Raw genomic sequence first — 144,179 nt, 5'->3', positions numbered from 1 at the left:
AGGAAACTACAGAAGCGGAAGGCCACTATTTAGCCTTCAGTGATGTTGAATGTACTTGCAACTTTAGGCGAGTGGCTATGGATAATTGCCCGCCCAACCTTCGTCCTCTTCAGCAAGACTTCAATATTGTAGTGTGGGTGTTGAATGAATACCTTCCTCGCCTCTTGACCATGCAGGTGGTTTGAGAAGTAATCATCAGTGAACTGCTTTGAAAAGTACTGAAAACAAAGCTATGCATAAATCGCTGTTTTAAATTTTGAAATGGCGCAAGGGGTAGAAACAAGGTAAAAGATTTAGTACCATCCTATAGTTGATTGATGTCTTCTTCATTGTGCAAGCAAAGATCTTGTTGTTATTCATCGCAAGTTTCTTCATCCTAACAATCTTTCAGAGTTTCTCACTTGACTGATATTCATGGACACCTTATTTCCCTTATGCAAAATGGGTTGAACAGTGGGTCTAAGCCTCTGACAGCAGGACCTACATGTGCAAGACCAACTTTTAAGAAACCTAAATATTAGAATGATTCCTGCAACTGCACAATAATGTGCTATTAGACAAAGGACCCTGCTTGAACAAACCTCGATGGTAAGCCGCAGTGTCTCCCATTGTTTCCCTGCAACACATATAAGGAAGATCTTGATCAGGTTAACTGAGAGTTGCCATACTATCAGTAGAGTATGTATTGAGTATAGACAAATTCTATTGGTGTCACATGCATAAAAATACAAAATTGTACCCAGAGCAAATGAAAATCAATTTGTAGAACTGAACCAAACAATTAAATGGCAACAGACCAAATGAACCAAAATAGTTAACTGAGCACGACATTGCAGAATCGAAACATGTACTAGAAGATAAGACAGTTAACAAAACAAAGAATGCTTGAGAACAGTACTACAAAATGTAGCAATTGTTGGACCAAAGTGATAACTCAACATTACATTTCAAAGGACCAAACTGTTAACTAAACATCAGATTGCATATTAGCATTACATAGGACAAATCACTAGATGGCATTAGCGGTGGCCTCGAGAAAACAACACGAATTGTATTTTAAAGTAGACAACCGCGTGGCGGTGTCAACGGTGGCCTCGAAGACGAGGTGCTCCTCCAAGATATGGCGGTCAACACGCATGGCAGCCATAGAGACCTCGTGCACATGTGCAGCTGCATGCTACTGAGCTCCATGTTATACTGTGTGCAAAATGGCTGTGGGCGGCGCTTAATTGGAAGAGGGGGCAGTGATTTTGCTGGAAGGTGTCGTGCCGTCGGTCGGGGCATGTGGGACGGGAAAGGAGGAGGATGGTGTGGGTGGGGTGTGGATTACCTGACCATATTTATGAGGCCGCACAACAAGAAGAAGGGTCGATGGAAAGGACGCCACGCAGCAAGAAGAAGGGTCTCCGGTGAGGAGGCGGCGCTGCAAGAAGAAGGGTCGCCGGTGAGGAGGCGGCACTGCAAGAAGAAGGGTAGCCGGTGAGGAGGAGGCGCTGCAAGAAGAACGGTCACCTGTGAGGAGGCTGAGCGGCTAGTAAGCGGCAGTGAAGGTTTGAACTTGGAAATCAAGGAGGAACAGTGGAAATGTGGCTTTTGGTGGGAGGGAGGGGGCGGGGAGATATATAATTCCGCGGTGGCAAAAAAATTTTGCTTGGTGCCGTGAGAAACTGGTGCGCAAGTGTGGTTCAAGCAGGGGCGATGGACTGTAGACGACGAAGCTTCCTGCGTAAGCCATACAAGACGGTGCACCAAGATATTTTATATCGCATCCCACACGATTCTTTCTAGTAAACTATTTGTCGTATACCTAATTTTTTTCATTATGTTTTCAAAGACAAAATGGTGTTACGGAGGGAAAGGAGGGTGTTTGAATTGCTAGAACATTAACGTACAATGAACATGCAACTAGTACATGAGTGTTGTGTTTAAATTTGGAATTATTCCGGGTTCGTTTGGCCTTTTAATACATTAATTGAGTTTCTAGGTATTTAATGTGCATAATTCAAATTTGAACTACAAGCACATGCTCTAGTGCACCAAAGTTGGTTGAAAAATCACATGTGTGTCTTGGGGTGAATTTATAGGTCCCATGCAAGAAATGGGAATGAAATTCAAACATGTGGGTGCCGTGGCTCGGCCAAAAAGATTGAGAAACTTGGTTTTTTTAATTCCAGTAAATCCAAAACACGCCGGAAAATCATGAAACTTGGCATGGTGTCATGACATGGCACCAACATGCTACAGTAAATTTTTTGGCTGAATCGGGACATGCTTTGGTGGAAGCTTCTTGCAAACCGGAGCTTCCCTCAAGAAGGCTCGTGGTTCCGAGAGGGAACGTGTCACCTCCGTGTGCGAAAATACATACGTACACGGCCTTCTCACGCCTTAATTTTTTTACACACACAAATTACACCAAATAGAAGTATTGTGCTAAAGTTTGGAATTATTCCGGCTTCGGTTGGCCTTTTTTATACATTAATTAAGTTTCTGGGCATTTAATGTGCATAATTCAAATTTGAAATACAAGCACATGCTCCAGTGCACCAAAGTTGGTTGAAAAATCACATGTGTGTCCTTGGGTGAATTTCTAGGTCCCATGCAAGAAATGGGAATGAAATTCAAACATGTGGGTGCCGTGGCTCGGCCGAAAAGATTGAGAAACTTGTTTTTTTAATTCCAGTAAATCCAAAACACGCCGGAAAATCATGAAACTTGGCATGGTGTCATGACATGGCACCAACATGCTACGGTAATTTTTTTGGCTGAATTGGGACAGGCTTTGGTGGAAGCTTCTTGCAAACTGGAGCTTCCCTTAAGAAGGCTCGTGGTTCCGAGAGGGAACGTGTCACCTCCGTGTGCGAAAATACATATGTACACTGCCTTCTCCCGCCTTAATTTTTTTACACACACAGATTACACCAAATAGAAGTATCGTGCTAAAGTTTGGAATTATTCCGGCTTCGGTTGGCCTTTTTTATACATTAATTATGTTTCTAGGCATTTAATGTGCATAATTCAAATTTGAAATACAAGCACATGCTCCAGTCCACCAAAGTTGGTAGAAAAATCACATGTGTGTCCTTGGGTGAATTTCTAGGTCCCATGCAAGAAATGGGAATGAAATTCAAACATCTGGGTGTCGTGGCTCGGCCAAAAAGATTGAGAAACTTGATTTTTAATTCGTGTAAATCCAAAACACACCTAAATATCATGAAACTTGGCATGGTGTAATGACATGGCACCAATATGCTGCAGTAAATTTTTTGGCCGAATTGGGACAAGCTTCGGTGTAAGCTTCTTGCAAACTGGAGCTTTGCTCAAGAAGGCTCGTGGTTCCGAGAGGGAACTTGTCACCTCCGTGTGCGAAGCGACATACACACACTCCCTTCTCCTGCCTTAATTTTTTTACACAGGCAAATTAGACCAAATAGAAGTATCGTGCTAAATTTTGCAATTATTCCTGGTTCATTTGGCATTTTTTATACATTAATTGAGTTTCTGGGCATTTAATTTGCATAATTCAAATTTAAACTACAAGCACATGCTCCAGTGCACCAAAGTTGGTTGAAAAATCACATGTGTATCCTTGGGTGAATTTCTATGTCCCATGTAAGAAATGGGAATGAAATTAAAACATATGGGCGTCGTGGCTCGGCAGGAAATATTGAGAAATTTGGTTTTTTAATTCCTGTAAATCCAAAACACCCCTGAAAATCATGAAACTTGGCATGCTGTCATGATATGGCACCAACATGCTACGGTAAAGATTTTGGCCGAATTGGGACAAGCTTTGGTGTAACCTTCTTGCAAACCAGAGCTTCCCTCAAGAAGGCTCGTGGTTCCGAGGGGGGACGTGTCACCTCCATGTGCGAAACGACATACGTACAATGCCTTCTCTTGCTTTAAGTTTTTTTACACAGGCAGATTAGACCAAATAGAGTTATTGTGCTAAATTTTGGAATTATTCCGGGTCGTTCGACCTTTTTTATACTTTAGTTGAGTTTCTACACATTTAATGTGCATAATTCAAATTTGAACTACAAGCACATGCTCCAGTGCACCAAAGTTGGTTGAAAAATCACATGTGTGTCCTTGGATTAATTTATATGTCCCATGCAAGAAATGGGAATGAAATTCAAACATGTGGGCGTTGTGGCTCGGCCAGAAAGATTGAGAAACCTGTTTTTTAATTCCTGTAAATCCAAAACAAGCCTCAAAATCATGAAACTTGCCATGGTGTCAAGACATGGCACCAACATGCTACAGTGAAGTTTTTGGCCAAATTGGGACAAGCTTTGGTGTAAGCTTCTTGCAAACCGGAGCTTCCCTCAAGAAGGCTCGTGGTTCCGAGAGGGAACGTCTCACCTTTGTGTGTGAAACGACATACGTACACTGCCTTCTCTAGCCTTAAGCTTTTTTACAGAGGCAGATTAGACCAAATAGAAGTATCGTGCTAAACTTTGGAATTATTCCGCTTTGGCCTTTTTTATACATTAATTGAGTTTCTGTGCATTTAATGTGCATAATTTAAATTTGAACTACAAGCACATGCTCCAGTGTACCAAAGTTGGTTGAAAAATCACATGTGTGTCCTTGGGTGAATTTCTAGGTCCCATGCAAGAAATGAGAATGGAACTCAAACATGTGGGCATAGAGGCTCGGCTGGAAAGATTTAGAAACTTGGTTTTTTAAATTAATGTAATCCAAAACACGCCTGAAAATCATGAAACTTGGCATGCTGTCATGACATGGCAACAACATGTTGTAGTAAATTTTTTGGCCAAATTGGGACAAGCTTTGGTGTAAGCTTCTTGCAAACTGGAACTTCACTCAAGAAGGCTCGTGGTTCCGAGAGGGAACTTGTCATCTCCGTCTGCGAAACGACATACGTACACTGCCTTCTCCCACCTTAGTCTTTTTACACAGGCATATTAGACCAAATAGAAGTATTGTGCTAAATTTTGGAATTATTCCGGGTTCGTTTGGCCTTTTTTGTACATTAATTGAGTTTCTGGGCATTTAATGTGCATAATTCAAATTTGAACTACAAGCCCATACTCCAGTGCACCAAAGTTTGTTGAAAAATCACATGTGTGTCCTTGGGTAATTTCTAGGTCCCATTGAAGAAATGGGAATGAAATTCAAACATCTGGGCGTCCTAGCTCGGCCGAAAAGATTGAGAAACTTGGTTTTTTACTTCCTGTAAATCCAAAACACGCCTGAAAATCATGAAACTTGGCATGGTGTCATGACATGGCACCAACATGCTGCGGTAATTTTTTTGACCGAATTGGGACAAGCTTTGGTGTAAGCTTCTTGCAAAACGGAGATTCCCTCAAGAAGGCTCGTGGTTCCAAGAGGGAACATGTCACCTCCGTGTGCGAAACGACATACGTACACTACCTTCTCTCCCTTTAATTTTTTACACAGGAAGATTATTCCAAATAGAAATATCATGCTAAATTTTCGAACTATTCCGGGTTTGTTTGGCCTTTTTTATACATTAATTGAGTTCCTATGGATTTAATGTGCATAATTCAAATTTGAACTACAAGCACATGCTCCAGTGCACCAAAGTTGGTTGAAAAATCACATGTGTGTCCTTGGGTGAATTTATAGGTCCCATGCAAGAAATGGGAATGAAATTCAAACATGTGGGCGTCATGGCTTGGCCGGAAAGATTGAGAAACTTGGTTTTTTAATTCTTGTAAATCCAAAACATGCCCGAAAATCATGAAACTTGGCATGGTGTCATGACATGGCACCAACATGCTGCAGTAAATCTTTTGGCCGAATTGGGACAAGCTTTGTTGTAAGCTTCTTGCAAAGTGCAGCTTCCCGCAAGAAGGCTCGTGGTTCCGAGAGGGAACGTGTCACATCCGTGTGCGAAACGACGTACGTACACTGCCTTCTCCCGCCTTAATTTTTTTACACAGCTAGATTGGACCTAATAGAAGTATCATGCTCAATTTTGGAATTATTCCAGGTTTATTTGGCCTTTTTATACATTAATTGAGGCGCCATTAATGTGCATAATTCAAATTTGAACGACAAGCACATGCTCCAGTGTACCAAAGTGGGTTGAAAAATCACATGTGTGTCCTTGGGTGAATTTCTAGGTCCCATGCAAGAAATGAGAATGGAACTCAAACATGTGGGCATCATGGCTAGACCGGAAAGACTGAGAGACTTGGTTTTTTAATTCCTGTAAACCCAAAACACGTCTGAAAATCATGAAGCTTGGCATGGTGTCATGACATGTCACCAACATGCTGTGGTAATTTTTCTGTCCGATTTGCGAAGGCACACACATTAACAATCAACAAAGTCATTTTGGAACAAGTGGTGTCACGTTAGAAATCGGAAACACAAGTATTATTGAAACCATGGGCGTTCTACTTACCAATTACGTGCACCACGCGTCCCTTTTTTATTGTCTAGGAGGTGCCGTGCGGGGTAGCTATTTGAGTACGGGAGGCATGCGATCAGACCCCTGCGCGTGCTCATCGGGAAGAGAGCCCTTTGACCTCTAACCATCGCGCACCTACCTCCCAACATCTCCATTAATGGCGCCCGAGCCCCTGTTCTACGGCAAGGCTATATGTCTCACTAGACAGAGATTTAAGAGAGAAAAATGAAAATCTGAAAAGAAAGATTTTCACGGATCTTGATATAACATCCAACGGACCTATATAGCAGCGACTGCGACTTATAGAAAGCATGATGAATATAAAGATGATGCCAGTGGATAATAATTGTCTTACATATTTAGGAACATAATTAAAATCCCTGCAAAAAAGGAACATAATTAAGAAAGCCACATGCGGCAACGCCCGAAATACACAAGAGAAAAAGAAGAAGGAAGACAACGATCTGGCTCGCTGATCTGTACTTCCTTGATGCATTGCTGCAGGCCGCGGGAACTAGTCTCCATGGCGAGCGGTGATGAGCTCTTTCTTGTCCACAAGATGCTGCTTGAGAGCATCCATGAATTCCTCCACCAGCCTTCTGCGCTCGATGCGCAGCATCGCATTCTCGTCCATAAGTTTCTTGATGATGACGCCGGTCCTCTTCAACAAGGCAGTGGTCTCCTCCTACTGCTCCACACTTCTGACAATCTTCTCCCTCAGCAGGTCGTGCTCAGCTCGGAGCTTCGCATTACTCTCATTTAGTTGTCGGATGACGCCGGTAGCCTGTTCAAAAGAGGCTTTCATGTCGTCCTGCAACCTTGCCTAGCCGGAGATCTGATCCATCTGGCTATGGACGATCACATGCATGCGCCTGTAAGAGTCCTCGCCTGCACACGAGACATTTTCCCAGGCTGCCGCGGCGCGGGAGGACATCTCTGCTGCATTCGAGGCATGGCGGGACATCTCTTCTGCTTCCGCGGTGCAGCCGGACCAGTCTGTCTATAACACCCACAATGCGGCTATATCTCCCATGTGTCGAGGCACGACTTATAGGCATAGCCGCATGGTAGGCATGTCGCAAGAGGGGTAATCTTTACACATCCCATGTACTGAATAAGAAAGGAATAAAGAGTCGGCTTACAATCACCACTTCACACAATACATAAATAAACATACTTCATCCAAAGTACAATCAAAGGTCCGACTACGGAACCAAAATAAAGAAAGACAACCCCAATTGCTAGATCCCCAATCGTCCCAACTGGGCTCCTCTACTGATCATCTGGAAAAGAAACATAGTAACGGCCCGAATCCTCGTCGAACTCCCACTTGAGTTCGGTAGCGTCCCCTGCACTGGCATCATTGGCACCTGCATCTGTTTGGAAGTATCTATGAGCCACGGGGACTCAACAATTTCACACCCGCGAGATCAAGACTATTTAAGCTTAAGGGTAGGAAAGGGTAGTGAGGTGTAGCTACAGCAAGCACTAGCATATATGGTGGCTAACTTAAGCAAAAGAGAGCGAGGAGAGAAGCAACGCACGGTCGAGAAATTAATAGTGATCAAGAAGTGATCCTGAAGCTACTTACGCTCAAGCATAACACAAGACCATGTTCACTTCCTGGACTCCGCTGAAAAGAGACCACCACGGCTACACACGCGGTTGATTCATTTTAATTAAGTTAAGTGTCAAGTTTTCCAGAACTGGATATTAACAAATTCCCATCTGCCCATAACCACGGGCACGACTTTCAAAAGTTCAAACCCTGCAGGGGTGTCCCAACTTAGCCCGTCACAAGCTCTCATGGTCAACGAAGGATAATCCTTCTCCCGGGAAGACCCGATCAGTCTCGGAATCCCGGTTACAAGACATTCCTACAAAGGTAAAACGAGACCAGCAAAGCCGCCCGAATGTGCAGACAAATCCCGATAGGAGCTGCACATATCTCTTTCTCAGGGCACACTGGATTGTCCAAGCTTCCGGTAGGCCAACCCAGAGTTGCCCCTGGTGGCCACCGGCGGCTGACAAGTTGTACCAACACTCAGAGGAGCACTGGACAGGGGGTTTAAAATAAAGATGACCCTTGAGTCCGCGGAGCCCAAGGGAAAAGGCTTAGGTGGCAAATGGTAAAACCAAGGTTGGGCCTTGCTGGAGATGTTTTATTCAAGGTGAACTGTCAAGAGGTTCCCATAACACCCAACCGCGTAAGGAACGCAAAATCAAGGAACATAACACCGGTATGACGGAAACTAGGGCGGCAAGAGTGGAACAAAACACCAGGCATAAGGCTGAGACTTCCACCCTTTACCAAGTATATAGATGCATTAAAGTAAATAAGAGATAATAATGATATCCCAACAATATCCATGTTCCAACAAGGAACAAACTTCATCTTCACCTTCAACTAGCAACGCTATAAGAGGGGCTGAGCAAAGTGGTAACATAGCCAAACAACGGTTTGCTAGGAAAAGGTGGGTTAGAGGCTTGACATGGCAATATGGGAGGCATGATAAAGCAAGTGGTAGGTAGCGCGGCATAGCAATAGAGCGAACAACTAGCAAGCAAAGATAGAAGTGATTTCCAGGGTATGGTCATCTTGCCTGCAAAGTTCTCAGAGTTGTCAAAAGGTCGATCCTCGTTAGTGTACTCAACAGGTTCCCCGATCACGTACTCATATCCCGGCTCTACCCAAAGCAAGAACACAAGCAAAGGACCAACAATCAATCTCGATGCAATGCACAAACAACATGATTCAAAACATGGCACGATATGCAATGCATACGCGTGCTCCGGAAGGGAAAGAATGATTAATGCATCATCTTGACAAAACAAGTGTGTCGCTGGAAAGATGAGATGATTTCGGACGAAATCGATATAAAGATCACTAGAAACGGATGCACGGTTTGCAAAAGGCAAGCAAAACAAGGATGGCACAATTCTGCAATTAACAGTGCGATGCCATCTAGAATGCAACAAGAAACTAAGCTACTGCAATCCAACAGAGCAACAAATCATATGGTAGTGATGTACTCAAGATGCTTGAAAAAACATGAACAATGAGCTATGGCTAAATCACACAAGAGCAGGTTCAAACAAGCATGGCAAAAGTGCAAAAGATATATCAGCTTCACAGAAATTACTAACATGCCAGAAATAACATCAGGAAGCCATGTTTAGAGCAAGCAAACAACATGCTACAGGAATATATCATAGCAAACAAAGGCATGGCATAATTCTACTAAATACATAGAAGAAAAGTCCCTTACTGATCATGAGCCAAAAACGCACAGAAGATATGATGGAACCCATGTAAACATAGCAAGTTTTATTAACAGTTTCAGACTTAGCAGAAAACAGAGCATGGCATAAACAACATTATGAAGGCATCTTTGCGAGCTCTAAACACTCATCACAAATCCTTGCATGACAAAAAAGCATACCAACATCACGATGACATGCTCATGAAGCTAATCATGGAAAGAGCAAGTTCATAGCATGCATGGATCACTAGCAACAACCATGGGAAAATTGATTAACATGTAAACAATCTGCCAGGAACATTTTAGAGCAAATGTAGAGCAACAATAGGACATGCTAGGTCACTCCATAATTGCAAAAAGGGGCATGGATGGATAGTGCATAACCATATGTTCAAAACACCTTTACTGAAGAAACTCAAAATAAGCATGGATCTCACTGTAGCATCATGCTTACATGGCATAAAAATAACAGTAGGCATAAGACTTCAAAATCCTAAGTCACTGAAAACAGCAATATCACGAGGCCTAGTTTGCATGCTTGTGCTAGTCACCACATAGATCGAAAAAATACATGGCAAGCACCCCTGTAAAGATAGCATGGCATAGTTCGAAACACATGTAGAGCTCATGCCCATATGAAGCACACATCAAATGTGACAAAAATGATAAAACATCATAATCTGCGAAGTAACAGGAATAAACATTTTATAGCACTCTTGCGTCAATGATTTGGGCATCTAGATGAAATCAAACAAGCATCCCACAATGGAAAGAAATGAAGAGCATCTCCCAATGAACATTTTGATATCACATATGCATGAAACGGAGCTACGGTCATGGAGATATGAGGCAATGAGCAGAGGCATAAAATGTTACAGAGATAAGGACTTAGGCAAAAAAACAACCTCTCAGATCTAGGGTTTGACTTTGGCACGAAAAACGAGGTTCGACGGGGAGGCGGCGGGAGTCGGAGACGTCGCCGGAGAGGCTCGAGGGCGGCGGATCGGGGGCCGGGGAGGCCCGATCCGTCCGGAGGAGGCCCGGCGACGGTGATCTGGGCAACGCGGTGCCGGGGGCCAGGCGGCGGGCACGGCCGGAGTCTTCGCGGAGCGGCGGCGGCGACGGTGAGGTGAGCGGCGATGGCGGCCGTCGGCGAGGAGCGGGAGGCGGCGCTGGGGCGCAGGCGCGGAGGAGGAGGCGGGGCGCGCGCGGCGGCGTACGGGCCCGCGGGGGCCGGCGATGGGCTCGGCGGGCTTCGGCGGCGGTGGGCGGTGGGCGGAGACTGGTTGCGGGCGACGGCACAGACGCGTCCGGCCCGATCCGGACGTGTCCAACGGTTAGGGTTTTGGACCGCGAATTTGGACGAGGTGCACATATTTATAGCTAGGAGGAGGTAGGAGTGTCCAAATGGGTGTAGTTTTCGCCCACACGATCGTGATCCGAGGACGGAGGACATGGGAGTGGTTTAGCTGGGTTATTGGGCCGTTTTGGAGGGGTGTTGGGCTGCAACACACAAGAGGCCTTCACGGTTACCCGGTTACTCGTTGGAGCATCAAACAGACTCCAAATGACACGAAATTTGACAGGCGGTCTACCGGTGGTGTACCAAGGCCGCTTGGAAAATCTCGGTCCATTCCGAGAACGTTTAACACGCGCTCACGAAAAGAGACAAAAGGTGTACGCCGGTACACGTAGGAGTGTCGAATTGCAAAACAGACAACGGGGAAAATGCTCGGATGCATGAGACGAACCCATATGCAAATGAGATGCACATGATGACATGATATGAAATGCATGACACAAACAAAATGCAAAACGAAGACAAAACCCAACCACGAAGGGAATCTCATAACTTAAAGCCGAAAAAGGCAAGAGTCGGAGTTACAAATATGGCAAGTTAAATCCGGGGTGTTACAACACTCCACCACTACGAAAGGATCTCGTCCCGAGATCTAGGACTGAAGAACTCCAGATATTCAGAATGGAGGTGGTCCTCACGTGCCCAGGTGGCTTCTCGGTCGGAATGGTGTGACCACTTCACTTTTAGGAATTTGATAGACTTTGTTGCGTGTCTTGTGCTCAGTTTCTTCAAGAATAGCAACGGGATGCTCATGATAAGAGAGGTCTTCTTGGAGATCAATCTCTTCGAAGTTGATGGTGCACTCAGGAGTCTTGAAGCACTTGCGAAGCTGTGACACGTGAAACACATCGTGCACATTTGTGAAGTTGGACGGAAGCTCAAGTTTATAGGCGAGGTCGCCTCTTTTTCCAATGATCTTGAAAGGACCCACGTATCTAGGGGCAAGCTTCCCTTTGATACCAAAGCGACGAGTGCCTTTCATTGGAGAGACGCGGAGGTAGACATGGTCTCCGATCTCGAAAGCCAAGTCATGGTGCTTGCTATCATAGTAACTCTTCTTGCGCGATTGCGCAGCTTTGAGATTTTCTCGGATGACTTTACACATTTCTTCAGCTCCTGTGATTAAGTCATTGCCAAGAAGTTGGCGTTCACCAGTCTCTGACCAATTAAGAGGAGTACGACACTTTCTGCCATAGAGAATCTCAAATGGGGCCTTGCCCGAGCTCGCTTGCAAGCTGTTGTTGTGTGAGAACTCGGCATATGGAAGACAATCTTCCCACTTCATACCGAAGGAAATGGCACAAGCCCTGAGCATATCTTCAAGGATTTGATTGAATCGCTTGACTTGGCCAGTAGTTTGAGGATGGAAGGCTGTGCTGAAGCGAATGTTGGTGCCCATGGCCTTCTGAAAGGAGTCCCAGAACTTAGAAGTGAAGATGCTTCCACAATCTGAAGATATCAATTGTGGAATGCCGTGCAAGGAGACAATCTTGGAGGTGTATAGCTCTGCCAACTGAGCTGCTGTGATAGATTCTTTGGTAGGAAGAAAATGAGGCACTTTTGTAAGCTTGTCGATGACAATGAAGATAGCATCATTTCCATGCTTGGACTTGGGAAATCCAGTCATGAAGTCCATCTCAATATGGTCAAACTTCCATTCTAAAATAGAAAGAGGTTGGAGGAGACCAGCTGGCCGTTGGTGTTCTGCTTTCACTCTTCTGCAGACATCACATTCATTCACGAATTGAGCAATCTCTCGCTTCATTCGAGTCCACCAATACGACTGCTTGAGGTCATGGTACATCTTTGTACTTCCAGGATGAATGGATAGAAGGGAATTGTGAGCCTCGTTCATAATGACTTTCCCTAGATTGCCTTTAGGAACCACAATTCGATCCTCGAAGAATAGAGTGTCTTTGTCATCCATGTGATAGCATTTGCACTTTGGTTGGCTCTTGGCAATCCCATTTTTCAACATCTTCACCATGGCATCAAGAAGTTGTGCCTCGCGAATTTGATCTTCCAAAGTCGGAGAGACTTGGAGGTTGGCAAGAAAGCCTTGAGGAACAACTTGGAGATTCAGTTTGCGCATAGCTTCACAAAGTCCCGGTTGGAAGGGCTTGAGAATTAAGCTGTTGCAGTAAGCCTTCCTGCTCAAAGCATCTGCAATGACATTGGCCTTGCCTGGAGTATATTCGATACTCGGATTGTATTACTGAATCATTTCGACCCAACGAGTCTGCCTGAGGTTGTGGTTGGGTTGAGTGAAGATGTACTTGAGGCTCTTATAATCCGTGAAGATGTCAACTTTCCTTCCCAACAAGAGATGTCTCCATGTCAATAATGCATGGACAACAGCCACCAACTCAAGATCATGAGTGGGGTAGTTCCTTTCGTTGGGCTTCAACCGATGAGAGGTATAGGCCACAACTTTCTTCTCTTGCATTAACACAACACCGAGACCTTGCAGGGAGGCATCACAGAAAACTTCAAAAGGCTTGGATTCATTAGGAGGAGTCAAGACAGGAGCTGTGACCAGCTTCTCTTTGAGGGTGTTGACAGAAACTTCACACTCAGGAATCCAGACATACTTGACATGCTTCTGGAGGAGGTTGGAAAGAGGCTTTGCATTCTTAGAGAAATTCTCAATGAATCTTCGACAATAGCTTGCAAGCCCAAGAAAACTGCGGAGCTGCTTGACATTCTGAGGCGGTTCCCAATTCACAATTGTAGACACCTTCTCAGGATTAACAGCGATGCCCTTGGCGGAGATGATATGACCAAGGTAGAGAACCTCATAAAGCTAAAAATCACACTTTGAAAACTTCGCATAGAATTGATGCTCTCTGAGTTTGTCGAGTACCAATCTCAAATGCTTGGCATGATCCTCCTTATTCTTGCAAAAGACCAAAATATCATTGAGATACACCAAGACAAAATCATTTGTGTAAGGGTTGAAGATGAAGTTCATCATGCGAGAAAACGTTGGAGGAGCATTGACAAGGCCGAAAGACATGACAGTATATTCATAAGAACCATAGCTTGTTATAAATGCTGTCTTGGGAATATCTTGTTCACGAATGCGAATCTGATGATAACCCATGCGGAGGTCAAGCTTGGAGAATACTTGGGTACCTTTAAGTTTCTTGAATAGCTCATTGATGTTAGGGAGTGGATACTTGTTCTTTATTGTCTTCTTGTTCAATGGTCGACGCAGAGTCGTTCCGTTCCATCCTTCTTCTTGACAAAAATAACACCTCAACCCCATGGAGATGAACTCGGTCTGATCAGACCCATGCGCTCTTGTTCATCGAGTTGTTTCTTTAACTCCTTCAACTCCTCTGGTCCAAGCTTGTAAGGACGCTTGGAAACAGGTTCCGTGCCAGGCTCCAGATCGATAACAAATTCAACTTGCCGGTGAGGAGGCATTCCCGGAAGCTCTTCTGGAAAGAGGTCTTGATATTCACAAACGACTGGAATCTGAGAGATGGCATTCAACTCACCCTTCTCATTGAGAGAAAATAGTCAAATGGTATCATCCCGAGCGGCATAGATGATCACATCCTCAGAAGAGTGTGTCAATTGAATCTACTTGGCAGCGCAATCAAGCTGAGCCTTGTGCTTAGAAAGCCAGTCCATGCCGAGAGTTAGATCAATATCCAAATCACCAAGAAAAATTGGAGAAGATAGAAATTTATAGTCACCCATCTTGACAGAAACATCTGGAACCATGGAGTTCGCATTCATGCATTTACCCGGAGAGACAACTGATAATGGTCTAGGCAAAACTTGGAAAGCCAACTCATGCTTAGATGCAAATGGTCTTGAGATGAAAGAATGCGATGCACCAGTATCAAATAAGACTTCTACAGGAATATCATTAACAGGAAGGTTACCCATGATCACTTCTAAAGAATCCTCTGCCTGAGCCGCGTTCATCATGTTGACCTTTGCAAACTTGGAATTATGCTTGACCACTGCATTGCTGGTAGATCTAACAGGAGGAGGAGGCGGAAGCCACCTTTGGTTGAAGCATTTGTTGTCATAGTGCCCTTTCTGCTAACACTTGTTGCAAGTAACCTATGAGAGCGGCCGGTGATAAGGAGCACTTGACTTTGGAGTATGAGACTGAGCTTTGTTCTGGTAGCCTGGGTTGGGTGGGTGGGAAGATCCATTGCCACCTTTACTCTTCTGCTAATAAGGCTGGCGAAACGGAGGAGGAGGAGGAAACTAGAACTTCTGTTGCTTAGCTACCACTTGTGATGAAGAGGAAGATTGAACTGCATCCCTGACCCTCTTCTTAGATGCCTCACACTAGAGCTAAGCAGCTTCTTGCTTTAGTGCCATGGTAGAATTTATCAAACTTAGTCGGCTCAAGAAGCACAAGAGCTAATTGCAGATCTTCTCTAAGGCCACCTCTGAATTGATAAATCATACTCTTTTCATCAGGTATGTCTTGTTTAGCGAAGCGGGCGAGTTTCTACACTGGATATTGTATTGATACACGTACATGCTGCCTTGCTTGAGATTGCGAAACTCCTCACGCTTGCTCTCGGCAACGCTTGGTGGAATGTGATGAGCTTTGAAATCTCGGCAGAAATCATCCCAGGTAATCACATGACCTCCTCTGGAATCTCTGTATTGTTGATACCACTCAACAGCTTGGTCTTTGAGTTGAAACGAAGCAAACATGACAAAGTACTCAGGCCTAACATTGCTACACTCAAAATGTTTGCAGATATCCACGAGCCAGTCGTCGGCGTCTGTGGCCTCGACACAGTTGCTGAAGGACTTCGGCTGGTTTGCGAGGAACTGATTGAGGGTAGCAAACTGAGGTTGATTGTTGCCTTGGCCTTGATTTCCTTGGTTTCCTTTCCCTTGGTTGCGCTCTTGCAAGAGTTGCAAAAGCATCTGAGTGTTGGCGTCGGTGGCTGCCATGACGGCTTGCCATGACTCCAGAGGTGGAGGTGGTGGCGGAGGGTTCGGATTATGACGTGTTGGAGGAGCCATCCTGAAGAGGTTGACATCCGTTAGCATCTTGAAAGACATATATTCAATGTGAATCAATGAATCAAAATTGCAACATATAGCCTTAACATTCGAGCAAGAATGAATGAAGGAATTCCAAAGTAAGACATCACACTTCCATAGATTGAGAAGCCACTTAGATAAAGGTAGATGAATAAAGCAACAAGGTATGGATATGAACAAATAAGTGGTAAGGATTACCCAATCACAAACCAAATATCTGCGGGAAGAAATACTAGAGCTACATGAATTCCCACCTATTAAACTCCCGAAACTTTCTGGTTATGCAATCAGGTGTTGGGGATATAGGGGAAGCATAATATCTCACCCAAAACTAGCAAATTCTACATCCAGCTGTATCCATCCTTCAACACATAACCAAGAAACCTTCGGAAATCATTTACATCAACCTTCGAAAAGCATCCGTTATACGATTTATGGTAATACTCCCCAACTCCTGCTCCAGTACTGGGTGGCGTCGAGGTTATCTCACCAACAACTGCATAAAAGAGATTTTCGATGTCGGCGAACTCAGGTATTCCAGAACTGCAATGATAAAATTGTGACGACAACACCTCGGAGCTCAACTCCTCGGGACACCGCCACAACCCCTAAATGTCAGGAGGCACCAAGAACAATGTTCTCGTCACAAAACCATGGAAACGATTCCAAGATACCCGCGTGATCATAAAAAAAATTCATGAAATTTGAGGAGAGAAGAGTCAAAACTCTACGTCAGGATGCCTCACCAGAGCTACGAAGGGACTGAGGAGTAAAAAGAATCCTACTCTCCGATATATATAATCCTAAGACTCAAAACATTATGTTCTATACTCAACAACGTCAATGATTCGATCAAGCAGGGGGCTCCTAAGTCGGGGAAGGCTCTGATTACCAACTTGTAACACCCATAATGCGGCTATATCTCCCACGTGTTGGCACACGACTTAGAGGCATAGCCGCATGGTAGGCATGTAACAAGAGGGGTAATCTTTACACATCCCATGTACTGAATAAGAAAGGGATAAAGAGTTGGCTTACAGTCGCCACTTCACACAATACATAAATAAACATACATCATCCAAAGTACAATCAAAGGTCCGACTACGGAACCAAAATAAAGAAAGACACCCCCAATTGCTAGATCCCCGATCGTCCCAACTGGGCTCCTCTACTGACCATACGAAAAAGAAACATAGTAATGGCCCGAATCCTCGCCGAACTCCCACTTGAGTTCTGTAGCGTCCCCTGCACTGGCATCATCGGCACCTACATCTGTTTGGAAGTATCTGTGAGTCACGGGGACTCAGCAATCCCACAGCCGTGAGATCAAGACTATTTAAGCTTAAGGGTAGGAAAGGGTAGTGAGGTGGAGCTGCAGCAAGCACTAGCATATATGGTGGCTAACTTACACAAAAGAGAGCGAGAAGAGAAGCAACACACGGTTGAGAAGCTAATAGTGATCAAGAAGTGATCCTGAAGCTACTTACGCTCAACCATAACACAAGACCGTGTTCTCTTCCTGGACTCCGCCAAAAAGAGACCATCACGGCTACACACGCGGTTGATTCATTTTAATTAAGTTAAGTGTCAAGTTTTCTATAGCCGGATATTAACAAATTCCCATCTTCCCATAGCTGCGTGCATGACTTTCGAAAGATGAAACCCTGTAGGGCTGTCCCAACTTAGCCCATCACAAACTCTCTCGGTAAACAAAGGATAATCCTTCTCCCGTGAAGACCCGATCAGTCTCGGAATCCCGGTTACAAGACATTCCGACAATGATAAAACAAGACCAGCAAAGCTGCCCGAATGTGCCGACAAATCCCAATAGGAGCTGCACATATCTCGTTCTCAAGGCACACCGGATTGTCCAAGCTTCCGGTAGGCCAACCCAGAGTTGCCCCTGGTGGCCACCGGCGGCTGACAAGTTGGACCAACACTCAGAGGAGCACTGGCCCGGGGGTTTAAAATAAAGATGACCCTTGAGTCCGTGGAACCCAAGGGAAAAGGCTTAGGTGGCAAATGGTAAAACCAAGGTTGCGCCTTGCTGGAGGAGTTTTATTCAAGGCGAACTGTCAAGGGGTTCCCATAACACCCAACCACGTAAGGAACGCAAAATCAAGGAACATAACACCGGTATGACGGAAACTAGGGCGGCAAGAGTGGAACAAAACACTAGGCATAAGGTCGAGCCTTCCACCCTTTACCAAGTATATAGATGCATCAAAGTAAATAATAGATAATAATGATATCCCAACAATATCCATGTTCCAACAAGGAACAAACTTCATCTACACCTGCAACTAGCAACACTATAAGAGGGGATGAGCAAAGCGGTAACATAGTCAAACAACAGTTTTCTAGGAAAAGGTGGGTTAGAGGCTTGACATGGCAATATGGGAGGCATGATAAAGCAAGTGGTAGGTAGTGCAGCATAGCAATAGAGCGAACAACTAGCAAGCAAAGATAGATGTGATTTCTAGGGTATGGTCATCTTGCCTGCAAAGTTCTCAGAGTTGTCGGAAGCTTGTTCCTCGTTAGCGTACTCAATAGGTTCCTGGATCACGTACTCGTCTCCCGGCTCTACCCAAGGCAAGAACACAAGCAAAGGACCAACAATCAATCACAGTGCAATGCACAAACAACATGATGCAAACATGACATGATATGCAAGACATGATGTGCAATGCATATGCATGCTCCGGAAGGGAAAGAATGATTAAGGCATCAACTTGACAAAACAAGTGTGTCGCTGGAAAGATGAGATGATTTTGGTCGAAATCGATATAAAGATCGCGGGAAACGGATGCACGGTTTGCAAAAGGCATGCAAAACAAGGATGGCACAATTCTGCGATTAACAGCGCGATGCCATCTAGAATGCAACAAGAAACTAAGCTACTGCAGTCCAATAGAGCAACAAAACATATGGCAGTGATATACTCAAGATGCTTGACAAAACATGAACAATGATCTACGGCTAAATCACACAAGAGCAGGTTCAAACAAGCATGGCAAAAGTGCAAAAGATATCAGCTTCACAGACTTAGAGAAATTAATAACATGCCAGAAATAACATCAGGAAGCCATGTTTAGAGCAAGCAAACAACATGCTATAGGAATATATCATAGCAAAAAAAACATGTCATGATTCTACTAAATTCATAGAACAAAGTCCCTTACTGATCATGAACCAAAAAGGCACAGAAGATATGATGGCACCCATGTAAACATAGCAAGTTTTATTAATAGTTTCAGACTTCACAGAAAACAGAGCATGGCATAAACAACATTATGAAGGCATGTTTGCGAGCTAAAACCACTCATCACAAAGCCTTGCATGACAAAACAAGCATACCAACAGCAAGGCTACATGCTCATGAAGCTAACCATGGCAAGAGCAAGTTCATAGTTTGCATGGATCACTAGAAACAACCATGGTAAAATTGATTAACATGTAAACAATCTGCTAGGAGCATTTTATAGCAAAAGTAGAGCAAGATTAGGACATGCTAGGTCACTCATAAGTGCAAACAGGGGCATGGATGGATATAGCATAACCATATGTTCAAAACACCCTTACTGAAGAAACTCAAAACAAGCATGGATCTCATTGTAGCATCATGTTTACATGGCATAAAAATAACAGCAGGCACAAGACTTAGCAAAATCCTAAGTCACTGAAAGCAGCCATATCACGAGGCCTAGTTTGCATGCTTGTGCTAGTCACCACATAGATCACAAAAATACATGGCAAGCACCCCTGTAATGATAGAATGGCATAGTTCGAAACACATGTAGAGCTCATGCCCATATGAAGCACACATCAAATGTGACAAAAATGACAAAACATCATAATCTGCTAAGTAACAGGAGTAAACAATTTATAGCACTCTTGCATCAATGATTTGGGAATCAAGATGAACTCAAACAAGCATGCCACAATGTTATGAAATTAAGAGCATCTCCCAGTGATCATTTTGATATCTCATATGCATGAAACGGAGCTACGGTCATGGAGATATGCGGCAGAGAGCAGAGGCACAAAATGTTACAGAGATAAGGACTTGGAAAAAAAACAACCTCTCAGATCTAGGGTTTGACTTTGGCACAGAAAACGAGGTTCGACGGGGAGGTGGCCGGAGTCGGAGACGTCGCAGGAGAGGCTCGAGGGCGGCGGATTGGGGGCCGGGGAGGCCGGATCCGGCCGAAGGATGGCCGGCGGCGGTGATCCGGGCGACACGTCACCGGGGACCGGGCGGTGGGAACGGCCAGAGTCGTCGTGGAGCGGCGGTGGTCGACGGCGAGGTGAGCGGCGAGGGGCGACGACGGCGAGGTGCGGGAGGCGACGCTGGGGCGCAAGCGCGGAGGAGGCGGTGGGGCGCGCACGGGAGTGCGCGGCAGCGTACGGGCCCGCGGGGGCCGGCGATGGGCTTGGCGGCGGTGGGCGGCGAGGAGCCACGTGACGAGCGGAGACTAGTTGCGGGCGGTGGCGCGGACGCGTCCGGCCTGATCCGGACGTGTCCGACGGTGGAGAGTAGCGGGGCTAGTGTTTTGGACCGCGAATTTGGACGGGGTGCACATATTTATAGCTAGGAGGAGGTGGGAGTGTCCAAATGGAGTGTAGTTTTCGCCCACGCGATCGTGATCCGACGACGGAGGACATGGGAATGGTTTAGCTGGGTTATTGGGCCGTTTTGGAGGGGTGTTGGGCTGCAACACACAAGAGGCCTTCGCGGTTACCCAGTTACTCGTTGGAGCATCAAATGGACTCCAAATGACACGAAATTTGACAGGCGGTCTACCTGTGGTGTACCAAGGCTGCTTGGAAAATCTCGGTCCATTCTGAGAACGTTTAGCACCCTCTCACGAAAAGAGACAAAAGGGGTACGCCGGTGCACGTAGGAGTATCGGATTGCAAAACGGACAACGGGGAATATGCTCGGATGCATGAGACGAACACGTATGCAAATGAGATGAACATGATGACATGATATGAAATGCGTGACACGAACAAAATGCAAAACGAAGACAAGACCCAACCACGAAGGGAATCTCATAACTTAAAGCCGAAAAAGGCAAGAGTCGGAGTTACAAATATGGCAAGTTACATCCAGGGTGTTACACTGTCTCATCAACAGCATGGCGGGACCTGCGTGCTGCTTTGACGGCACGGCGGGACCTCTGTGCTGCTACGACCGCGTAGCAGGACATGCCGGCTGCGTTCGCCACGAGGCGGGACATCTCTCGTGCTTCCATGCTCGCATCTCCTTGGTGGCAATCTCTCGACCCGGAACTCACGCTGGCCATCGCTGACGCAAGGCAACGATGATGAATGACTTGTTTGTTTTTGTGGATCAGGAGTTGAGGAGGAATTTGCAGTCATCTTGGAGTAGTAGTATTTATAACCGAGTAATAATACACTCCTAAGTGGGAAACCATTTAGGTTTTGATTGGCATGAATAGGTTTGCAATTTGAAATGTGACGGATGCATGCTCAAAATTTACTCATGGTTATAAGTGCGACACTATTCCCAGAAGATGTAACTTGGGTACGTACGCCTTCTTGGCCACGTACGTGGCATTCGCACCATAGGGTGCACCGCAATAGGCAATGTCAGCACATGTCTTGTTCCAACAATTGTGCGCGCTCGTTATTACCATCGTGCATGTTTCTTTTAATTAGAATGTGTGTGCCCGTCTAGCGCGCACACATTGATCTATCTAATTGTTTCAGTTTGTTGTGGCTAATCGCAAACAGTTCATCCATGTGAAGTGTATGCCATCAATCGCAGACACTTTGATCTAGCTGAACCGTTTCTGTTCTGTTGCCTAATCGCATACAGTTAATCCTTCTGAAGTGTATGCCCTCAATCGCACACACCTTTATCTAGCTTCCCGTTTCTATTGTTCCTCCTCATCACAAACAGTTCGTCCATGTGAAGCGTATGCTGTATATCGCACACGCCTTCATCTGGCTGCCTGTTTCTTTTGTTCCGCCTCATCGCAAACAGTTCATTGAACTGAACTATATGCCCTCCATCGCATACGCAACTAAAGTCTGAACCATGTTTGATGGCTCCGCCATCGCAAATGTTTTGCACCTTTTTTGACGGTTATTTTACACCACCATTTGTGATTATTGCATCACACACAGTTTTATTGAAGGGTCTCTGATCTTAGTGTCGCATTAGCAGCATCCTGTAGTAGTGCTACATCAACTGCGGTACATACCGCTTCCTCTTTTGGTCTACGAGGGTACATGGACACACTCTTCCGCTCTCATTGATATGCATCTCCTAGATAGATCTTCCGTGATCATAGGATTTTTTTTGAAATTGCATGCTATGTTCCCCAACAAATACTACGTCTTCACTTTATATTTGACTTCCATTCGCTGCAGTCATTTTCGTTCGAACAGAATCTCCGAACCAATTGCTTCATGTCAGCAATAATTTTTCAAGGGGCTCACTCCTTCACGTCAAACTTCTGGCCTACATGTCTTCAACATATGTAGCTCATTCTTCTCTACAATGCAGATATTCTTCGGTGAAGTTCCTCAAACTTGTCACCGGAGACGGCATTCTCTTCGGTTCTACATGGACTATTCCTCTCTGTATGTACTGGAAAACAAATCAGTCCATGCCTGTTTCTGTCAACAATCTCCAAAACACGGGAGGGCAATTATTGCACCAACCCATACAAAATATATATATAGGCATGTCACTGATTCAAACCGATAAAACAAGCATGCGATATGGATGGAAAATAATATGTAAACCATATCTAAACATCACCATGCTAAACAAATTTGAAATTAGACATGAAGTATTTCATTATTAGATAAACAAATCAAAGCCTAGAATAATCCTACAAAGTTATAAACATGGCAAACGTTCACCAAATATTGTACGTGCATAAGCAGGGCCGTGCCAGCAAAATCTGTGGCCCTGTGCGAAACAAAAAAATGGGGCCCTATTTCACTAGAAAAAATGAACTATCGCGCAATTATAACATATATGATATAATTTCTAACTCACCTAGTCTCGTGCCCTATCGACTTGAACTGCTATACTATGATCTTCAACCAAGGAGGCAAGAACCGATCACTAACAATGTAACGATCATTCCCAAAAGTTAATTACAATTTAGAAATTAGGAGTGGGATTGTACAAGCCGAAGGTTATCAACGGGACAAGCCAGTGGCAGCAGGCTACCTATTTTGGCGAGAAGAACATGTCGATCAGATGAAGTTAATCGGAAGCGGCAGGCTCGTTGCCCCGCCTATCGCTGTGTCGCCTGTCGCCAATTCCGAATGCAATCGATTTTGACCTGGTCTAGATGTGCCATCTCACCTGCCTCTGAATGCGGTCAATATCTGCTACCATCTCGTTGCGCCTACATGGTTTCGATCAGAGGCGCCCACATGGTTGCCATATATATGAATCAATAGCATAGTAGATCACACAATTAAACATAATAAAAACCTAGATGTACAATTCGCGAGTGCTAAATCTTGACTAGTTGGCTTGACCATCGAAGAATTGGAGTGCGGTACGAAGAATTTCCCAACGCAGTGTTGCCTAGTTTAATCAGACTAAATCTAATCAAGACTAGTGAGCAAGAAGCAACAGCAGCGGCCGAGAGCCTCCAATAACGCGTTAATCATGCTGGGGCCTAACCTATTCTTTTAGGGTAACGTCCTGGCTAGTAGTTAACGCATCGAGCGGCCCATGAGGCTGGGACGCTCGACTCAGCACCCAGAGGACCAGCGGCCCAGCACCATGCACGGCCCAGTGCAAAGGAATACACACATAGGCTTATAAAAATATTCAGGGCCCCTAAAATTGATGGGCCCTATGCGGCTGCACACTCTGCACCACTATGGGCCCGGCCCTGTGCATAAGATGGGAAACATGCTACAAAGATATCACACGAGACAACATACAAAACTACAATCAATTGATAAAATAATCCTTACAATAAACGTACACATGGTAATAATTCACAAAACTTGTACGAGGCATATACTACGACCATGTACCACACCCAAGAAAATATCAACGTGAGGCAACATGTCAAACAATTTCAAATAACTATAAACATTAAAACAGTTAAATGTAACAAGTCACTTCTCACACGCAAAATTAAGAAACCAATACCACGCACTCCTAGCATATTATGAACATATGAACAGTAACATATTAGCACAAAAAATCAACCAATGAAGAAAACACCTTCAATCTTGGCCAAAAATGACTGTATAAAAATCTATACAAAATACAGATTGACCAAAATAGCAACCTAGCGCCAGCATGGTGTTATTATGGCCATGGGAAACATTTCATCTATTAGGTACAAAGTCATCTGAGGGATAGAAAGTACAAGGACATGACGATGGCATCCAAACATACATCGGCACGAGCAACGGCAGAGATGTGTTGAATAATGATGTCCATGGGATACGGTAGAAGATGATTGTAGCACCCAAGATGTGATTCTATCCCAATCATGTGATGAATTCATGATTGGGGCACAATCTCATTTCGACTGCATAGCAAGGTGGATATCATTACAACATACCATGTACTGAATAGACACTACAAAAAGACACTTCCGTGATGGTATGTGTTTCTCATAGTAGGTCATGTTTTATTTCATGCATGTACATCCATGACAATTTTATGACATAATCAAGATAGTCATGCCTATGCTGTCGTAGAAGTGTTCCATGACATTACCAAAATTATCATCACAGAAGTGTCAAATTCCATGATGATAAATCACGCATCATAGAAGTGCTTTCGTCAAGGGTGACCGACACGTGGCATCCACCTTAATGGGTCGTCGTTACACTATCGGGTCTGGTTTTGGGTCCGATAAATCGTTAACAGCACGGACCAATGAGGATTTTCCATGTGTAAAATTGTCATTGGCCGAAGGAAACACATGTTGGCTCACCATTGGGACACATGTCATCCATTCATTGGACATGAGGCGCCTATGATACGTCGACATGTGGCACGGCCCAACAAAGGCCATTATAGGTTAAAAAAGCCGGCCCAGTCAAATGCCCATAGTACTTATTCAGGTACTAGTGGGCCAGCCCAATAACGACCTGTTTAATAAGGCCCATTTATGGCCTGAAGCCACATCTGGCTCGCTAATTGTTCGCCGAATAGTTGGGCCCAATTATGACTGAGTGACTTTCAGCCTATTAGAGGCCTGACGTACACATGGGCCCATTTCACCCCTGTCTGTCTTTCGGCATGGGAATGGCCCGTGCTGCCCATGGGCCATATATGGTCCGACGCTACATCCGGCCCACTAACGGCCCGTGATAAAGGTGGCAACAGTTCAGCCCAACGTGACTTTGGGCCTGTTAAAGGCCTGTCGTATAATTCGGACCGTTGATGCATGTACTAAGCTTTCGGCCTCTTAAAGGCCCATGATATCAGTGGGCCAACTCAGGCCTGAAATATGTTTCGGCCTGGTAATGGCCCGTCATATAACTGGGCCTAAAAAGGCCCGGTCTACCTTTCAGCCTACTGAAGGCCTGTTGACAACTCATGAAAATTAAGGCCCAACATGAATTTCTGCCTGCTAAAGGCCCATGGTTTCTTCTGGGCCGTAACAGGCCACTAGAAAATTCAGCCTGTTAATGGCCCAATGCTACATGGGCCAAACTAAGTGTTGGGTCCACAAAAGGTCCAACTAAAATTTGGGCCGAATATAGGCTGGAGTAATTTGTGGGCCTGGCGCAAAGTGTGAAGGCCCCAATGGCCATTCAGGCCCAGGAAAGATGCAGGCCGGCCCAATTGTGGCCCGCTGAAAACCAGGACCGTTAGAGGCGAATGTTTCAGCCCGGTCGACTACATCAGATTTTTTCAGATAGCGAATGATGGCAGTAACTAGTAGGAATTAAGAACAAACCTACTCTATACAATAAGGAAATTACGGAACTTAGAATAAATCTACACTATACAATAAAGGATTTATGGTATATTACATCCACTAGGCATGAAAGTTCGCCACCAGTGATCATAAAGCGCAACGAAGAAGCAGATTACAAAAACTGGGCACCATTCCAGTGTAACAAAATAATACTGAACCGAGACCATTTCCAAGATAGTTCAAGAAAGGTTAGCCTTGCGCGGGAACTGCAGCGCAAGCTGCCGAGCAAGGCTGTGATACCGGCCTAGCATGTCGGTCATAGCTTCCAGGTGTAGCTGTTTAGCAATGAGGTTCTCCTTAGAGATAGGACTTTGAGTCAAAGTTGAGTTGCAGAATGCCTTTCTGCTAGAACTTGGGACTGAAGAAGTCGAACTGATTTAGACAGCGGATTCTGCGAAGTTGTCTGACTACTAGTCTCAAGTAACTTGAACACTGCATCAAGACAAGATTTTGGGGTTGTCTCACTATTTTCAAGATGTTTTGCCTTCTTTGCTGGAATATATGTTGGGTTTGTGTCACAACCTTCAGCAGACTTGTGCATTCCATCAGGCATATCACCCTGAAATAAGCAGAGAGATAACATGTTTTGCACGTGTATAAACAAACATGATAACTGTGCTATCAATTCCATCCAATTTCAAATTAGAAAATAAAGAGGAAGTTCAAAATATCAATAGCATAATTTGGCATTGTTCATAATGCGGGGAGCTTCACCACACTACTGGATTACCATGTCAACATAACAAGCATAGATGAAGGGCCAAGACAATCATTGTATCAATTTTGGTTAATAGGCATGTTGTTCGTATCATCGGCCACATCAGTAAGACAAAACAGGAGATGACAAGGTGCAAATGTGGGCTGCTTCACCACACACTGGATTATAGATCCACAAAAACAAGCATACATATAGGGAGTATTGAGTAATGTGCATGGTATGAATAAGGAATTTCGTTTAACAAGTAAAACTTGGAACTTACTAATTTGCCAACATGCATTTTGATAGAACCAGCAAACTAAACAACAGTAAACGATAAGGAGTATGAGAAAATTAAACAACAGTTGAGCATAAAGGCTTTAGAAGGACTGACTTACATTAACAGTTAACACCGGCTTTATAATGCCCTTCTCCATGTCAAGGGAAGGATAACTCAAGAATTTCGGCATAGAATCTTCTTCATAAGCATTGCTTGTACTCTACATTTTGTAGAGAGTAATTATAGATATGATAATATTGGAAGGGATAGAGGATACTGAAGATAAGATGCAGATTGATGCTACATAATCAACTACAAATCCCTGGAAGTACAAGCATTATAGGACAAGATGTACTGACAAGAGCACTGGGCTACACTTCTGCACTGTCATTGTCTGTGTATTCAACTTTTTGGTAAGATGAAATATAGATCTGATATTTTTTAGTAAATGGTGGGCGAGGGAGATAAGATGTAGAATGCTACACAATGAACCAATCCCTCTTCCCATAATACAAGAGTGTTTTGAACACTGGTGCACTGTACAAAACGTTCTTATATTATGTGACAGAGGGAGTAGCTGTTAATGTAAGTACAGTGATAGACGATGTTCAGTCCTTACAAGAGGACTGCAAACCTAAACCTCTTCAAAAGCATTGGGTTGATTCTAAATTTATGTAAGAGTCCATACGGATCTTATAATGTCCACCAAATGGACGATAACGAGGCTAACATGTGCAGTGATGCTACATAATCAAACAGCTATGAAAGTAAGTATGGTCATACAGGGCAAGAGGTACTCACAAGAGCAATGCAGTGTGCAGTATAGTTGTGAGATTCTGTGATCCCTTGAGAATGATTGTTCTTCTCCTAACAGTTTTTGTACAAGTGATGTGATATCATAGACAGTACCTTACGCTGCAGACGAGACCAATGTGTAACAAGATTATTCCAGTCACTTTCTGATAAATGTAGCACCGGAGACTTTACAGAAATTTTGTTTAGAGGCTTGCCATGGAAGTGCGCTTGCCTCAGATAGGAACGATACTTCATCAACGAGTGCTTGAAAAGTGCAACCAACCCTTGCTGATCTTGACAATCCTGTTTGGTCCTCACCTATTTAAAAGAATTAAATCTTGTGTCTTCTATCAGCAGAAACATATGCAGTAATTACCATGAATAACATTAGTACATTACTTACGGGTAAGTTGCAGACGAAGACTGTAAATTGTTCTGTGTCTGTGGTATAATCTTTCCATGAAGGAAAGATGTGCACAGAGTTCCTGACAACAATATAAGCTTCATCTTCTAAACTGGGAAGAAATGGAACATGGGTCCTATTTGCTGCAATTGGGGCTCTCTCTGGTTCGAAAAGGGATTTGGCAACTAGATTTGGTGTACTCTTTGCTGGAATGGGGGTTTTGCGTCATAGAGCTGGTGCTATGTCAACTGACATCATCATACTGTTTGCTGCACTTGGGGTCTGCTCAGTTGGGGCATCAGAAATGACCAGTGTAGTAGGGCTAGAGTCTGCTAGTGTTGGGGTGTTTTGTGGGTCAGGTGATATTGCAACTACACCTAATGGGCTATTTGATTTATCAGGTGTCACTACCTTTTCCAAATAATTTGCTCATGCTCCTCCATGATCAGCAATCGCCCTCTTTCTTTTGAACGTTTGATACACAAGAACATCATTTGAATGGATAAATATGGTATGATGACAGATGGAATATGTACTGAAAATGGATAGGCAGGGGATATTCACATACACGATGTGTAAACTAAACTGCTGCAGTGCAACAAAGTAGAAACAATGCAAAGCATCAGTTGCAAGATATGTGCGACCAATATAACCTTGGAAAGTTAGAGCAAGCACCTTGATGGGTGAATAAGATAGGGCATCTGCCTCTGACTCCTCCACTAGGGAGCTACATTGACTTAGGTCTCCCTCTAGCTCAGAATCACTGTTAGGATCATATTCTGAGCATGAATCTGTAGGTGGAGAGCGTTTGGATTGCATTGCATCTAGACTTGATTTCAGTCCCTTAATGCCAAGTTTGACAGCCATGGCATTGTGCTGCTTTATTCTTTTCATGCGTCCAAGCTCATAATCATTATGAAGCTGTTCAAAATCTGAGATTCATGAAAACATAAAAAGTAGTTAGGTTATCTATGGAATGCATATGCAAAGTTCACCCCCAACCATGTTGACCAGACCACACACAGAAATACAAACCTCTTATGTCTCTATAACAGGCAGACACACATTTCAAAACTCAAGTAGGAACATTAGAATCATATCAAATTCGTATTTGAACAAATAAACTAAGGAATTATCAGTGGCATAATTTTTAGCTTCAAGGGTGGAGTGCTGGTAGTGCGACACAAAGCAAGTAGGCAGATTGTATTCCATGTAAAAGATCGTAGTCTATGTAAAAGCTGGAAATGACACTTTATTTCTATACAATGCAGTGCTCGTTGCTGACACATGATGGAAGAGATCACACAGAGAAATACTATTCACTCATGTCTACGGTTCCAGTATTTTGAAACAGGGTGGTCCACCCTAAAATAATATTGACAACAAATATGACAAGGCAAGCATTTATGTAGTGAGTCAATCATTTACTTGTGAGCTTACTAGGATAGGTATGCAGAATTGTAACTGGAGTAAGAGACCGTCCAAAATCTAAATCAAGAAGTTTGTCTAGCACTTATTGTTTGCAACTAATCGACGTGAATAATTGGTATCATATCGAATGAGTAAGAAAGACAAGTAAAATTGTCAATAAACCTGGCATGCAGTAGTAATCTGGGTCAATGTCACTACGACCAACAATCCAAAATGACTAGTGTCTGTTCCTAGGGCTAGAATTTTGAAATCATGTGAACTTTACAGGTATTAAAGATTACTGAAATATGTCTGAACCATTAAGTGTAGGTAGCATTCAGCACACAACAAACCCTAATGACAGTCCTGCCTAATGGGTAATGAATCAATTATAAAATGGGTGATGAGGAGTGGCTGCTGAGTGTTGAGGACATATCTCAGGATAAATTGGGTTGGCTTAGTGGGTGCTGCACGCCTGAGCCCTGAATGGACTTGGAAGGTGGGCTCGGCGGCGCGTCCAGACAGCGGTGACGGTGTTGGCCGAGCGGCTCCTGACCTCCTGTTAGTCTGGCGTCTCCTCCTAGAGTCATGCCGTCCGAGGATGGTAAGTCGCCGGCGAGGCAGGCGGCTGGGGGCGAGTAGATATCGGAAGCGCCCAGCAGAACAGAGGGGAATTGGGGCCTGGGCCGACCCAAAATCCCAGGGCGGGCCGCGGCCCACCATGGGCACCATGTAGAGATACACACCTGAGCGGCGAGCATGCATTTTCGAAACTAAATTAGGAACATTTAGCTAACCAATTAAATGACTCTATTTTAATAATATCATATTCGTATTTGAACAACTAAGTTGTTTAGCTTGATGGGTGGAGAAGTGCTATTATGACACATATAGTGATCATAAAAGGGGAAACCCTAAGCATTTTTTGAGCAAAAGATGGTTTTCCCTCCGATTTCTATTAAAGAAACCACCACGGAACCAACATGATCAATTGAACCCTAAACATGATCAACTAAACCCTATTATGACTGTGCCATGGCAGATTTAAAGCTGCAAACTAGGGAAATGCTATTTAGCATCCATTGTTTGCTTCGAACTAAGAACTAAATTCTAAGAGCTAAAAAGAAAGTACAATAACCAAGTTACAATCTATTTTCTAGTTGAGATCAAAAAGTTGTGGAGATATAAAGTATCACCTCTCTTGCGGTGTCGTGTAGGCATCGGGGGTGTGATGGCTGTCTGTGGCGTTGAAGCAGATCTGCGACGGTAGACAAGTGCATCGAGGGATAAGTCCCGCTACGATGGAAGAGAAGGTCGTGTGAGCAGCCCCTGCAAGGAGGACAACAACGCTGATGAAGCGAGAGGACGCGATGGAAGGCTCTTGGTCCGTCACCGTGGATGAGAAACGTCCATCTCTAGCAGTGGACGACGCGGTCTTGGTAGGCGCTCCGGCATGGTGGAGGACAGTGGCGCTGGATGGGGTGGAGGACGGCGGCGATGTATGGGGTGGAGGATGGCGGCGATGGATGGGGTGGCGGACATAGGAGGCTAGTGTGGGGATGGTGTTCTAGCGCGGACGGTGTATGAATGGGAAAATGGAGGGAGAGGTACGGGGAACCATGTTTTGGGATGCGCCTGCCTGAAATATGGGAAAGTTACAACTTAGCCCCCGTTTAAAATTTGGACGTCTCATCGGTTGGGGATAGGACGGTAATCTCGCATCTCGCGAATATTTGCCTAGAGAGATTTCGGGTGAGGAGAGGGTGTTTTGGCGCCCATGGTTGGCGCCCACGGTATATGAACGGGGCTGACATGTAGGGCGGTCGTGTCACGTCTGAGTGAAGTTACAAACCTGCCCCTATTGAAAATATTTGCCTACATCCATTTCAGCCGAGTCAAGTTTGTTTTGCCGCCCACCGTGTATGAATGGGGAAATGGAGGGAGAAATAGAGGTCTTTCGGACGAGCTTGAATCAAATGTATTTTGCCGCCCATGTTTAGTGCCCACCGTGTCAAAATGGGCTCGGAAGGGGTCGTGTCACGTCTAATTGAAGTTACTAACCTACCCCCATTTAGAGAAGTGGAAATCGGGCTGATGGATTGTCCATGTAAGGGGTAGACAGTAATTTCCATCTCCCAAGCACTTGGCTTCGGGCAGCCGACATGGGAGTGGACATTTTGCTGCTTCTTTCGAATTTTGGGACAATAAGCATCCACGTTTACCCTGGCAACTAAATTCGAATCCATTTTGTATTCCTATATGAATCTTTATAAATCATTCTATGTGTTTTTATATATCTTCAAAAGCACGACAAAGATGTATTCCACCGTCATATATGAATATGATTTACAAATGCCTATACTCAAATTCAGAAGCTAAAATCCAGTTTAAGGTGAATTCGAATATTTGGAACACTTTATGTCCAACGCAAATGTCACACGCAGCATAATGTGTACTCCCATTTAGATATGTACACAAGCGATTTATCAAGATTCAAATACCGAGTCAATCAACCAATAATGTACAAAACTAACAGACATATAAACACTTATAGAGTATATGGATCAATAATATCAACTAACATACATAAGCCAGGCCATTGTACTTTTTTTGCTAGAAGAGCATCCTTTTTTAGCGAAGCAAGTATAGCACCTTGGCCCTTTCTGATGCGTGCCACTTATGGTCCATCTATACTACTATTATTGTTGAATGCACATTCAGCCCGATTGGCATATTTGTTGGTCTGGCATAGCAATCAAAATGAAATGTCTCCGAGTCTTATCAATTAATACAGACTTGTGCTCAAATAAAATTACAAACCAAAAAACAAAAAACAATTATTAGATGATCTCTAAACCAAATGGTTTGATCAATTACATGAACAAACAACACAAAGATTATTCAACGATGGAAGGAACATTTCACCTATGATTTACCAAGTGGGAATTTAATTTCCTTTTTTCCTTCAGGACCTTGACAATGCGGTCAGTCTCAGCTTTCTTCATTTTGAAATCCACCAAATATTTAATGGTTGTCTTGAGTACTGCTTGTGATTTTGCTGTTTGCTTCCTCAACATGTCAACTGCATCTCTAAGTGCAGAAGCAGAATCTCTTTCTACCACTAGTTTAGCTTCTAGAGGATGAGTAGTTGGCAATTCATGATGCATGATTGGGCCGGTGCCCCTGCTGTGGGATGATACAACGTCCATGGGGACTTCGCTCTTCGATCTTGGGCTAACCTGTTTTGCCATTAAAGTTCTGATTGGATTCCGAAAAGTTGAAGTTAGCAAAACATCTAAACTGGGAGTTATAGCAGCAAACCAGTTAAACAAACAAGGAAATAAAGAGTTTCAATTGGATGCTAAAAAGTAGTTATTAACATCATTGTAACTGGTGGTTGCAAGAGCAAACCAGTTAAACAAACAATTTTTGCAAAAGGTGCTTGTTGTGGCATTGGAGTTTCTCTTGGATCCTGAAAAGTTGAGTAGCCAGTAACGTGATTAGAGCAACAGGTTTCAGCAGCAAAGCAGTTAAACAAACCAGTTTTGCGAAAGGAACCTGTTGTGGCATTGGAGTTTCTCTTGGATCCTGAAAAGTTGAGTAGTCAGTAACTTGATTAGAGCAACAAGTTACATCAGCAAACCTGTTACACAAATATATTTTTGAAAATGTACCTGTTGTGCAATTGAACTTCCAATTGGATCCTGAAAACTTGAAGTTAGTAAGATGATTACAACAACAAGTTATAGCAGTAAACCAGGTAAACAAGGAAGTTTCTGAAAACATACCTGTTGTGCCAACAGAGTTTTAGTTGGATCCTGCAAACTTGAATGTTAGCAATCAATAAATAAAGTTTTGCAAGAGCTATAAGAAACTAACATCAAACTAGTAAAACTAACCAATTTTGGCAACCTATTTAATTACACATGAGCTAGTAAAACTAACAAGTTCTTGGTGAAAGTGCGTTATATCGACTAGAGGGGGGGTGAATAGGCGATTTTTATGAAAGTATTCAAAACGTGGAAGTTTCGAAGACAAACGATAGAAATAAACCTATTACCATGCAGCGGAAGGTAGACTACACTAGGCAAACCATAGTCAAGTATTCAATGGAGTGAAAGCACAATGACTAATAGCAGCAATGTAGTAAGGATCAGGTAGGAAGATATTATGAAGCCAAACAGAACACGCAGTCACTCAGTGAAGATAAAAGATAGTGCAATCATACAATGACTTCAGAAGGACCAACAGTAAGTAAAGGGAAGGAAAGGATGAAACCAGTGACACATTGAAGACAATGATTTGTTGGACCAGTTCCAGTTGCTGTGACAACTATACGTCTGGTTAGGGCGGCTAGGTATTTAAACCTGAGGACACACAGTCCCGGACACCGAGTCCTGAACACGCAGCTCAGGACACCCAGTCCTCACCATATTCCCCTTGAGCTAAGGTCACACAGACCATGCCCAATCACTCTGGTAAGTCTTCAAGGTAGACTCCCAAACCTTCACAGACTTCGTTCACCGGCAATCCACAATGTCTCTTGGATGCTCAGAACGCGATGCCTAACCGGCTGGAGGATTCACAGTCCTCAAGTGTAATAAGTCTTCAGATCACACAGACAAGAAGACTTAAGTGATGCCTAATTCTCTTTGGCTCTGGGTGATTAGGGCTTTATCCTCGCAAGGAATTCTCTCTCAAAGGCTTCGAGGTGGGTTGCTCTCAAACGACAAAAGCCGTACACTAACTCTTAGCAGCCAACCGTTTATGGTTGTAGGGGGTGGGCTATTTATAGCCACTAGGCAACCCGACCTGAATTGTCCGAAATGACCCTGGGTCACTAAGGAACTGACACGTGTTCCAACGGTCAGATTTCAAACTCACACGGAAACTTTACTTGGGCTACAAGCAAAGCTGACTTGTCCGACTCTAGACAAGATTCGCTCTCATAGTCTTCACTCGAAGACATAGGTTTTGGTTAAGCATCACTTCAGTCATTCTGACTGGTTCTCTTGGACCCCACTTAACAGTATGGTGGTTCCTATGAATCAACAAAGAAGAAAAAGAACTACGAAAGATCTAAGTCTTCGAGCTCCATAGGCTTCATGCGATGTCTTCTCTTGTCATAGTCTTCAATGTGAATATCTTCATATACCACCTTTGACATCAATGTCTTCATACATTTTTAGGGGTCATCTCTGGTAGGAAAACCGAATCAATGAGGGACTTCTACCTGTGTTATCCTGCAATTCTCACAAACACATTAGTCCCTCAACTAGGTTTGTCGTCAATACTCCAAAACCAACTAGGGGTGGCACTAGATGCACTTACAATCTCCCCCTTTTTGGTGATTGATGACAAACTAGTTGAAGTTTTCAACGGGGAATGTAATATGTGAAATTGTAAAGGATAAGGAATTGTCTTCATAAGTTGCAAGGGCTCCCCCTGAAGATGTGCATATAAGTAATTTGCTTTTGGAATGCAAATGCACATGGCAAGTTGTGCTTGTGGAGATCCTCTTCAACTTATGATGACAATCCACTATGCATGTGAAGGTATGTGAAGATAATGACATGCATAATGGAAAATGGACGTCTGCAAAATGATCTAATTCGGAATTTATCGTCCCACATGCGGAATTTATCATCGCATCACAAAGTGGCAAATAAGTAGCAGACGACCATCGAGTTTAAGAGTTACAACTCAAAGAAGCAAATGTGTCAAAACGAGAGTTGTAAACACGAAGCAAAATATGAAGCACCCGCCCATATGGACCCGCTTGAAGACTATCAAACTCATATGCTTCTCCCCCTTTTGTCAGTAAGGACCAAAAAGGTTTGAAGTCATAGAGCATCTACTCGTTCCCATGAAGAGTAGGTGAAGCAGCAGGGTCGTCGGTGGTGTTCGGCGGTGCAGAAGAGCTTGGAGCAGTGTCGAAGCATGCTGAAGGAGGTGGCGGTGAAGTAGCATCATCTTCATCCTCGATCACTCTGGCATTCACAGTTGCAGCAGAGGAAGAGAACTCAGAGTCTTCAAGAGATGGAGTTCGTCGCAGCACTGCCCTTCAAGGAGGTGTGGAGTCAAACTTGAAGCGCTCAGAGAAGTCATCCTCTTGAAGATCATCTTCAGAACACATCAGCGTCAGCCCTTTCCATGTGCGTCGAGAGGTTTCATGGGCAACAAAGGCATTCTTGGTGGCAAGATTGTGCATGCGATTAACATCCACCAAGAGGCTTTGCATTTGACACTTCAGCCAGTCATGATGCCTATCCTGTTTCTGATGAAGAGCCACAAGAAGCTCTCAGTCATTGACAACACGAATGCACTTCTTGGGTCGTGGGGCAGTTGTACTATCACTGGCTTCAGTGAGAGCAGGATGCAGTGCACGTGTAGTGCCAGCCAAAGGATACACACGAGTGACTGCTTCAACTCCTTCAATGTTCTAAGAAAAACTTTGATGCTCTGCATTCTGAAGACTTAGAGGTTCCTTGGCAGGCTCAGGATAGATGGCTTCAATAGACATATCCACATCAGGCGGAAAGATCCGATGATTGCGCGCAGATGGCTAATATGAGATAGCGGAGTGAAGTTTGATCAGCCGCATTACCCATGGGGCGTAGAACTTCAAGCCAAACAGATCAGAGCCTGATGCAGCAAGTTGGCGAATGAAGAAGTCCTGTGCATTGAAGCATTTGCCATGAAGAATATAGAAGACCAAAGTCTTCATTGCACCTTCCAGCTTGGCATGTGGAGAGTGTCCTTTGATGGGCCAGAGAGTTCGCCTTATGATGTGATAAATAGTCCCTAGCAGATACTCAAGGTCTTCAACAAAGAACTCTTTGGGATATGCAGCATCTTGGGGCAGTGGCTTCATCATACTGTGTATCTAACTCATGTTAGGTTCAGGCTTCTGAAAGATGCTCTCCACAGCTTCACTGTGAAGTTGACAGCCAGATTCGTAGAGATTACTGGGAGTGGGTAGACCAGTGAGCTCGATGATGTCAAAGGCTTTGGCTTCGTGATGAATGTTTCCTGTCATCCACTCCAGGACCCATGTCTTCGGATCTCTGTTATACCCGCAGATGTGAAGTGTGGCATAGAATTGGAGCAGCAACTCTTCATTCCAATGCTCTTGGTCAGTGACGAACGGCAGCAACCCAACCTCTTTGAAGCAATCCAGAGCTTCTTCCAGACAGGGCAGACCAGCTATTGCTTCAATGTCAAGACGCTTGTGTGGGAAGATGCGACCTTGATTGTAAAGAATGCAGGAGTAATAGCTTCATTGCGGATAGCTGCAAAACCGATCAGATGATATTCTTTCCCTTGAGTAGGGGTTCCTGGAGCTATTGAAGAATGTGTTATCTGCTCTGAAGCCATTGATATTGAAGGATCCAGGTGCTGATGCAGGACCTGGGAACCTGGGCAATCTTGGGATTGGCTTCTGTACCTGAGGCCTGTGCTCAACATGATAGTCGAACTGAGGACTGGCAGTAGGCGCAGGGATAGAAGAAGTGGGATCAGTGGCTTCACTGACTTCTAGTGCTTGGGTTGGTGAAGGCTCCACATTAGCTTCAGCCATGACAACGTCAGTGGCTTCATTGGTGTTGGTGGTGGCAGCCTCAAGATTTTCAACCTCCACTTGACGAGCTGGAGGGTCGGTCACAGTCACGTTCTCCTCGAGAACCGCTTCTTGGTGGGATAGGGGAGTAGCAGCTTGTGGGACTTCTTCTTCATCGGCTGATGCAGCCGGAATGTCTTCAGCAGCTTCAGCTTCAGACGCAGAGACTGTAGGCCTTGGTCCTTTCCGAAGCCTGCGCACCGCAGGCGAGGCCTGTGTAGTTGGAGTTGGCTGGGCCTCAAAGTCTTCTTCTTCTTGTGGGCGATCAGCCCATGAAGCATCCCGAGCAATTGGCGTCAGAGGACGACCAATGCTGATGAGTTCGCTGTGCTCGAGCTGAGGAAGGACTGCACCATCTTCTACATGGTCATGGTGACCAATGTCTTCAGCAGCGATGGGATCAGCTGCTGGAAAGGCTTCAGCTTCATGAGCCTCTGTGAAAGCAGGCTCATGGATTATCAGTTGGCGTTCAGCGTCAGGACGAACCATGGAAATGGGTTCAACAATCAAAGGCTCTGTGGGAGCAGACCGTTCTTTCTTGGTCTTCCTCTTCTTCTTGGAGGGGGCAGTAGGAGAGGCTTCAGGATGTTTCCTCTTCCTGGCTTCAGCCTCAGCAGTCCTCGTCTTCTTCAGCTCTGAAGTGGTTGACCGGGCCTTTGGCTTCGAGCCAGTAATGCGAGTTGGGAAGACAATGGGATCTGCTTCCTGCCTTGGTGCGAGAGGTTCGGCCACAATGGGCTTCTTCTTCTGCTTAGCAGCCATCCTGGGGTCAATGCCCGGACGCCCAAGGGCCTTGCGCTTCTCAGCTTCGTTGTAGCCTTGCACACACTTGTCAGCCAGGCTCTTCATGCGCTCCCGAGAACCCTAAGATTCTGCGTGTTTCTTGAGAAAGGCTTCTTTGAGCTCGTGCAGCATAATCTTGAAGTTTTTCACCTCTTGCACGCTGAGCTTGGCCATATGCTTCTTGAACTGAGCCTTTTCATAGTCAATCTTTTGCTTCAGTTCGACGATGCACTGAGCGAGAGCTAGCTCTGAAGCAATGGCGCCATGGAAGGCGACACTGAGGCCAATGGGTAGTTGCAGATCTTCGAAGCTGATGTTTGGCATGTCAAACCACTCATCAATGAAGTTGTGGATGATTGTCACGTCAAAGAGAGGCAGATCATTGAAGATTTCTGCTTCTTCTTTGCTCTTGATGAGTTGCTCAAGGGCGTCATTTGCAAGATCTTCATCACTTGACAGATCAATGGCATCGTTGCGCAGAATGGCAGCAGCTGTTAGCTCTTGGCCAGTGTGGGGCAGAGGCATCTTGACCTTCTGGGGCTTGGAGATGCGTGACAAATCTTCAGACTGCACACTGTCTTCAGGAGGTGCAGTTGCCACTGGCTTCGCCCGTGAGATTTTTGGTGCAGAGGCCGGCTTTGAAGCTTTTGGCTCCTTCAGCTTCTTTGGCTTCGGCGCTGCAGGCGCTTCATCTGATTCAGCGTCATCTGCAGGCTCATTCACGGCTGTCGCTTGAACCACGATGTGAGTGATGACACCTTCAAGGTTGTAGAAGGGCCCAAGAAGATTTGGTTCAGCTTCGCGAGTTCCATCGGCACGGGGAGCAGAGGGACCAGGGTTGAAATCTAATCCCAGAGACTTCTTATTCTGCTTCGCTGAGTTCTGGGAAAACTGGAAGTTGCGCTTAAACAGATTGTCGTCACGACACCATAGCAGGGACGATGGGTCAGCATCCGCAGGCTGTGGTCCACGGACCATGCAGGGATAGAAGCCTTGTTCAATGGCTTCATCTCTGGTTCTGGGTTGAAGATTTTTGTAGAGGATGTCTCCCCATGGTCGCTTGATGGCATTCTTTTCAGCATATTCCTTGGTCACAAATCTGTACTTGAACGACTGTTCTGCCCAATAGCGTCGAATCCATTGGATTCGTGTCTTGCGCTGATTGTAATCCTCTTCAGGATCTGTCTTGTACAGCTCTGAGAGGTCATCGGGCAGATCTCTTGATGTTTCTCCTCGACACTTTCTGCCACCCTTCCTTGATGATTTCTCTGAAGCCATGAACTTTAAACTGAAAGGCTTCAATACGTTCAAAGGCTTCAAAGGATTTCGCTTGCTGGACAAACATGAACTTGGTTCGGGAGAATTTATGTGATGCTGTAAGAATTCTGCAAATGAATGCAGACTATGAGAACCAAGGGATTCTCCCACAGACATGTACCTATGACAGCATTAAGGTGCGAGGGAAGGGGAAGAGGTCATATGCATTCTCAGAAGATTTTGAAGATAAATCAGTTTAGAAGACATTGACCTCATCGTGTGAAGATATCCACTCATAGATAAGGAGTTGGTTCCAGATTTGTATGAATCCACGGATCAGTACAAGTGAGGAATCTAACTACTTTGTGAAGCATAAGTGAATATACTAGGCATGTTATGAGATGCAGTATGAAAGAGATCCAACTTGTGTGAATAGAAACTGCTTGTGGTAGAAAGTGATAAAGCTACAAGATCAAAGGGGCCGTAAAAAGGAAGTTTTATTTACCACACGAAGAACTGCTAGACGGAGTGGAAGAGGAGGCCGAGCAGTTCGATCGTCCGTGCCCTAACTTGGTGACGGAGGACACCTATGGCGATGGCGGAGAAGACAATGTCCGCGGTCGGCGTGAAGACGGCGTCGGAGAGGTTGCGGTAGCGAAGCGCTTCGTCGCCGGCGTCGTTGAGGGCTAGCGGTGGCGCTAGGGTTCGTGCAAGAGTGGAAGAAGAGATAATGACTGCCGTGAGGTGTGTATTTATAGGTATAGGGGCGCCACTGCGTTATTACACAGGTGCCCCTGGCGATTCGCATCTGAGGAACACGTGGCCATCATGCAGCATATCGGGGGTTGTTCCACGTCCCATGCACGCCTAGATTGTCGGGTGGTCGTTCCCACTTCTCTAGGTTTCAGGTGGAGGAATGAGCATTGAAAACGGACTTAATGATTGTCTCTATATCTTCTGCTGACAAGAACGCAGAGAAGACAGTCGACAGTTTCAATAGAATGCATATGATTTGGGGAGATAGAGTCTGAGATAGAAAGCATAGAGAGGTTAGGGTCCGATCACATTCACTTAGTTCAAAAGATTCAACAAGAAGACATAGCTATAAGTGAATGTTGTAGAGGACAGAACACTAGTGTATATATATATATATAATCAACATAGTGAAGATAATCATGAAGATATGTTGAGATTGAAGCCAAACCAAATGTGAAGACATAGCAAATGTAACGCCATGAGTGAAACACTTCAAACAGAACATTTGGTGGTGGCATTACCCACCGTATAGGAAGTATTAGACCTAGACACGGCGCACAATTATCGTGGCGCTCCGAAGTCAAATTCCACATTAATGTATTCACACTTAGAATGTATGTCTTCATTAATTGAAGATATACTTTACTTCATGTGTTGCACATCTAAGTCATCAATATGCATAAGTGTTAGGATGTGTGCCTGATCACAGGACATTTGAGGATTCCAGGATATTTAGCTCACACCGTAACTTGCAAAATCTCTTCTCGTCCAAGGGCTTGGTGAAGATATCTGCCAATTGCTCTTCAGTGTTGACGTATATGATATCAATATCTTCCTTCACAACATGATCTCTGAGAAAGTGATGACGAATTTCAATGTGCTTTGTCTTAGAGTGTTAACTGGGTTGTTGGCAATTTTGATGGCGCTTTCGTTGTCGTAGTAGAGTGGCACTTGCTTCAGATGAATGCCATAGTCCTTGAGTGTTTGCTTCATCCACAGAAGCTGAGCGCAGCAAGATCCAACAGCAATGTATTCAGATTCAGCAGTGGAGAGAGATACACAGTTCTGCTTCTTTGAAGACCAACATACAAGTGATCGTCCCAGAAAGTGACATGTGCCTGATGTAGACATGCGATCCACTTTGTCACCAACATAATCAGCATCCGAGAATCCAACCAGATCAAACTCTGAGCCCTTTGGATACCATAATCCTAGAGTTGGGGTGTGAGCCAAATATCGTAGAATTCGCTTCACAGCTAAGTGATGCGACTCCTTTGGTGTCGCTTGGAATCGAGTACACATGCAAAAACTAAGCATAATATCTGGCCTAGATGCACATAGATAAAGCAAAGAACCAATCATGGAGCGGTATACCTTTTGGTCGAACTCTTTACCATTGTCGTCAGGACCCAGATGATGCTTGGCTGGCATTGGCGTCGTGAAGCCTTTGCAGTCTTGCATACCGAACTTCTTCAGGCAATCTTTGAGATACTTCTCTTGAGATATGAAGATGTCGTTGCATTGTTGTCGTATTTGAAGACCGAGGAAGAACTTCAGCTCTCCCATCATGGACATCTGATATTGCTCTTGCATCATATATCCAAACTCTTCACTGTACTTCTGATTGGTGCAGCCGAAGATAATGTCATCCACATATATTTGGCACACAAACAGTTCACCATCATATGTCTTCGTGAAGAGAGTGGGGTCTAGGGAACCAGGTATGAAGCCTTTGCTCTTCAGGAAGTATTTGAGTGTGTCATACCAGGCCCGAGGGGTTTGTTTGAGGCTATACAGTGCCTTGTTGAGCTTGTATACCATGTCAAGATGTTTTGGATCTTCAAAGCCAGGCGGTTGTGCAACATACACTTCTTCTTCAATCTTGCCATTGACAAATGCGCTCTTCACATCCATTTGATATAGAACTATGTTGTGATGATTTGCATAGGCTAGTAGTATGCGTATGGCTTCAAGTCTAGCCACAGGAGCAGATGTTTCATCGAAGTCAATGCCTTCCACTTGAGTATATCCTTGAGCAACGAGACGAGCTTTGTTTCTGACAACTTGACCATGCTCATCTTGCTTGTTGCGGTATATCCATTTGGTGCCTATTATGTTGTGCTTCCAAGGATCAGGACGCTTAACCAGTTCCCATACATTATTCAGCTCAAACTGTTGAAGCTCAACGAGTGAGTGGACCGGGTGCATTGATGATATCAATTATTCTCTCAATCTGCACTTCATTGGCAACACGAGGATGTACTGGGCGAAGGTTTTGCTCTTGCTGATCATTGTCATTGTTAGTGGGATTGTCTTCAGGTTGATCAGGTGCGGACATGATAAGTTCCTCTTCAGGTTGAGCTTCAGAGGGTATGATTTCTCCGGTTCCCATAAGCTTGATTGATTCGCTGGATGGAACTTCATCTAGCACATTTGGGAGGTTCTCTCTTTGTGAACCGTTAGTCTCATCAAACCGCACATCCACTGTTTCAACCACTTTATAATGAAAGAGATTGAAGACTCTGTAGGAGTGCGAATCCTTTCCATATCCAAGCATAAAACCCTCATGTGCTTTTGGTGCAAATTTTGAAGTGTGATGTGGATCCTTGATCCAGCACCTGGCGGTAAATACTCTGAAGTAACTGACATTTGGCTTCTTGCCAGTAAGGAGCTCATAAGATGTCTTGTTCAGAAGCTTGTGAAGATAAACACGATTGATTGTATGGCATGCAGTATCAATGGCTTCAGGCCAGAATTTTCTTGGAGTCTTGTATTCATCAAGCATCGTTCGGGCCATCTCAATGAGTGTTCTGTTCTTGCGTTCGACGACGCCATTCTGCTGTGGTGTGTACGGGGCTGAGAATTTATGTGTGATGCCCAAGGTATCAAGATATGTATCAAGGCCAGTGTTCTTGAATTCAGTGCCATTGTCACTTCTGATGTGCTTTATCTTGGCGCCATAGTTGTTAATTGCTCGATTTGCGAAGCGTCTGAAGACATCCTGCACTTCAGTCTTGTAGAGGATTATGTGCACCCAAGTATATCTAGAATAATCATCAACAATGACAAAGCCATAGAGACAAGCAGTAGTAGTAAGAGTTGAGTAATGAGTGGGACCGAAAAGATCCATGTGAAGCAGTTCGAAGGGTCGAGTGGTTGTCATGATTGTCTTCGAGGGATGTTTGGCCCTCGTCATCTTTCCTGATTCACAGGCACCGCATAAGTGATCTTTCTTGAACTTGACGCCCTCGATGCCTATGACATGCTTCTTCTTTGCAAGGGTGTGGAGGTTCCTCTTGCCAGCATGCCCTAGCCTCCGATGCCAGAGCCAGCATTCTGAAGCTTTTGCTAGAAGACATATGGCAAGTTGTGGTCCTGCCGAGAAATCTACTACATACAAATCATCTTTCCGATACCCTTCAAACACTAGAGACTTGTCAAATTCCATTAGTACAAGGCAGCGATATTTTCCAAATATTATGATCATGTTCAAATCGCAAAGCATTGAGACAGACATTAAGTTGAAGCCAAGGGATTCAACAAGCATGACTTTATCCATGTGTTGATCCTTTGAGATTGCAACTCTACCTAGACCCAGTACCTTACTTTTACCAGTGTCAGCAAATGTGATGTGACTCTTGTCGGATGGACGTAAGGTTGAGTCCATAGGAAGGCTTCTTTTGCCAGTCATGTGATTGGTACACCCACTATCAATAATCCATTCTGAAGACGCTGGTGTCGTACCCTACAGTGCAGTTAGGGGGATAGGCTTCATGAAGAGAATTGTGAAGCAAAAACATTTGACGAACCAGTGGGTTATGAAAACTTAGATCCAGATTAGGACTGATAGGGAGAGTAGAAAGCGATTCAGGAACGAAGTACATAATAAGACCATTTGGGCATTTGATCTTGCGCCCTACAAGATGTTTAAGGTCCCCAGCAATAGCGTCAGACGATTTTGGTTTTCTGCTGGAGACCTCTCCCTGCAAAAGAGACTTAAGCTTTCTTAGCCACCCACATCTTCAAGGGTGGCTTAGAAGCAATAAGTCTAAGTGCAACGTCTGAGAACTTTGGCTTCGGAGCCCTAGCAAAAAGTCTTGCAGGAGGACAATAGTACTCATAAGAATAAGCAGAATAGTTCTTGGTCTTATGAACATGGCGGTTTGATGAACCGCGCTCATATTCATAGGCCTGAGTATGGTTCCCCTGCAAAACATTTGCGTTAGTGCGACTCAAATGAGTCCTCTGTCTGTATGAAGCCTTTGGACCGTATGAAGCCTGTGGTCTGAGGTTTGTCTTCTTCACGTGTGGTGTCATGATGACATTCATAGGAAGATTCTCCAGACACTTTTTCGGAACCCAGATCTTCTTCATAGGCGGTCCGTTCCTGCAGTTAGTACCAATGTACCTGGCAAACACTTCACCATTCTAATTCTTAAACAGTTTATAGTTTCCATCAAAGGATTCATCAATGACAATGGGGTTTGCACAAGTGAAGCCAGATAGAGTGGATGGATCTGCTGAAGATTCCATTGCAGCAACCCATGTGGTTTTGGGGTACTTCTCAGGTTTCCAGTAAGAGCCATCAGCATTCATTTTCCTTACGAACCCAACACCCTCTTTCCTCGGGTTTCGGTTCAAGATCTGCTTTTTGAGGACATCACATAGTGTCTGATGCCCTTTAAGACTTTTGTACATCCCTGTTTCAAGCAATGTCTTCAACCTAGCATTCTCATCAGCAATAGTAGTGGAATCCTCGGCAGAGGGGTTAGTTCCCACATCAACAGTTGAAGATATTGCAATAGTAGCAGCAGTAGAACATTCAGCAATAGTAGTAGCATTATCACGCTCAATGCATTTAAGACATGTTGGTTCAAATCCTTCCTGAGCGGAACTGATCTGTTCAGTGCGAAGTGACTCATTTTCCTTTTGAAGATCTTCATGAGCCGCTCTCAATTTCTCAAGATCTTGCTTCCTTTGAAGATAATCATAGGAAAGCTTTTCATGAGTTGTTGAGAGTGTTTCATGACGACTTTCAAGTTCCTCATACTTAACGTGAAGATTTTTTATGTCTTCAATTAAGGACTCAGATCGAGTCATTACAGCGCCTAACATATCATCGCTTTTGTCTAACAGTTTTTGAATATGTTCCATAGCTTTCTGTTGTTCAGTTGCAATTTTAGCAAGTGTTTTGTAGCTGGGTTTTGAACCACAATCAGAGTCATCTTCACTAGATGTTTGATAGTGAGTAGTGCGTGTGTTTACCTTGGCACCGCGTGCCATGAAGTAGTAGGTAGGAGCGGAGTAGTCCTTGTCATTTGCATCGGTGTCGGTGATGAAGTCATTGTCTTCAGTGTTGAAGATGGACTTGGCAACATATGCTGTAGCCAGACATGCAACGCCAGAATCGGACTCTTCCTCAGACTCCACCTCCGCCTCCTCAGAAGCGGACTCCTCCTCTGAATCCATTTCCTTGCCAACAAACGCACGTGCCTTGCTAGATGAGCTCTTCTTGTGTGATGAAGACTTTGAGGAAGACTTGGAAGAAGACTTTGAGTATTTCTTCTTCTTCTTCTTGTCGTCAGAGTCATATTCCTTGCTCTTCTTCTTCTTTTTGTTCTCATTGTCCCACTGCGGACACTCAGAGATGAAGTGGCCAGGTTTCTTGCACTTGTGACATGTTTTCTTCTTGTAGTCATGAGCAGAAGCTTCATCATTCCTTGAGCTTGATCGTGAAGACTTTTAAAACCTTTCTTCTTGGTGAATTTTTGGAACTTCTTCACAAGCATAGCAAGTTCCCTTCCAATGTCTTCAGGATCATCAGAACTGCTGTCAGATTCTTCTTCAGATGAGGAGATAGCTTTTGCCTTCAAGGCACGAGTTCGCCCATAGTTTGGACCGTAGATATATCTTTTCTCAGAAAGCTGAAACTCATGTGTGTTGAGCCTCTCAAGTATGTCAGACGGATCAAGTGTCTTGAAATCAGGTCGTTTTTGAATCATCAGGGCTACGGTGTCAAATGAACTATCAAGTGATCTCAGTAGTGTATTGACGACTTCATGCTTGGTGATCTCAGTAGCGCCAAGGGCTTGAAGCTCATTCGTGATGTCAGTGAGTCGATCAAATGTGAGCTGGACATTCTCATTGTCATTTCTCTTGAAGCGATTGAAGAGGTTGCAAAGGACACTGATTCTCTGATCTCTCTGGGTTGAGACGCCTTCGTTGACTTTGGAGAGCCAGTCCCAGACTAGCTTAGATGTTTCCAAATCACTCATGCGGCCATATTGTCCTTTGGTCAGATGACCACAGATGATATTCTTGGCAGTAGAGTCCAGTTGAATGAACTTCTTGACAGCAGCAGCAGTGACACCTTCTCCAGCCTTGGGAACGCCGTTCTTGACGACATACCATAGGTCGACGTCAATGGCTTCAAGATGCATGCCAATCTTATTCTTCCAGTAGGGATATTCAGTTCCATCGAAGACGGGGCACGCAACGGAGACTTTGATTATCCCTGGAGTCGACATAGCTAAAACTCCAGGTGGTTAAACCGAATCACACAGAACAAGGGAGTAGCTTGCTCTGATACCAATTGAAAGTGCGTTATATCGACTAGAGGGGGGTGAATAGGCGATTTTTATGAAAGTCTTCAAAACGTGGAAGTTTCGAAGACAAACGACAGAAATAAACCTATTACCATGCAGCGGAAGGTAGACTACACTAGGCAAACCATAGTCAAGTATTCAATGGAGTGAAAGCACAATGACTAATAGCAGCAATGTAGTAAGGATCAGGTAGGAAGATATTATGAAGCCAAACAGAACACGCAGTCACTCAGTGAAGATAAAAGATAGTGCAATCATACAATGACTTCACAAGGACCAACAGTAAGTAAAGGGAAGGAAAGGATGAAACTAGTGACACGTTGAAGACAATGATTTGTTGGACCAGTTCCAGTTGCTGTGACAACTGTACATCTGGTTAGGGTGGCTAGGTATTTAAACCTGAGGACACACAGTCCCGGACACCGAGTCCTAAACACGCTGCTCAGGACACCCAGTCCTCACCGTATTCCCCTTGAGCTAAGGTCACACAGACCTCGTCCAATCACTCTGGTAAGTCTTCAAGGTAGACTCCCAAACCTTCACAGACTTCGTTCACCGGCAATCTACAATGTCTCTTGGATGCTCAGAACGCGATGCCTAACCGGCTGGAGGATTCATAGTCCTCAAGTGTAATAAGTCTTCAGATCACACAGACAAGAAGACTTAAGTCATGCCTAATTCTCTTTGGCTCTGGGTGGTTAGGGCTTTATCCTCGCATGGAATTCTCTCTCAAAGGCTTCGAGGTGGGTTGCTCTCAAACGAAAAAAGTCGTACACTAACTCTGAGCAGCCAACCGTTTATGGTTGTAGGGGGTGGGCTATTTATAGCCACTAGGCAACCCGACCTGATTTGTCCGAAATGACCCTGGGTCACTAAGGAACTGACACGTGTTCCAACGGTCAGATTTCAAACTCACACGGCAACTTTACTTGGGCTAAAAGCAAAGCTGACTTGTCCGACTCTGGACAAGATTCGCTCTCATAGTCTTCACTCGAAGACATAGGTTTTGGTTAAGCATCACTTCAGTCATTCTGACTGGTTCTCTTGGACCCCACTTAACAGTACGGTGGTTCCTATGACGCAACAAAGAAGAAAAAGAACTACGAAAGATCTAAGTCTTCGAGCTCCATAGGCTTCATGCGATGTCTTCTCTTGTCATAGTCTTCAATGTGAATATCTTCATATACCACCTTTGACATCAATGTCTTCATACATTTTTAGGGGTCATCTCTGGTAGGAAAACCGAGTCAATGAGGGACTTCTACCTGTGTTATCCTGCAATTCTCACAAACAGATTAGTCCCTCAACTAGGTTTGTCGTCAATACTCCAAAACCAACTAGGGGTGGCACTAGATGCACTTACACTTGGCAAGGTATTAAAGTAATAAGTCAGTACCGTTTACCTGCAACACAGACATCTGTAATTTCTTTGATGTAAGCAAAATGATTCCAAAATAGATATAAGTTAAAAAGACGGTGTCCCTCATATAAACCTGATAGTTGTCTATCTATGAACATGCAAACATTACTAGTACTACAAGTGATAATAGCAAACCATTTAAACAAACAGGGTATCAGAACGTAAATTACTCGTGAATTATGTTGCACCCTAGAAGTACATATGACTAGCTATCTACATGCTTAAGTAGCTATTTAAGTTCAGGCAAACAGGTAATTCTTAACAGTAAGTATGAAACACATAGATAGGCGCAGTCTATAATAGGATTAACAGGCTATTGCATTATGTAATCTGTAGCAAACTAAATTAAGCCAAGCAACGTCATTGAACAATTTTGCAATAAGTGGCTAACTAAAATTCCGAGAAGCAGGTAACTGAACTTACGCTAGCTCTTTGTACATGCACACTTCAACTTCTTTTTCGCTTACAAGTTTCTACTGAAGGAGTCCATGGATCAATTGCTTGGATACGCAGTCCCAATACTTCTTTCTTTCCACACTGCATTGGTAAGTCGAATGGTTAATCTGGTAAGATGGTGCGTCCTTGATATGTTATATGAGGACGTGTAGTCAGACTAGTTGTAGCCACACACATCACACTGGATTTTACTGTATATTTCATGCGATTACATTAGGCATACCGAGATCTAAGCAATCTACAATAGGATGAAAGACTGGCATCCTTCACATTATTGGCAAACTCAGTTCATAGAAACAAGCAATTCAACCATTCTGTGGGTAAATCAAAAGCGCCACTGGAATATTTTTCACTACCCCAATCATACACGCAAAAAGGGGCGACGCCACCGTGGGGGATGCTATGGGTGGCCGCCTCGGGTGGCTAGAATGTGTGCACCTAGTTTGAGTCATCTCGGTTGGCCTAGGCTAGTTATGTTCATCCCAACGCACGAGCAGGCAATGTAAAAATGAAGAAAAACATTTCAATTTGGGTGGGCCAATAAGTTAAGTGCAAGGCAGGCCCTATAGCAGGCTCGCAGCCCAAACGAGCGCCTCCCATATCAATCGACAAAAGGAAAAATCCCAATTCTTTCCCTCCAGCCTATAGTCTGGTTCGCTCCTAACCTAGCCACCGCACTTCCTTGCGCCCTCATTAGAGGCGGTCGTCGGGGTTCAGGCGAATGGAAGGACAAGAAGATGAAGATCCAGCCCTAGGTGTAGCTTGCATGGGAGGCAGCGGCGGCAGCACGGGCATGGCATCGAGCTTGCGCAAACGGACAATCGCATCTTGCAAGAGCAGCATGCGCAACAAGCAGGTACATCACATCCCTGATTATATCTAATTCAACTGTTCAATATCTGGCCAATAGATAAACCTGGCGATGTTGTGAAACTTCTTGTGTGTAGGGAATATATGAGAAAATGAAACCAATTTCTGCTTATTTTATAACTCCCCCAATAAACACTGAACTGACTGAATCTGATGTATCTAATCAAGTTTCCGGCACAAACATACAAGCTCATGTTGTTCTTGAGCCTGAAGTGTCTAATGAACAGACTGCTAATGCAGGATTTGATGCAAACATTTTACATGCTCCTAGTGATGAACATATAGTGTCTAATGAGGTATCTAGTGCAAGCATTTTGCAAGCTCCCATTGAAGGATTTAGTGTCTAATGATGATCTGCTATGTTGAGAGAGACATAGATATTTGCAGGCACTGATGACAAGCCAATTATAGTAGATTTTCTGGGCTTCAGGAAACGTTGAGGCCATCTACCAGAAAGTCCCCATATTATGACAACGTAGCATAAATACTTTTCTAATCTGTTGCTTGAAATTATTGGCATACTTGTGCAGGATAGATATATTGATATGCAGTTTGCGCACTGGTTATAGGTGCAATTACACTTTGATCTTTTCAGCCAGAGAACGAATAATTCAAGCAGGTCCAAACCATGTTAGTAGTCCTTGTACACCATGTTGCATTTTGTGTTTTTTGGTGCTTGCATCATTTAGTGTTATATAATCTAAACTACTTTTGATCATTAGCTGGTTTTCAAAGTGCATGTAGCTTCACATTTCTCAAGTTATGATGATTTCCGGAGTGCAAGTGCCTTCGTATTTTTTAAGTTAAATGTTTGCACCTGGTAACTTGAATTTGTGGATCCGCCACTGCACACAAATAATACACGCATGCCAGTATGAATTAAATGAAATGTAGGGACTTACGCTAGCTCGTTGTACAGCCCCATTGCAGCTCTGCTTGCGCTTGGGATGTTCCATGTACAAGTCCATGTTACCACTTGCTTGGATGTGCAGGACTTGTGCTCCTTGCATCCCCCTCTGCATTATTGACACGGTGAATGGTTGATCAAATAAGAGGAATTGACCTTGCTGTTGTACCGGAGGACAGATGCTTACAAGGTTATACAAGTGTGTAGGATGCGTACCAGTTCCTGTAGCGCCGTCATGCTTCGCTAAAAATGGTTTTGCTTGTTTCAGATGATATGTCCAGAAGAAAGAAGAGTTAAAGTCAGAGTTGGATAGGCGTGTAAGCTAAGAGAGGAGTGAAAGGATATCCAAACATCATCAGAACAGTGCACAAGGGAGTGATCTGTGGATACCTAGTTCAGGCCGGCATTACGGCATGCTCGCCTAGCTAGAGTTCGGGTCACTTCAGAGCCATTGAGGGTGATGCGCTGGCGTTGGCTGGTGTAACATCCCAAATTTTCAATTTGGAATGTTATACATAGGTCATCAATGCATATCATATTTTATTGCATTTTAGTTTTGCAATCCTCAAAATCCTAAGCAACTCAAGGACCGTCGGAGAGAGTTGGGGATTTCCCCGGTTTTCATATTTGATTTTTATCAAATAATGAATCGAGGATTTGGATTTCAATTTTTTTCCTTCTTAAAAATATATCATATTAAAATATATGAGAGGAGATAATATGACTTCTCCCAAATAATTGAAATATTGGAGGAAAAATATTAAAATCATTTATTTGATTTTATTTGATTTTATTTGGATTTTATTTGCATTAGAAAAATTGCACGTTCTCAAAATTGCATTTTAGGGCCAATAAAATGTTCATCTCGTTCTAAATATTTCATTTAGATGGTGAAAATTTGTTTTGGCATTTTTAGGTTTTTATTTTATTTTCCAGTGTTTTATTTCTGTCGGCGTAATTATTTTAAAAAAAAGTTTCCCGCGCCCGACTGGGCCTAAGGCCCAGCCGAGCCAGGCCGGCCCGAGGCGCCACCGCCCCTGCGCGCGTGTGCCGCCCCGCTGCCGCTCGGATCGGAGTCCGAGCCGGACTCCGCCTCCGCCGTGTCTTGCCCCCTCCCCCAAGTCGCCGCCCCACCCCCTTTATAAGCCGCCACCCTGCCGCCCCACACCACCACCACCGTAGCCACCGCCGCCCCAAGCCGCAGCCGCCGCTGCCGAGCCCCGCCGCCCAAGCCCGCCCCACCGGAGCCCTCGCCGGAGGTACCGCGCCGGTACCGAGCCGCTGGTTTTTTTAAAAAACCGTTCGGTTTTTTTAGAAACCCTAGATCCGTTTTTTCGGTTCACCAGTTTTTCTAGGTTCTTCTAGTTAGCGGACGTTCGTCCATACATTCGTCTTAATGAACGGTTTTTGCTCGTTAGTTACAGCTAACGAACGCTCGTTCGTTAGTCTGTTTGTCAGTTTTCTTTTTGTCGGATTTATCCGCGATTTTCTCGATCGCGATTTCTGATCCGATCTTAGTTTCTATTTAGCTTTTCGCTCGTTAGTCGGAATCAGGCGATTCAAGCGCCTAGATCTTCATTTGAAACCCTCTTTCTGTTTAATCAACTTGAACAAATTTTTGCTACTGTAAAATTTGACCTAGGTCCAGATTAGTAAACGGATCTTGTTTCTTTTGTCGTTTGAGTTTCGTTGCTCCGTTTGATTTGATTCTTTTTGCTAACCGGAGTTCTTAAGTTGAACTTTCCGGTCAACCTCTTTTATTTGAGTTTTGATTGAGCATCTTGGCTTCTTGCTTATGTATGTTATTGTTTGTCTGCAATAGAACACCCGGAGTGCGAAGCGTGCTACTGTGAGTCCCTAGGTTTTGCGGATCGTCAGCAAGGCAAGGAACACATTGATCATACTCTTTTCATACCCAGTTTTTATGCATTAGTTCCAATCCTCAAACATTGCATGATTAGGATGTCATTAACTTGTGGGTTGGGAAGTAGTTATTGAGGTAGAACCTATTACCATGTTACTATCAAACCTTTGGGAGTTACTTCTATGCGTTGCTTATATTATTTTGCTTTGCTCGTAGACGTGGTTCGGGTTTGAGTGAAATCCATGACAGATGTGAGATTGTTAATTAATGGTTCAACTTAAGGTGGCAACTTAAATAAACATCTCGGTGGATTGATGCACCTGGGGAACCCAGTGTTGTCTGTTTTTTTGGAAATCCCGGGGAACCCGTGTGATCTTCCTATGGACCGCCACCCAGGCTCAAAGGGAACTGAGATGATTCATGCTAGAAACTTCCGTGTGCAGCCACAAGCTATTATGGGCTCTAGCATAGTTAAGTAAGTTACATGAAGAGGTAGATCAGCTGGTAGTGGGTTTTGTAGGTTTGGTATGGTCTACCCAGAGTAGAGAGTTTATGTTTCTGAAAGACTGTGTCTCGGTCATCCATTTCTCAAAGACCTTGTAGTGCGAGAAATCCAACGGAGGTGATCGAGTCTTGTGGGGAAAAGTGCGCAAACCTCTGTAGAATGTACAATCTAATCATGGTTAGCCGTGTCCCCGGTTATGGGCAATCTTGAGTATCTAGTACTTGGGTTATCAAACGTATCTCACCACTTTTAATTAAATTTGTTGGGTTGTTAACCACTTTAATTGGGATTGAGTTGGGGTTACCTTCTCAATGTTTCAACCACCATGATAGTTAAATTAAAGCTATTCCTTTGTTGTAGGGAAAAATTGGCTTTTCGCAAAAACTATAACCCTAGAGCTTTCCACCAGCCAAATATGCATGTAGTATTAGCATTATTCTGTTCATGCTCTACTGTGTTATATTGCCAGCATATTCCATGTGCTGACCCGTTTTCAGGCTGCAACGTATTATGTTGCAGACTTTTCAGATGAGGAGTAAGGTTCGTTAGGTCGTTGTCGTGCAGCTCAGTTATGCCGTTGGAGTTGATGGGCTCACTTTATCTTCCAAGCCTTCAGCTGTTATCGCATAAGTTCTCTCTTGAGACATTCGATGTAATAAGTGTGTGATTGCTACTCTGTTATAAATCCTTCGAGTACTGTGTGTGTCAGCATTACCAATCCAGGGATGACACTGAAGCACAGAGACTTGACCGTTTGAGGTCGGGTCGCTACAAGATGGTATCAGAGCACACGCTGAGTGTAGGACATGACCACTAAGCTAAACCATAGGTCACACTTCTCTTCTCATTTCTGACTCCTCTTCAATTTCTACTCTTTAGGATGACGGAGATGAAGAACAAGTTTGCCCAACCGGATGAAGACACACCTTTTGGACGCCACTTGAAGGAAGTCACTAGGTACTTGAACATTGGAATACCAAGCTTCACCGGGACATACACCGCTACCTTACCAGAAGAGGAGCACTAGATGAGTCAAGTACAAGTTCCAGGAAGGACGTTCTCGCCAACTTCTAAACCCATAGAATTTTCTTTCGAAGCACCCACCTGGAGTCTAGGCAAGAGCATGGCAGCCCACATTACCATGGGACACATTGGAGAAGTCTACAACATGGAACTTAAGGACACTATCTACCAAATATGTGGGCGCTGAGACAAGCAATGGGAAGTAATCAGCACCAAGAAGGATAGATCCATTGCAGCTTTCATCCAGGAGTTAAACCAGCACATTCAATGCCAGGAGAACCAGATGTGCGCGGACATGATGGACTTGAAGAAGGCGAAGACTAGGATCATCGAGCTGGAGGAAGAACTCAAGTTTACACGCGATGGATATGAGGAAGAAACCAAGACACTACTGGAGAAGAATGACGACCTGGTTAAGAAGATCGGAGTATTCATGGGAGGTCCAGCACCGGGAGTAGAAGATGACGATTCCACTTGCCCGGACAACTACATCATCATCAATGACACAGATTCTGATCCAAGTGATGATGACTTGAAAGACGAAGCTGGAGCGGATGTCATGGAGTCTTCCACCGATCAAAATTTCTACAGGACCACCATATATTAGTAGTATTTCCCCCATGTATTTAGTAGTAGTTGAGCACTTTCGCGATAGTTCTAGACCGCTTGTATGCCCTTGCTTGGTTGATTGAGTGAAATGATTGTGTTTGTCTCATGTCCATATGGGTAGTGCTTTCTCATTAGACCCCTTTTCTATTATGATCTCTTCCGTCTAAACCCATCAGATGCCTCCGAGACGTGACCTCGGTTTTGTTTTCCCACCGGAGCACACCCAGTTGATCCAGCAGCAGAATACTTTGATGCAATTGCTAGTTCAGAACCAGGGCAACAACAACAACAACAACAACCCGCCACCAGTGGACAACCTAGCCCGCTTTCTAAGGTTACAACCGCCGGTGTTTTCCAGTAGCACCGAGCCTATAGTTGCAGATGATTGGCTCCGTAGGATTGGAAGGGAGTTAACCACAATGGGATGCACTGATGCTGAGAAGGTGCGTTTTGCCGCACATCAGTTGGATGGACCAGCAGCATCATGGTGGGAGAATTACACTGTAACCTACCCCATAGCCACGGTGACATGGGACCAGTTTCAGTAAGCTTTCCGCATAGCCCATGTCTCAACCGGAGCTATGTAGATGAAGAAGCGGGAGTTCTGCAAATTACGCCAGGCGAACTGTACTGTGGCTCAGTACGCGGATGAGTTTAGCAAGTTATCACGCTATGCCCCTGATGATGTGGCCACAGATGCCGTGAAGCAGGAGAAGTTTATGGAAGGGCTGAATGACGAGATGAGCATGTAGTTGATGGTAGAAACCTTCAATAGCTACCAGGAGTTGGTAGACAAGGCTCTTATGATTGAAGGGAAGCAGCAGCAGATTGAGAGCCGTAAGAGGAAGTACGGACTAGGGAAGTATAACTCAGGAGCTCGGCAGAAGCCTCGCCTAACCCCGAACTCGGGAGGACTAGTTCATAACCATGGGGGTCACAACCACTGTCGGTGTCAAAACCGGCGGATCTCGGGTAGGGGGTCCCGAACTGTGCGTCTAGGATGGATGGTAACAGGAGGCAGGGGACACAATGTTTTACCCAGGTTCGGGCCCTCTTGATGGAGGTAAAACCCTATGTCCTGCTTGATTAATATTGATGATGTGGGTAGTACAAGAGTAGATCTACCACGAGATCAGAGAGGCTAAACCCTAGAAGCTAGCCTATGGTATGATTGTATGTTGTGGTTGTTGTCCTACGGACTAAAACCCTTCGGTTTATATAGACACCGGAGAGGGTTAGGGTTACACAAGGTCGGTTACAAAGGAGGAGATATCCATATCCGTATTGCCTAGCTTGCCTTCCACGCCAAGTAGAGTCCCATCCGGACACGAGACGAAGTCTTCAATCTTATATCTTCCTAGTATAACAGTCCGGCCAATGGAGATAGTCCGGCTGTCCGGAGACCCCCTAGTCGAGGACTCCCTCAGTAGCCCCTGAACCAGGCTTCAATGACGATGAGTCCGGTGCGCAGTATTGTCTTCGGCATTGCAAGGCGGGTTCCTCTCCAAATTCCATGTACCTGTTGAAATAGTGTCCAGCCTCTTGTGAATGTTGCACTCCTTGGCTTCCACGCCCAATAATGGCCACTTTACACGTGTCGAGCAAATGTGAAGAGCTAGGGTGTTTTTACTTTTACCCCCCTAGCCGTGCAAATGAGCTGCCTATTAAAAAGACGAGGATTCAGATCCAAATCTCACCATCCTCCCTTGGCGAGCCTTCATCAGAGTGCATCCGACAGAGATCCATTCCATCATGGCCGGTCGACGCAGCTCCTCCTCTCGCTCCCCTAGCCCCAAGCCTGGAGATTGGGAGAGATGTTCTGTCCCGCACAGCAAATTAGTGATGCTTCAGACCAAGGTATTTCTTCCCCCAGCGTACATGGTCCCGGTTCGAGCCGGGCTCGCCACCTATAATGGCGGAGAGCAAGCGGAGAGCCTTCCCAATCCCTCCAAGGAAGAGCGGGTATGCCTTGTCCCTCATTTGGTAAGAGGGCTCGGATTTCCAATTCACTCGTTTCTCCGGGGGCTCCTGGAGTTCTACGGCCTCTAGTTGCACAACCTTACGCCTGCCTCCATATTGCATATCGCGGGATTCGTAGCCCTTTACGAGCTGTTTTTGGGCTGTGAGGCTCATTTCGCGCTGTGGAAGAAGTTGTTCTACATTGTGCCCCGCTCTCAAAAGGGGTCAATATATCAAGTGGGCGTAGCCGAAGTGTGGTGTATTGCCGGGACCGGATATCTGTCCGGAACCCCAAAGAAGACGTCCGAAGACTGGCCTTCAGAATGGTTTTATATAGAAGATGTCCCCCTCCCGGATCCTATTCGAATCGACCTTCCTGAGTTCAACAGTGCTCCTTTGAAGAAGCGCCGGAGCTGGCGTCCATGGAGATCCCCTGGAAGAAGATGATAGGGACGTTCTTTACCTGATGAGACGGATAAGTTTGTTAGCTCGATCCGGATTGACCATGATCGAGGTCATGGCCACATGCATTATGCGGGGGGTGCAGCCGCTTCAGTATAGAGGCCACCCCATGTGGGATTTCAATGGGGTGGATGACGCCACCCGCTACGGCAGTAAAGGGCCGGGATCGGTTGCTGATCTAATAAAGATCTTATCCACTTTGTACAAGGGAGAAGAGGAGGAATTCCTCCGCGTCAACCCACAGGGCAGATTTTCTATGTACAATCCTCCGAGATGGGTAAGCGGAGACTTTTTCTCACCCACCCGTTTCATATTCCCATAGTTAAGTATTCAGTCTAGCGATGTCAACGCAGGAGCTGCGCCAGACTGTAAGGGAGATAAACAACCCCCCTCCACAACCTGAGGACCCGGAACGGTCCCTTGACCCGGCCTCCCAGGAGGATCCGGACATATCTGTGGAGCTGATCGATGGGGTATTTTACCAATTGAGAAATAACAACGCTTTGGTGGCCATTACGGCCGATTACCCTGGGCTACTTCCAGCCTCACAGGTAACTGAGACCAAAGTCCCAGTACTTTGAAAAGGGATCCGTCCTTGCGTGTTTTTGATTGCCGTATAACAACCGTGTTTTGCAGGGGAGGTCCTCGAGGCGGAAGGCTGAGCCTGCGGCGACTAGCCAACAAGGGGCCGCGAGGCCAGGCAGGCTGAAAAGACCCGCAGTCCGTATTGAGACACCGGCGCAGCGGTACAGCGCGCCGTCTTTATTCCAAGACATTATTCTCATAGGCATATTAACGCCCATGCCTTCTTTTTAGGAAAAAGAGCGCTCGCCGGACTATACCCGGAGAGGCTACTAATCGCACCTCCACCAGCCAGGCTCCAAGGCCAGATTCGGAGGCGGGAACGAATACGAGGCGTGCGTCGGGCGCTCCTCCGACAAAGGATGCGGATAAACTGTCCGCCACCAATTACGAGGTGGAAAGTGCCATGAACCACAGGCGTCGCCGGACTGTTCTTCGTGACGCTTGTTTCTCCCAAGAGGCATTGGATGCCTTCAACTCGGGAGATGCGTACCTCCGTGCCGCTCAAAATGGTCTAGCCAGAGCCACGAAGCAGTATGTAAAAGACATACGGGTGAGAAAATATGGTGGTTATATATATCAGTAGCCCCTGAGACTTGAAACAGTTAGAATAACTGATTTAAGGATCATTTGTTATGCAGGTTCTTACAGAAAAGAATACCCAACTGTCCCAGGAGCTAGAAGAGTGCAAAGCCCAACTTCAGGCTGCACTGGCCGCAGTAGGGGAGCCCAAAGAGACCCCCTATGGTAATATATCCTTCAAATGATAAGTATCATATAGAATATGGTGTATATGCAGATCTGACGATAAAATTGCAGATGACGCTGGAGTAAATCCGGATAAGCAACAGCTCCTACGCCAGCTGAAGGCCGGTGAGAGCGTGCTTACGAGGGTGAGGCAGGAGAAGAATGATCTCCTAGATGCGAACACCAAGCTGGGCGTGGAACTAAAAGATGTTCGTGCCCAACTGTCGGACTCTGATAAGGAGAATCGGAGGCTTCGACGCGCAATATTTAGTAAGTGCTTGAACGAACTTTGAAAAAGAGTTCGGCGAGGAAGTTGGCTGACAGAGTTATATCTGTAGGTATGCTAACAGGTCGTCCTGCCGAGGAAATGCCCGGTTCTACGGGTGACCTTCTTCCCGAGCTCTCATAATTGCACGAGCGAGTTCGGCAGGTGATGCAAGGCGTCGCCCGGGCCTTGTGGTCATCTGTCTGCATGCCCGAAGGCCTTGGAGAGCTTGCAGAGAAGCTGAAGGGAGCGCGGTGGCGCTTCCGATTATGGAAGATATCAGCCTGCCGTCAGGGCGCTAGGGAAGCTTGGGCAATGGTGAAGACACGGTACACGAAGGCTGACCCAAACCACATGGCCGAAGTCGGACCTATGGGGCCCGATGGGAAGGAGATCCCTGTGAGCTTAGTGTACGGCCAAGTAGAATTGGCCGCAAAGTATTCCCAACAGGACTGTAGACTAGACAGCCTATTGGATGGTATTGAAGAGGAATTCAACCAGTCAAATTGACTATGTAATTTAAAGTGACATGTATAATGCCTTCTAGCCAGATTGTAGATCGTTTGTCGTGGCGGACCTTTTCGCTTCAACCTCAGGCCCCGACGGTCCGGAGTGTATCCGAATACCCTCGCGGTTATGTAACAACCGGGGCATGCGTGGAGACTAGGCGTAGGGGTCATTAGTGCTTTAACGGACAAGTGCCCAACTAGTTATGTTATATTACATGGTTAGTAAGAAACATCTTCCAGGGAGAATAGTTCCGTTAGGGGTTCCTTTCCCTGGGAGGCATGCCCTAAAGTGCATGTCCGGACTGCGAGAAGAGACGCTGAAAAAACATCTGGGGGCGCATAAGTAAATAAGTGAAAAATCATCTTTAGTTCACCGACCAAATATTCCCTTAAGAACGCTAGCTTTCGGCTTCACCCAGTCTGAGGTACACATCCGGCTGACCCGGTAGTAACAATCACAGAGGTGCTCCCCATGCCCTAGCCGAATTAACAGGAACCTAGGGCATAAATACAAGAGCCATGCAACCCAGCTTGGCCAAAACTTAAGTCATACTGATGCATATAATGGTGAATAAAGGGTACATGCGGAAGGATAACACATGTGTTGGGCATAAAGCCCGTATGAATAAGCTTCTGTTAAAGAAGCCCCCAGGTATAATGAGCGCGGATAGCACGTCAGTTGCATGCAAACAAAGCATGAATGGGCCCCTAAAGGCTGTGAGAGAAAAGAAAAGGAGAAGGAGAAAAATATAAGATAGATAGTGTATAAAAAATGGACAGAGGAAGGAGACAAACACAGAGTTCGGCGTTAGGCGTAGAATCTTTGGAGTCAGGCTGCGTTCCATGTGTTCGGCTCGAGTCGATTATCTGATGCATCCCGTAGATGGTACGCTCCACTAGTCAGCACTTGGTCAATGATGAAGGGACCTTCCCATTTGGGCTTGAGTTTGTCCTTTTTCTTATCCGGCAGGCATAGAACTAACTCGCCAATATTGTAAGTTTTGGCCCGTACTTCTCTGCTTTGGTATCTTTGACCCTGCTGTTGATAGAATGCGGAACGGGCTTTTGCCACGTCACGCTCCTCCTCCAAGGTGTCCAAACTGTCCCGCCGATCGAGCTCGGCTTCTCTTTCTTCGTACATGCGCACTCGAGGCGAGTCATGAATAATGTCGCAGGACAGAACCGCATCTGCGCCGTATACCATAAAGAATGGTGTGTATCTGGTAGTGCGATTTGGCGTGGTCCGCAGCCCCCAGAGTACGGAGTCGAGCTCCTCTACCCAATGCGTGTTAGATTCCTTTGAGGGACCGCACTAATTTGGGTTTGATGCCGCTCATAATAAGACGATTTGCTCGCTCGACCTGACCATTAGTTTGTGGGTGATAGACTGAAGCATAATCAAGCTTGATGCCCATGTTTTTGCACCAGAGTTTTACCTCGTCGGCCGTGAAGTTCGTGCCGTTATCAGTGATGTTGCTGTGGGGGACGCCGTAACGGTGTACGACCCCTGATATGAAGTCTATCACCGGTCCGGATTTGGCCATCTTAACAGGCTTGGCTTCTATCCATTTGGTGAACTTATCCACCATGACCAGTAAGTATTTTTGCTTGTGGGTTCCTCCTTTAAGAGGTCCAACCATGTCAATCCCCAGACCGCGAAGGGCCAGGTGATGGGGATAGTTTGGAGGGCGGTGGGTGGCATATGGCTTTGGTTAGCAAAAAGCAGGCAACCAACGCATCGTTGGACTAAGTCCTGAGCGTCTGCCCGGGCCGTCGGCCAATAGAAGCCTGTACGGAAGGCCTTGCTTACAAGGGCCCAGGCCGCCGCGTGGTGACCGCCGAGTCCGGCATGAATTTCAGCCAGAAGATTCCACCCTTCCTCTTCGGAGATGCACCTTTGAAGGACTCTGGTGGTGCTTTTCTTATAAAGCTCTCCCTCATGCACTTTATAGGCTTTAGATCGTCCCACTATGCAGTGTGCCTCCTTTTGATCCACGGGAAGTTCCTTCTTAGTTAGGTAGGCTAGGAATGGTTCTGTCCACGGGGCGATGACTGCCATTATTATGTGGGATGAGGATGTTATTTCGTTGGCAGAGCCTCCAATTATGTCAGAATATTCGGTGTCGGGTAGTGCGGTTGGGTCCGCGCTGTTATTTCCGGGTTCCCCTTCCCATACTACGGATGGCTTGAACAGCCTCTCCAAGAAGATGTTGGGAGGGACGGCATCGCGTTTTGCACCGATGCATGCCAGTACGTCTACTGCCTGATTGTTTTCCCGGGCGATATGGTGAAATTCGAGCCCCTCGAACCGAGCTGACATTTTTAGGATGGCATTGCGATAAGCTGCCTTTTTTGGATCCTTGGCATCAAAGTCTCCATTTATTTGGTATATAGCAAGGTTCGAATCCCCGCGCACCTCTAGGCGTTGAATGCCCATGGATACTGCCATCCGGAGACCATGTAGAAGGGCCTCATATTCGGTTGCATTGTTGGAGTCCATATACATTATCTGTAGTACATATTGAACCGTATCTCCTGTAGGGGATGTCAAAACGACGCCAGCCCCCAGATCAGCCAACATTTTGGAGCCGTCGAAGTTCATAATCCAGTTTGAATATGTGTCGTACTCTTTAGGGAGTTCGGCTTACGTCCACACGGCGATGAAGTCGGCCAATACTTGCGACTTAATAGCTCGCCGTGGCTTGTAAGTTATGTCGAACGGGAGGAGCTCAATAGCCCATTTGGCAACCCGGCCCGTCGCGTCGCGGTTGTTTATAATATCATTAAGTGGTACTTCCGAGGCTACCGTTATCGAACACTCTTGAAAGTAGTGTCGCAGCTTCCGGGATGCCATAAATACCGCGTACGCTATCTTTTGATAATGCGGGTACCGTGACTTGCATGGAGTAAGGACAGTGGACACATAGTAAACCGGCTTTTGAAGGGGGAATTTGTGTCCGTCCGTTTCTCGTTCGACGACGAGCACTGCGCTTACTACTTGATGAGTTGCCGCAATGTATCATAGCATTGGTTCGCCAATGTTTGGCGTGGCCAGGACTGGGTTTGTTGTCAATATGGCTTTTATTTCATTGAGTCCGGTCGTGGCGGCATCCGGCCACTCAAAGTGTTCAGTGCGCCGGAGGAGGCGATAAAGGGGTAATGCTTTTTCTCCCAAGCGGGAGATAAAGCGGCTTAGAGCCGCCACACATCCGGTCAATTTCTGTATTTGTTTGAGGTCCTTTGGGATGTCCAATTGTGACAGAGCTCGGATCTTGGCTGGATTTGCTTCAATTCCTCTACCGGATACAATGAAGCCCAAGAGCTTTATGGCTGGTACGCCAAAAACACATTTTTCTGGGTTGAGCTTGATGTCGTATGTTCGGAGGTTATCGAATGTGAGCCTCAAGTCGTCTACTAGAGATTCGACATGCTTGGTTATGACGACCACTTCATCTACATATGCCCCCACTGTTTTGCCGAGCTGGTTTGCCAGAAATGTCTGAATCATGCGCTGATACGTTGCGCCGGCATTTTTGAGCCCGAAGAGCATTGTGTTGAAGCATAATGGGCCGTACAGTGTGATGAATGCTGTTGCAGTTTGGTCTGGCTCTGCCATTTTAATTTGATGGTAGCCGGAGTATGCATCGAGGAAACACAATGAATCGTGTCCTGCGGTAGCATCGATGATTTGATCGATGCGGGGGAGGGGGAAGGGATCCTTTGGGCAGGCCTTGTTAAGGTCCTTAAAATCGACGCACAAGCGCCAGGATTTGTCCTTCTTTGGTACCATCACCAGGTTTGCTAGCCAGTCCAGATGTTTTATGTCTCTGATGGATCCGGCCTCCAATAGCTTGGCTAGTTCCTCTCCCATGGCTTGTCTCTTAGGTTCAGAGAAACGCCGAAGAGCCTGCTTGACTGGCTTGAATCCTTTTAGGATATTTAGGCTGTGCTCGGCCAGCCTGCGTGGGATTCCTGGCATGTCTGAAGGGTGCCAGGCAAAAATGTCCCAATTCTCGCGTTGGAACTCTCGTAGTGCAGCGTCGACATCAGGGTTTAATTGTGCCCCGATAGAAGCTATTTTTGTAGGGTCCGTTGGATGGACCTGGAATTTGACTATTTCGTCCGCCGGTTTAAAGGAGGTGGACTTGGATCTTTTATCGAGTATCACGTCATCCCTGTTCACCATGGAGCGCAGTGCAGTCAGTTCCTCGGCCGCTAGGGCTTCGGATAGTGCCTCGAGGGCCAGTGCGGCTGTCTTATTTTCGGCGCGGAGTGCTATGTCCGGATCACTAGCAAGAGTGATGATTCCGTTGGGCCCGGGCATTTTGAGCTTCATGTACCCGTAATGGGGTATGGCTTGGAAGATTGTAAACGCCTCCCGCCCTAATAGAGCGTGGTATCCGCTGCTGAACGGGGCCACTTGGAATGTAATTTCTTCGGACCTATAATTATCCGGCGTGCCGAATACCACATCTAGTGTGATTTTCCCAGCACAGCGTGCTTCCCGACTGGGGATGATTCCTCTAAAGGTTGTGCTACTTTGCTCAATGCGGCTCTAGTCTGTTTCCATCTTTTGAAGAGTTTCCTCATAGATGAGGTTTAATCCGCTCCCGCCGTCCATGAGTACCTTGGTGAGTCGAAAGCCGTCCACGATTGGACTGAGGACCAGTGCGGCTGGTGCTCGAGCTGTTCGGAATTTAGGTTCGTCACTGGCATTGAAGGTAATAGCCGTGTCACTCCAAGGATTTATTGCTGCTACGTGGCAGATTTCGGCCATGCTACGGAGTGTTCGCTTGCGTCTATTATTTGATGCGAAGGTCTCAAAGACCGTTAACACCGTATTGTTGTCCACGGGATGGTGCTCTGTGGTATTTGGGAGGAGTAGATCCTCACCACTTTTGGCCACCTGCCGGAGTATCCAACATGCTCTAAGGCTGTGCGTTGGTATTGCATCCGCTGTACTATGAATTTTGTAGGGTCCGTTGAGCCATCCCTCCAGTACGGTTCCTTTCCCCGTGGAGGGCTTTGCTTTTTGGTGGTTAACCCGGGTGATTTGTGATAATGCACCCTTTTAATTCGGATTGGGTTTGTGTTCAGGGCCAGATTATCCCAAAATTTTGTTTCGGTTTTCCAGGCACTTTCCATCGCACAGTACTTTCGTACTATTGACACCAAGTCAGCGAAGCGTTTTATCTCACGGCGATTTTTGGTGTTAAGGATTCCCTTGTCCGTGCAATTATTGCGGAAAAATAAGATTGCGCCTTCCTCACGACAGTCCTTAACCTTATTCATCGCAAGGAGGAATCTGGCCTAGTAGTGATGTACTGTTTCCCGGGGCTCTTTCCGAATTTGGGATAGATCACTTATGTCTGGGTGGGTGGGCGGAGTTGAATCCGAATCCTCACCAAATCTGACACTCAGGGGCCAAGGAGTTTCCGAACTCGGAAGTTTGGATTCTTGGATGTTTTCCAATAAATCTAGCCCGCTGGCTGACTCTAGGTTCAGGTCTTGAGTGACGTCCTCCCCTCCGCGGGTATCCGGCTTGGAGGGATCGGGAATCCACACATAGCTAGTCCTTAAGATAGATGAAGGGTTGCCGCATTGTTCCTCCACCACTGCAACATGATGGGTGACCTGGGGAGAGTTGATCTCTCTCAGATCGGGTTTAGGCCCAATTTGATCATAGTCTGTAGCGACTCCCAGGGCGGCGATGCGATCCAAGAGCTCGTTTAGGGAAGAGAGCTCCATCGGATCTAACTGCTCGGCGAGTTCCGAGTTGACGTGAAGATTGCTTTCGATGACCCGAGAAGTCATCGTCAGCGCAGCGGCCGAACAGGCGGTCATAAGAAAACCACCTAGCCGGAGAGTTTGGCCGACAGCCAGAGCTCCCTTAGCAATAGTGCCGTCTTTAAAGACGGGATGAGGCATCGTTCCTGATAGCGACGGCACAGCGGAACTCTCAATGAAAGCACCAATGTCGGTGTCAAAACCGGCAGATCTCGGGTAGGGAGTCCCAAACTGTGCGTCTAGGATGGATGGTAACAGGAGGCTGGGGACACAATGTTTTACCCAGGTTCGGGCCCTCTTGATGGAGGTAAAACCCTACGTCCTACTTGATTAATATTGATGATGTGGGTAGTACAAGAGTAGATCTAAAACGAGATCAGAGAGGCTAAACCCAAGAAGCTAGCCTATGGTATGATTGTATGTTGTGGTTGTTGCCTACGGACTAAAACCCTTCGGTTTATATAGACACTAGAGAGGGTTAGGGTTACACAAGGTCGGTTACAAAGGAGGAGATATCCATATCCGTATTGCCTAGCTTGCCTTCCACGCCAAGTAGAGTCCCATCCGGACACGAGACGAAGTCTTCAATCTTGTATCTTCATAGTCTAACAGTCCGGCCAATGGAGATAGTCCGGCTATCCGGAGACCCCCTAATCCAGGACTCCCTCAACCACGCTGGAGGGGGGTCGCATAACCACAATGGTGCTAAGAATGGGAATGGGAACGGAGCTAACAACAATCAGAACCGCTCCAACCCAGCCACCCCCTCCAAAAGAGATCTAAGTCAAGTTACTTTCTTTAAGTGCGGGAAGACAGGGCATTATGCCAATGATTGCCCTGATGGAAGGAATGGAAACGGAAATGGGAGCTCGGGGAAGAAGCCTAATCCACTCAACAAAGGACAAGTGAGCCACGTTAACGTGGAGGAGGTTGAAGAGCAGCCAGACGCGGTAATAGGTAAGTTTTTGGTTAAGTCATTTACCGCTCTTGTTCTTTTCGATACTGGTGCATCGCATTCATACATATCAAGGGGATTTGTGGATAAGTTTAAACTACCAACCCAAACCCTTAGGACCCCTCTCCTAGTGAGTTCACCCGGAGCAGAGTACATGGCTAGACGATGGTGCGACCAGATATCCTTAACCATTGGTACACATGTTTTTCCGTCCGACCTAGTTATCTTGGAGTCACAAGGATTGGATGTGATATTAGGTATGGAATGGAAGTCAAAGTATGGAGGAAGCATTACTGTGCTAGTAAGTCGATTTATCTCACCACCCCCGAGGGAAAAAGGATTAAGTATGTATCTACGCATGTGCCTAGGAGGAGCCAAGTGAATGCCCTCATGGGAGTCGTTCAGGAGGAACTGCCTGTAGTGAAGGACTACTCGGATGTTTTCCCAGAGGAGTTACCAGGCATGCCACTGGATAGAGACACTGAGTTTTTGATAGAGCTATTGCCAGGTACAGGGCCAATATCCAAGAGACCCTATCGGATGCCCGCAGATGATCTGGAGGAAATTAAGAAATAGATCAAGGAGTTATTGGAGAAAGGTTACATTCGAATAAGTTCGTCACCTTGGGGAGCCCCAGTACTTTTGGTTGAGAAGAAGGATAAATCCCTAAGGATGGTTGTTGATTATCGAGCCTTGAATGAAGTGACGATTAGGAACAAGTATCCACTGCCGATGATCAATGATCTGTTTGATCAGCTGCAAGGAGCTAAAGTGTTCTCGAAGATCGATCTGCGATCAGGATACCATCAGTTGAATATTCGAGAGAAGGATATACCAAAGACATCGTTCACCACGCGGTATGGATTATACGAGTATACGGTCATGTCGTTTGGACTGACTAATGCCCCTGCCTATTTCATGAGCATGATGAACAAGGTGTTCATGGAATATTTGGACAAGTTTGTTGTGGTGTTTATAGATGATATTATGGTATACTCAAAGAATGAAGAGGAGCATAAAGAGCATTTGCGATTAGTTCTCGAGAAACTTAGGGAACACCAGTTGTATGCTAAGTTTAGCAAATGCGAATTTTGGTTGAAGGAAGTCGGATTCCTTGGACATGTTATATCAGGGGAAGGAATAGCAGTGGACCCCAGCAAGGTTTGGTCAGTCACTGAATGGTTGGCACCCACTTCAGTTAGCGAGATCCGCAATTTCCTTGGACTCGCAGGATACTACCGAAGATTCATTGAGAATTTTTCCAAGATTGCGAAGCCAATGACTGAACTATTGAAGAAGGATACTAAGTTTAAATGGACAGAAGATTGTGATGCAAGTCTCCAGGAGTTGAAGAAACATTTGACTACATCCCCAGTGCTGACACCGCCAGATATACATAAGGATTTCCAAGTGTATTGCGATGCCTCTCGCTTAGGACTTGGATGTGTACTTATGCAAGATGGAAGAGTTGTTTCATATGCCTCACGGCAACTAAAACCTCATGAGTTGAACTATGCCACGCATGAATTGGAGCTAGCAGCCGTAGTGCATGCATTGAAGACTTGGGGACATTACCTTATTGGAAACCGTTGTGATGTGTACACGGATCATAAGAGTTTGAAGTACATTTTCATACAGAAGGAGCTAAACCTTAGACAGAGGAGATGGTTGCAGCTTATAAAGGATTACGATATGAAGCTACACTATCATCTCGGAAAGGCCAATGTTGTAGCAGACGCTTTGAGCCAAAAGAGTTATGCTAATACCCTTGAAAGTAAGGGATTGCCAAAGGAGTTAGCAGAGGATATCATGGAACTTCAGTTGGAGATTGTTCCAAGATGTTTCATTGCAACAATGGAGATTCAGTCTACATTGTTGGGCAAGATTCGAGAAGCTCAGAAGGATGACAAAGAGATTGCCGAGATAAAGGAAAAGATGGGCAAAGGAAAGTCCAAAGGTTTTCGTGAGGATGAGCATGATACCTTATGGTTTGAGGATCGAGTTTATGTGCTCAATAACCCAGAGATCAGGAAGTTAATACTTCAAGAGGCTCATGACTCACCATACTCGATACACCCCGGAAACACCAAGATGTATTTGGATTTGAAGGAACGTTTCTCGTGGACTGGTATGAAGAAGGATATTGCCGAGTACGTGATGCGGAGCTCAGGGCAAAGGACGTGATGCTCCGTGAGCTCAAGGAGGAGAGGAGTGCCATGCTCCTCCGTTATGTGCGGGAGTTCGCGGAGCTTCAAAAGCGGCAGGCGTCCACCACAAAGATGCTCGAGGCATCGGCGGCGTTGCTGCAGAAAGTGGGAGATACGATAGGCCATCAGGGGAGCCGGCTGGAGCGCGAGCGGGCCGATCGTGACGAGGTCCAGGATCGCCTCAGCCACTTGGTGGACCAAGTTGCCACACACGTGTTGCGGCTGCGCGATGCCTACCGTCGTGCCAGCGCGACCATGCCAGCCGTCAGGCTATACCCGTTCGACCACCCCGTCGACTTCAATGAGCTGCGGCTTCCTGACCTGGTCTCCTTCTTCACCTATATCTCCGAGGAGCTGAGCCCCGTTCGCACAATGGTGGGGGCGGAGCTGGACAAGGAGGGGTTGCGGGCTGCCGTCGCCATTGTCGGGCGAATCCTCTCATGGCTCCGTCACCGGAATTCATTCGTACCATGGGATGCCGTCTTTGACGAGCTGGCTCTCGTCGACCAGGAGTGGCCTCTGCGGGCCGTTGCACCCTTCATCACGAACGTCGTGCGCCTCGAGAATTAGAGGGACTTTGGTGGTGTTTAGGCGTCCTCTGCATGGGCATGTCCATGTCTCGGCACAACATGGCCGTTAGATCAAAGTAAGATGGTGTAGATCAGTCATTGTAGCACAAAGCGTGTGGGTGTGTTTGGTTGCATTCTCATCTCAATATAGTTGTTCCCTCTTCGTGTATTTGTGTTAACCTACTAGTGTGGACTCATGCATCCGTCATGCGCTCTGCCAAACACCCAAAAGTGGGTCGAGAAGGGAACTTTTGTTCCCATCCCATGCACCCTTCATACACCCTACCTAACACTGAGTCGTCGTGCTTCATATGGTTCATGTTTCATGGAGTACTATAGCACCGTACTCTTCGTGCGCTGTAGACCTAGTTATGTTAACATTGATCTCATCGTTCATTCTCGACCGGATAGTCAAAAAAGTGGTACTATGTTACATTACTGTTCATATAGTTGACATGCCCACAACATCATTTGTTATCGTAATATATTAGTACACTAGCAACAAGATTATGTAGTACTGATGTATGAACCACTACACATGCCTAGTAGTAGGAGCACTATGTATGTTCAAGTGGCTACCGTGTTTCGCACTCCTCCGTCATAAGAGTGGAAATGCTTGCTAGAATCATTTTTTCTTCAGAAAAAATAGTGGACTCGATCTACTGTGCGGATCCTGCTCGATAGTCATCGGGAACTTTGCTACTCACTTTCGCCAACGTGTGGTACATCCATCATCAGGGTCCACCAACCATGCACTAAATTACTCCATAGTAGAGTGCCCAACTACATGATAGACTACCCCGATCGAAGCGCCGCACTAATGCCCAGTGAGCCGTCAAATCACAAAACCACCTCCTTTCCAGCAGTAAGTTGGACGGACGAAGCAACCATCATTTCACTCTTCTCTCTCAGCTTCCTCTCTACCCAACCTCGCCTGTCCCTCATCTTGTTCCTCATTTCTTCAAGAAAACCCTGACCTGCTTCTACCATTTTTCTTCTCTCCCAAAGAAGGAAAGGTGAGCACATCAATGGTGTTGATTCTGGCCAAGGCCCGGTCTTGCAACCCCGAGACTGATCCTATAACTCCCTCTCTGTTCTTGTTTTAGGTTTATGATTTGGTTTTTTTTCTTTTATTTCTAATTGAAGGTTTCTTGATGAACGTTGGAGCACCAGCCGAAGTGATGTCTATGGCTCTGGAAAAAACCATCGAGGCTCATTGTACGAAGAAGCACAAGCACCCCCCCGAGACTACCACAGACAAGCTCAAAGCCATCGCCCTATCCAAGCCCCCCTCTCCGGGATCCCTCATTAAGCAAGTCCAGGTAATATCTCTTTTTGACGATCTTTTTCTCGATCTTTATCGTGTTTTTTCATCTAACATGCAGTACTAGTACTAGTAGTACAACTTTCTGGGTGATCTTGCATGTGATTTTTGTGTGCCAAATGGCGGTTCTAAATTCCTCTTTTGACCAAAACATGCGAGAGGTTGACACTGGTTTCTAATAAATTACTTTCAAATACTTTATTTCAAACACTAATTAAAACATAAAAAACACAATCATAACAGAGGCTAGATAAATTATTTATTACTAGACAGTAACAAAAAGTAAAGAACAAAAATAAAATTGGGTTGCCTCCCAACAAGCGCTATCGTTTAACGCCCCTAGTTAGGCATAAAAGAAAGAATAGATCTAGGTATTGTCATCTTTGGTATGCTATTCATAAGTGGATCTCATAATAGATTCACAAGGCAATTTAATTTTCTTCCTAGGAAAGTGTTCCATGCCTTTCTGCTACCGCTTGAGCACTTGTGTTGGTTTTCGCTTGAAGAGGAAAGGGTGATGCAGCAGACTAGCATAAGTATTTCCCTTAGTTTTTGAGAACCAAGGTATCAATCCAGTAGGAGGCCACACACGAGTCCCTCGTACCTACACAAACAAATAAATCCTCGAAACCAACGTGATAAGGGGTTGTCAATCCCTAAACGGTCACTTAGGAGAGTGAGATCTGATAGATATGATAATATAATATTTTTGGTATTTTTATGATAAAGATGCAAAGTAAAATAAAATGCAAAGGAAATAACTAAGTATTGGAACATTAATATGATAGAAGATAGACCCGGGGGCCATAGGTTTCACTAGTGGCTTCTCTCGAGAGCATAAGTATTCACGGCGGGTAAACAAATTACTGTTGAGCAATTGACAGAATTGAGCATAGTTTTGAGAATATCTAGGTATGATCATGTATATAGGCATCACGTCCGAGACAAGTAGACCGACTCCTGCCTGCATCTACTACTATTACTCCACACATCGACCGCTATCCAGCATGCATCTAGAGTATTAAGTTCAAGAGAATAGAGTAACGCTTTAAGCAAGATGGCATGATGTAGAGGGATAAACTCATGCAATATGAAATAAACCCCATCTTGTTATCCTCGATAGCAACGGTACAATACGTGCCTTGCTGCCCCTACTGTCACTGGGAAAGGACACCGCAAGATTGAATCCAAAGCTAAGCACTTCTCCCATTGCAAGAAATATCAATCTAGTAGGCCAAACCAAACTGATAATTCGAAGAGACTTGGAAAGATAACCAATCATACATAAAAGAATTTAGAGAAGATTCAACTATTGTTCATAGATAAACTTGATCATAAACCCACAACAAACACACCGCAAAAGAAGATTACATCGAATAGATCTCCACAAGAGAGGGGGAGAACTTTGTATTGAGATCCAAAAAGAGAGAAGAAGCCATCTAGCTAATAACTATGGACCCGTAGGTCTGAGGTAAACTACTCACACTTCATCGGAAGGGCTATGGTGTTGATGTAGAAGCCCTCCGTGATCGATGCCCCCACCGGCGGAGCTCCGGAACAGGCCCCAAGATGGGATCTCGTGGATAAAGAAAGTTACAGCGGTGGAATTAGGGTTTTGGCTCCGTATCTGGTAGTTTGGGGGTACGTAGGTATATATAGGAGGAAGGAGTACGTTGGTGGAGCAACAGGGGGCCCACGAGGGTGGAGGGCGTGCCCCCTACCTCGTGGCCTCCTGGTTGATGTCTTGACGTAGGGTCCAAGTCCTCTGATCATGTTCGTTCCAAAAATCAGGTTCCCGAAGGTTTCATTCCGTTTGGACTTCGTTTGATATTCTTTTTCTGCGAAACCCTAAAATAGGCAAAAATAGCAATTCTGGGCTGGGCCTCCGGTTAATAGGTTAGTCCCAAAAATAATATAAAAGTGTATAATAAAGCCCAATAATGTCCAAAACAGAATATAATATAGCATGGAACAATCAAAAGTTATAGATACGTTGGAGACGTATCAAGCATCCCCGAGCTTAATTCATGCTCGTCCTCGAGTAGGTAAATGATAAAAACAGAATTTTTGATGTGGAATGCTACTTGGGATAATTTCAATGTAATTCTCTTAATTGTGGTATGAATATTCAGATCCGAAAGATTCAAGACAAAAGTTTAATATTGACATAGAAATAATAATACTTCAAGCATACTAACTAAGCAATTATGTCTCTTCAAAATAACATGGCCAAAGAAAGTTATCCCTACAAAATCATATAGTCTGGCTATGCTGCATCTTCACCACACAAAGTATTCAAATCATGCACAACCACGATGACAAGCCAAGCAATTGTTTCATACTTTTAATGTTCTCAAAAATTTTCAATTTTCACGCAATACATGAGCGTGAGCCATGGACATAGCACTATAGGTGGAATAGAATGGTGGTTGTGGAGGAGACAAAAAGGGAGAAGATAGTCCCACATCAACTAGGCGTATAAATGGGCTATGGAGATGCCCATCAATAGATATCAATGTGAGTGAGTAGGGATTGCCATGCAACGGATGCACTAGAGCTATAAATATATGAAAGCTCAACAAAAAGAAACTAAGTGGGTGTGCATCCAACTTGCTTGCTCACGAAGACCTAGGGAATTTTGAGGAAGCCCATCGTTGGAATATACAAGCCAAGTTCTATAATGAAAAATTCCCACTAGTATATGAAAGTGATAACAAAGGATACTCTCTATTATGAAGATCATGGTGCTACTTTGAAGCACAAGTGTGGAAAAAGGATATTAGTATTGCCCCTTTTTTTGGGCCTTCTTTTTTTTTTCTTTGGCCTTTCTCTTTTTTTGGGGACAATATTCTATGAATGATGATCATCACACTTTTATTTATTTACAACTCAATGATTACAACTCGATACTAGAACAAAGTATGACTCTATATGAATGCCTCCGACGGTGTACCGGGATAGCAATGATGCATGAGTGACTTATATGAAAGAATTATGAACGGTGGCTTTCCCACTACTAAAATGTCAACTACATGATCATGCAAAGCAATATGACAATGATGGAGCGTGTCATGATAAACGGAACGGTGGAAAGTTGCATGGCAATATATCTCGGAATGGCTGTGGAAATGCCATGATAGGTAGGTATGGTGGCTGTTTTGAGGAAGGTATATGGTGGGTATATGATACCCGCGAAAGGTGTGCGGTATTAGAGAGGCTAGTAATGGTGGAAGGGTGAGAGTGCGTATAATCCATGGACTCACATACTTATTGCAAAAATCTGTTAGTTATCAAAGCAAAGTACTATGCGCATTCTCTTAGGGTGATAGATTGGTAGGAAAAGACCATCGCTCGTCCCCGACCTCCACTCATAAGGAGGACAATCAATAAATACATCATGCTTCAACTTCTTAACATAACGGTTCATCATACGTGCATGCTACGGGAATCACAAACTTCAACACAAGCGTTTCTCAAATTCACAACTACTCAACTAGCACAACGCTAATATCACCATCTCCATATCTCAAAACAATTATCAAGTTTCAAACTTCTCATAGCATTCAACACATTCATAACAAAAATTTATTTATTAATCTTGAATGCCTCAAATAATTAAAGCAAATTACCATGTTGTTTTTACGACTCTAAAAAATAATCTAAGTGAAGCATGAGATAACAATGGTTTCTATAAAACAAATCTACCACCGTGCTCTAAAAGATATAAGTGAAGCACTAAAGCAAAAACTATATAACTCAAAAGATATAAGTGAAGCACATAGAGTATTCTAATAATTTCCGAATCATGTGTCTTTCTCTCAAAAAGGTGTGTGCAGCAAGGATGATTGTGGAAAAATAACAAATAAAGACTCAAATAATACAAGACGCTCCAAGCAAAACACATATCATGTGGTAAATAAAAATATAGCTCGAAGTAAAGTTACCGATAGAAGTAGACGAAAGAGGGGATGCCTTCCGGGGCATCCCCAAGCTTTGGATTTTAGGTGTCCTTAGATTATCTTGGGGGTGCCATGGGCATCCCGAAGCTTAGGCTCTTGTCACTCCTTGTTCCATAATCCATCAAACCTTACCCAAAACTTGAAAACTTCACAACACAAAACTTAAAGTAGAAAATATTGTGAGCTCCGTTAGCGAAACAAAACAAAACACCACTTCAAGGTACTGTAATGAACTCATTCTTTATTTATATTGGTGTTAAACCTACTGTATTCCAACTTCTCTATGGTTTATAAACTATTTTACTAGCCATATATTCATCAAAATAAGCAAACAACACATGAAAAATAGAATCTGTCAAAAACAGAATAGTCTTTAGTAATCTGTAGCTAACGCAAGATCTGGAACCATAAAAATTCTAAAATAAATTTATGGACGTGAGGAATTTATCTATTAATAATCTGCAAAACGAATTAACTACATAGCACGTTCCAAATAAAAATGGCAGCAGTTCTCGTGAGCGCTAAAGTTTCTGTTTTTTACAGCAAGATTAACAAGACTTTCCCCAAGTCTTCCCAACGGTTCTACTTGGCACAAACACTAATTAAACACAAAAAACACAACCAAAACAGAGGCTAGATAAATTATTTATTACTAAACATGACCAAAAAGAAAGGAATAAAAATAAAATTGGGTTGCCTCCCAACAAGCGCTATCGTTTAACGCCCCTAGCTAGCCATAAAAGCAAGGATAGATCTAGGTGTTGCCCTCTTTGGTAGACAATCCATAAGTGGCTCTCATAATAAATTCATAAGGTAATTTAATTTTCTTTCTAGGGAAGTTTTCCATGCCTTTCCTTAACGGAAATTTGAATCTAATATTCCCTTCCTTCACATCAATAATTGCACCAATCGTTCTAAGGAAAGGTCTACCAAGAATAATAGGACATGAAGGATTGCAATCTATGTCAAGAACAATAAAATCTAAGGGCAAATAATTCCTATTTGCAACAATAAGAAAATAATTAATTCTTCCCATAGGTTTGTTAATAGTGGAATCCGCAAGGTGCAAGTTTAAAGAGCAATCATCAAAATCACGGAAACCTAACAAATCACACAAAGTCTTTGGAATCATGGAAACACTAGCACCCAAATCACACAAAGCATAGCATTCATGATCTTTAATTTTAATTTTAATAGTAGGTTCCCACTCAGCATAAAGTTTTCTAGGGATAGAAACTTCCAACTCAAGTTTTTCTTCATAAGATTGCATCAAAGCATCCACGATATGTTTAGTAAAAGCTTTATTTTGACTATAAGAGTGATGAGAATTTAGCACGGATTGCAACAAGGAAATACAATCTATCAAAGAGCAATTGTCATAATTAAATTCCTTGAAATCTAAAATAGTGGGTTCATCAATATTTAAAGTTTTGACTTCTTCAATCCCACTTTTAACAATTTTAGCATCAAGATCTAAAGACTCCGAATTTTTGGAACGCTGTCTAGGTAAAGGTGGATCATATTCAGTCCCATTATTATAAAGATTCATATTGCAAAACAAAGATCTAATAAGGGACGCATTAAGAACTTTTAGATCTTCATCTTTATTATCATGGAAACTAGAAGAACACGCTTTTATAAAACAATCTTTCTTAGCACGCATCCTAGCGGTTCTTTCTTTGCACTCATAACCGGAAATTCTCATGGCTTTGAGAGACTCATTGATATCATGCTTAGGTGGAATAGATCTAAGTTTCAAAGAATCAACATCAAGAGAAATTCTATCAACGTTCCTAGCCAACACATCAATCTTAAGCAATTTTTCTTCAATCAAAGCATTGAAATTCTTTTGCGAAGTAATAAATTCTTTAATATTAGATTCAAAATCAGAGGGCATCTTATTATAATTTCCATAAGAATTGTTGTAGGAATTACCATAATTATTAGAGGAATTACTAGGATACGTCCTAGGGTTAAAGTTTCCTGTATATGCGTTGTTACCAAAATTGTTCCTACCAACAAAATTCAGATCCATAGATTCGTTATTATCCTCAATCAAAGTAGACAAAGGCATATCAATAGGATCAGAAAAACACTTTTATTAGCAAATAATTTCATAAGTTCATCCATCTTTCCACTCAAACATTAATTTCTTCGATCGCATGCACTTTCTTATTAGTAGATCTTTCAGTGTGCCATTGAGAATAATTAACCATAATATTATCTAGGAGTTTAGCAGCTTCTCCTAAAGTGATTTCCATAAAAGTGCCTCCCGCGGCCGAATCTAAAAGATTTCTAGAAGCAAAATTCAATCCGGCATAAAAAATTTGTATAATCATCCACAAATTCAAACCATGCATAGGGCAATTACGTATCATTAATTTCATCCTCTCCCAAGCTCTTCCGACATGTTCATGATCAAGTTGCTTAAAATTCATAATATCGTTTCTAAGAGAGATGATCTTAGTGGGAGCAAAATACTTAGAGATAAAAGCAACTTTGCACTTATTCCACGAATCAATACTATTTTTAGGCAAAGACAAAAACCAAGCTTTAGCACGATCTCTAAGCGAAAAAGGAAATAGCTTCAATTTAACAATATCATTATCCACATCTTTCTTATTTTGCGTATCACACAAATCAACGAAGCTATTTAGATGGGTAGCGGCATCTTCACTAGGAAGGCCGGAAAACGGATCTTTCATGACAGGATTCAGCAAGGCAGCATTAATTTCACAATATTCAGCATCGGTAAGAGGAGCAATCGGAGTGCTAATAAAATCATTGTTGTTGGTATTGGTAAAGTCACACAATTTAGTGTTATCTTGAGCCATCGTGACAAGCAAGCAATCCAACACACAAGCAAACGAGGAATGGGCAAAAAGAGGCAAATAGAGAAAGAGAGGGAGGATAGAGAGAGGAAGTGGGCGAATAAAACGACAAGGGTGAAGTGGGGGAGAGGAAAACGAGAGGCAAATGGCAAATAATGTAATGCGGGAGATAATGGTTGTGATGGGTACTTGGTATGTTGACTTTTTCATAGACCTCCCCGGCAACGGTGCTAGAAATCCTTCTTGCTACCTCTTGAGCACTTGTGTTGGTTTTCCCTTGAAGAGGAAAGGGTGATGCAGCAGAGTAGCATAAGTATTTCCCTCAGTTTTTGAGAACCAAGGTATCATTCCAGTAGGAGGACACGCACGAGTCCCTCGTACATACACAAACAAATAAATCCTCGCAACCAACGCGATAAGGGGTTGTCAATCCCTACACGGTCACTTACGAGAGTGAGATCTGATAGATTTGATAAGATAATATTTTTGGTATTTTTATGATAAAGATGCAAAGTAAAATAAAAGGCAAAGGAAATAACTAAGTATTGGAAGATTAATATGATGGAAGATAGACCCGGGGGCCATAGGTTTCACTAGTGGCTTCTCTCGAGACCATAAGTATTCACGGCGGGTAAACAATTACTGTTGAGCAATTGACAGAATTGAGCATAGTTATGAGAATATCTAGGTACGATCATGTATATAGGTATCACGTCCGAGACAAGTAGACCGACTCCTGCCTACATCTACTACTATTACTCCACATATCGACCGCTATCCAGCATGCATCTAGAGTATTAAGTTCAAGAGAACAGAGTAACGCTTTAAGCAAGATGACATGATGGAGAGTGATAAACTCATGCAATATGAAATAAACCCCATCTTGTTACCCTCGATGGCAAGAATACAATACGTGCCTTGCTGCCCCTACTGTCACTCGGAAAGGACACCGCAAGATTGAACCCAAAGCTAAGCACTTCTCCCATCGCACGAAAGATCAATCTAGTAGGCCAAACCAAACTGATAATTCAAAGAGACTTGCAAAGATAACCAATCATACATAAAAGAATTCAGAGAATATTCAAATATTATTCATAGATAGACTTGATAATAAACCCACAATTCATCGGTCTCGACAAACACACCGAAAAAAGAAGATTACATCGAATAGTTCTGCACAAGAGAGGGGGAGAACATTGTATTGAGATCCGAAGAGAGAGAAGAAGCCATCTAGCTAATAACTATGGACCCGTAGGTCTGAGGTAAACTACTCACACTTCATCGGAGGGGCTATGGTGTTGATGTGGAAGCTCTCCGTGATCGATACCCCCTCCGGCGGAGCTCCGGAACAAGCCCCAAGATGGGATCTCATGGATACAGAAAGTTGCGGCGGTGGAATTAGGTTTTTGGCTCCGTATCTAGTAGTTTGGGGGTACGTAGGTATATATAGGAGGAAGGAGTATGTCGGTGGAGCAACAGGGGGCCCACGAGGGTGGAGAGCGCGCCCAGGGGGGTAGGCGTGCCGCCGACCTCGTGGCCTCCTGGTTGATGTCTTGACGTAGGGTCCAAGTCCTCTGGATCATGTTCGTTCTGAAAATCACATTCCCAATGGTTTCATTCCGTTTGGACTCCGTTTGATATTCTTTTTGTGCGAAACCCTGAAATAGGAAAAAACAACAATTCTGGGCTGGGCCTCCGGTTAATAGGTTAGTCCCAAAAATAATATGAAAGTGTATAATAAAGCCAAATATTGTCCAAAACAGAATATAATATAGCATGGAACAATAAAAAATTATAGATACGTTGGAGACGTATCACTTTCCTTAACAGAAATTGGAATCTAATATTTCCTTCGTTCATGTCAATAATTGCACCAATCATTCTAAGGAAAGGTCTACCAAGAATGATAGGACATGTAGGATTGCAATCTATATCAAGAACAATGAAATCTACAGGCACATAATTCGTATTTGCAACAATAAGAACATCATTAATTCTTCCCATAGGTTTCTTAATGGTGGAATCTGCAAGGTGCAAATTTAAGGAACAATCATCAAATTCACGGAAACCTAGCACATCACACAAAGTTTTTGGAATCATGGAAACACTAGCACCCAAATCACATAAAGCATAGAATTCATACTCTTTAATCTTAATTTTAATAGTAGGTTCCCACTCATCATAAAGTTTTCTACAGATAGAAACTTCTAGTTCAAGCTTTTCTTCATGGGATTGCATTAAAGCATCAATGATATGTTTAGTAAAAGCTTTATTTTGATCATAGGAATGAGGAGAATTTAAAACGGATTGCAACAAGGAAATTCAATCTATCAAAGAGCAATTATCATAATTAAATTACTTGAAATCCAAAATAGTGGGTTCGTTGCTATGTAAAGTTTTGACCTCTTCAATCCCACTTTTATTAATTTTTGCATCAAGATCTAAAAACTCCGAATCATTGGGACGCCTTTTAGCAAAAGTTGACTCATCTCCAGTCCCATATTTATTAAGATTCATAGGAGACACATCAATCACTTTTAGATCTTCGTCATTATTATCATAAAACTAGAAGAACACACTTTCACAAAGCAATTTTTTAGGAAGCATGCTAGCAGTTCTTTCTTTGCACTCATCAATGGAAATTGTCATGGCTTTGAGAGATTCATTGATGTCATGTTTAGGTGGAATAGATCTAAGTTTCAAAGAATCAACATCAAGAGAAATTCTATCCACGTTCCTAGCAAACTCATCAATCTTAAGCAATTTTTCTTCTACCAAAGCATTGAAATTCTTTTGCAAACTCATAAATTCTATATCACTAATCTCAAAATAAGAGGGCATCTTATTCAAATTTCCATAAGAGTTGTTGTATGAATGACCATAATTCTTGGAGGAATTACTAGGAAATGGCCTAGAATTAAAATTTCCTCTATACGCATTGTTACCAAAATTGTTCCTACCAACAAAATTCACATACATAGATTCATTATTATTCTCAATCAAAGTGGACAAAGGCATATCATTAGGATCGGAAGAAACACTTTTGTTAGCAAACAATTTCATAAGTTCATCCATCTTTCCACTCAAAACATTAATCTCTTCAATCGCATGAACTTTTTTACTAGTGGATCTTTCCGTGTGCCATTGAGAATAATTAACCATAATATTGTCTAGGAGTTTAGTAGGTTCTCCTAAAGTGATTTCCATAAAAGTGCCTCCCGCGGCCAAATCTAAAAGATTTCTAGAAGCAATATTCAATCCAGCATAAAAAATTTGTATATTCATCCACAAATTCAAACCATGTGTAGGGTAATTACGAATCATTAATTTCATCCTCTCCCAAGCTTGTGAAACATGCTCATGATCAAGTTGCTTAAAATTCATAATATCGTTCCTAAGAGAGATGATGAAAGTGCAACTATCCCTAGGTGGTTTTGGTAATTCATAACAACATATAGCTCATTGAGCTAATGCTATTCCAAGATGACTATTTCAGGAAAGCTCAATGATTGGCATGGCATGGATGTGAAAGTGGAACCCTCAAAATGCTAAGGACAAAGGATTGGCTCAAGCTCAAAAGCTCAAGACTCTTCATTTTATATTTTAGTGATCCAAGATCACATTGAGTCTATAGGAAAAGCCAATACTATCAAGGAGGGATGAGGTGTTGCTTAATGAGCCTCTTGCTTCATGTGCTTAGTGATATGCTCCAAAACCCTCAACTACTTTCCCATATCCACATATGACCTAAACCCTAAGCCAAACTCGGTCCTACCAATTCTTTCTATCCGGCGCCACCGAGTTTCACTTGTCATAAGCCACTGCCAAACCCTAGCAATTCGGTTCTACCGATAGGGATCTCGGTCTCACCGAGATGGGATTGCAAACTCTCTGTTTCCCTTCCGTAACTTTCCGGTCTCACCGAAAGAGCGAATCGGTCCCACCGAGATTGTAGTGTAAACTCTCTGTTTCCTTTTTGTAACTTTTCGGTCTCACCGAAAGAGCAAATCGGTCCCACCGAGTTTACCTGACCAGCTCTCTGGTTAGCTTATTACCAAACTCGGTCTCACCGAGTTTGTGTAATCGGTCTCACCGAGATTACGTTATGCCCAAACCCTAACCATATCGGTCCTACCGAATTGCATGTCAGTCCCACCGAAAATCTCTAACGGTCACTAGGTTTACCTTTTCGGTCCGGACCGAGTTTGTTGATTCGGTCCCACCGAGATTGGAAAACTGTGTGTAACGGTTGGATTTTGTGTGGAGGCTATATATACCCCTCCACCTCCTCTTCATTCGTGGAGAGAGCCATCAGAACACATACACAATTCCAACTCATATGTTCTGAGAGAGAACCACCTACTCATGTGTTGAGACCAAGATATTCCATTCCTACCATATGAATCTTGATCTCTAACCTTCCCCAAGTTGCTTTCCACTCAAATCTTCTTTCCACAAAATCCAAATCCTATGAGAGAGAGTTGAGTGTTGGGGAGACTATCATTTGAAGCACAAGAGCAAGGAGTTCATCATCAACACACCATTTGTTACTTCTTGGAGAGTGGTGTCTCCTAGATTGGCTAGGTGTCACTTGGGAGCCTCCGACAAGATTGTGGAGTTGAACTAAGGAGTTTGTAAGGGCAAGGAGATCGCCTACTTCGTGAAGATCTACCGCTAGTGAGGCAAGTCCTTCGTGGGCGATGGACATGGTGAGATAGACAAGGTTGCTACTTCATGGACCCTTCTTGGGTGGAGTCCCCCGACTTGCGCGACCGTTACCCTTCGTGGGTTGAAGTCTCCATCAACGTGGATGTAGGATAGCACCACCTATCCGAACCACGGGAAAAACATCCGTGTCTCCAATTGCGTTTGAATTCTCCAAACCCTTCCCTTTACATTCTTGCAAGTTGCATGCTTTACTTTCCGCTGCCAATATACTCTTTGCATGCTTGCTTGAATTGTGTGATGATTGCTTGACTTGTCCTACAATAGCTAAAATCTGCCAAGAACTAAAATTGGGAGAAGGTTAAGTTTTTATTTGGTCAAGTAGTCTAATCACCCCCCTCTAGAAATACTTTCGATCCTACAAGTGGTATCAGAGCTTTGGTCTCCATAGCTTTTGGTGGTCATAGCCTTGGTTTCACAACCTAGGAGAGTATGGCGTCTAGCGAGGGAAATTATCACCGTAGAGGTCCTTACTTTGATGGTACTAATTTTGCTAGTTGGAAGCATAAAATGAAAATGCATATTCTTGGACATAACCCCGCCATTTGGGATATTGTGTGTGTTGTTTTGCAAGGTGACTTCTTTGATGGGAAAGAACCAAACCGTGAAGCTACCGCGGATGAGTTGAAGATGTTGCAATACAATGCTCAAGCTTGTGATATTCTCTTCAACGGATTGTGCCCCGAAGAATTCAACAAAATCAGCCGTCTTGAGAATGCAAAGGAAATTTGGGACACTTTGGTTGATATGCACGAAGGTACCGACTCCGTCAAGGAATCCAAGTTGGATGTGCTTCAAAGTCAACTTGACAAGTTCAAAATGAAGGATGGAGAAGGTGTCGCTGAAATGTACTCTAGGCTTGCTCTCATCACAAATGAGATTGCCGGCTTAGGAAGTGAAGAGATGACTGATAGATTCATCATCAAGAAGATTCTAAGAGCCTTGGATGGAAAATATGATACCGTGTGCACATTGATCCAACTGATGGCCAATTACAAAGATCTCAAGCCAACGGAGGTGATTGGAAGAATTGTTGCTCATGAGATGTCACTTAAGGATAAAGAGGAACTTCACAACAAATCAAGTGGTGCCTACAAAGCCTCATGTGAAGCCCCTACATCATCAAGTGAGAAACAAAACTTCAATGAAGAATTGAGCTTAATGGTGAAGAACTTCAACAAGTTCTACAAGAGTAGAAGCAAAGATAGAAGCTTCAAGTCAAGGTCCTACAATGACAAAAGATCTTCTAGTCGAGAGCGAAACTACTACAGTTGTGGAAGACCCGGACACTATTCTAATGAGTGTACGGCTCCCTACAAGAGAAGAGAAGATTCTCCAAAAAGAAGAAGCAAAGAATCACCACCAAGAGAGAGAAGGAGTAGAGATGATCGTTACGAACGAAGATACTCACGGAGAAGCAAGGATTCGGAAAGGAAGGAAAAATCATCAAGGAGCTACACAAAACGAAGACATCGAGCTCATGTTGGTGAATGGGTATCCGGCTCCGACTCTGACAGGCACTCCGAGAGAAGTTATCACTCCGACTCCGAAGATACTCAAGATGAAGGTGTTGCCAGTCTAGCACTTGTGTCAACCAACTCCTACGACATATTTGACTCACCAAATGAAGGAATTGGAAGATGCTTCATGGCCAAGGGTCCTAAGGTAACACACCCCGAGTATGTTGATTTCAATAGTGATGAAGATGACTTGTTAGGTGATGATTTGCTTGTTGACAACTCTAGTGATGAATACTATGATGAAACGTCAATTAATCATGCTAATCAAGATAAAACGAATGACAATGATAAGGAGAAGATTGAGGCTCTAACTAAAGAACTAAACACTCTTAAGTTAGCTCATGAAACTATCTTCGAAGATCATCGAGAACTTTTAAGAGCTCATGAGAAATTACGCTTTGAAAAGCTCAAACTTGAGCAAGAGCATGAGTTCTTAAAAGCAATCAATGATGATCTCCGCAAGAAAAGTTCTTCTTACATTGCCAAGCTTTTACTCTTATCCCCTTACATGCCTCAAGTCAAGTCTAGTAACAAGAACAAGAAAGATTCTTCCTCTAGCAGTAACAATGATCATGCTAAATCCAATATTGTTGCTTCTAGTAGTTCTCTTGATTCCACTAATGATTCTCTTAGCCAAGTTACACTTGAGCAAGAAAATAGCTTATTGAAGGGAATTATAGAGAAAGGAGTGTACAAAAGCCTTGCCGGGAGTAAGCAATTCGAGGAAATTGTGCGCAAGCAAGGAATGCACCGGAAGAATCAAGGTGTTGGTTTTGAACGAAAGTTCAATGCAAATGGAGTTGAGTGGGAAGAAGATCAATACCCCAAGACAAAGTTTGTTCCTCAACAAGAGAAGTATGATACTTCTTTCAAGGGGACACAAGCTCAAGATGATCTTCCACCACAAGACTACAAGCAAAAAGGCAAGGACAAGCTTCAAGAGGAAATTGATGCATTTGAAGAAGCTCCTAAGACCTTAGTCAAGTGGATTCCCAAGACTACTTCAAGTTCCACTTCATCAAGTACGACTACAACTCCAAGGATTCCCATCAAGATGGTGTGGATCCAAAAGAAGAAGAACTAGAGAGTTCTTGAGGGTGACTCCGCCAACATACTTCACTCTTATCATTTTGGCAAGAACAAGTGCAATCAACTTCCACATCTTGCACTAGTTCAAGGAGTCACAAACCCTCTTGTTGGTAAGACAAGGGACAAGGTAACCTAAAAGTTTTCATGGACATCATCTTGTGTGTGCATCACTCTATGTCTATGGATATCCTTGTTTGTTCCTTGTGGGACTAACCCATGTAGGTATTGAAAGTGCAATTCACTCAAATGGATAGCTCCAAGTGATCTACATCAACATTGAGCATCCACATCTTCAACATCTACATGAAGTCATCATCGACAAAACCCGAGGTTAGTTCATCCCTCTAAGGGGGGATATCACATCTAGGGGGAGCTTTACTCTAAGACTTGAGCTAAAGCAACTCTAAAGATGTGAACACAACAATGCTTTATGTAAAAGTGGTAACCCCACTTGAGCTTAAACGATGAGTGTGACCTATGATCAAGTGTTCTCACTTGACTCCTAAGTCAATATACTCATATATAGATGACCTTGTCATAACAAATTGCTTGATAGATGCTAGAATTGGTTGTGCATGCCTTGTCACATATTTCATTATCCATCTTATTGTGTGAGCATGCTGGTTGCATATTTTACTCATTCGAGGACATCCACTTGTTGTTTTGATTGTTTGGTTTTATTTCCTTTTGCCAAGTGGATGGACAAGAATGCATAAGAACCTCCTCTAGCTATCTATGCTTTTCTCGTCTCAAACTCTATTCATGCTACATCACAAAATTTGATCAAGTCAAATTCGAACCACTCTGTGTGAGGAGCGCTCGGAGTCCCCGATTCGTCATAGACTTAAACTTCCAAAACCTCTTTATGATTCTCGGTCTGACCGATACCCTACTTTCGGTCCTACCGAGATCATTAAGTTGATCTAGGTTTTCGATCTCGGTGCAACCGATTTGAACCATTCGGTCACACCGAGTTGCAACAACTGTATACAGTTTTGCATCTCGGTTCCACCGAGTTGTTCCACTCGGTCACACCGACAGGGTCGGGCTATATATAGTCACGAGCAAAAATTTGGAAATATCTCCGAACCCCTTCGCCCACGCGATAGCCTGCTCTGCCATCTTGGTCTCCGGATCATCTCCTCGCCGCCAGCCGCCTCCAGTCGCTGGTCTCTGTCACCGTCAACGGAAATTCAACCCCGCCGTTGCCGCCGTAGCGAGTCTCCGCCGAACTAGGGTATGGACTCAATCTTTGTGCTATTCCCCAATCCGATTCTTAGCACATTGTGATCATCATGATTCTTGCCACGTTTGTTAAACTTCTATCCAGTCAATGAACTCGTAGATTAGGTTTAATTCGAAAATTTTAGGGTTAGGTTTCCGCCGAAACCATCTCGGACCCACCGAGTTGAAAAACTCGGTCCCACCGATTTGGCCTATGCCATTGCACAAGTGAGACTCGGTCTGACCGAGAATTACTTATCGGTGTGACCGATTTTGGAACTCTGTGAAACCCTAGCAGTCTCGGTGCCACCGAACTATGACTCGGTCTGACCGAGTTCACTAGTTTAGGTGCCAAAACTGCTTCGGTATCACCGAGTTTAGAAATCGGTAGATCCGAGATGCTTTCAGTGGGGAACTAAAACTAAGTTTTTTGAATTATTCTTTTGAAAAAACCTCTGCATTTTGTGATGCTTATCCACTCTATCTCATCTATAACCTATTCACAGGGTCAGCAGTCAGAGTTTGCATCATGTCAGACCAAAGTGATAGCCAGAACTTGTCAGAGCAGCAAGTGCAGATGAGTGAGGGCACTAGTCCCTCAAGTTCCTCAGATGATGGCAGCAGGAGCACCCCTAGCAATCTGCCTAAAGCTGCCACAAGACAGAGAAAGAAGAGAACCTCAGACTCAGAAGATGAGGATTATGTGGCAGAAGAGGAAGCAACTTCCAAGAGAGTTGAGCCAGCACAGGGCATAAAACCAGGGATGAAGATCAAAAGGCCAGCAGGCAGGCAGCCTATGTCAAAGGCCAGAGCTTCAACTAAGAAGCCCACTCCCATTGAGCCAGTTGCTGCTGAAGGCAAGAAGAGGAAAGAAAGGGTGAAGAAAACTGTAGCCAGAGTGCTTGGCAAGGCTTCCATCATCAAAGTTGTTCCACTCGACGATATGAAACTTTCTCATGCTCGACGATGGCCATGTTTAACTTCTTGTTTACGTCATACCCTGGAACCGATTACCACCAATCGGCTTTAAAGAGATGGGAATGAACCCGTTCCTCGTAGCACTAAGGAAATCAAACTCCGAGAGATCACGCCCTGTTAAGAAAGTAACATCCGGATGATTCCAATCCACCGATGTATCGGCCAAAGCAACACAAGCCGAATTATCCGCGTGAATGACTTCTACCTCATCATCGACCCATTGTATTAAGAATTGATGCATGGTAGATGGCACACGTTGGTTAGCATGAAGCCAATCGCGGCCTAATATAACATTATAGTTACCTTGCACCTTGGCGATGAAGAATGTGGTGGCCAAAGTCTTGCTTCCCACGGTGAGTTCCATGCACATCACACCTTTGGCCTTTGTCTTTTCTTTACCCTCAAATCAATTAAGTACCATATTGGTCTTCATCAATGCATCATCATCTAACCCCAACTTCTTGAAGACCGAGTAGGGCATAAGATTTACCACAGCACCACCATCAACGAGCATCCTAGCAACCGGCGATCCGTTAATATGACCTTTGAGGTACAATGGCTTCAAGTGTTTCACCGGTTCTTTTGGCTTCTCAAAGATAGCGTTCTTTGGACCAAAATCCAGTTGAGCCACCTCCCCTTCTTCACCTATAGCACGAAACTCGACAGGTAAGTAATACACCATATTAATATCCATACCTTCCTGAACCGGCATAGAGTCATAATCCACCATCTCATCTTCATCCCCCAATGTGTATATTGGCCTTAAAGTTTCCTCAATCGAAGGGGCTTTTTCAGGTGGTGTGGACGATGTAATAGGGGTTGCATCATCCTCTTTTGGTGGTGAAGGTGTTGCTACAGCTAATGTAGAAGCATCTGTGTTTTGTTTTTGTTTAGGCCTCCACACTTGTTTTGTGAGTGCCATTGGCCGAATTTCACTTAACAATTCGTCCCTTTGCCTCTCCTCTTTGTGCTCTACCTTCTTGTGGTTCCTCATGCGTTGTAATCTCCTTTTCATGGTCTTGGTTAAACCAGGAGGACACCACTTAGGTTGAATATATTTGGGATCCCTTGGTTTGGCCTTGCTTGTGCTCGCCTCATGATCATTAACCATGGAACCCTGCTGAACAATAACAATATCACCATTAGAAGTAGCCAGATTACCAACAACCGGCTTTTCAATCTCCTTTTGCTTGCCGCATTCTGAAATTTTCGCATTAGATGACTTAACACGCCACACTTTTTTATTGGCCTTACTTGGAGAAATTTTTGTTCGCCGATTTGCACCATAGCTCAAATGGCCTTGTGTGGGATAAAGCCTCTCGCGAGCAGGCCTTCTACGTGCTGCCCACCCCATATGGAAAGCATAAGGAGCCATTGGGGGCTGCCCCCATCCTCCACCGAAGCCTCTCATGTAATATGGCGCATAGAAGGGTTGTGACATCCATGGTGTCGGTGCCCATGACCCATATGGCCTTGCATATCGTTGAAACTCTTGCTCCGGAGGCAATCTTGAATGCTTTGAATGTGATGGCCGATTAGAGCTAGAACCGGCCGCTTGACTTCCATATTTGGATAGCAACATATCAAAAGTTGGCTTGATTCTCTTGTTCTTAGTTTCATTCTTTTTCCACTTGCCAACTTCTGAATTCTTGGGCTTGATCAATTTAACATGAGCATCCTCTTGTACTTGTGGTTGCCCCCCGAGTGTGGCATTTTTTATAGTGATCTTCAACACTTCCTTGCCATCGGGTTGCTTCTCAAGCACAATCTTTCTTCCCAAGACCTTGTCGCCCTCCTTGCTATTCCTGGGTTCACCAATAATAACATTATCTTTATTAGCAGATTCGGCTATACTAGGCCGAATCAACATTTTCTTTCCCTCCAAGTCTATGGTGTTTATCGGGAAGGGCTGTTTATCAACTTGCATCTCAACAAAATTCAATCATCCGTCATTAATGGCCGATTGTATCTGTTGTCGGAAAACATTGCAATCGTTAGTAGCATGAGAAAATGAACTATGGTACTTGCAATAAGCACGCCGTTTCAGCTCCTCAAATGGCAGTATGGTGTGTGATATTCTAATCATCTTATCTTGCAAGAGTGCATCAAATATTTTATCACACTTTGATATATCAAAAGTAAACCTCATCTCCTCATCACGATTCTTGCGAATCGGCATAAGAGCATTGCACATATAGGGTTTGGCCTTTGAGGACCAAACAAATTCAGTAGTATAGACATCAACCTCATCGTCCGAATTATCATCATTGTGTTCACCCATATGCATTCTAGGACGATCGGTTGTAGACCTATGAACCTCTTTATTTCGACTCTCTTGGCCCAAAGCTTTTTGCAAGACTTGATTAATGCTCAAAAACTCATAACTTTCTAGCCTCTCTTTAATGTGAGTTTTCAAACCCTTAAGAACAAGATCTGCCAAGTCTCTCTCAGTTATCACTAAGCTATAACATCGGTTTTTTATATCTCTAAACCTCTTGACATAATCGGTGACCGATTCATCATGTTTCTGCCTAACCGATGTAAGATGTGACAACTTTAGCTCATTATCGCCGCTATAAAAGTGATCATGAAACTTTTGCTCTAATTGCGACCATAAGAGAATTGAGCCATGTGGTAAAGCAGCAAACCATGAAAATGCGGTACCAGTTAAAGATAATGGAAATAAACGCACTTTCAATTCTTCTATGGAACCTGCTTCACCCAACTGTGCTAGATACTGACTCACGTGCTCCCAAGTTGTTTTCGTACCCTCACCACTAAATTTACCAAAATCAGGAACCTTATAACCTTGAGGGTAAGAAATTGCATCGAAGTGTTCAGGATATGGCTTTCGGTACACACGACTCTTTACTTTCGGCTCGTTTCCGAAAGTTTCTAGAAACATCTTATGCAAATCCTCCCTTAATTTAGCTAAAATTGGATCCGAGGTAGATGAAGATGTTTGTGGTAATGACATAGAAGCAACCTGAGTACTAGCTATTGGTGCAACTTGTGGGATGGGCGCCGAACCATAATTCGGCGGAAGACCAAACATGCCTGCGCCTATGGTTGGTGTGACAAAGTGATTCGGCGTTGACGCCAAATTGGGCACACTCATAATAGGATTAGAGTATGTAGGTGCAGCCACAAGCTGGTTGGTTTGAGTAGGGTAAAAATTCAACGGCATATTATATTGTTGTTGCATAGGTGGTGTCGATGAAATAGGTAAAATTGGACTAGGGTTTTCAGATATACCAACAGTACCACTAGATGATGGAGGCATATTTTTCTGAGCATTAGCACTAGCCACAAAAGAATTGTATGCCATCACATTACCCTTACTAACAAGACTTTCAATCACAGCCACTTGCTCTGGAAAAAAAACTTTACTCACAATGATTAGATCTTGTTCGTCGATGAGGGGAGGAAAATTGGTGTTTCTAACCGGAGTGATGTTGCCTTGACGGTCCTTCTTGAAACTTGAGAGAAACGCTTCCAAATCCTCCTCCTCGTGCTTCTTCTTGAGCGCCTCAAAAGCCTCTTCACGCTGCTTCTTGCGCGCTTCGTAGGCTTGGCGATGTTCATCCGATAGTTCATCAAGACCGGGCTTAATGATGTTATCGGCGTCAACTTCTGAGGGCTTGGGGAGATTAGACATGGTTGATGATGATTCTTGATCTTTCGTCCCTAGCGGAGTCGCCAAAAAGTGTGTTCACACACGAACACGTCACTGTGTACCCTCGACGTCGGGGGTGATGCACCGCAGCTCACGTTGAAGGAGACCTGCCGGAAGCGCGGTACGCAAGACAATCCGGCGGGCGCTTTTGAGGACCCGAAACCCCACACGCCCGGGAGGGACCCCGTCAAGGCGCGTAGCGGCTATGGGCTGCCCTAGGTCGACCTGATCGCCCCTAGGGCCTCGAGGTTCGCCACCCTACAATGAAGAAGAACGAACGAAGAACGGGGAAGAAGAAGAACAAGGGAGAAGGAAAAGTAAAGGTAAAAGATGTAGATAGATTTGTTCGATTGTGTGTTTTTTCAATCGGCCGTCACCCCCAACATATATAAGAGGCGGTTGGACTTCCCGTACAAGAAAAGGACTAAAAATTCCGTCCAAAACATCAAAAACCCTAACCTAACTCGGACAGGAATCTTTGGCAATTTCCGGATCAATCTCGGTCTCACCGATTAGTTTTTTTCGGTCCCACCGAGTGAACGTTGCAAACTTTCTGTAACTTTCTATAATTTTTCGGATCAACTCGGTCTCACCGAGTCAATCAACTCGGTTGGTCCGAAATGACTCTGCAGCTTCTGTTTCTGACCTTGTTTTGTCTCCACAGGTTGCATACGAACTCGGATTGAGATGATTTATATATGAAAATCGATCGTCTCGACGAGGCGAAGACAATTCCTCTAGAGCACTCCTTCATGTGAGGTCATATTGGGGGCGTAATCGGCCGAAAAGCACTCAGAACATTAAATTTTGTCACTCGAAGTACAACTTCGGCCATTGAGATGAGGTCGAATGGCGATAGTCTAAACATCAAAGTTGTTCCACTCGACGATATGAAACTTTCAGTGTAAGGGTCTGGAACTATCTGCAGATTGATTGGACTGCTGGCACATCCACGATTGAGCTGGTTACTCAGGTAAGAAGAGGTTTTGCTAGGCCTTTATTTTCTGAAGTGGTATTCATTGCTTGCTGGCATATTTGGCTAGTCAGAAATGCCAAAGTGTTCAGAAATGAGAGGGCCAGTTTCAATAAATGGAGGTTTGCTTTTCGGCAGGATATTAGCCTCATGCAGCACAGGATCAGAGCTGCTTACAAGGATGACCTGCTCAAATGGATCTCTTACCTCCCACCCTAAGCTAGTTTGGTAGGGCTTTCTCTTTTCTTTTTTATGTTCCTTGTAACCCGGTTACTCCTTGTAATCAACTTGTTGTACCTGTTATTTTCTCAATAAAGTTTTGATCTGCTGTGGGGGTTTTGCCCCACAGTTCACAGTCAAAAAAAAAGATGAGGAGGAAGAAGAAGAGGTAGCTGCACCAGCACCTAAGGCACCCAAGCTGATGGGTGATGCCATAAGAACAGGGGCAGCTGCTTCCAAGGCCAAGCCAGCTCCAAAGCCAAAGCCAAAGAGGAACACAAGAAGCATCCCAGCTACTGAGAAGAACAAGGCCCCAGTGCCTGAAGCTGCAGAAGAAGAAGAAGAGAATGTTCTTAGAAAGCTCAAGCCCAAGATCCCAGACCACAACGATACTCATCCTGTGGCTGAGGATGTGAAACTCAGGAGAGATTCAGGGCTCCGGAAGTGGAGAGAAGCAGACCCGTATGCTTCAAGGTGAAGGACTGCAGTTGACTACAGGTTTCACACCAAGGAGCAGCAAGACTTTTATGAGACAGTGCTGCTAGAAATGAAGCCAATTGTCTGTGATATGAGATGGGTTGATTGGCAATACATCAAGGACAACGAAGAGTGCTACCCTAGAGTGCAGGACTGCTTCAAGGCATGTGGAGTAGAGGACTTTGTTGGGCAGAAGCTCACAAAGTGGAACGAGGAACTCATCATGTAGTTCTACTCCACAGCCCATTTCTATCCGGATGGCAGGATTGTATGGATGTCAGAGGGTACGAGGTACCAGTCTACAGTTGCTGAATGGGCTCAGCTGATTAATGCCCCAGAAGAGCATGACGATGACTTGGACATTTATGCCAAGAAGAAGATGGACCACAACTCAATGTCAAACATGTACAAGGAGATTCCAAATGAAGCACTTGATACGTTCAAGTTTGGCTCAGTACACTATCTTCTGTCAGGGCTGCCAACCATCAACTGGATTCTTAGGCACACCCTATTGCCCAAGTCTGGAGATCACAAGATGATCAGGGGCCACGCGATCAACTTGCTTCATATCTTTGACGTGCCACAGAAATTCAAAGTCATGCGCCTTATGATTGAAACAATCAAGAGGACAGCAGCAGACCAGAAGAGGAGCTGTGGATATGCCCCACAGATTCAGGAGCTCATCAACTCTAAGATGGGCACGGGGATATACTAATTGGACAAGGAACACCTGCCCATCCGTCCAGACTTTGAAGATAATCAAGTGGTCATGACTGAGAATGAGCCATCATCTGCCCAAGCACAAGCCAAGAAGGAGAAGGCGAGGAAGGAGAAAGCTGCCAAGATGCCTACTCAAGAGGAGGCATCTGAATATTTCCTGAAAACCAAACAAGAGCAGCTTGTTTACTTGATTGCATCCACCCTGCGGATTGAGCAAGGACTAGCCACCCTAACTCAGAACCAGGCAAGCTTAGAGAGGATCATTGAACAAAAGTTCTATGACTTTGATGTCAAAGTGACAGAGATTCAGACTGCAGTGGAGCAGCTCCAGGATGACATGCAGGAGAGGAGAGGCAAGACTACAACTGATGCCTTTGCCAGAGTGCCACGAGGTCCGAGGTCGTCTGCAGTGCCAGTTGCTGACCCCAGAGCCACCACGTCTGCACCAGCTACAGCCTCAGTTCCACCAGCTCCAGCGTCCACTTCAGCCTCGACTCCGACCACGTCTACAGAAGGCTTCGTCCTTGGAGTGCTCCGGACTCCACCACCACCTGAAGATCAAGCCTGAGTGTCGACTTAGCACTATGCATTTTCTAGGAACTTTTTGGTAACATGTTGCCAAAGGGGGAGAAAATGTATAGATCATAGGCTTCGAGAGAGAGTGTTGCTTTTATTCTCTCTTGTTTTATTTGGTGGTTTTTCGAACTTTGTTTGCTTTTGTGTGAGATACTATGTCATTGCTCGTGAGACATTGATGATCATGTGTTTGATCATAAGCTACACTTAATGTTTGCTTAATATTATCATCTTATCTATCTTATGTGATCATTCACTATTCTTGGTGATGAGTGCATGTATTTCATTCTTATCATTTTAAGTGCTCCACCAAGATGTATGTGACATGGAAGAGTAACCCATGACTCTAACTCTTTGTGCATTTGCAGTCCAAAGCAAATTTTAAATATGCACAAATTTAGGGGTAGCTCTTACTTGTCACATACTTCTCAAAGCGACGATATATTTCATGCTTATTATCATTTGTCGAAGCTTTGATCTATATGTTGTCATCAATTACCAAAAAGGGGGAGATTGAAAGTGCAACTATCCCTAGGTGGTTTTGGTAATTCATAACAACATATAGCTTATTGAGCTAATGCTATTCCAAGATGACTATTTCAGGAAAGCTCAATGATTGGCATGGCATGGATGTGAAAGTGGAACCCTCAAAATGCTAAGGACAAAGGATTGGCTCAAGCTCAAAAGCTCAAGAATCTTCATTTTATATTTTAGTGATCCAAGATCACATTGAGTCTTTAGGAAAAGCCAATACTATCAAGGAGGGATGAGGTGTTGCTTAATGAGCCTCTTGCTTCATGTGCTTAGTGATATGCTCCAAAACTCTCAACTACTTTCCCATATCCACATATGACCTAAACCCTAAGCCAAACTCGGTCCTACCAATTCTTTCTATCCGGCGCCACCGAGTTTCACTTGTCATAAGCCACTGCCAAACCCTAGCAATTCGGTTCTACCAATAGGGATCTCGGTCTCACCGAGATGGGATTGCAAACTCTCTGTTTCCCTTTCGTAACTTTTCGGTCTCATCGAAAGAGCGAATCGGTCCCACCGAGATTGTAGTGTAAACTCTCCGTTTCCTTTTTGTAACTTTTCGGTCTCACCGAAAGAGCAAATCAGTCCCACCGAGTTTACCTGACCAACTCTCTGGTTAGCTTATTACCAAACTCGGTCTCATCGAGTTTGTGTAATTGGTCTCACCGAGATTACGTTATGCCCAAACCCTAACCATATCGGTCCTACCGAGTTGCATGTCAGTCCCACCGAAAATCTCTAACGGTCACTAGGTTTACCTTTTCGGTCCGACCGAGTTTGTTGATTCGGTCCCACCGAGATTGGAAAACTGTGTGTAACGGTTGGATTTTGTGTGGAGGCTATATATACCCCTCCACCTCCTCTTCATTCGTGGAGAGAGCGATCAGAACACATACACAATTCCAACTCATATGTTCTGAGAGAGGACCACCTACTCATGTGTTGAGACCAAGATATTCCATTCCTAGCATATGAATCTTGATCTCTAGCCTTCCCCAAGTTGCTTTCCACTCAAATCTTCTTTCTACAAAATCCAAATCCTATGGGAGAGAGTTGAGTGTTGGGGAGACTATCATTTGAAGCACAAGAGCAAGGAGTTCATCATCAACACACCATTTGTTACTTCTTGGAGAGTGGTGTCTCCTAGATTGGCAAGGTGTCACTTAGGAGCCTCCGACAAGATTGTGGAGTTGAACCAAGGAGTTTGTAAGGGCAAGGAGATCGCCTACTTCCTGAAGATCTACCGCTAGTGAGGCAAGTCCTTCGTGGGCGATGGCCATGGTGGGATAGACAAGATTGCTACTTCGTGGACCCTTCGTGGGTGGAGTCCTCCGTGGACTTGCGCGACCGTTACCCTTCGTGGGTTGAAGTCTCCATCAACGTGGATGTAGGATAGCACCACCTATCCGAACCACGGGAAAAACATCTGTGTCTCCAATTGCGTTTGAATTCTCCAAACCCTTCCCTTTACATTCTTGCAAGTTGCATGCTTTACTTTCCGCTGCCAATATACTCTTTGCATGCTTGCTTGAATTGTGTGATGATTGCTTGACTTGTCCTACAATAGCTAAAATCTACCAAGAACTAAAATTGGGAAAAGGTTAAGTTTTTATTTGGTCAAGTAGTCTAATCACCCCCCCCCCCTCTAGACATACTTTCGATCCTACAAGTGGTATCAGAGCTTTGGTCTCCATTTGCTTTGATCTCCATAGCTTTTGGTGGTCATAGCCTTGGTTTCACAACCTAGGAGAGTATGGCATCTAGCGAGGGAAATTATCACCATAGAGGTCCTTACTTTGATGGTACTAATTTTGCTAGTTGGAAGCATAAAATGAAAATGCATATTCTTGGACATAACCCCGCCGTTTGGGCTATTGTGTGTGTTGTTTGCAACGTGACTTCTTTGATGGGAAAGAACCAAACCGTGAAGCTACCGCGGATGATTTGAAGATGTTGCAATACAATGCTCAAGCTTGTGATATTCTCTTCAACGGATTGTGCCCCGAAGAATTCAACAAAATCAGCCGTCTTGAGAATGCAAAGGAAATTTGGGACACTTTGATTGATATGCACGAAGGTACCGACTCCGTCAAGGAATCCAAGTTGGATGTGCTTCAAAGTCAACTTGACAAGTTCAAAATGAAGGATGGAGAAGGTGTCGCTGAAATGTACTCTAGGCTTGCTCTCATCACAAATGAGATTGCCGGCTTAGGAAGTGAAGAGATGACTGATAGATTCATCATCAAGAAGATTCTAAGAGCCTTGGATGGAAAATATGATACCGTGTGCACATTGATCCAACTGATGCCCAATTACAAAGATCTCAAGCCAACGGAGGTGATTGGAAGAATTGTTGCTCATGAGATGTCACTTAGGGATAAAGAGGAACTTCACAACAAATCAAGTGGTGCCTACAAAGCCTCATGTGAATCCCCTACATCATCAAGTGAGAAACAAAACTTCAATGAAGAATTGAGCTTAATGGTGAAGAACTTCAACAAGTTCTACAAGAGTAGAAGCAAAGATAGAAGCTTCAAGTCAAGGTACTACAATGACAAAAGATCTTCTAGTCGAGAGCGAAACTGCTACAGTTGTGGAAGACCCGGACACTATTCCAATGAGTGTACGGCTCCCTACAAGAGAAGAGAAGATTCTCCAAAAAGAAGAAGCAAAGAATCACCACCAAGAGAGAGAAGGAGTAGAGATGATCGTTACGAACGAAGATACTTACGGAGAAGCAAGGATTCGGAAAGGAAGGAAAAATCATCAAGGAGCTACACAAAACGAAGACATCAAGCTCATGTTGGTGAATGGGTATCCGGCTCTGACTCCAATAGCCACTCCGAGAGAAGTTATCACTCCGACTCCGAAGATACTCAAGATGAAGATGTTGCCAGTCTAGCACTTGTGTCAACCAACTCCTACGACATATTTGACTCACCAAATGAAGGAATTGGAAGATGCTTCATGGCCAAGGGTCCTAAGGTAACACACCCCGAGTATGTTGATTTCAATAGTGATGAAGATGACTTGTTAGGTGATGATTTTCTTGTTGACAACTCTAGTGATGAATACTATGATGAAACGTCAATTAATCATGCTAATCAAGATAAAACGAATGACAATGATAAGGAGAAGATTGAGGCTATAACTAAAGAACTAAACACTCTTTAGTTAGCTCATGAAACTTTCTTCGAAGATCATCGAGAACTTTTAAGAGCTCATGAGAAATTACGCTTTGAAAAGCTCAATCTTGAGCAAGAGCATGAGTTCTTAAAAGCAATCAATGATGATCTCCGCAAGAAAAGTTCTTCTTACATTGCCAAGCTTTTACTCTTATCCCCTTACATGCCTCAAGTCAAGTCTAGTAACAAGAACAAGAAAGATTCTTCCTCTAGCAGTAACAATGATCATGCTAAATCCAATATTGTTGCTTCTAGTAGTTCTCTTGATTCCACTAATGATTCTCTTAGCCATGTTACACTTGAGAAAGAAAATAGCTTATTGAAGGGAATTATAGAGAAAGGAGTGTACAAAAGCCTTGCCGGGAGTAAGCAATTCGAGGAAATTGTGCGCAAGCAAGGAATGCACCGAAAGAATCAAGGTGTTGGTTTTGAACGAAAGTTCAATGCAAATGGAGTTGAGTGGGAAGAAAATCAATACCCCAAGACAAAGTTTGTTCCTCAACAAGAGAAGTATGATACTTATTTCAAGGGGAAACAAGCTCAAGATGATCTTCCACCACAAGACTACAAGCAAAAAGGCAAGGACAAGCTTCAAGAGGAAATTGATGCATTTGAAGAAGCTCCTAAGACCTTAGTCAAGTGGATTCCCAAGACTACTTCAAGTTCCACTTCATCAAGTACGACTACAACTCCAAGGATTCCCATCAAGATGGTGTGGATCCAAAAGAAGAAGAACTAGAGAGTTCTTGAGGGTGACTCCGCCAACATACTTCACTCTTATCATTTTGGCAAGAACAAGTGCAATCAACTTCCACATCTTGCACTAGTTCAAGGAGTCACAAACCCTCTTGTTGGTAAGACAAGGGACAAGGTAACCTAAAAGTTTTCATGGACATCATCTTGTGTGTGCATCACTCTATGTCTATGGATATCCTTGTTTGTTCCTTGTGGGACTAACCCATGTAGGTATTGAAAGTGAAATTCACTCAAATGGATAGCTCCAAGTGATCTACATCAACATTGAGTATCCACATCTTCAACATCTACATGAAGTCATCATCGACAAAACCCTAGGTTAGTTCATCCCTCTAAGGGGGGATATCACATCCAGGGGGAGCTTTACTCTAAGACTTGAGCTAAAGCAACTCTAAAGATGTGAAAACAACAATGCTTTATGTAAAAGTGGTAACCCCACTTGAGCTTAAACGATGAGTATGACCTATGATCAAGTGTTCTCACTTGACTCCTAAGTCAATATACTCATATATAGATGACCTTGTCATCACAAATTACTTGATAGATGCTAGAATTGGTTGTGCATGCCTTGTCACATATTTCATTTGCCATCTTATTGTGTGAGCATGCTGGTTGCATATTTTACTCATTCGAGGACATCCACTTGTTGTTTTGATTGTTTGGTTTTATTTCCTTTTGCCAAGTGGATGGACAAGAATGCCTAAGAACCTCCTCTAGCTATCTATGCTTTTCTCGCAAACTCTATTCATGCTACATCACAAAATTTGATCAAGTCAGATTCAAACCACTCTGTGTGAGGAGCGCTCGGAGTCCCCGATTCGTCATAGACTTAAACTTCCAAAACCTCTTTATGATTCTCAGTCTGACCGATACCCTACTTTCGGTCCTACCGAGATCATTAAGTTGATCTAGGTTTTCGATCTCGGTGCAACCGATTCGAACCATTCGGTCACACCGAGTTGCAACAACTGTATACAGTTTTGCATCTCGGTGCCACCGAGTTGTTCCACTCGGTCACACCGACAGGGTCGGGCTATATATAGTCACGGGCAAAAATTTGGAAATTTCTCCGAACCCCTTCGCCCGCGCGATAGCCTGCTCTGCCATCTTGGTCTCCGGATCGTCTCCTCGCCGCCAGCTGCCTCCAGTCGCTGGTCTCTGTCACCGTCAACGGAAATTCAACCCCACCGTTGCCGCCGTAGCGAGTCTCCGCTGAACTAGGGTATGGACTCAATCTTTGTGCTATGCCCCAATCCGATTCTTAGCACATTGTGATCATCATGATTCTTGCCACGTTTGTTAAACTTCTATCCAGTCAATGAACTCATAGATTAGGTTTAATTCGAAAATTTTAGGGTTAGGTTTCCGCCGAAACCATCTCGGACCCACCGAGTTGAAAAACTTGGTCCCACCAATTTGGCTTATGCCATTGCACAAGTGAGACTCGGTCTGACCGATAATTACTTATCGGTGTGACCAATTTTGGAACTCTGTGAAACCCTAGCAGTCTCGGTGCCACCGAATTGTGACTCGGTCTGACCGAGTTCACTAGTTTAGGTGCCAAAACTGCTTCGGTATCACCGAGTTTAGAAATCGGTAGATCCGAGATGCTTTCAGTGGGAAACTAAAACTAAGTTTTTTGAATTATTCTTTTGCAAAAATCTCTGCATTTTGTGATGCTTATCCACTCTATCTCATCTATAACCTATTCACAGGGTCAGCAGTCAGAGTTTGCATCATGTCAGACCAAAGTGATACCAGAACTTGTCAGAGCAGCAAGTGCAGATGAGTGAGGGCACTAGTCCCTCAAGTTCCTCAGATGATGGCAGCAGGAGCACCCCTAGCAATCCGCCTAAAGCTGCCACAAGATAGAGAAAGAAGAGAACCTCAGACTCAGAAGATGAGGATTATGGGGCAGAAGAGGAAGCAACTTCCAAGAGAGTTGAGCCAGCACAGGGCATAAAACCAAGGATGAAGATCAAAAGGCCAGCAGGCAGGCAGCCTATGTCAAAGGCCAGATCTTCAACTGAGAAGCCCACTCCCATTGAGCCAGTTGCTGCTGAAGGCAAGAAGAGGAAAGAAAGGGTGAAGAAAACTGTAGCCAGAGTGCTTGGCAAGGCTTCCATCATGGAAGATGAGGAGGAAGAAGAAGAGGTAGCTGCACCAGCACCTAAGGCACCCAAGCTGATGGGTGATGCCATAAGAACAGGGGCTGCTGCTTCCAAGGCCAAGCCAGCTCCAAAGCCAAAGCCAAAGAGGAACACAAGAAGCATCCCAGCTACTGAGAAGAACAAGGCCCCAGTGCCTGAAGCTGCAGAAGAAGAAGAGAATGTTCTTAGAAAGATCAAGCCCAAGATCCCAGACCACAACGATGCTCATCCTGTGGCTGAGGATGTGAAACTCAGGAGAGATTCAGGGCTCCGGAAGTGGAGAGAAGCAGACCCGTATGCTTCAAGGAGCAGGACTGCAGTTGACTACAGGTTTCACACCAAGGAGCAACAAGACTTTTATGAGACAGTGCTGCTAGACAAGAAGCCAATTGTCTGTGATATGAGATGGGTTGATTGGCAATACATCAAGGACAACGAAGAATGCTACCCTAGAGTGCAGGACTGCTTCAAGGCATGTGGAGTAGAGGACTTTGTTGGGCAGAAGCTCACAAAGTGGAACGAGGAACTCATCATGTAGTTCTACTCCACAGCCCATTTCTATCCGGATGGCAGGATTGTATGGATGTCAGAGGGTACGAGGTACCAGTCTACAGTTGCTGAATGGGCTCAGCTGATTAATGCCCCAGAAGAGCATGACGATGACTTGGACATTTATGCCAAGAAGAAGATGGACCACAACTCAATGTCAAACATGTATAAGGAGATTCCAAATGAAGCACTTGATACGTTCAAGTTTGGCTCAGTACACTATCCTCTGTCAGGGCTGCCAACCATCAACTGGATTCTTAGGCACACCCTATTGCCCAAGTCTGGAGATCACAAGATGATCAGGGGCCACGCGATCAACTTGCTTCATATCTTTGACGTGCCACAGAAATTCAAAGTCATGAGCCTTATGATTGAAACAATCAAGAGGACAGCAGCAGACCAGAAGAGGAGCCGTGGATATGCCCCACGGATTCAGGAGCTCATCAACTCTAAGATGGGCACAGGAATATACTAATTGGACAAGGAACACCTGCCCATCCGTCCAGACTTTGAAGATAATCAAGTGGTCATGACTGAGAATGAGCCATCATCTGCCCAAGCACAAGCCAAGAAGGAGAAGGCGAGGAAGGAGAAAGCTGCCAAGATGCCTACTCAAGAGGAGGCATCTGAATATTTCCTAAAAACCAAACAAGAGCAGCTTGGTTACTTGATTGCATCCACCCTGCGGATTGAGCAAGGACTAGCCACCCTAACTCAGAACCAGGCAAGCTTAGAGAGGATCATGGAACAAAAGTTCTATGACTTGGATGTCAAAGTGACAGAGATTCACACTGCAGTGGAGCAGCTCCAGGATGACATGCAGGAGAGGAGAGGCAAGACTACAACTGATGCCTTTGCCAGAGTGCCACGAGGTCCGAGGTCGTCTGCAGTGCCAGTTGCTGACCCCAGAGCCACCACGTCTGCACCAGCTACAGCCTCAGTTCCACCAGCTCCAGCGTCCACTTCAGCCTTGACTCCGACCACGTCTACAGAAGGCTTCGTCCTTGGAGTGCTCCGGACTCCACCACCACCTGAAGATCAAGCCTGAGTATTGACTTAGCACTATGCATTTTCTAGGAACTTTTTGGTAACATGTTGCCAAAGGGGGAGAAAATGTATAGATCATAGGCTTCGAGAGAGAGTGTTGCTTTTATTCTCTCTTGTTTTATTTGGTGGTTTTTCGAACTTTGTTTGCTTTTGTGTGAGATACTATGTCATTGCTCGTGAGACATTGATGATCATGTGTTTGATCATAAGCTACACTTAATGTTTGCTTAATATTATCATCTTATCTATCTTATGTGATCATTCACTATTCTTGGTGATGAGTGCATGTATTTCATTCTTATCATTTTAAGCGCTCCACCAAGATGTATGTGACATGGAAGAGTAACCCATGACTCTAACTCTTTATGCATTTGCAGTCCAAAGCAAATTTTAAATATGCAAAAATTTAGGGGGAGCTCTTACTTGTCACATACTTCTCAAAGCGACGATATATTTCATGCTTATTATCATTTGTCGAAGCTTTGATCTATATGTTGTCATCAATTACCAAAAAGGGGGAGATTGAAAGTGCAACTATCCCTAGGTGGTTTTGGTAATTCATAACAACATATATCTCATTGAGCTAATGCTATTCCAAGATGACTATTTCAGGAAAGCTCAATGATTGGCATGGCATGGATGTGAAAGTGGATCCCTCAAAATGCTAAGGACAAAGGATTGGCTCAAGCTCAAAAGCTCAAGACTCTTCATTTTATATTTTAGTGATCCAAGATCACATTGAGTCTTTAGGAAAAGCCAATACTATCAAGGAGGGATGAGGTGTTGCTTAATGAGCCTCTTGCTTCATGTGCTTAGTGATATGCTCCAAAACCCTCAACTACTTTACCATATCCACATATGACCTAAACCCTAAGCCAAACTCTGTCTTACCGATTCTTTCTATCCGGCTCCACCGAGTTTCACTTGTCATAAGCCACTGCCAAACCCTAGCAATTCGGTTCTACCGATAGGGATCTCGGTCTCACCGAGATGGGACTGCAAAATCTCTGTTTCCCTTTCATAACTTTTCGGTCTCACCGAAAGAGCGAATCGGTCCCACCGAGATTGCAGTGTAAACTCTTTGTTTCCTTTTTGTAACTTTTCGGTCTCACCGAAAGAGCAAATCGGTCCCATCGAGTTTACTTGACCAACTCTCTGGTTAGCTTATTACCAAACTTGGTCTCACCGAGTTTGTGTAATCGGTCTCACGGAGATTACGTTATGCCCAAACCCTAACCATATCGGTCCTACCGAGTTGCATGTCAGTCCCACCGAAAATCTCTAACGGTCACTAGGTTTACCTTTTCGGTCCGACCAAGTTTGTTGATTCGGTCCCATCGAGATTGGAAAACTGTGTGTAACGGTTGGATTTTGTGTGGAGGCTATATATACCCCTCCACCTCCTCTTCATTGGTGGAGAGAGCCATCAGAACACATACACAATTCCAACTCATATGTTCTGAGAGAGAACCACCTACTCATGTGTTGAGACCAAGATATTCCATTCCTACCATATGAATCTTGATCTCTAGCCTTCCCCAAGTTGCTTTCCACTCAAATCTTCTTTCCACAAAATCCAAATCCTATGAGAGAGAGTTGAGTGTTGGGGAGACTATCATTTGAAGCACAAGAGCAAGGAGTTCATCATCAACACACCATTTGTTACTTCTTGGAGAGTGGTTTCTCCTAGATTGGCTAGGTGTCACTTGGGAGCCTCCGACAACATTGTGGAGTTGAACCAAGGAGTTTGTAAGGGCAAGGAGATCGCCTACTTCGTGAAGATCTACCGCTAGTGAGGCAAGTCCTTCATGGGCGATGGCCATGGTGGGATAGACAAGGTTGCTGCTTCGTGGACCCTTCGTGGGTGGAGTCCTCCGTGGACTTGCGCGACCGTTACCCTTCGTGGGTTGAAGTCTCCATCAACGTGGATATAGGATAGCACCACCTATCCGAACCACGGGAAAAACATCCGTGTCTCCAATTGCGTTTGAATTCTCCAAACCCTTCCCTTTACATTCTTGCAAGTTGCATGCTTTACTTTCCGCTGCCAATATACTCTTTGCATGCTTGCTTGAATTGTGTGATGATTGCTTGACTTGTCCTACAATAACTAAAATCTGCCAAGAACTAAAATTGGGAAATGGTTAAGTTTTTATTTGGTCAAGTAGTCTAATCACCCCCCTCTAGACATACTTTCGATCCTACAGATGATCTTACCGGGAGGAAAATACTTAGATATAAAAGCATCTTTGCACTTATTCCATGAATCAATACTGTTTTTAGGCAAAGAAGAGAACCAAGTTTTACTACAATCTCTAAGCGAAAACGGAAATAGATTCAATTTGACAATATCATTATACACATCTTTCTTATTTTGCATATCTCACAAATCAACAAAGCTTTTTAGATGGGTAGCGACATCTTCACTAGGAAGGCCAGAAAATTGATCTTTCATAACAAGATTCGACAAAGTGGTATTAATTTCACAAGTTTCAGCATCGGTAGTAGGAGCAATTAGAGTGCTAATAAAATCATTGTTGTTGGTATTGGAAAAGTCACACAATTTAGTATTATCTTGAGCCATCGTGACAAGCAATCAATCCAACACACAAGCAAACAAGAAGCAAACAAAAAGAGGCGAACGGAAAAGGCGCGAATAAAACAGCAAAGGCGAAGTGGGGGAGAGGAAAACGGGAGGCGAATGGCGAATAATGTAATGCGAGGGAGAAGAGTTTATGATGGGTACTTGGTATGTCTTGAGTTGGCGTAGATCTCCCCGGCAACGGTGCCAGAAATCCTTCTTGCTACCTCTTGAGCATGCGTTGGTTTTCCCTTGAAGAGGAAAGGGTGATGCAGCAAAGTAGTGTAAGTATTTCCCTCATTTTTTGAGAACCAAGGTATCAATCCAATAGGAGACAACACACAAGTCACCTAGTACCTGCACCAACAATCAAGAACCTCGCAACCAACGCGATAAAGAGGTTGTCAGTCCCTTCACGGTCACTTGCAAAAGTGAGATCTAATAGAGATAATAAGATAAATATTTTTGGTATTTTGTTGTATAGATTGCAAAGTAAAGATTGCAAAATAGTAAACAAGATGTGATAATAAAAGAGATGCAATATAATTAGAAAGAGACCCTGGGGCCATAGGTTTCACTAGTGGCTTCTCTCATGATAGCATGTATTACGGTGGGTGAACAAATTACTGCCAAGCAATTGATAGAAAAGTGCATAGTTATGAAGATATCTAAGGAAATGATCATGAATATAGGCATCATGTACGTGTCACGTAGATCAAAACGATTCTGCATCTAGTATTATTACTCCACACATCGACCGCTATCCATCATGCATCTAGAGTATTAAGTTCATAAGAACAGAGTAACACATTAAGCAAGATGACATGATTTAGAGGGATAAACTCAAGCAATATGACATAAACCCCATCTTTTTATCCTCGATGGCAACAATACAATACGTGCCTTCCTGCCCCTACTATCACTGGGAAAGGACACCGCAAGATTGAACCCAAAGCTAAGCACTTCTCCCATTGCAAGAAAGATCAATGTAGTAGGCCAAACTAAACCGATAATTAAAAGAGACTTGCAAAGATATCAAATCATGCATATAAGAATTCAGAGAAGAACCAAATAATATTCATAGATAATCAAGTTCATAAACCCACAATTCATCGGATCTCAGCAAACACATCGCAAAAGAGTATTACATCGAATAGATCTCCAAGAACATCGCGGAGAACTTTGTATTGAAGGTCAAAGAGAGAGAAGAAGCCATCTAGCTAATAACTATGGACCCGAAGGTCTGTGGTAAACTACTCACGCTTCATCGGAGAGGCTATGGTGTTGATGTAGAAGCCCTCCGTGACTGATTCCCCCTCCGGAAGATTGCCGGAAAAGGGCCCCAGATGGGATCTCATGGGTACAGAAGGTTGCGGCGGTGGAAAAGTGGTTTCGTGGCTCCCTCTGATGTTTCTAGGGTATAAGAGTATATATAGGTGAAAGAAGTACGTCGGTGGAGCTCTGTGGGGCCCACAAGGGTGGGGGTGCGCCTACCCCCTCGGCGCGCCCTCCTATCTCGTGGCCGCCTCAATGAGTTCCATACTTCCACTCCAAGTCTCCTGGTTTGCTTTCGGTCCAAGAAAGATCATCGCGAAGGTTTCATTCTGTTTGGTATTCCTTTTCTATGAAACACTGAAATAGGCAAAAAGAAAACTGGCACTGGGCCTCCGGTTAATAGGTTAGTCCCAAAAATAATATAAAAGAGCATATTAAAGCCCATTCAACACCCAAAATAGATAATATAATAGCATGGAACAATCAAAAATTATAGATACGTTGGAGACGTATCAAAGCTACAAGTAAAACTAGTCCTCGAGTTTCCCTGTGGTGGCCTCGCAGGCTGCCCATTTGGGACCAACACCATTAGCACTGCCCCCTTTAAAATGTTGAATAACGAACCTCGGGTAGCGCTAACTCCCTATGCGTCAAGTTTATTATCATGTTTAGTTATTATGTTGGGCAAATGATAAAACCAATGTTGGGTCTTGCTGGAGGAGTTTTATTCAAAGCAAACTGACAAGGGGGCCCATAAACCCGAACCGTGTTAGGAATGCAAAATCAAGGAACATAACACCGATATGACGGAAACTAGGGCGGCAAGAGTGGAACAAAACACCAGGCAAAAGGCCGAGCCTTCCACCCTTTACCAATTATACAGATGAATTAATTAAATAAGAGATATTGTGATATCCCAAGATATCCACGATATCCATGTCCCAACATTGAACAATGTAACACCCCAGATGTAACTTTCCATATTTGTAACTCCGACTCTTGCCATTTTCGGCTATGGGATATGATATTCCCTTCGTGGTTGGGTTTTGTCTTTCGTTTCGCATTTTGTTCATGTCATGAATTTCATATCATGTCATCATGTGCATCTCATTTGCATTCATGTTTGTCTCATCCATCCGATCATTTTCCCCGTTGTCCGTTTCGCAATCCGACGCACTCTCATGCCCCATTGCACCCCCTCTAATCTCACTTTGTGAGCGGGTGGAAAACCTTCTTGGAATGGGCCGAGATTTGTCGAGTGGCCTTGATACATCACCAGTAGGCCACATGTCAAATTTCGTTCCATTTGGAGGTCATTTGATGCCCCAACGGTTCACCGGGTAACTACAAAAGCCATCTTGTGTTGCAGCCCAACACCCCTCCAAAACAGCGCAATAACCCATCTAAACCCCCTCAATGCTCTCCGTCATTGGATCACAATCATGTGGGTGAAACCCGCACCTCATTTGGACTCTCCTAGCCCCCTCTACCTATAAATATGTGCCCCTCCCCGAAATTTTTGCAGTCCAAACCATAAAATCCTCCCCCGCTGCCACCGGACATGCCCGACCACCGCCGGACGCTCCGCGCCGCCGCCTCGGCCCAGTGAGCAGCCGCCACCTGTCCCCGCGACTCTCCACCTCCGCCGTGGCCCGCCCGGCCCAAGGCAGGCCCACATGGCCCGCGCGTCTCCGCCACCACACCCGCGGATCGCTCCGCCGCCCCGCCGCCTCACCAGCGCCGCGCCGCCGTCGCACAGCTTCCGCCGCCCGCCGCGACCTCCGTCCGTCGCCGTGGGTCTTCACCGCTGACACTCCACCTCGCCTGCCCGGAGCGCGCCGTTCGCCGCCTGCGTCCTGCAACCTTGCCGGGACCTCCTCCCGTCCGGATCTAGAGGGATCCCGCCGGATCCTGCTGGCGCCCGCCGATCCCCATCGCCCGAGATCTCCCGCCGGCCTCCTGCGGCCTCGCCGGCCTCCGTCCACCGCCGGGACCGCCTTGTCCCGGATCCGTCCCGGCCCTCGAACCAAACGACCCCGCCGTACAGCTTCGTCCCGGGACCTCGTCTAGCTTCTCGCTCCCATCCCTGTAATTTTTTATGCCATCTTCATCATGCCACATCTGCGTGCTTGATGGTCCCAATCATGCATATGATATGTAAAAATGTTCGTCTCATGATGATCTTCATGTTGGTGGCATTTGCATGCATTTTGCTGTCCATTTTGATGCCATTATCATAGTTGCAAGAGTGCTATAAAATGTTGTCTGCTGGAATCTAACAGAACTTGATGATTTGTCTTTTATGATGCATTTTGTGTGTGCACCCTATGAGCTTGATGTCTATATGTTTTATGAGCCCTGTCATTCCATCTTTACAGGGGTTCAAGTCTTGTATTTTTTGTGATCTATGTGGTTACTAGCACAAGCATGCAAACTAGGCTATATGATGTTGCTGATTTCAGACTCTGTTTTTGCTAAGTCCTTATCCTGTTACATTTTTATGCCATGTAAACTTGTTACTACCATGAGCTCCATGCACATTTTGAGATAGTCAACTAAGAGTGTTTTGAAGCTGTGATATTGCTATACCCCTTCATGGATCAATCTAGCATGTCATTTCCTTGCTCTACTTTTGCTAAATATTATTCCCGGCAGATTGTTAACATGATATTCAACATTGCCATGTGTTTTCCTAGTGATGCATGTACTCTATGAACTTGTTCTTGCTATGCTTAGATACTTAAATATGTCTACTTCATGTTGGTTACCTTGTCATGCCATGTAATGCCTTGTGGTGAGTGAATCGAGCTTGCAAAGTTGCTATCATGAATCTGTTTCTGCCATGCTCTGTTTTTCTTCAAAGTCTGAAACTGATCATATAACTTGCCATGTTTGCATGGGCGCCACATCATTTTCCATTTATCTTGTGATTAAGTTACTTAAGGGAGTCTTGTTAAGTGTGTTTAGCACTATCATGCCATGCCTTTGTTTGCGATGATACCTTTCTGTAGCATATTGTTTGCTTGCTCTAAACATTACTATATGATGCTGTTTTCTCATGCTTAGTATTTTCTCTAATTTTGTGAAGCTGATATCATTTGCATTTTTGCCATGCTATTTTGAGCTTGTTATAGTGAGAACTAGCAGGAGCTCAGTGTTCATGATTTGTAGAGATTCATGTGTACTTTATGGTCACGTGCTTTGTTGCTATGTTGGAGTTCTGTAGCATAGTTTTTTGTTGCACTCTAAGTGTTATCATGCTGTTAATCATAGATTTGCGCCTTGCACTCTAAGTGTTATCATGCTGTTAATCGTAGATTTGCGTCATTCTTGTTTTGCTTGTCATTTGCAAACCGTGCATCCGTTTCCAGTGATCCTTATATCGATTTCAACCGAAATCACCTCATCTTTCCAGCGGCATACTTGTTATGAAATGTTGATGCCTTGATCATTCTTTCCCTTCCAAAGCACGCATATGCATTGCATATCATATCTTGCATATCAGGCTATGTATTGCGTCATGTTGCTTGCACCGTGATTGCTTGTTGTTCTGTTGCTTGTGTTCTTGCTTTGGGTAGAGCCAGGAGACGAGTACGTGAATGAGGAACCTGTTGAGTATGCTAACGAGGATCATGTAACGCCCTCGATGCGACTATAGCTCCCACGTGTCGAGGGACGACTTAGAGACATAATCGCATTGAAGGCATATGTCGCAAGTTAGGCAATCTTCACAACATCTCATGTAATATGAACAACAAAGGGGAGATAACATAGTTGGCTTACACTCGCCACGTCAAACAACTACATAAATAACATTATATCATCCAAACACTCATGGCCCGACTACGGCGCCAAAATAAAAGAGAACCCAATATGCGACACGGTTCCAATCACCCCCAACTGGGCACCACTACTGATCATCGGGAAAGGAAACATAGTAACGTTGAGAGTCTTTGTCGAACTCCCACTTGAGCTCATACGCGTCACCTGGAGCGGAATCATCAGGCCCTGCATCTGGTGTAATAGTAATCTGTGAGCCAGAGGGACTCAGCAATCTCGCACCCTCGCGATCAAGACTATTTAAGCTTATAGGTAAGGCAAGGTAAAATATGAGTGGAGCTGCAGCAAGCGACTAGCAAGTATGGTGGCTAACTTATTCGCAAAGGAGAGCGAGAAGAGGAGGCAAAGCGCGAGCGAGAAACTAGAGAGCAACCTGCGCAAACATTACTCCAACACCGTGTCCACTTCCCGGACTCCGCCGAGAAGAGGCCATCATGGTAACACACTCAGTTGATTCATTTTAATTAAGTTAAGGTTCAAGTTATCTACAACCGGACATTAACAAATTCCCATCCTCCCATAATCGCGGGCACGGCTTTCGAAAGTTCAAATCCCTGCAGGGGAGTCCCAACTTAGCCCATGACAAGCTCTCACGGTCAACGAAGGAATAGACCTCCTCCCAAGACGTTCCGATCAGACTCGGTATCTCGGTTACTCAAGACACTTCGACAGGTTAAAACAAGACCAGCAACACCGCCAGAATGTGCCGAAAAATCCTGATAGGAGCTGCACATATCTCTTTCTCAGGGCACACCCAGATGAACACTACGTACAACTAAAACCAACGCTCAAGTTGCCCCGAGGTGGCGCTGCAAGTGGCTCTATTTGGACCAACACTCAGAGGAGCACTGGCCCGGGGGGGTTTAAAATAAGATGACCCTCGGGCTCCGGAAACCCAAGGGAAAAAGAGGCTAGGTGGCAAATGGTAAGACCAATGTTGGGCATTGCTGGAAAAGCTTTAATCAAGGTGAAATCTCAAGGGGTTCCCATTATAACCCAACCGCGTAAGGAACGCAAATCCGGGAACATAACACCGATATGAGGGAAACTAGGGCGGCAAGAGTGGAACAAAACACTAGGAGAGAGGCTGAGCCTTCCACCCTTTACCAAGTATATAGATACATTAAGATAACATGGCAATATAATGATATCCCAACAAGTAAATAAAAGATGTTCCAACAAGGAACGGCCTCCAATCTTCACCTGCAACTAGCAACGCTATAAGAGGGGCTGAGCAAAGCGGTAACATCGCCAATCAACGGTTTGCTAGGACAATGGTGGGCTAGAGATTTGACATGGCAATTTGGGAGGATTGCAAGAAAGTGGTAGGCATCGTAGCATTGGCAGAGCAAAAGAGTGAGCAAACTAGCATAGCAAAGATAGTAGTGATTTCGAGGGTATGATCATCTTGCCTGCACAGTTGTCAGAGTTGACTGGATCCTCGAAAGCAAACTCAACGGGCTCCTCGTTAGCGAACTCGTCTCCCGGCTCTACCCAAACAAGACAAACAAGCAACAAGGATACAATCAACCATGTGCAAACTCAAACAACACGATGCAAAGATGATATGCTATGCGGGATGCGATGCGGGATGCAAAATGCAAAATATGACAGGAAATGCATGAACCTGGCCTCAACTTGGAAATCCAAGTGTGCCACTGGAAATATGAGATGAAATCGCTTGAAAACGATATAAAGAACGCCGGAATCGGAGTTACGTTTGGAAATGGCAAGCGATTCAAAAATGACACCGGTTTGCGATTTATAGCAAGTAGGCCTCTAAATGCAATGAAATAAACATGCTACAGCACTCAAACATGGCATCAAAATACATGGCAGGGATGCACACAAGATGCTTAATAAAAGTCTAGCACTGAGCTATGGCCAATTCATCCATTAATGGGTTCAAACAAGCATGGCAAAAATGCATATGACAAACAGTTCTCAGACTTAGTGAAATTAACACTTGTTTGGAATTTCAGATCAGGTAGCACTCTTCGGAGCAACGAAACTACATGCTACAGGACCTGAACATGGCAAAGTAAAGCGTGGCATGGAGAAACTCAAAGAGCTTAACAAAAGTCCCTTAGTAACCTTGAGCCAAAAGGGATCAGAAAATACAATTACAAGCATGTGAACATAGCAAAAACATAATCAGTTTCAGACTTAGTGAAAAACTGACACATGCTGAAATATAACTCAAGTAGGCATGTTTACGAGCTCGATGCACTCACTACAGAGCAAGTCATGGCAAGAAAAGCATACATCCATAAAGAAGGCACAAAATTCAAGCTAGAAATGGCAAGAACAATAGCATAGCATGCACGGATCAACTACAACATCACCGGCAAAATTGCAAACAAGTTGACAATCTTCCCAGATTCACAAAGTAGCAAAAGTAGAGCTCGATTCACTCAAGCTAGGGTGCTCCATAATTGCAAACAAAGACACGGATGGACAGAGCACTACAATATTAACAAAACTCCCTTACTGATCAGCCTCAAAAGAGGCACGGATCACTAGGAAACAACAAGAACATATGGCATCATGAGATAAACAGCTCCAGGACTTAGTGAAATTACTAAGTCCCTGAAAACAGTATTAGCAAGTGCACCACTTTGCAACCTTGCACAAGTCACCACACACATCCTAAAAATACATGGGTTGCACCTCTGGAAAGATGACAAAACCCTTAACAAAACATATGTAGAGCTCAGGGGCATATCATGCACACAATAATCATGGCAAAAATGACAAAAGTCTAAGATGGAGTAGCAGATCTGACAATTAACTCAAGTAGCCCTCTTCTAACAGCATTTCCGGCATCAATATGAACTCAAATGAAAATGATGCAATGGAATGAAATGATGTACTCTCTGAGGCGAACATTTTGATATGCTATATGCATGAATCGGATCTACGGATGCAAAGATACGGGGCCCCGAACAGAGGCACTTGGATATGCAATTTCGGGAGTTAGCAAAAAAAACACCTCCTAGGGTTTACTGTAGCCGTCTCGGATTGGGATCGGGGCGCGCCTCCCGAGGTGGATCCGACCTCGCCGGCAGGCTGGTCGGCGACGATGGACGGTGGCGGCCGGAGTTAGAGGGAGGAAGGGGCCGGGGCGGCGCCGGCTTGCGGGGCGGCGAAGGAAGCTCGCCGGCCTCGGGCGAGCACGCGGCGGGGCGGAGGAGCTCCGGGCAGCCGGCGTTGGCTGCGGCGGCGTTGGACGGATCGCGACGGCGGCGGGGCGTCGGAGGCGGCCAGGGCGCGGGCGGCTCGGCGGAGGAGGGACGCGGGCGCGCGGGCACCGCTGCGGGCCGGGGAGGGCCGGCGATGGGCCTCGCGGGCCCTGGTTGCGCGGTGAACTTGGGACCGGGCGGCGGCGAATGAGGCGGCGACACGTGGCTGCGGCGGGGAGCAGCGGACACGTCCGACCGGACGGAAATTCGTCCGCCGGCGCGTGGAGACGAAGGGGACTAGGGTTTCGAGAGGGGATCCGCGAATTTTTCGAGGGGGTTCTTTAAATAGGCGTAGAGGGAGCTAGGAGAGTCCAAATGAGGTGCGGTTTTCGGCCACGTGATCGTGATCGAACGCTCTAGATGATGGAACAGAGTTAGGTGGGTTTTGGGCCAAATTGAAAGGGTGTTGGGCTGCAACACACATGAGGCCTTTTCGGTCCCTCGGTTAACCGTTGGAGTATCAAACGAAGTCCAAATGATACGAAACTTGACAGGCGGTCGACTAGTAGTAAATCAAGGCCGCTTGGCAAGTCTCAGTCCAATCCGGAAATGTTTAATCCCCACACACGAAAGAAAGCTAGAAATGACCACCGGAGGAGAACGGAGCGCCGGAATGCAAAACGGACAACGGGGAAAATGCTCGAATGCATGAGACAAACACGTATGCAAATGCAATGCACAAGATGACATGATATGAGATGCATGACAACGATAACAACACACGGAGACAAAACCCGAACCCAAGGAAATAAATATAACTTAACGCCGGAAACGGCAAGAGTTGGAGTACAAATAGGGAAAGTTACATCCGGGGTGTTACAGATCAAGCTTGCATATCATATCACATTATGTATTATTTAATTAATGCATCTATATACATGGTAAAGGGTGGAAGGCTCGGCCTTATGCCTGGTGTTTTGTTCCACTCTTGTCGCCCTAGTTTCCGTCATACCGGTGTTATGTTCCTTGATTTTGCGTTCCTTACGCGGTTGGGGTTATGGGACCCCCTTGATAGTTCACTTTGACTAAAACCCCTCCAACAAGGCCCAACCTTGGTTTTACATTTGCCTCACAGCCTATAATTTTCCCTTGGGTTCTGCAGACCCGAGGGTCATCTTTATTTTAACCCCCCCCCCCCCGGGCCAGTGCTCCTCTGAGTGTTGATCCGAACCAGGCAACCTACGGGGCCACCTCGGGGAAACTTGATGGTTGGTTTTACTCGTAACTTGACCTATCCAGTGTGCCCTAAGAACGAGATATGTGCAGCTCCTATCGGGATTTGTCGGCACAGTCGCGTGGCTTTGTTGGTCTTGTTTTACCATTGTCGAAATGTCTTTTAACCGGGATTCCGAGACTGATTGGGTCTTTTTGGGAGAAGGAATATCCTTCGTTGATCATGAGAGCTTGTGATGGGCTAAGTTGGGACACCCCTGCAGGGTATAAATTTTCGAGGGTCGTGCCTATGGTTATGTGGCAGATGGGAATTTGTGAATATCCGGTTGTAGAGAACTTGACACTTGACTTAATTGAAATGAATCAACCGCATGTGTAGCCGTGATGGTCTCTTTTCGGCGGAGTCCGGGAAGTGAACATGGTCTTGGGTTATGTTTGAACGTAAGTAGTTCAGGATCACTTCTAGCTTCACGACCATTACGTAGCTTCTCATCTTATTCTTATTTGTGTATGTTAGCTACCATACTTGCTTAGCGCTTGCTGTAGCTCCACCTCTTTACCTTATCCTACCCATAAGCTTAAATAGTCTTGATCTCGCGGGTGTGAGATTGCTGAGTCCTCGTGACTCACGGATACTTCCAAACAGTTGCAGGTGCCAATGATACCAATGCAGGTGATGCTACCGAACTCAGTGGGAGTTCGACGAGGACCTTGGTTGTTACTATGTATCGTTTCCTGATGATCGGTAGCGGAGCCCACTTGGGACGATTGGGGATCTAGCATTTGGGGTTTATCTTCCTTTTCATTTGGATTTGACTATAGTCAGTCTATGAGTGTATTTGGGATGATGTATGAATTGTTTATGTATTGTGTGACGTGGCGAGTGTAAGCCAACTCTATTTATCTCTGTCTTATTCATTATATGGGATGTTTGTGAAGATGACCCTTCTTGCAAAAACCTCGACATGTGGGAGCTATAGCCGCATCATGGGAGTTACAAGTTGGTAATCAGAGCCATCCCCGACTTAGGAGCCCCCTTCTTGATCGAATCGCTGACGTTGTTGAGTCTAGAACAAAAAGGTGTTGAGTCTTAGGATTATATATATCAGAGAGTAGGATTCTTTTTACTCCTCAGTCCCTTCGTCGTTCTCGTGAGGCCTCTTGACGTAGATGTTTTGACTTTCCTCTCCTCAAATTTCACAAAAAAAGAAATTAGGATCACGCGGGTATCTTGGAATTGTTCTGATATTCTTGTGACGAGAACATTATTCTTGGTGCCTGCTGACATTTAGGGGTTGTGGCTGTGTCCCGGGAGTTGAGCTCCGAGGTGTTGTCGTCATAATTTTATCATTGCAGTTCTGGAATACCTGAGTTCGCCGACATCGAAAATCTCTCTTATGCAGTTGTTGGTGAGATAACCTCGACGCCACCCAGTATTGGGGCGGGAGTTCGGGAGTATTGCCATAACTCGTATAACGGATGTTTTTCGAAGGTTGAGGTACATATTTCCGAAGGTTTCTTGGTTATGTGTTAACGGATGGATATAGTTGGAGCATAGCGCTTGTTAGTTGTGTGATATATATTGTGCCTCCCTGTATCCCCAACACTAGATTGCATAACCAGAAAGTTTCGGGAGTTTATAGGTGGGAATTCAAGTAGCTCTAGTGTTTCTTCCCGCAGATATTTGGTTTGTGATTGGGTAATCCTTACCACTTATTTTTTCCAATCGTACCTTGTTGTTTCATGCATCAACCTTTATCTAAGTGGCTTATCAACTGAATGGACGTGTGATGCTAACTTTGGAATTCATTCATTCATCCTTGTTCGAATGTTTATTGTGAAGACTATATGTTGCAACTTCTATCCATCCATTCAGCTTGCCTATCTGTCTATCAAGATTCTAACAGATGTCACCCTCTTCAGGATGGCTCCTCCAACGCGTCTAAATCTGGAAAGCAATGATGGGAGTCAGGCGAACCCTCCGCCACCACCTCCACCTCCGGAGGCAAGGAAAGCTGTCATGGCAGCCACCAACGCCAATGCCTAGATGCTTTTGCAACTCTTGCAAGAGCGCAACCAAGTCCAAGGCAACCAAGGGAATCGAGGCCAAGGGAATTTCGAAAATTAGCTTCAGTTTGCTACCCTCAACTAGTTCCTTGCAAATCAGCTGAAGTCTTTCAGCTACTGTGCCGAGGCCACGGACGCCGATGATTGGCTCGTGGACATCAACAAGCATTTTGAATGTAGCAATGTCAGGCCTGAGGACTACGTCAAGTTTGCTTCGTTTCAACTCAAGGACCAAGATGTCGATTGGTATCAAGAATACAAAGATTCCAGAGGAGGTCGTGTGATTACCTTGCATGATTTCTGTCGAGACTTCAAAGCTCATCACATTCCAACAAGTGTTGCTGAGAGAAAGCGTGACGAGTTCCGCAATCTCAAGCACGTTAGCATGTCCGTGTACCAATACAACATCCAGTTTTAGAAACTTGCTCGCTTCACAAGGTAGGATGTTCCTGATGAAAAGAGCATGATCTATCACTTCAGAGGTGGCCTCAAACAAGATCCATAGTTAGCTCTCGTTCTCGTGGAGCCTACTAAGTTCGATCAATTCTATAACATGGCACTCAAGTAAGAAGGTGCTCAACTCAACTGTGAGGCTTCTAAGAAGAGAATCAGGGATGCAGTTCAGTCTTCTTCTTCCTCACAAGTGGCAGCTAAGCAACAGAAGTTCTGGCTTTCTCCTCATCCGTTTCGTCAGCCCTACCAGCAGAAGAACAAAGGTGACCATGGATCTTCCCACCCACCCAACCCAGGCTATCAGAACAAATCTCAGACTCAAGCTCCAAGGTCAAGTGCTCCTTATCATCGTCCGCTCTCAGAGGTCACTTGCAACAAGTGTCAGAAGAAAGGTCACTATGCAAACAAGTGCTTCAACCAAAGGTGCCTTCCGCCTCCTCCTCGTGTGAGATCTTCAAGCAATGCATTGGTCAACCATAATCCCAAGCATGCTAAGGTGAACATGATGAATGCAGCTCAAGCAGAGGATTCTTCAGCAGTGATCATGGGTAATCTTCCACTTAATGATATTCCTACAAAAGTCTTATTTTTATTCTGGTGCATCGCATTGTTTCATGTCAAGACCGTTTTTTACCAAACATGAATTCACTTCTTCACATTTGGGTAAAGCCATGGCTATCATTTCTCCAAGCAAACGTTTGAGCTCTAGTTTTTTAGCTCCTGATGTTTCTATGAAGATGGGCAACTATAAATTTCTGTCTTCTCCAATTGTTCTTGGTGACTCGGATATTGATCTAATTCTCGAGATGGACTGGCTTTCTAAGCACAAGTCTCAGCTTTATTGTGTTAGCAGGGAAATTGAATTGACGCACTCTTCTGATGATGTGATCATCTATGCCGCTCGTGATGAAACCATTCAACTGTTTTCTCTCAATGAGAAGGGCGAGTCGGATGCAATCTCTCAGAATCCAGTCGTTTGTGAGTAACAAGATGTCTTTCCAGAAGAGCTTCCGGGAATGCCTCCTCACCGGCCAGTTGAATTCGTTATCGATCTTGAGCCTAGTACGGAACCCACTTGCAAGCGTCCATACAAGCTTGGGCCAAAGGAGCTGAAGGAATTGAAGAAACCGCTCGATGAACAAGAGCGGCTGGGTCTGATCAGACCGAGTTCATCTCCGTGGGGTTGTGGTGTTCCTTTTATCCAAAATAAGGATGTCACGGACCGACTTTGTGTCGACTACCATACATTGAACAAGAAACAATAAAGAACAAGTATCCACTTCCCAATATCAATGAGCTATTCGAGCAACTTAAAGGTGCTAAAGTATTCTCCAAGCTTGACCTCCGTATGGGTGATCATCATACTCGCATTCGTGAACAACATATTCCCTAGACAACATTCAGAACAAGCTATGGTTCTTATGAATATATTGTCATGTCTTTCGGCCTTGTCAATGCTCCTCCAACGTTCTCTCGCATGATGAACTTCATCTTCAACCCCTACACAAATGAATTCGTCTTGGTGTATCTCGATGATATCTTGGTCTTCTCCAAGAATAAGAAGGCCATGCCAAGCATTTGAGATTGGTGCTCGACAAGCTCAGAGAGTATCAATTCTATGCAAAGTTTTCCAAATGTGAATTTTGGCTTGATGACGTTCTTTGTCTTGGTCATATCATCTCCGCCAAAGGCATTGCTGTTAATTCGGAAAAAGGTTTCTACAATTGTGAACTGGGAACCTCCTCAAAATGTCAAGCAGCTCCGCGGTTTTCTTGGACTTGCAAGCTATTGCCGAAGATTCATTGAGAATTTCTCTAAGATTGCAAAGCCTCTTTCCAACCTCCTCCAGAAGCATGTCAAGTATGTCTAGACTCCTGAGTGTCACGTTGCTTTCAACACCCTCAAAGAGAAGCTAGTTTCAACTCCTGTCTTAACTCCCCCTGATGAATCCAAGCCATTCGAAGTTTTCTGTGATGCCTCTTTGCAAGGTCTCGGCGTTGTGTTAATGCGGGAGAAGAAAGTTGTGGCTTATACCTCTCGTCAGTTGAAGCCCAACTAAAGGAACTACCCCACTCACGATCTTGAGTTGGTAGTAGTTGTCCATGCATTAATAACATGGAGACATCTCTTGTTGGGAAGGAAAGTGGACATTTTCACATATCACAAAGAGCCTCAAGTATATCTTCACTCAACCCAACCTCAACCTCAGGCAAACTCGTTGGGTCAAGATGATTCAAGAGTACAACCCAAGTATTGAATATACTCCAGGCAAGGCCAATGTGATTGCAGATGCTTTGAGTAGGAAGGGTTATTGCAACAACTTAATTCTCAAGCCATTCCAACCGGATCTTTGTGAAGCTTTCCGCAAACTCAACCTCCAAGTTGTTCCTCAAGGTTTTGTTGCCAACCTTCAAGTCACTCCTACTTTGGAAGACCAAATTCGTGAGGCACAACTCCTTGATACAATGGTGAAGAGAAACATGGTATTGCCAAGAGCCAACCCAAATACAAGTGATATCGCATTGATGACAAAGACACTTTATTATTCGAGGACCGGATTGTGGTTCCTAAAGGTGATCTAAGGAAGGTCATAATGAACGCACAATTATCTTCTATCCATTCATCCTGGCAGTTCAAAGATGTACCATGACCTCAAGCAGTCGTATTGGTGGACTCGAATGAAGCGAGAGATTGCTCAATTCGTGAACTAATGTGATGTCTGCCGAAGAGTGAAAGCAGAACACCAATGACCAACTAGTCTCCTCCAACCTCTTGCTATTCCAGAATGGAAGTTTGATCATACCGAAATGGACTTTGTTACTGGATTCCCTAAGTCCAAGCATGGGAATGATGTTATTTTCATTATCATTGACAAGCTTACAAAAGTGGCTCATTTCCTTCCAATCAAAGAATCTATTATGGCAGCTCAATTGGCAGAGCTATACACCTCCAGGATTGTTTCCTTGCACGGTATTCCACAATTGGTATCTTCAGACCGCGGAAGCATTTTCACTTCTAAGTTCTGGGACTCCTTCCAGAAGGCCATGGGCAACAACATCCGCTTTAGCACAGCTTTTCATCCTCAAACAAGTGGGCAAGTCGAGCGAGTCAATCAAATCCTCAAAGACATGCTCAGGGCTTGTGTCATCTCTTTCAGTATGAACTAGGAAGATTGTCTTCCATATGCCGAGTTCTTCTACAACAATAGCTTCCAAGCGAGTTCGGGCAAAGCCCCATTTGAAATTCTCTATGGCAGAAAGTGTCGTACTCCTCTCAATTGGTTAGAGACTAGTGAACGCCAACTTCTTGGCGACGGTTTGATCACAGAAGCTGAAGAAATGTGTAAAGTCATCCCTGAAAATCTCAAAGCTGTGCAATCGCGCTAGAAGAGTTACTATGATAGCAAGCACCGTGACTTGGCTTTCGAGATCGGAGACCATGTCTACCTCCACGTCTCTCCAATGAAAGGCACTCGTCGCTTTCGTATCAAAGGGAAGCTTGCCCCTAGATACGTGGGTCCTTTCAAGATCATTGGAAAAAGAGGCGACCTCGCCTATCAACTTGAGCTTCCGTCCAACTTCGCAAATGTGCACGATGTATTTCACGTGTCACAGCTTCGCAAGTGCTTCAAAACACCTGAGCGCACTATCAACTTTGAATAAATTGATCTTCAAGAATATTTGTCTTATCATGAGCATCCAGTTGCTATTCTTGAAGAAACCTTGCACAAGGCTCGCAAAAAGACAATCAAATTCCAGAAAGTGAAGTGGTCACACCATTCCGACCGAGAAGCCACCTGGGAACGCGAGGATCACCTCCGTTCCAAATATCCAGAGTTCTTTCAGTCCTAGATCTCGGGACGAGATCCTCTTGTAGTGGTGGAGTGTTGTAACACCCTGGATGTAAATTTCCATATTTGTAACTCCGACTATTGCCATTTTTGGCTATGGGATATGATATTCCCTTCATGGTTGGGTTTTGTCTTTTGTTTCATCTTTTGCTCATGTCATGCATTTCATATCATGTCATCAAGTGAATCTCACTTGCATTCGTGTTCGTCTCATGCGTCCGATCATTTTCCCCGTTGTCCATTTCACAATGTGACGCTCTCTCGTACCCCATTGCACCCCCTCTATTCTTGTTTCGTGAGCGAGAGTAAAATGTTCTCGGAATGGCCGAGATTTGTCAAGTGGCCTTGATACATCACCGGTAGGCCGCCTGTCAAATTTCGTTCCATTTGGAGGTCGTTTGATGCCCCAATGGTTAACCAGGTAACCACAAAAGCCCTCTTGTGTTGCAGCCCAACACCCCTCCAAAACTGCCCAATAACCCATCTAAACCCCCTCCATGCTCTCCGACGTTGGATCACGATCGTGTGGGCGAAAACCACACCACATTTGGACTCCCCTAGCTCTCTCTAGCTATAAATATGTGCCCCTCCCTGAAATTTTCGGAGTCCAAACCCTAAAATCCACCCCTGCCGCCACCGGACCTGTCCGACCAACGCCGGACGCTCCGCGCCACCGCCTCGGACCAGTGAGAAGCCGCCACCTGTCCCCGTACCTCTCCACCACCACCGCGGCCCGCCAGGCCCAGGGCAGGACCACGCGACCCGCGCGCCTCCGCCACCGAACCCACGGATCGCGTCGATTTCGCACAGCTTCCGCCGCCCGCCGCGACCTCCGTCCGCTGCTGTGGGTCTTCGCTGCCGACGCTCCACCTCGCCTGCCCGGAGCGCGCAGCTCGTCGCCGGTGTCCTGAGACCTCGCCGGGACCTCCTCCGGTCTGGATCTGGAGGGATCCCGCCGGCGCCCGTCGATCCCCGTCACCAGAAATCTCCCGCCGGCCTCTGTCCACTGCCGGGACCGCCTCATCCCGGATCCATCCCGGCCCTCGAACCGAACGACCCCTCCATACAGCTTCGTCCCGGGACCTCCTCGTCCAGCTTCTCGCGGGGTCGATTTTCGTCTATGTCCCGAATCCCTCTAATTTTTTATGCCATCTTCATTATGTCACATCTCCATGCTCGGTGCTCCAAATCATGCATATGATATGTCAAAATGTTCGAATCGTGATGATGTTCATGTTAGTGGCATTTGCAGGAATTTTACTTTCCATTTTTATGCCACTATCATAGTTTCAAGAGTGCTATAAAATGTTGTCTACGGGAATTTAAAAGAACTTGATGATTTTTCATTTATGATGTATTCTGTGTGTGCACCCTATGAGCTTGATGTCTACATGTTTTATGAGATACATTGTGCCATCTTTACAGTGGTGCAAGTCTTGTATTTTTGTGATCTATGTGGTGACTAGCACAAGCATGCAAACTAGGGTATGTGATGTTGTTGATTTCAGACTCTGTTTTTGCTAAGTCCTTATCCTATTACATTTTCATGCCATGTAAACTTGTTGCTACCATGAGATCCATGCACATTTTGAGATAGTCCAGTAAGAGTGTTTTGAATATGTGATATTGCTCTACCCGTTCACACCTCTGGTTGCAATTATGGAGTAATCTAGCATGTCATTTCCTTGGTATACGTTTGCTAAGTATTATTCCTGGCAAATTGTTAACATGATATTCAATATTGCCATGTTTTTTTCTAGTGATGCATGTACTCTATGAACTAGTTCTTTCCATACTTAGATACCTAAATATTTCTAATTCATGTTGGTTACCTTGTCATGCCATGTAATGCCCTGTGGTGAGTGAATCGAGCTTGCAAAGTTGCTATCATGAATCTGTTTTTTCCATGCTCTGTTTTTCTTCAAAGTCTGAAACTGATCATATAACTTGCCATGTTTGCATGGGTGCCACATCATTTTCCATTTCTCTTGGGATTAAGTTACTTAAGGGAGTTTTGTTCGGTGTGTTTAGCACTATCATGCCATGCCTTTGTTTGCCATGATACCTTTCTGTAGCATAGTGTTTGCCTGCTCTAAACATTGATATATGATGTTGTTTTCTCATGCTTAGCATTTTCTCTAAGTCTGTGAAGCTGATATCATTTGTATTTTTGCTATACTATTTTGAGCTTGTTCTAGTGAGAACTAGCAGGAGCTCAGTGTTCATAATTTGTAGAGCTTCATGTGTACTTTGTGGTCGCGTGCTTTGTTGCTATGTTGGAGTGCTGTAGAATAGTTTCTTGTGGCACTCTAAGTGCTATCATGCTGTTAATCGTAGATTTGCGTCATTCTTGTTTTGCTTGTCATTTGCAAACCGTGCATCCATTTCCGGTGATCCTTATATCAATTTCGACCGAAATCACCTCATATTTAAAGCGGCATACTTATTATGACAAGTTGATGCCTTGATAATTCTTTCCCTTCCGGAGTACATATATGCATTCCATATCATATCTTCCATATCATGCCATGTATTGCATCATGTTGCTTGTGCATTGCACCGTGATTGATTGTTGTTCTATTGCCTGTGTTCTTGCTTTGGGTAGAGCCGGGAGACGAGTAATTGAATGAGGAACCTATTGAGTACGCTAACGAGGATCAAGCTTTCGACTACTCAGAGAACTTTGCAAGCAAGATGACCATACCCTCGATATCACTTCTATCTTTGCTTGCTAGTTTGTTCGTTCTATCGCTATGTCGTGCTACCTAACACTTGTTATATCATTCCTCCCATATTGCCACGCCAAGCCTCTAACCCACCTTCCTAGCAAACCGTTGTTTGGCTATGTTACCGCTTTTGCTTAGCCCCTGTTATAGCGTTGTTAGTTGTAGGTGAAGTTGAAGTTTGCTCCATGTCTGAACATGGATATGTTGGGATATCACATTATCTATTATTTAATTAATGCATCTATATACTTGGTAAAGGGTGGAAGGCTTGGCCTTATGCCTGGTGTTTTGTTCCACTCTTGCCGCCCTAGTTTCCGTCATACGGGTGTTATGTTCCTTGATTTTGCGTTCCTTACGCGGTTGGGGTTATGGGACCCCCTTGACAGTTCATTTTGAATAAAACTCCTCCAGCAAGGCCCAACCTTGGTTTTACATTTTCCTAACAACCTATATCTTTATTTTAACCCCCCCGAGCTAGTGCTCCTCTGAGTGTTGATCCGAACCGGCAACCTGCGGGGCCACCTCGGGGAAACTTGAGGGTTGATTTTACTCGTAACTTGACCTATCCGGTGTGCTCTGAGAACGAGATATGTGCAGCTCCTATCATAATTTGTCAGCACAGTCGGGTGGCTTTGCTGGTCTTGTTTTACCATTGTCGAAATGTCTTGTAACCGGGATTCCGAGACTGATCATGTCTTTTCAGGAGAAGGAATATCCTTCGTTGATCATGAGAGCTTGTGATAGGCTAAATTGGACACCCCTGCAAGGTATAAACTTTAAAAAGTCGTGCCTGCGGTTATGTGGCAGATGGGAATTTGTTAATATCCGATTGTAGAGACTGATACATCTCCAACGTATCCATAATTTTTGATTGCTCCATGCTATATTATCTATTGTTTTGGACATTATTTGGCTTTATTATCCACTTTTATATTATTTTTGGGACTAACCTATTAACCGGAGGCCTAGCCCAGAATTGATGTTTTTTGCTTATTTTAGGGTTTCGAAGAAAAGCAATATCAAACGGAGTCCAAACGGAATGAAACCTTCGGGAATGTGATTTTCTCACCGAACATGATCCAGGAGACTTGGACCCTATGTCAATAAACAAAGGAGGAGGCCACGAGGTAGGGGGCGCGCCTACCCCCCCCCCCCCCCCAGGCGCGCCCTCCACCCTCGTGGGCCCCCTGTTGCTCCACTAACGTACTCCTTCCTCCTATATATACCTACGTACCCCCAAACAATCAGATACGGAGCCAAAACCCTAATTCCAATGCCGCAACTTTCTGTATCCACGCGATCCCATCTTTGGGCCTGTTTCGGAGCTCCACCGGAGGGGGCATCTATCACGGAGGGCTTATACATCATCACCATAGCCACTCCGATGAAGTGTGAGTAGTTAACTCAGACCTACGGGTCCATAGTTATTAGCTAGATGGCTTCTTCTCTCTTTCTGGATCTCAATACAATGTTCTCCCCCTCTCTTGTGGAGATATATTCGATGTAATCTTCTTCTTGCGGTGTGTTTTTTGAGATCGATGAATTGTGGGTTTATGATCAAGTCTATCTATGAACAATATTCGAATCTTCTCTGAATTCTTTTATGTATGATTGGTTATCTTTGCAAGTCTCTTCGAATTATCAGTTTGGTTTGGCCTACTAGATTGATCTTTCTTGTAAGGGGAGAAGTGCTTAGCTTTGGGTTCAATCTTGCGGTGTCCTTTCCCAGTGACAGTAGGGGTAGCAAGGCACGTATTGTATTATTGCCATCGAGGATAACAAGACGGGGTTTTCATCATATTGCATGAGTTTATCCCTCTACATCATGTCATCTTGCTTAAGGTGTTACTCTGTTTTCATTAACTTAGTACTCCTGATGCATGCTGGATAGCGGTCGATGAGTGGAGTAATAGTAGTAGATGCAGGCAGGAGTCGGTCTACTTGTCTCAGACGTGATCCCTATATACATGATCATACCTAGATATTCTCATAACTATGCTCAATTATGTCAATTGCTCTACAGTAATTCGTTCACAGACCGTAAAATACATATGCTCTTGAGAAAAGCCACTACTGAAACCTATGGCCCCCGAGTCTATCTTCATCATATTAATCTTCCAATACTTAGTAATTTTCTTTGCTTTTTTCTTCGCTTTTATTTTACTTTGCATCTTTATCATAAAAATACCAAAAATATTATCTTATCATATCTATCAGATCTCACTCTCGTAAGTGGCCGTGTAGGGATTGACAACCCCTTATCGCGTTGGTTGCGAGTATTTATTTGTTTTGTGCTGGTGCGAGGGACTCGCGCGTAGCCTCCTACTGGATTGATACCTTGGTTCTCAAAAACTGAGGGAAATACTTACGCTACTTTACTGCATCATCCCTTCCTCTTCGGGGAAAACCAACGTAGTGCTCAAGAGGTAGCAGAGACCTTGACTTTTAAAATGAATCAATCGCGTGTGTAACCGTGATGGTATCTTTTTGACGGAGTCCGGGAAGTGAACACGGTCTTGGGTTATGTTTGAACGTAAGTAGTTCAGGATCACTTCTAGCTTCACGACTGTTGCGTTGCTTGTCATCTTATTCTTATTTGCGTATGTTAGCCACCATACTTGCTTAGCGCTTGCTGCAGCTCCACCTCTTTACCTTATCCTACCCATAAGCTTAAATAGTCTTGATCTCGCGGGTGTGAGATTGCTGAGTCCTCGTGACTCACAGATACTTCCAAACAGTTGTAGGTGCTGATGATACCAATGCAGGTGATGCTACCGAAGTCAAGTGGGGGTTCGACGAGGACCTTGGTCGTTACTATGTGTCGTTTCCTGATGATCAGTAGTGGAGCCCAGTTAGGACGATCGGGGATCTAGCATTTGGGGTTTATCTTCCTTTTCATTTGGATTTGATAGTAGTCGGTCTATGAGTGTATTTCGGATGATGTATGAATTATTTATGTATTGTGTGACGTGGCGAGTGTAAGCCAACTCCATTTCTCTTTGTCGTATTCATTACATGGGATGTTTGTGAAGATGAACCTTCTTGTGACAAAACCACTATGTAGTTATGTCTCTAGTATGTGCCTCGACACGTGGGAGCTATAGCCGCATCGTGGGCGTTACAAACAACCTGCAACTACACCTGCAACTAGCAACGTTATCAGAGGGGCTGAGCAAATCGGTAACATAGCCAAGCAACGGTTTGCTAGGATGGTGAAAAGGTTACAGGTTGTCATGGCAATTAGGAGGCTTGATAAACAAGTGGTAGGTAGCACGACATAGCAATAACATCGAGACAACTAGCATAGAAAAGATAGTAGTAAGATCCAAGGTGACGGTCATCTTGCCTGAAATCCCGCTAGGAAGAAGAACGAGTCCAATATGTAGTCGAACCATCGTAGTTGAACGAATCCTCACGATCGCAATGGTACAGGAACTATCGAGAAGAAGCACAACCGGAAAGAAGCAAGCAACATAGTAAACGAACAAGCATAAATATGGCATGATGCACAGACAAATATGATGCATGGCCATTTTAAGGAGGCATGGCATGACAAAGTGCAACAAGCAATACTACAAATTAAGTGGAGCTCAATATGCAATGAGTTGCATATTGACGAAATACCACATTCATTTGTTTAGGTTCACTCTTGTTTATTCTACACAACAATATTAAATGTTGTCAAACATGGAAAGAGGTGAAACATAAGTAAACTAACTATTTAGGCTAAATGAGGCCAGAAACAACAAACAACAATTCTGGAAAACTCTCATGTCCATATTTCGAATTAGCTACTGTTGTTCCCTAAATCATATTTGTAATGTTGTTAAAAAGTAAAATAAAGTGCCCCATGTTAATCTATGCATTTTACTACACCATTTACATATAAAGGTTATTTAATTCTGAGCTACGGTTATATAGTTATGAATTAAACCATTTTAGCATGACATTTATGCAAATTAAATGCAAACAACAACTTAAACGTTTTAAACATTGATGAAAGTTGGATATTATGAAACTAGATAAAATTCTAAGCATTTTACATATTTAAATCATTTAAAAACGATACAATGTTTGTGAGAAATTAAATGCATGAACTCTTGGGACTTTTCTGTAAAACTGGCCTTCTCCGGAAAAATAGACAAAATCGTCCAGAACAAAAAAAAATGATGCGGGCCCAATCTGGTGGGCACTGGGGCACTCACCATGGGCCACTGGGCTGGATCTGGAGAGGAAGCGACCCACCGGGGGTGCTAGAGGCAGACGATGTGGCCCATCCGGGCAAGCGAGCTCCTCTGCTCATCAGGAAGAAGATCAGCAGCGGATCAAGCGGGTGAAGTAGGGGAGCGGCAACGTGATGCGGGGGAGGGGGTGGTGTGGCGACAAGGACCTGCCAGATCTGGCGAGACGGAAAGAGTGCGGGGACGGTAGAGCTTGGCGCGGATCCAAGGCAGCGATGTCGACCTGCAGAGGGCGTCGCGGCGGGGTTAGAGAAGCTCAGTGAAGGCAAGCGGAGGAGAGGAAAGGAGCCGGGGCTCATCGACGAGACATGTTGGCGAGGCAGCGTCTTGGGATCTCCGGCAAGGAAGCAGGGCCGGACGGAACCAGAGACGGAGGGAGACGATGGTGGAGAAGCTCTAGGAGGCGTCACTGTTTCCTGTTCGAGCAAACAGAGAGGGAGAGATGTGAGGTGAGGGACAAAGACAAGGAAAGGAGTGGAAGGAGCTGGGGTGCGGGAGTGGCCTGGTTCGTGGATTGTAAGTGGTGCAGCTCGCCGGGGTCGGTGGTAGATGAACTGGAGGGCCGGCGTGGGGCTTGAGCACCAGCTGCAGTGGAGATCGAGCATGAGTGGCTCCTTGAAGCAGGAGGAAGGCGCGCGGGAAGGGGAGGACGGGGAGCTGGCGGTGCTGCGGGAGAAGTGGGCGCACGGGCAGAGGAGCTCGGGCTCTTGTAGGATTTGGGCGGCAGTGGTGATTAGACAGGAGGAGAAAACAAGGAGAAGGTGGAGGCTGCAATTGGTCTTGGGTGGAACTGGATCGGGCGGATCCCGAGGGGGAGAAGGCAGGTAGGTGGCGGCGGGCAGGAGGATGGATGGGACATCTCCCCTAGAAATTAGGGTTGCCCACTATTTATAGCAAATGCGTTTTTGGCTAGGGGCTGATCGGATCCTCCGATCGTAATCGAACGGCCGAGAAAAGTAAGTTAGGTAGACCAAATAAGAAACCGAAGATGTTTTAGAGATGTTTGGGGATGATCCGAATCCATCGGTAATGACAGCCCGGTTCGGGTTTGGAGCAGTTTTCGGACGCGCACGAAAGGGGGTATGAGAGAGGTCGACAAAGACAAAGGGGCTTGACAAAGGTCAACGGAGACGAGGAAGAAGCGGCAACTTCAAACGACTACGGGTTTTATGAAAACATGCGAATGCAATGCGGATGATGCGATGTTGAAATGCAACAAGCAAAATAAATCACGCGGCGACAACGAAATAACTGGAAGGCCTCTGGAGCATCGGTCTCGGGTCATTACAATGATGATGATGGAAATATGCCCTAGAGGCAATAATAAAATGGTTATTATTACATTTCCAAAATCATGATAAAGGTTTATTATTCATGCTAGAATTGTATTGATCAGAAACTTAAATACATGTGTCAATACATAAACAAATATCGTGTCCCTAGTAAGCCTCTACTAGACTAGCTCGTTGATAAGATGCTTAAGGTTTCCTAACCATAGACATGTGTTGTCATTTGATAACGGGATCACATCATTAGGAGAATGATGTGATGGACCAGACCCGTCCATTCGCTTAGCATAATGATTGTTCAGTTTTATTGCTTTTGCTTTCTTCATGTCAAATACATATTCCTTCGACTATGAGATTATGCAACTCCCGGGTACCAGAGGAATACCTTGTGTGCTATCAAACGTCACAACGTAACTGGTTGATCATAAAGATGCTCTACAGGTATCTCTAAAGGTCTTTGTTGAGTTGGCATAGATCGAGATTAGGATTTGTCACTCCGAGTATCGGGGACGTATCGCTGGGCCCTCTCGGTAATACACATCATAAAGCTCGCAAGAAAACGACTAAGGAGTTACTCATGAGGTGATGCATTATGGAACGAGTAAACAGTCTTGCCAGTAACGAGATTGAACTAGGTATGAAGATACCGATGATCAAATCTCGGGCAAGTAACATATCGATGGACAAAGGGAATTACGTATCTTGTCATAATGGTTCGACCGATAAAGATCTTCGTTGAATATGTAGGAGCCAATATGGGCATCCAGGTTCCGCTATTGGTTATTGACTAGAGAGGTGTCTCGGTCATGTCTACATAGTTCTCGAACCCGTAGGGTCCACACGCTTAACGTTCGATGACGATTTAGTATCTAATCAGTTATGTGATTTGGTGACCGAATGTTGTTCGGCGTGCCGGATGAGATCATGAACATGACGAGGAGTCTCAAAATGGTCGAGAGGTAAAGATTGATATATAGGACGATAGTATTCGGACATGAGAAGTGTTTCGGGGGGTACCGGGTACTTATCGGGTCACCGGAAGGGGTTCCGGGCACCCCCGGCAAAAGATATGGGCCTTATGGGCCAAGTGGGGAAACGCACCAGCCACAAGGGGCTAGTGCACCCCCATATGGGCCGACCTAAGGACGAGAAGGAAAGGTGAAAAGGGAAACGAAATTGTGGATTAGGATTCCCACTTCTTTCCCTCTCCCCCCTCTTTCCATCCCCCTTGTTTATATATGGCAGGGGGCGCAGCTTGGGAGGGACTCCAAGTAGGATTCCTCCTACTTGGGTGCCTCCTATGGATGCTCCTCCCTCCCACCCACCTATATATATGTGTGTGTGTGCGTGTTTTGGGGGGGGCACCCTAGCACACACCAGACAATTGCCTAGTCGTGTGCGGCGCCCCCCTCCACCGTTTACACCCCTGGTCATATTTTTGTAGTGCTTAGGCGAAGCCCTGCGGAGATCACTTCACCATCACTGTTACAACGCTGTCATGCTGACGGAACTCATCTACTACATCGACATCGTGCTGGATCAAGAAGGCAAGGGATGTCACCGAGCTGAACGTGTGCAGAACGCGAAGGTGACATGCGTTTGGTACTTGATCGATTGAAGCGCGAAGAACTTCGACTACATCAACCGCGTTGTGAAATGCTTCTCCTTACGGTATGTAAGGGTACGTAGACACACTCTCCCCATCATTGCTATCCATCTCCACGGATAGATCATTGCGTGTGCATAGAATTTTTTTTGTTTTACATGCAATGATTCCCAACAGTGGCTTCATGAGCCAGGTCTATGCGTAGATGATATGCATGAGTAGAACACAAAGACTTGTGCGTGGTGATAGTCATACTTCTTACCACCAACGTCTTATTTTGATTCAGTGGTATTGTGGGATGAATCGGCCCGGACCAACCTTACATGTCCACGCACATGAAACCGGTTCCACCGACTGACATGCAACTAGTTTTGCATAAAGGTGGCTGGCGGGTGCTTGTTTCTCCTACTTTAATTGAATCAAATTTGACTATGATCGGTCCTGAAGAATGTTAAAACAGAAAACTTGATGAATCACCATTGTGGTTTTTGCCGTAGGTAAGAACGGTACTTGATAGAAACCCGTAGCAGCCACGTAAAACTTGCAACAACAATGTAGAGGACGTCTAACTTATTTTTGTAGGGTATGTTGTGATGTGATATGGTCAACACATGATGTGATATACGTTATTGTATGATATGATCATGTTTTGTAAGATATCAGGCAACTAACGGGAGCCTTATGGTTGTCTCTTTATTGTATGAAATGCAAACGCCATGTAATTGCTCTACTTTATCGCTATGTGTTAGCAATAGTTATAGAAGCAATAGTTGGCGAGACGACCACGACGCAATGATGGAGATCAAGGTGTCGAGCCGGTGACGATGGAGATCGTTACGATGCTTTTGATATGGATATCAAAAGCACAAGATGATGATTGCCATATCATGTCACATATTTTGATTACATGTGATGTTTATCTTTTATGCATCTTATTTTTCTTAGAACGACGGTAGCATTACAAGATGATCCCTTCACTAAATTTCAAGATATAAGTGTTCTCCCTGAGTATGCACCATTGTGAAAGTTTGTCGTTTCGAGACACCACGTGATGATTGGGTGTGATAGAGTCTATGTTCACATATAGCTGGTGTAAGATAGTTTTGCCATGCAGAATACTTGGGTTAAACTTGACGAGCCTAGCATGTACACAAATGGTCTCGGAACACTGGAGACCAAAAGGTTGAATGTGAGTCATATAGTAGATATGATCAACATAGAGATGTTCACGATTGATGACTACCCCATCTCATGTGATGATCGGACATGGGTTAGTTGATTTGGATCACGTATCACTTAGATGACTTGAGGGATGCCTATTTAAGTGGGAGTTCTTTAGTAATGTGATTAATTGAACTTAATTTATCATGAACTTAGTCTTATAGTTTTGCATATCTATGTTCTAGATCAATGGCCCGAGCTACCATTCCCCTGAATTTTAATGCGTTCCTAGAGAAAGCTAAGTTGAAAGATGATGGTAACAACTACACGGACTGGGTCCGTAACTTGAGGATTATCCTCATTGCTACATAGAACAATTATGCCCTTGATGCACCGCTTGGTGAAAGGCCTGCTGTAGGAGCTGAAGCTGATGTGATGAACATCTGGCAAGCTCGATTCAATGACTACTCTATAGTTTAGTGTGCCATGCTTTACGGCTTAGAACCGGGATTTCAAAGACATTTTGAACGTCATGGAGCATATGAGATGTTTCAACAGTTGAAGTTAATATTTCAAGCAAACACTACTGCAGGTTGCTGCTAATGCGACAGTATGATCAGAGACCCTTCGATGAAACTGTGTGCGATGCCATAATCGCAAAAAGTAGTGTAAAATAACTATCAAAAAAGCTGCAAAACATTTACGATGGAGGATGCATGAAACACGGTTCAAATTTTAGTTGCGTGTGCGATGTCAGGTGTACGGTTCAGCTCAATTAACTATTTGCGATGAGGATGAACAAAAGAAACGGTCAGCCAGATGAAGGTGTGTGTGATATAGAACATCAGGTTCACTCAGATGAACTGTTTTAGATTAGGCAACACAAAAGAAACGGGCATTTTAGATGAAGGTGTGTGCGATATACGGCATGCGGTTCACTCGGATGAACTGTTTGCGTTGAGATAAGAGAACATAAATGGTTCAATATAACAAGATGTGTGTGATACACGGCAAACAGGTTTGTAATCAGAAATGTGTGCGAAGACCGATAATAACACATGCGATTGCTTCTAATAAGACATATGTGATATGCTCTGTCTACATAACATCTATTGGCCATTGGGGGACGGGCGGTCATCCGGATACGCCATAAGGATGTGAAGAGGCATCCTATCAGCAAGGACTAGTTGTTCCCCCAGTAGCTCATGTAAGAAAACTCTCAAGTTAAGTGTGCTCAGGCTGGAGCAGCCATTAGATGGGTGACTGGATGGGAAGTTCATCCCATGAGTTAATTTGACCTCGAGGTCCTTGTTTTTTTAACACATGTTAAAGAAGGTCTACCACATTACTTTTTGACAATGTGCGATACGTGGCATACAGTTGATCCATCCGACCTATTTGTGATGGAATAGGTCATGTGTGTTGTGGGCAAACGCTTGCTAGTATTCAACCATTTGGGATTGATGAATTCATCACCGACGGGTTCCCTAGTGTGGTCCGTGTCAGTGTCAAAACCGGCGGATCTCGGGTAGGGGGTCCCGAACTGTGCGTCTAGGCCGAATGGTAACAGGGTGTAGGGGACACGATGTTTTATCCAGGTTCGGGCCCTCTTGATGGAGGTAAAACCCTACGTCCTGCTTGATTAATATTGATGATATGGGTAGTACAAGACTAGATCTACCGCGAGATCAGGGAGGCTAAACCCTAGAAGCTAGCCTATGGTATGATTGTATGTTAAGGTTGTTGTCCTATGGACTAAAACCCTTCAGTTTATATAGACACCGGAGAGGGTTTGGGTTACACAAGGTCGGTTACAAAGGAGGAGATATCCATATCCGTATTGCCTAGCTTGCCTTCCACGCTAAGTAGAGTCCCATCCGGACACGAGATGAAGTCTTCAATCTTGTATCTTCATAGTCTAACAGTCCGACCAATGGAGATAGTCTGGCTGTCCGGAGACCCCCTAATCTAGGACTCCCTCAGTAGCCCCTAAACCAGGCTTCAATGACGATGAGTCCGGCGCGCAGTATTGTCTTTGGCATTGCAAGGCGGGTTCCTTCTCCGAATACATCACAGAAGAATTTGAATACGAGGATAGTGTCGACCCTGCAAAATAAGTGACACATACCACCGTAGAGAGAATAATATTTTCGCAAATCCAATTTGCTAACTTGTTTTGGCAGCATGACGTTATGTCATGGCCTGGTGATTATTCGAACCGTTTTTCTTCAACCAGCTCCACACATAACGCGAGGCGGTTTCTTGACACGTCTTGTCAAAGCAGAGATCATGTTCCCCCAATTACGGGATTCTCATTAATGCGGTCGTGGGTAACCCAACTGTGTCTAGGACTCCTAGATTATAGGCAAGTCCTAAACGGCTACGGAGAGGACGCTTGATATTCACCCTCTTTATAAAGTGACATGGTTTTCGCTTTTTCCCTCTCGTGCTCAATCGAACCCTTCCCCCGCCTCGAGTTCTAACACCCAAAGCCCAGGTTAGGTGCTCCGGATCTTCAATCATGTCCAGATCCAGCCTTCAAGGCCGATGGATGCCCTCCTCCATTACGGAAGAGGTCATCAAGAAGTTGAGGGAGGCCAGATACCTGACCGCCAAGGTTTCGCATCGGCTGCCTGCTCGAGGGCAGGTCTTCCCTACTCCCGAACCCAACGAGAACGTAGTGTTCGTCTCCCACTTCCTCCAAGGCCTAGGCCTCACTCTGGATCCCTTCGTCAGGGGTTTGATGTTCTATTACGGGCTAGATTTCCATGATCTAGCTCCGGACTCCTTTCTCCACATCTCAACATTTATTGTCGTGTGTGAGGCCTTCCTCCGCATTACCCCTTACTTAGGCCTGTGGCTCAAGACCTTTGAAGTGAAGCCGAAGATGATCGAGGGGCAACATGCAGCGTGCGGAGGTGCATTAATAGGCAAGATGGCAGGAGCTCCATGGCCGAAAGGTTCCTTTCCAGAGGTGTCCGAATTATGGCAACGGGAGTGGTTTTATGTCACGGCTCCCAGAAGTGCCAAGTGGGCGGCTGCCCCCGCTTTCCGCTCAGGCCCCCCACCACATCTGATGTCATGGATTAGCAGAGGTATGAGCTGGGGTCCAGCCAAGGACGTGTCTATACTGCAAAGCCGCATTCAAGATCTCTTCGAGGGAGATTTTAATTTGGTTGTGGTAGTGCAAGTTATGCTGGTTCATCAAGTCCAGCCTTGCAAACGCCGGCCCTTCGCTTGTGGCAGTTCAACCCAGAAGGAAAGCGTGCCATTCAAATTTTCCTCGGCCTGACGCACGAGGAGATGTACAAGTCATTCTTCGGACCTCAAATAGAGTGTCCGGATACTACCGAGGACGTGGGCCTGAGCAGCAACCGCGCTGCCGAACAAGTAAGAACCCCTCTAACCGAACACATCGTCTTTTATTCATCATGAAGTTATTTCTGAGAGTTCGCTCTTTGACTAGGACTGGCTAACAAAGGTGAAGATGATTCGGTGTTTGGCCCCCCTCCCTGAGGGTTTGGAAAATCCGGTATTGGAAAAGATGCTCGAGCTCGCCCCTTGCCCGGAGCCCTCGAAGGAAGATACAGGGGGGATAATACGGGCAAACGCGGGCCCCCATCGCTGCCAGTTCCAACCGAGGGAACGAGCGCCTCCATAAAGGAGGATGACCGAGGGAGGAAGACGACTGCTTCCATGGATCCGGAAGCCGAGGCCTCCAAACATGAGAAGAAGTCTCCAACATAAGGTCCTGCCTCGGGGGGTGCTCTTGCCGCACAAAGTCCGCGGGGGGATCAACCCTCCAACGAGTCGTAAGTGATCCAAAAAAATACTTTAATAGTGAAGGTACACTATCTTTCTTCTGAGAAAATAACCTCTGCATATATCTTGCAGTTCTGGTCTTAGCCCTTCTCAGCTGAGCTCGTCTTCGGGGGATCTTCTTCCGGAGATGATGCAGAGCGAAACGCCTCCCCTGGACTCCTCCGCTCAAGAAGCGGGCGACCCCGAAGTGTCATCACGGAGGGCCTCTTCGGATCCTGTGAGGCCAGAGGATAATCCCATAGAGCCCCGAAGTCCCCAGCATCTGGCTTTCGAGGAGAGCGAACAAAGGAGTCCGACACCGTCTGGTATGCGGTCGGACGTTCTGAGGGAGCTGTTGGGGCGAGCGGCCATCTCAGAAGAACACCGTACGCTGATGGGTATGGTGATGCAAAGAATTTCGTTCGCCGAAAGCGGATTACATGAAGCCTTTATGAGTCTACTGACAGGCTTTGAGGTACGTGAGATAATATGTGATAGTACCGCACATGTTAGGTCTGCCCTGTGTAGATAGTAGCCCCTGAGACTCTATTTGTCATTGAGAATAGCGGCGAGCAGAGGATCATAGTCCCAGGCAATAATCGGACTACCTTTATGTGCAAGTGGTGGAAGCTCTGGTGGCTAGCCGGACTAGTGAGTTTGCCAAATTAAAACGACAACTGGATGCGGCAGACGCCGACATCGAGCTTGTTAACAAGAGGCTTGACGAATCACAGGGTAAGTAATGCTTTCTGGTGAATGTCACACAATAAGAGCATCCTGATGCCAGTATCTTTAATATGTTGTGACTGCAGACGGATCTGGCACCGTGGAGATCCTTCGGGCGGAGCTCGCCCGAGCCAAGGAACAAGCGAGGATTAGTAATGCGGCTGCTTTGAAGGCGGACGAAGAGTTGAAAGCCGAGAAGGCCGCACATTGCGAGAGCCAAGAGAAGACGGCCAAGATGGCCGTAGAATTAAAAGGCACTGCCGACCGTTGCCGGCTCCTTGAAAAAGAAAACCGAGCGAAGGCAACGGACCTTGAGAAGGCCACGGCGGCGGACAAAGACACCCGCTCTTCTATGAGAGCGAAGAAGGAGGAGCTGCGGGAAGCCGGGGATATTGCGGCTGGGAAGCCCTTCATGCTACGGAGGAAGTTCGGAGATCCACGGTATGCCCCTCTGGATCGGCTGTGGAGTTCGGCAGATGCGTATATGGACTTGGCGGCGAGCGCTGCCGATGCGGCCAAGTACTTCCAAGGTCAAACAGATCGTGAAGTGGACAAGCTGTTCTGGTCGCAATTCAACGTTCTAGAGCGTCCGCTTTCATTGACTAACCAACTAGCCGAATGGGCCGAACTGAATAGGTTGTCCGGACTCGCCATGAGGTCTATCGTGGATCAGCCATGGCCAGAAAAGCCAAAGCCGAACAGCTATTTCAGCTTAGTGCAGCAGGTCCTTGGTGCGGTGCCGCGCATTAATGCGATGAAGATGTCAGCGTGCATAGAAGGCTCGCAGATGGCCCTTGCCCGTGATAAAGCATACTGGGCGTAGATGGACGCTACCACTATTGCGGCACAGGGTTCGGCCATAGGCCGAGTGGCTACCGAGCACTATTTCGAGGAGGTTCTCGAGGGTGCTCGTTTGATAGAGGCCCAGTGCTCGAAGAATATTAAGTTTGAGTGATATGTATTCTCATTGTAAACACAATGTTTTTATGAAATTTTATAGGGTTGTGTTTATACTTTTGCCTGAAAGTAGTATGATGCCTCCTGTGCGGCCGTTTATGTATACGTGTGTATAACCTGAAAGATTGCAGTCGTCGGGTTCAGCCCCCACGCATGTAATGCGGAGGTGCTTGCAAAAAACGCGTGTTCACACTTAACCCAACGTCTTGGTCCTATTAAGGAGGTGATAGTGCAGCGAACGAGGCAACTGGACTATAATGCTTTAACACTTTCACTTAGCCATAGGAGTTTGACAGTGGGGCTACTAGATAGCCCCTGGTGGCTCCGCACTCTCCCGATCTCGGGGTGCGTACATGCCTGGCCGGGAAATGGCCCTTCGTTAAGGCGGAGGAATTCTAACATCCCTTTAGGTCATCGAGTGGTTGACCAGTCTCACGCTATATCATGACAGTCAGTTTTCGGCTATGTCTACTGAGGTGCTCGTCCGGATGAACCAGGGCACAATCGCAGTAGTTCTCCTGGTGCTGCCTTAGTCGATAAAGAGGAACATAAGGCACCAAAACACAGGATCCGGGCAAACCCAACATTTTACCAAAGACAATGATTCGGAGCTGATGCATATAAGGCCAAACTCGCGACGCTGAACACTCCCTAAGGTATTCGGTCTTTATGGTATAAACCGGGCCTAAATAGTGCCCTTTGTAAGAAGCCCCTTGTGTCCAGGTACGTGCATTATTCTGACGTGGCCACATGCCAAGACGTTAGCATCCTTCTCAATTGTGCTGAGAATTCAGTGGATGTGTATCAACAAGAGACAGTAAAAAAGGTTTACGCAGGGTCTTAATCTAAAAAGAATCCTTGGAGCGGGTCCCTGCTGCACGTCTGCGCCTGTGTCTCCGTTGTGCTGTATCCTGGACGGGTGTAGCACGATGGTCATCTGTAAAAGAGAGGAACTTAAGTGAAAAGTTGTCGTGCAAAAAGGTAGTTTTTAAAGAAACCATGTATAATTCACGATGAGAAAAAATTGCCAGTTGTCTACGCGCGTTGAGCCCCTTGTATTTGTTATAGGGGTGTGACCATCGATCCGGTATGAATTACATATAGCTGCGCCAGAATCTTCTAATCGTGTCCATGGTCTTGACGACCTATCAAATGCTTTAGTTGGTGAGGCCGTTTTTAGTGTGCGGCTGCCAAGGCAGCCGCACTCTCTTCGGCGCGCAAAGATCGCTCAATACTACCATTTACTATAATGATGCCACGTGGACCGGGCATCTTGAGCGTGAGGGAAGCGTAATGCGGTATTGCATTAAAGCGAGTGAAACCTTCACGTCCAAGTAGTGCTTGATAGCCACTTTGGAATGGAGCAATGTGGAAGGTTAAATGTTCGCTACGAAAGTTATCAGGGAAGCCGAATATAACCTTAAGTAGCAGGGAGCCCGTGCAATGAGCCCCTGGGCCTGGTGTTACTCCTTTAAAGGTAGTATTGCTATGGCGAATTTTCGTTGGGTCTATCCCCATTTCGCGGATTGTATCCTGGTATATCAGGTTTAGACTGCTGCCGCTATCCATCAGGACTCGTGTGAAGTGGTATCCGTCAATTATTGGGTCTAATACCAGGGCAGCCCATCCTGCATGCCGGATACTTGCTGAGTAATCATGATGGTCAAAAGTGATCGGTTGAGATGACCAGTGGCAGGACTCCGCGGTGATAGGCCCTTGGGCATATTTTTCTGGGAGTGCCGTTTTGTTTCTCCCCTTGATCACGTGTAACACGTTTACTATTTTGACTTCTGGTGGAAATTTCTTTTGTTCCCCAGTGTCTTGCTTGAGAGGCTCATCCTCGTCTTCGCTTGGTGTATCCTCCCCCTTGTGTACGGCGCTGAGCTTGCCGGACTGCTTGAAGACCCAACATTCTCTGTGGGTATGATTAGCGGGTTTACCAGGGGTGCTATGGATCTGACATATTTGGTCCAGAATTTTGTTAGGCTGGACAGTTCGTCTCTGGCACCTTTAGAGGGCGGCTTTTGCTGACCTGGCCGAGAGCTTTTGAATCCGGCGTTTACTGCCATGCTCTTCGTGTTGTCTTCTTTATTGCGACGTTTGTTATTGTTGTTGTGCTGTGATTTCCCATTTCCATCTCTAACTTCGGATGTACTGGGGTCGCTGGTGCTGCATGTGGCTAGCCAGCTATCCTCACCCGCGCAAAAGCGGGTCATGAGGCTTGTTAATGCTACCATTGTTCTCGGCTTTTCTTGGCCGAGGTGTCTGGCAAGCCATTCGTCACGGACGCTATGCTTAAAAGCTGCCAAGGCTTCGGCATCCGGACAGTCGACAATTTGGTTCTTTTTAGTAAGAAACCTATTCCAAAGCATTCGGGTTGACTCTCCGGCCTGTTGAGTTATATGACTCAAATCATCCGCGTCCGGAGGTCGGACATAAGTCCTTGAAAATTTGCCCGAAAGGCGTCTTCGAGCTCTTCCCAGCTTCCAATGGAACTTTCGGGGAGGCTCTTAAGCCAGTGCTGAGCTGGCCCTTTGAGTTTGAGGGGTAAATACTTAATGGCGTGGAGATCATCTCCCTAAGCCATATGGATATGGAGGATATAGTCCTGAATCCAGACCCCAGGGTCGGTTTTTCCGTCGTATGCCTCTATGTTTACGGGTTTGAATCCCTCTGGAAATTCACGGTCTAGCACCTCATCGGTGAAACATAGGGGGTGTGCAGCACCCCTATATCTGGGTGTACCGTGTTGTTCGGATGTTTGTTGTGTTGCATCGTATGCTGGAGCACGCTTGCGTGGTCCATAGATGGATCTGGTTTCGCCGTCCTTTTGATGCGAGCCCTCACGTAGACCGCGTATTGGCTTATGTGCGGCGTTGCTTGCCGCTTTATGTTGGCCATGAGGTCGTCTATCCGGCCAGATGGCTGTTTTAATTTTTGGTTGTGGGGGTTCTAAGGCCACCTCATCGAATTTAGGTAGCAACTTCCGCTTTGGGTAGCTCTTGGTGGGCCGATTGCCGCCGTACTTCGCTGTTGTGTTGAGTACTTTGCTCCATCTGATTTGAAGTGTGTCTTGCGCAGCCTTGAGCCTTTGCTTCTGCTTTTTTAGACTCCTTACGGTGGCAACGAGCCTTTGATGGGCATTCTGTTGCTCCGGGTGTCTGTTCGGTGTGATGTCGTCTGGACTATTATCTTTGACAGAGTCGGGTTGTTCGGTTTGATTATCCGTGTTGCCATGGTCCGGCAATGGCTCGCCCTGCTCTAACGCTGGGTCTGTATGATCGTTGTTTCTACTGAGGCGGGATTTGGGGCGGCGCTTACGCCACCGCTTTGACTGCTTCTCGAGGGGACAAGCCTTCGTAGCATCCTTCCGTTCCTCGTCGTCATCTTCTTTTAGTGTGTCCACCATGCATACGTCATATGATGAGGTGGCTTTCCAGTGCCCTATAGGCGCTGGTTCATGTTCGTCTCCTACATCATCGTGCATACCGTTGATGTCTACAGAGTCGAAGTCGAGCATGTCGGTTAAATCATCGATAGTGGCTACAAAGTGGATGGCGGGTGGGCGTCGAATTTCTTCGTCGTCCGCATCCCAATCCTGTTGGCCATAATCCGGCCAGGGCTCTCTTGACAAAGAGAGAGACCTTAGTGAATTCAGAATGTCGCCGAGGGGTGATTGCTGAAAGATGTCTGCGGTAGTGAATTCTATGATCGGCGCCCAATCGGATTCGATTGGCAGGGGCGCGGGCGGTTCGGAGTCCGGAAAAGAGTCCGGCACGTCGGAGTCACGGGCTTCGCGGGGGATTAGGCTGGTGTTCGGCTCGATCGCCATTGAGACTGCAGCCCCTGAGGCGGTGTCTAGCCACCAGTCCTCGATTGGCGTAGTTCGCTCCGAGCTAAGGGTCGGAGCTGATGCGGGTGCGGCCTCTGGGGTACTGTTCGGCGGCAGAGCTAGGTCATACCCATCGTGACAGTGCGGTGCGCCCGGCTATGGCTCGAATCCGTCGAAGATCAAGTCTCCGCGGATGTCGGTCGTGTAGTTCAAACTTCCAAATCTGACATGATGGCCAAGGGCGTAGCTTTCAATCTTCTCCAGATGGCCAAGCGAATTAGCCCGCGGTGCAAAGCCGCCGAATACGAAGATCTGTCCGGGGAGAAAAGTCTCACCCTGGACCGCATCGCTATCGATGATAGTAGGAGCCATCAAGCCTAACGGCGACGACACAGAGGAACTCTCAATGAAAGCACCAGTGTCGGTGTCAAAACCGGCGGATCTCGGGTAGGGGGTCCCGAACTGTGTGTCTAGGCCGGATGGTAACAGGAGGCAGGGGACACGATGTTTTACCCAGGTTCGGGCCCTCTTGACGGAGGTAAAACCCTACGTCCTGCTTGATTAATATTGATGATATGGGTAGTAAAAGAGTAGATCTACCGCGAGATCAGAGAGGCTAAACCCTAGAAGCTAGCCTATGGTATGATTGTATGTTATGGTTGTTGTCCTACATTGTAAAACCCTTCGGTTTATATAGACACCGGAGAGGGTTAGGGTTACACAAGGTCGGTTACAAAGGTTAGTTGGCTTACACTCGCCACGTCATTCAAGTACATAAATAACATTACATCATCCAAACACTCATGGCCCGACTACGGCGCGAAAATAAAGAGAACCCAACATGCGACAAGGCCCCGAATCAAACCCCAACTAGGCACCACTACTGATCATCAGGAAAAGACACGTAGTTACGCTGAGAGTCTTCGTCGAACTCCCACTTGAGCTCGTACTCGTCACCTGGAGCGGAATCACCTGGACCTGCATCTGGAGTTATAGTATCTGTGAGCCACAGGGACTCAGCAATCTCGCACCCTCGCGATCAAGACTCTTTAAGCTTATAGGAAGGGTAAGGCAAATATATATGTGTAGCTGCAGCAAGCGACTAGCATATACGGTGGCTATCTTATTCGCAAAAGAGAGCGAGAAGAGGAGGCAAAGCACGAGCGAGAAACTAGAGAACAACCTGCGCAAACATTACTCCAACACCGTGTCCACTTCCCCGACTCCGCCGAGAAGAGGCCATCACGGTAACACACTCAGTTGATTCATTTTAATTAATTTAGGTTCAAGTTATCTACAACCGGACATTAACAAATTCCCATCTGCCCATAACCGCGGGCACGGCTTTCGAAAGTTCAATCCCTACAGGGGAATCCCAACTTAGCCCATGACAAGCTCTCACGGTCAACGAAGGAATAGACCTCCACCTGAGACATTCCGATCAGGCTCGGCATCCCGGTACAACAAGGCAACTCCGACAATGGTAAAACAAGTCCAGCAACACCACCCGCTGTGCCGACAAATCCCGATAGGAGCTGCACATATCTCGTTCTCAGGGCACACCGGATAAGCTAAGCGTACGGGAGCCAACGTAACCCAATTTGCCGAGGGACGGCCCCGCACGGTGCTCTAGGTTGGACCAACACTCAGAGGAGCACTGGCCCGGGGGGGGGGGGGTAAAATAAGATGACCCTTGAGTCCGCGAAACCCAAGGGAAAAAGGGGCTAGGTGGCAAATGGTAAAACCAAGGTTGGACATTGGTGGAGGAGTTTTATTCAAGGCGGACTGTCAAGGGGTTCCCATTATAACCCAACCGCGTAAGGAACGCAAAAATCCGGGAACATAACACCGATATGACGGGAACTAGGGCGGCAAGAGTGGAACAAAACACTAGGCGAGAGGCCGAGCCTTCCACCCTTTACCAGGTATATAGGTGCATTAAGATAACATGGCAATATAATGATATCCCAACAAGTAAATAAATGTTCCAACAAGGAACGGCTCCAATCTTCACCTGCAACTAGCAACGCTATAAGAGGGGCTGAGCAAAGCGGTAACATAGCCAATCAACGGTTTGCTGGGACATGGTGAGTTAGAGGTTTGACATGGCAATTTGGGAGGCTGACAAGCAAAAGGTAGGTATCGTAGCATTGGCATAGCAAAAGAGCGAGCAAACTAGCATAGCAAAGATAGTAGTGATTTTCAGGGTATGATCATCTTGCCTGCAGAGTTGTCAGAGTTGACTGGATCCTCAAGAGAAAACTCAACGGGCTCCTCGTTAGCGAACTCGTCTCCCGGCTCTACCCAAACAAGAAAAACAAGCAACAAGGACATAATCAACCACGTGCAAGGACCAAGCGAGATTATGCAATGATGATGTGCTATGCGGGATGCGATGCGGGATGCAAAATGCAAGATATGACAGGAAATGCATGAACCTGGCCTCAACATGGAATTCCAAGGGTGCCACTGGAAAGATGAGATGAAATCGCTTGAAAACGATATAAAGATCATCGGAATCGGAGTTACGGTTTGGAAATGGCAATCGATTCAAAATTGAGACCGGTCTGCGATTTACAGCAAGTAGGCATCTAAATGCAATGAAATGAACATGCGACAGCCACCAAACATACCAAGAAAAATACATGGCAGGGATGCACACAAGATGCTTAACAAAAGTCTAGCACTGAGCTATGGCCAATTCATCCATTAGGAGGTTCAAACAAGCATGGCAAAAACGCAAATGCAAAGCTGATTTCAGACTTGGTGAAATCAACACTTGTCTGAAATTTCAGATCACGAAGCCCTCTTCGGAGCAGCAAAACAACATGAAACATGACCTGATTAAGATAAGTAAGAACATGGCATGGAGCTACTCAACAAGCTTAACAAAAGACCCAAAGTGACCTGGGGCCAAAAGGGTTCACAAAATATACTAACGGGCACACGAACATAGCTAAAACACAATCAGTTTTCAGACTTACTGAAAACTGAGACATGCTGAAATATAACTCACGAAGGCACGTAAACGAGCTCGATGCACTCACCACGGTGCATGTCATGGCAAGGCAAGCATACATCCATTAAGAAGGCATAAAATTCAAGCTAGACATGTCAAGAACAATGGCATAGCATGCACGGATCAACTACAATAACATCGGCAAAATCGCAAATGAGTTGACGATCTGCCCAGATTCACAACGAAGCAAAAGTAGAGCTCGATTGACTCAAGCCAGGGTGCTCCATAATTGCAAACAAATACATGGATGGATAGAGCATAACATGATTCATAAAACTCCTTTACTGATCATCCTCAAAAGAGGCACGGATCACTATGAAACAACCTGAACATATGGCATCACGAACTAAATAATCCCAGACTTAGTGAAAACTACTAAGTCCCTGAAAACTGATTTACCGGGTGCCTCACTTTGCAAGCTTGCACAAGTCACCACACACATCCTAAAAATGCATGGGTTGCACCTCTGGAAAGAAGACAAAATACTTAACAAAACATATGAAGGACTCACAGGCATAACATGCACACAATAATCATGGCAAAAATGACAAAAGTCTAAGATGAACTAGCAGATCTGACAATTAACTCACGAAGCCTCCTTCTAACCGAATTTTTGGCATCAAGATGAACTCAAATTAAAATGATGCAATGGAATGAAATGTTTTACTCGTCGAGGCGAACATTTTGATATACTGTATGTCCAAAACGGAGCTACGGATGCAGAGTTACAGCAGGTCAAAGATCGCATAAAAAATTAGGGTTCGGAGGGAAAAGTCAACCGAGGAGATATTTTCAGATCTCAGATCCAGATCGCACGGGAACCGAGGATGGCCGGGGAAGCTCGCCGGAGTTCGTCGCCGGACTTGGCGCGGAGGGAGGAGGCCGGATCCGGGTGAGGCGACGGCGGCGGAGGACGGCGGCGGTGGCGTGGAGCGGGGCGGCGTGAGGCGGAGGATGGCGGCGGTGGTCCGCGGCGAGCTCCAGCTTGGCTCGCGGAGCGGCCCGCGGCGGCGGCGTTCGCCGGCGATGGGAGAGGCGGCGGCGGAGTCGAGGCGCGGGGCGCGGCTGGATCTGGCCCGGGGCGGCGAGGAGGCGGGCTCCCCGTGGGCCGGGCGGGCCGCGGCGGCTGCGGTTGCCGGGAGGCCACGTGGCGGCGCGTGATAGGCTGGAGGCGGCGGGGAGGACACGTCCGGCTCGCGCGGACGTTGTCCGGCGGTGGCGGAGAGGTTTTTAGGGTTTCGGGGAGAGGGAGATATCCGAAAATGGAGGGGTCTATTTATAGACATAGAGGGAGCTACGAGAGTCCAAATGAGGTGCGGTTTTCGGCCACGCGATCGTGATCGAACGCTCTAGGACATGGAGCAGAGTTTGGTGGGTTTTGGGCCAAATTGGAGGGGTGTTGGGCTGCAACACACACGAGGCCTTTCGGTCCCTCGGTTAACTGTTGGAGTATCAAACGAAGTCCAAATGATACGAAACTTGACAGGCGGTCTACCGGTAGTAAACCAAGGC

This window comes from Triticum urartu, chromosome 4A, assembly GCF_056163025.1.
Source record: "Triticum urartu cultivar PI428250 chromosome 4A, HENAU_Tu73, whole genome shotgun sequence".
NCBI lineage: Eukaryota > Viridiplantae > Streptophyta > Magnoliopsida > Poales > Poaceae > Triticum > Triticum urartu.
This window is presented reverse-complemented; position numbering follows the sequence as displayed.